Source organism: Salmo salar, chromosome ssa24 (genome assembly GCF_905237065.1).
Source record: "Salmo salar chromosome ssa24, Ssal_v3.1, whole genome shotgun sequence".
NCBI lineage: Eukaryota > Metazoa > Chordata > Actinopteri > Salmoniformes > Salmonidae > Salmo > Salmo salar.
This window is the reverse complement of record NC_059465.1, coordinates 39,633,062-39,777,240: the sequence shown is the minus strand read 5'-3', so window position 1 is coordinate 39,777,240 and position 144,179 is coordinate 39,633,062. Positions and strand designations below refer to the sequence as shown.

Genomic DNA, 144,179 nt, shown 5'->3' with positions numbered 1-144,179 from the left:
AGGATGCTGGAGATACCTTGTAGTCTCCTTCAATCTGATATTCATAAGGTGGCTCATGCATATACGCACCCTCATTACCTCCTTTATGCGAGAAATAACAGCTGAAAGGTGCTTCGTGTTTGGCAAACCTACAGGGAAAACAAATGTCACTCTCCTTTCTTTGGCTATTCTCTGAAGAGAGTCTTTGTGTGTGTGTGAATGTGTGCGTGTGTGTGTGCGTGTGTGCGTGTATTAAGGTACACAACCACCTCAATTTGTCTCCCTGAAAACCTGAGAATTTAAAAAAAAATGTCTCTCCGTTCTGTCAGCTGAAGAAAATACTTTCACTCTGTTGAGGACTTTTGGCCAAGGAAGGTTTTGACATGCATTACACACAGACTTATACACAAAGCCCACAGACCGCAATACCCTGCTATGTGTGGATAGTATGCATCCCCTTCCCCTCAGGAATGGTCTACCATACAGCCAGTGATGCAGGGTTAAACCAATCTGTGGCCACCAGTCAGATTTTGACAGCAATGCTAAGAAAATGACAGATGAATTCAAAATGAGAGGCAACAAGGACAAAACTCTTAATGCTGCAATGATGAAAATAGCTCAAAAACCAGGAGAGGAATTGCTAAAAACAAAACCAATGAAGGAAAAAAAAGTGATTTGCACTAAGTACACCAAGTGTTCAGAGAAAATGAAAGCAATCGTGAAAAAGCACTGGTATATTCTGCAATCAGACCCCAAAAAATTGTACACCTCTTCAAGGAGCCCCCACTGGTGGTCTATAAGCGTGGTGACAATATTGGAGATATTTTGGTGAGATCTGACCTGCCCCTTGAGCCCACTCAGACACTCTTGACACCCATTCTGAAATATACAGTCATTGAGCATGTTGCTCTACAAAGGAGAGGAGGTAACATTGAGATCCTAGGCCTACTGGCTATCCTATTTAAAAACATTGACCCCTAGTGGTCTGAATATTGACTATGATCTCATGCCCTTCTTATGAACAATTCTATTTTCTGTGAACAAGTCTTATAAAGGAATATATTCTTTCTACAGCTTATCAGCGTACACCCAATATGTCCCCCCTGGTGATGATGCTTATTATGGTTGAACCAAAAGATTACATGTAACAAAAAATTGTAATGAAATTGGAAATATTTAAAGATATAGGTGAAATTAAATGAAACAATAATGTTTGTTGATGCTAATGTTATGCTAATGCTAATGACAACAACGGCACCTTTTAAACATTGCTAATGACCTGAAACTAGAACAGAGAACTGTATGTCACTCCTCGAGGCATCAGGCATCGCCGGAACTTTTTAGCACGTCGCCTCGTGTCACGGCTAGTCAAAGAGGAAAGCTAACGAGACGCCTTGCTCCAGATGTTCGGCTGACAGAGGCGGCTTGTTAGAGGAGGACGGGGAGGAGGAGGGGGAAGAGAGGGAAAGGAGACATGTGTTTATCAAACCCACGGCGGTGCCTAGTGCCACGTAGCCGCCTCACCATCTGGTCCCCCCGCTTGAGCAGTAATTTTAAGGTGTGGGGTGCCAAGGCAAGGGAGGAGGGTGAGACAGCATTAGCTGAGCTCTGAGCCCACAGCTGCCTGTTACTATGAGGGTGGACCAGCTCTGAGCCCACTGCTGCCTGTTACTATGAGGGTGGACCAGCTCTGAGCCCACAGCTGCCTGCTACTATGAGGGTGGAGAGGGTGGACCAGCTCTGAGCCCACAGCTGCCTGTTACAATGAGGGTGGACCAGCTCTGAGCCCACTGCTGCCTGTTACTATGAGAGTGGACCAGCTCTGAGCCCACTGCTGCCTGTTACTATGAGGGTGGACCAGCTCTGAGCCCACAGCTGCCTGCTACTATGAGAGTGGACCAGCTCTGAGCCCACAGCTGCCTGTGAGTGAAAGGGTGGGGTGGGTAATGTATTATCTGCCAAACCCACTCTCTCAGGCTGCTTAAGGTGAGCTTGACGTACTGTAGGACTGTAAACTATTCATTGTATAAAGGCCAAGGCCCCTAAACGGCGCTGTCGATGTGTTGTAGTTTTTTGTACATATCAGAATATAGACAGTGTTGAACATGTCTGTCTCTAGGACCTGTCTGGTTAGATACCTCCAGTAAATAACCAATAAAGATGAACATTTTAGGCAACAATACATGGGTCTATTTGCCAGTCGTTCCCAGACTGTGGGGTCCACCCTCTGGGGGGGTCGGCTGGGGTGGCCAATGTTTTTTTACATTTTTTTTATAATTAATGAATATTTTTAAAGGAACTCAGTCCGGTGTTCAACTTACTCTTGAAATGTGTAATAGTAGAACGCACAAGGTGCCATTTATAAATTGGTAATTGCATACCGTAGAAAGTTATTTATAACGTGTCTGAAATGTTTGGGAGCCCTTGTCTTAGGTGACCACCGAGGTTCTGACTACACACAAAGCAGTCGCAACCGCAGTCCTTGACTGCATCCCGAATCCTTTATACTGTAGTACACTACAGTATAAACAGGGATTTAATAGGGATCTGGTCAATAGTAGTGCACTGTATAGGGAATAGCATGCCATTTGGGACGCAGACCTTGGTCATGTAATCATATGTCATCATAAGCAGCAAGACTGTTTGGCAAGTGAACTTTCAAAAGTTTTTGAGGAGCTCATGTTTGTGACGTGGGCAGCACACGTCCACAATAGAGTGGTATTCTTCACAGATTGTGGCGCTAATCCATCTAATAGCCATTAAACCAGCGCATCTGTGGGACATAAACCGCCGCCCAGCACCAAATGTGCCCACCATACTTGGACCGCACGTCTTGCAGCGAACACCCAATCCCCTCCCCATTCTTATCTTTATTCAATCCCCGCTTCGCCCCACCACCGCCTCCATTCTCACCACCCCTACCTACCCCTTACAGTCCATGCACACTTAGGCAGGTTGTTTGTGTGCGAGTGGATAATGTGTTTATTTATTTATCTTGCATACGGTGGCTGATTCTTGGACGCGGACCAGAGATTCAACAGCTTCTCATGAATATTCAGTACCAGTGTCAGCTTTGTTTGCGGTGATGGACACCGGATTGGATAATCCGGGTCTACAGAGGCACCCTGAGGGGAAGCCATTTTGGACGGTTTGTCTGTGAGGCTGTATGAAAGCACGGCGCCAGTCGAGTGCCACCAGTTGACCCAGGTACTTTAGCCGGCTAAATGTGTCTGGAGAACAGGCCGATTTAAACGAATGGGAAGCGTCGCCGTCGTCTCCGCTTTAAATGCGACCCGCTGACTGAAACAGTGATTAAACATGGATTACATACAAGTCCTGTTTGTACATTTCAGAGACCATGAGCACTAATAGTTGTAATTCATGACAAAGTGGTTTCTGCTAGCGTAACATCATGCGCTAATTGGATGGGTATAGATAATGAAGTCGTTTTGTAATTAGCTGATGCAACTCACAATGACTAAAGGGATTAGACAGTACTTTGGCCCAATCAACATTTTTGACACGTTCAGAGAAGATGTCCACTTTCACATGGATAGCATCCTTATCAGGCTGCGCATCATGAACATTTGGGGTAATAACTACTGTTACGCCTCCATCACACAGACTGCGTCATTGTGTTATGGAACACCAGAAGTACATTCATTTCCAATGGAACACTGCGTTTGCCTTGCACCATGACATTTGCAGAGGCAGTGCATTCTGTGTGGTGAATACATTGGATTTACCAAACGTATGCAACAAATTGTATGTGTAGACGGCTTGACAGAAATGGTAGCAGAAGATGATTGTTGAACTGTTGTTGCATACTTATCCAGATGATGCTGCGTACCACTTTGCGTAATGAGGCTGTTAGTGTGATCGAGGCATTAGTTTTATAACCGATTGTGCTGTAAGAAATGCATGCAGTCAGTTCTTTGTATTGACCTTTTCCAGTTTGTTTGTGCAGCTCTGGGAGAACGCGAACTACGAACCTCCAACAACCATCTCAACACACCCTCTTATTAATCCCATTAGTGAGTGGAGGGAGGGAAGGAGGGAGGCTAGGCCTTGGATTCTCTTCTCTGCTGCTATTTTCAGGCCAATTAAATGTTTCTTGCACATTTTGGACGGACGGAAGGCTTTCAGAATAATCCTGGTGGAGGAGGCCTGATTGATACACCTTAGGTTGTGGCGATGGGAACAGAAATCGGCATTAAAGGTGAGAGAAATCGTAAATATACTTATTCGTGAAGATGAGGTACTGGAATGTTCCCCGAGGTCTTTACGTGGAAAATGATCGCCTTTATTATTTTAGATGCTGACTATCGATCTCTAGCTCACTGAGAGGTGAGGAATTCACACCCTTCCCACAGTCTTACAGATGACTCATAGGAAGTACATTCTCATTCAAAACATGCTAATTTAGGGGATAATGATTTGCATTGGCTTTTGGAAAAATACACAAAAAAATGTGCATTGACAGCAACAGTAGCCAGGTAAACCCCAAAAAGCATGGATTGCTGTCCATCTGTATCTAAATATGGCTTATGGATAAGGAAGACCAATATGGAATATTGTGATTTGGGTGAACTAGGCCTTAAAGTGAGAAAGGACTCCCGCACATACCTTTTCATATTCTTTCATACGTCAGCTACTGTCCTGTGTTCTTGCTTTTTGTCCCTGTCCGTTTATAGTAGCCTATCTCCATTTATTTTTCATTTTTCCTTCAGTAAGGAATCAAGATTTAGGAGTTGGAATGTGAAGGCCTCCTGAATGTCATTGTGTCTCCTGTTTCATCCTAAGCTTCTTCAGAATTCGGTGCCTCTGAAAAAGCAGGCTTTATTTGTTTTGTATTTCCCCATGTTAGACAGCCCTTTTTGTATCATCCTGAGGGAATAAAATAATTCTCAAACGGTCAGCGTATTCACTCGCAAAGAGCATCTTATCATTGTAATCCAGGCAGGATTAAAGGAGCGCTTGATCCAGTGCAGGTTTTTGGATTTGCCCGAGAACAAAGGCCCTTTAAAACTCTGGTATACATTGAAATCTAGGCACACAAATTTAACCAGTGTGCAATTGAGGCTGTTCCAGGCCCTTTCAGCTCTATCATCCTGTAAACTGGTACCGGGTAGGAGTGATCAGGACACACACACACACACACACACACACACACACACACACACACACACTTTGTTCTGTTCACAATTATGGGGAGTTTGTCAGTGTGGCACCATGCCCAGTTTCAAACTATAAATCAAAACCAAAAAGTTTGGAGATATGCATTATAGATTTTAATAGGTTTATTTTCAAATTAAACAACACAAGCACTAAACACTTTTTGGACAATAATTGTAAAATTACAATGTCATTTAGATTATATTAGAAGTTTTAAGGTACAGGAAACATTTTAAGCGCCGAGCTCCAACAAGGCAGGTCAAAGTGAAATAAAAACAATAACTGTAATAATAAACAACATAAATAAATATAAATAATATCTATATATTTTAACTCTGTAACAATGGTAAATGTCCATTGGGGTGGGGGGGGCAGGGTAAAGTTCGTTGAGGAGGGGGGGCAGGGCAAATGTCCATTGGGTTGGGGGCAGGGTAAATGTCCCTTGGGGTGGGGGGGCAGGGTAAATGCCATTGGGGTGTGGGGGGGGGCAGGGTAAATGTCCCTTGGGGTGGGGGGGGCAGGGTAAATGTCCCTTTGGGTGGGGGGGGGCAGGGTAAATGTCCCTTGGGGTGGGGGGGCAGGGTAAATGTCCATGGGAGGGGGGCGGCAGGGTAAATGTCCGATGGAGTGGGGGGCGGCAGGGTAAATGTCCTTTGGGGTGGGGGGGCAGGGTAAATGTCCATGGGAGGGGGGGCGGCAGGGTAAATGTTCGTTGGGGTGGGGGGCGGCAGGGTAAATGTCCATGGGAGGGGTGGGGGGCGGCAGGGTAAATGTTCGTTGGGGTGGGGGGGCAGGGTAAATGTCCATGGGAGGGGGGCGGCAGGGTAAATGTCCCTTGGGGTGGGTGGGGCAGGGTAAATGTCCATGGGAGCGGGGGGGGCGGCAGGGTAAATGTTCGTTGGGGTGGGGGCGGCAGGGTAAATGTCCATTGGGGTGAGGTAAGTAAATTGGGGTGGCGGCAGGGAACAGGCCGTGGCTGGACCCCTGATTATCTTCTTGGCCTTCTTGCGACACCTGGTGTTGTAGGTGTCCTGGGAAGCAGTCGGTGTGCACCCAATGGTGTGTTCGGCTGAGCGTACCATCCTCTGTAGCTGTCACGACTTCCGCCGAAGTCGGTCCCTCTCCATGTTCGGGCGGTGTTCGGCGGTCGACGTCACCGGCCTTCTAGCCATCGCCGATCCACTTTTCATTTTCCATTTGTTTTGTCTTTGTTTTACACACCTGGTTTCAATTCCCCAATTACATGTTCATGTATTTAACCCTCTGTTTTCCCCATGGTTTTTGTGCGTGTTTGTTTTTATGTATTTCAGTCCTTTTGTGTGGGCTTGGTATTACTACATGTATTTGGTAATTTTGAGTAAAGTTACTTTTAGTACTCATCTCTGCTGTCCTGCGCCTGACTCCTCTGCACCAGCTACACCCAGACCATTACAGTAGCCCCTTGCGGTCCTCGGTGGTGGAGTTACCGTACCAGGCTGTGATGCAGCCTGACAGTATGCTCTCAATGGTGTTCCTGTAGAACACTGAGGGCCCTCTGGGACGGGCCAAATTTCTTCAACATCCTGTCATAGAGTCGCTGTCGTGCCTTTTCCACCACGTTGTCCGGGTGGTTTGAACATTTCAGTTGCTCAGAAATATGCATGCCGAGGAAATTGAAGTTTTTGACCTTCTCCATGGCAGCCCTGTTGAGGATAGGGTCATGCCCAGTCTGGTTCCTCCTGAAGTCCACAATCAGCTCCTTTGTTCTGTTAGCATTGAGGGAGAGGTTGTTTACCTGGAACCACACTGTCAGAGTGCCTACCTTCTCCCTGTAGGCTGTCTCGACATTGTTGGTAATCCGGCCAATATACCACGGCTAAGGGCTGTATCCAGGCACTTCGCGTTGCATCGTGCTTCGAACAGCCCTTAGCTGTGGTATATTGGCTATATACCACACCTCCTCGACCTTACTGCTTAAATAGAACACTGTGGGCTACTGCTAGGCCAATAGAACACTGTGGGCTACTGCTAGGAGCCAATAGAACACTGTGGGCTACTGCTAGGAGCCAATAGAACACACTGTGGGCTACTGCTAGGAGCCAATAGAACACTGTGGGCTACTGCTAGGAGCCAATAGAACACTGTGGGCTACTGCTAGGAGCCAATAGAACACTGTGGGCTACTGCTAGGAGCCAATAGAACACACTGTGGGCTACTGCTAGGAGCCAATAGAACACTGTGGGCTACTGCTAGGAGCCAATAGAACACTGTGGGTTACTGCTAGGAGCCAATAGAACACTGTGGGTTACTGCTAGGAGCCAATAGAACACGGTGGGTTACTGCTAGGAGCCAATAGAACACTGTGGGCTACTGCTAGGAGCCAATAGAACACGGTGGGTTACTGCTAGGAGCCAATAGAACACTGTGGGCTACTGCTAGGAGCCAATAGAACACGGTGGGTTACTGCTAGGAGCCAATAGAACACTGTGGGTTACTGCTAGGAGCCAATAGAACACTGTGGGTTACTGCTAGGAGCCAATAGAACACTGTGGGTTACTGCTAGGAGCCAATAGAACACAGTGGGTTACTGCTAGGAGCCAATAGAACACTGTGGGCTACTGCTAGGAGCCAATAGAACACTGTGGGCTACTGCTAGGAGCCAATAGAACACTGTGGGTTACTGCTAGGAGCCAATAGAACACTGTGGGTTACTGCTAGGAGCCAATAGAACACGTTGGGTTACTGGTAGGAGCCAATAGAACACCGTGGGTTACTGCTAGGAGCCAATAGAACACTGTGGGCTACTGCTAGGAGCCAATAGAACACTGTGGGCTACTGCTAGGAGCCAATAGAACACGTTGGGTTACTGGTAGGAGCCAATAGAACACTGTGGGTTACTGCTAGGAGCCAATAGAACACTGTGGGTTACTGCTAGGAGCCAATAGAACACTGTGGGTTACTGCTAGGAACCAATAGAACACTGTGGGTTACTGCTAGGAACCAATAGAACACTGTGGGTTACTGCTAGGAGCCAATAGAACACTGTGGGATACTGCTAGGAGCCAATAGAATAGGTAGAGGAGAGGAGAGGGATAACAGCCCAGGGATAGAGCGGGGGAGAGGGGTAACAGCCCAGGGACAGAGCGGGGGAGAGGGGTAACAGTCCAGGGATAGAGCGGGGGAGAGGGGTAACAGCCCAGGGATAGATGAGAGGGGTAACAACCCAGGGATAGAGCAGGGGAGAGGGGTCAGCCCCTTTTTGCCTTGATAACTCTGATCTCAGGGCTCTGTTAATGGGCAAAGGAATATGGGAGAGCAAGGCCTGGCCAGTGGCTATATCACGAATACACTCTAATTACTGATGTGAGAGGCTGTCTTTATGTGGCTGTCTGTGGAGGGTAGGAGAGAGAGAGCCAGAGCAGGTACATTGAGTCAATATGAGTTATGAGAGTTATCCCTATAATCCCAGAGCCGTGACAGAAGGAGATTGTGTGTCCGCGGTCAAGGATACACTCCTGCTCACAGTCAATACCAAGATCTGTTAATGAAGCAAAGTCCTGGGAAAATAAATCTGATGCTCACTGCTCAGTTTGATTACACTGAAGAGTTATGAATGATCTATACTTTTACAGAGTATAATGTTTTACTCTGGGTGTTGGCGCTTGTTTAGCAATGGGTATGTACGCCAAGGTGTAAGATGGGTTGTGACTTACTTCCTATAAGGAGTTTAGGCCGTTGATAAATGTCCTCCATTTTACTCGGTTCGGGGCATGTTTTTCCAGGTCACAGTCACACCAGTAAGGTTCTGTAGAAGAAATGGATAGAAGAAAATACAGTATTTCTGGTCTTCCCAGTCCTCAAAAGTAGGTATGGCAGATGGCAAATCTATTACTTTAGAGGTCCAAAGTGAATACATTTCCAAACAGTCTAACTAAGCAGTGGTTCAAAAGAGCCCAGGGGCCAGTGAAGCATTCAGCGGTCTTCCATTTCACATTAGGCCCACACATTCCAATGTTCCAATTAGCGGTAGCCGCTGTATTTATTTTTATTTATTTAACTAGGCAAGACAGTAAAGAACAAATTTGTATCTACAATGGTGGCCTACCCTGGCTAAATCCTAACCCGGACGACACTGGGCCAATTGTGCGCCGCCCTTTGGGACTCCCAATCTCGGCCGGTTGTGATACAGCCTGGAAGCTTAATGCCGGTTATAATACCATGAGGTATTGATTTGTTTGTTTGGCGATCATCAAGTTAAAACATTATTGCATTGAAATACACAAAGCCCGGAGTCTTATCAACTCTTGATATTACTGTCCAATTAGCAGTAGCCGCAGTAAAAGGCTGGTAAGCCATGCAGTCAGGCACGTGCACAGTTAGGACTCTTCCAGTCTCCAAAGTGCCCTTTTGGGTGGTGGTATAATTTCAGCAGTTCATCGTTTTTTTGTTTGTTTGGTCATAGCCAGTGCTTAATTTGTAAATCGGGAAGTGCCGGAACAAAAAGTGAGTGCTAGAGGGGTGTGACCTGGGGAGATCTGATGTACCAGAACGTATGAGAAAAAAATCCCTTTTCCAATTCGTGGCGACCCGTCATGGACTTCCTAACGGGCCGCCCCCAGGTGGTAAGGGTAGGTAACAATCAAATTTCAATCAAATTTATTTATAAAGCCAAAGTGCTGTACAGAAACCCAGTCTAAAACCCCAAACAGCAAGCAATGCAGGTGTAGAAGCACAGTGGCTAGGGAAAAACTCCCTAGAAAGGCCAGAACCTAGGAAGAAACCTAGAGAGGAACGAGGCTATGAGGGGTGGCCAGTCCTCTTCTGGCTGTGCCGGGTGGAGATTAAAAAAGAACATGGCCAAGATGTTCAAATGTTCATAGATAACCAGCAGGGTCAAATAATAATAATCACAGTGGTTGTACAGGGTGCAACAGGTTAGCACCTCAGGAGTAAATGTCAGTTGGCTTTTCATAGCCGATCATTCAGAGTATCTCTACCGCTCCCGCTGTCTCTAGAGAGTTGAAAACAGCAGGTCTGGGACAGGTAGCACATCCGGTGAACAGGTCAGGTGTTTCCATAGCCGCAGGCAGAACAGTTGAAACTGGAGCAGCAGCACGACCAGGTGGACTGGGGACAGCAAGGAGTCATCAGGCCAGGTAGTCCTGAGGCATGGTCCTAGGGCTCAGGTCCTCCGAATGAAAGAAAGAAAGAATTCACACAGGACACCGGATGAGACAGGAGAAATACTCCAGATGTAACAGACTGACCTTAGCCCCCCGACACATAAACTATTGCAGCATAAATACTGGAGGCTGAGACAGGAGGGGTAGAGATACACTGTGGCCCCGTCCAACGATACCTCCGGACAGGGCCAAACAGGCAGGATATTACCCCACCCACTTTTCCAAAGCACAGCCCCCACACCACTAGAGGGATATCTTCAAACACCAACTTACCATCCTGAGACAAGGCCGAGTATATCTGATCTCCCCCACAGCGCACAACCCAAGGGGGGGCGCCAACCCAGACTGGAAGATCACGTCAGTGACTCAACCCACTCAAGTGACACACCCTCCTAGGGATGGCATGGAAGAGCACCAGTAAGCCAGTGACTCAGCCCCTGTAATAGGGTTTGAGGCAGAGAATCCCAGTGGAGAGAGGGGAACCGGCCAGGCAGAGACAGCAAGGGCGGTTCATTGCTCCAGTGCCTTTCCGTTCACCTGGGACAGACTACACTCAATCATAGGACCTACTGAAGAGATAAGTCTTCAATAAAAACTTAAAGGTTGAGACTGAGTCTGCGTCTCTCACATGAATAGGCAGACCATTCCATAAAAATTGAGCTCTATAGGAGAAAGCCCTGCCTCCAGCTGTTTGCTTAGACATTCTAGGGACAATAAGGAGGCCTGCATCTTGTGACCGTAGTGTACGTGTAGGTATATACGGCAGGATCAAATCGTAAAGATAGGTAGGAGCAAGCCCATGTAATGCTTTGTAGGTTAGCAGTAAAACCTTGAAATCAGCCCTTGCCTTAACAGGAAGCCAGTGTAGGGAGGCTAGCACTGGAGTAATATGATCAAATTGTTTGGTTCTAGTCAAGATTTTAGCAGCCATGTTTAGCACTAACTGAAGTTTATTTATTGCTTTATCGGTGTTGCCGGAAAGTAGAGCATTGCTGTAGTCCAACCTAGAAATGACAAAAGCATGGATTAATGTTTCTGCATCATTTTTGGACAGAAAGTTTCTGATTTTTGCAATGTTACGTAGATGGAAAAAAGCTGTCCTTGAAACAGCCTTGATATGTTCATCAAAAGAGAGATCAGGGTCCAGAGTAATGCAGAGGTCCTTCACAGTTTTATTTGAGAAAACTGTACGACCATCAAGATTAATTGTCAGATTCAACAGAAGAGCTCTTTGTTTCATGGGACCTAGAACTAGCATCTCTGTTTTGGCCGAGTTTAAAAGTAGAACATTTGCCGCCATCCACTTCCTTGTGTCTGAAACACATGCTTCCAGGTAGGGCAATTTTGGGTCTTCACCATGTTTCATCGAAATGTACAGCTGTGTGTCGTCCGCATAGCAGTGAAAGTTAACATTATGTTTCCGAATGACTTCACCAAGAGGTAAAATATATAGTGAAAACAATAGTGGTCCTAAAACGGAGCCTTGAAGAACACCGAAATTTACAGTTGATTTGTAAGAGGACAAACCATCCACAGAGACAAACTGATATCTTTCCGACAGATACGATCTAAACCAGGCCAGAACATGTCCTTGTAGACCAATTTGGGTTTCCAATCTCTCCAAACAAATGTGGTGATTGATGGTATCAAAAGCAGCACTAAGGTCTAGGAGCACGAGGACAGATGCAGAGCCTCGGTCTGATGCCATTAAAAGGTCATTTACCACCTTCACAAGTGCAGTCTCAGTGCTATGATGGGGTCTAAAACCAGACTGAAGCGTTTCGTATACATTGTTTGTCTTCAGGAAGGCAGTGAGTTGCTGCGCAACAGCTTTTTCATTTTTTGAGAGGAATGGGAGATTTCTGAGTCAAGGTTTGGCTTTTTCAAGAGAGGCTCTATTAGTGCCACTTTTAGTGAGTTTGGTACACATCCGGTGGATAGAGAGCCATTTATTATGTTCAACATAGGAGGGCCAAGCACAGGAAACAGCTCTTTCAGTAGTTTAGTTGGAATAGGGTCCAGTATGCAGCTTGAAGTTTTAGAGGCCATGATTATTTTCATCAGTGTGTCAAGAGATATATTATTAAAAAACTTGAGTGTCTCCATTTATCCTAGGTCCTGGCAGAGTTGTGCAGACTCAGGATAACTGAGCTTTGGAGGAATACGCAGATTTAAAGAGGAGTCCGTAATTTGCTTTCTAATGATCATGATCTTTTCCTCAAAGAAGTTCGTGAATTTATCACCGCTGAAGTGAACGCCATGCTGCTTTTTAGTTAGCTTTGCGACAGTATCAAAAATCAATTTTGGATTGTTCTTCTTTTCATCAATTAAGTTGGAAAAATAGGATGATCTATCAGCAGTAAGGGCTCTTCGATACTGCACGGTACTGTCTTTCCAAGCTAGTCGGAAGACTTCCAGTTTGGTGTGGCGCAATTTCCGTTCCAATTTTTTGGAAGCTTGCTTCAGAGCTCGGGTATTTTCTGTATACCAGGGACCTAATTTCTTATGACAAATGTTTTTGGTTTTTAGGGGTGCGACTGCATCTAGGGTATTGCGCAAGGTTAAATTGAGTTCCTCAGTTAGGTGGTTAACTGATTTTTGTACTATGACTTCCTTGGGTAGGTGGAGGGAGTCTGGAAGGGCATCTAGGAATCTTTGGGTTGTCCGAGAATTTATAGCACGGCTTTTGATGATCCTTGGTTGGGGTCTGAGCAGATTATTTGCTGCGATTGCAAACATAATAAAATGGTGGTCCGATAGTCCAGGATTATGAGGAAAAACATTAAGATCCACAACATTTATTCCACTGGACAAAACTAGGTCCAGAGTATGACTGTGGCAGTGATTAGGTCCGGAGACATGTTGGACAAAACCCACTGAGTCGATGATGGCTCTGAAAGCCTTTTGGAGTGGGTCTGTGTACTTTTCCATGTGAATATTAAAGTCACCAAAAATTAGAATATTATCTGCCATGACTACAAGGTCCGATAGGAATTCAGGGAACTCAGTGAGGAATGCTGTATATGGCCCAGGAGGCCTGTAAACAGTAGCTATAAAAAGTGATTGAGTAGGCTGCATAGATTTCATGACTAGAAGCTAAAAGATGAAAACGTCTGGGGTTTTTTGTAAATTGAAATTTGCTTTTGTAAATGTTAGCAACACCTCCGCCTTTGCAGGATGCACGGGGGATATGGTCACTAGTGTAACCAGGAGGTGAGGCCTCATTTAACACAGTAAATTCATCAGGCTTAAGACATATTTCAGTCAGGCCAATCACATCAAGATTATGATCAGTGATTAGTTAATTGACTGTAACTGCCTTGGAAGTGAGGGATCTAACATTAAGTAACCCTATTTTGAGATGTGAGGTATCACAATCTCTTTCAATAATGGCAGGAATGGAGGAGGTCTTCATTCCAGTGAAATTGCTAAGGCGAACACCGTCATGTTTAGGTTTGACCAACCTAGATCAAGGCACAGACACGGTCTCAATGGGGATAGCTAAGCTGACTACGCTGACTGTGCTAGTGGCAGACTCCACTAAGCTGGCAGGCTGGCTAACAGCCTGCTGCCTGGCCTGCACCATATCTCATTGTGGAGCTAGGGGAGATAGAGCCCTGTCTATGTTCGTAGATAAGATGAGAGCACCCCTCCAGCTAGGATGGAGTCCGTCACTCCTCAACAGGCTTGGTCCTGTTTGTGGGTGAGTCCCAGAAAGAGGGCCAATTATCTACAAATTCTATCTTTTAAGAGGGGCAGAAAAGCAATTGAGTTGTGAGACTCATCACTTCCCCTAACTGAGAGCGGGCCATAGACAATTACTCGATGCCGACACATCTTTCTAGCTGATTTACATGCTGAAGCTATGTTGCTCTTGGTAACCTCTGACTGTTTCATCCTAACATCGTTGGTGCCGACGTGGATAACAATATCCCTATATTCTCTACACTCGCCAGTTTTAGCTTTAGCCAGCACCATCTTCAGATTAGCCTTAACGTCGGTAGCCCTGCCCCCTGGTAAACAGTGTATGATCGCTGGATGATTCGTTTTAAGTCTAATACTGCGGGTAATGGAGTCGCCAATAACTAGGGTTTTCAATTTGTCAGAGCTAATGGTGGGAAGCTTCGGCGTCTCAGACCCCGTAACGGGAGGAGTAGAGACCATAGAAGGCTCGGCCTCTGACTCCGACCCGCTGCTTAATGGGGAGAACCGGTTGAAAGTTTCTGTCAGCTGAATGAGCGACACCGGTTGAGCATTCCTACAGCGTTTCCTTCCAGAAGCCATGAGAAAATTGTTCAGCTGCAGGGACTGTGCGAGGGGATTTAAACTACTATCTGTACTTACTGGTGGCACAGATGCTGTTTCCTCCTTTCCTACACTTAAATTACCCTTGCCTAACGATTGCGTCTGAAGCTGGGCTTGCAGCACAGCTATCCTCGCCATAAGTTCTCCTGTATATTATGAGTACAGCGACTGCAATTAGAAGGCAACATGTTAATGTTACTACTTAGCTTCGGCTGGTGGAGGTCCTGACGAACCATGTCCAGATAAAACGTCCGGAGTGAAAAAGTTGAATGAAAAAAGTTGAGTGAGGGAAAAAACTAAAAATATAAACGGTAATTAAAAAGTAAAAACCGTAAAGTTGTCAGGTAGCAAAGTAAGGTTGGCTGTGAATATGTCTGTCACTACCAGTAGATGGTATAGAGTACAGTATAAAGTAAGGTTGGCTGTGAATATGTCTGTCACTACCAGTAGATGGTATAGAGTACAGTATAAAGTAAGGTTGGCATCAAACCAAAGTAAGGTTGGCTGTGAATATGTCTGTCACTACCAGTAGATGGTATAGAGTACAGTATAAAGTAAGGTTGGCATCAAACCGCACAGCAGCACATAAACAAGTCTACAAGTTCTGCCACACTGATCCTAAACACTGGGGCCCCTCAGGGGTGCGTGCTTAATCCCCTCCTGTACTCCCTGATCACCCACGACTGCGTGGCCAAGCATGACTCCAACACCATCATTAAGTTTGCCGACGACACAACAGTGGTAGGCCTGATCCCCAACATCGATGAGACAGCCTATAGGAGAGGAGGTCAGAGACACGGCCAGGACAACAACCTCTCCCTCAACGTGATCAAGACAAAGGAGATGATTGTGGATTACAGGAAAAGGAGGACCGAGCACGCCCCCATTCTCATCGACGGGGCTGCAGTGGAGCAGGTTGAGAGCTTCAAGTTCCTTGGTGTCCACATCACCAACAAACTAACAAGGTCCAAACACACCAAGACAATCGTGAAGAGGGCACGACAAAGCCTATTCCCCCTCAGGAGACTGAAAAGATTTGGCATGGGTCCTCAGATCCTCAAAACGTTCTACAGCTGCACTATTGAGAGCATCCTGACTGGTCGCATCACTGCCTGGTATGGCAACTGCTCGGCCTCTGACCGCAAGGCACTACAGAGGGTAGTGCGTACGGCCCAGTACATCACTGGGGCCAAGCTTCCTGCTATCCAGGACCTCTATACCAGGCAGTGTCAGAGGAAGGCCCTAAAAATTGGCAAAGACTCCAGCCAACCTAGTCATAGACTGTTCTCTCTGCTAACGCATGGCAAGCGGTACCGGAGCGCCAAAAGGCTTCTTAAAACAGCTTCTACCCCCAAGCCATAAGACTCCTGAACAGCTAATGAAATGGCTACCCGGACTATTTGCACCCCCCCATTTTCACGCTGCTGCTACACTCTGTTTATTATCCAGTCGCTTTACCTCTACCTACATGTACATATTACCTCAATTACCTCGACTAACCTGTACCCCTGCACATTGACTCTGTACCGGTACCCCCTGTATATAGCCTCGTTACAGTTATTTTATTGTTGCTCCTTAATTAATTATTTGTTAATTTTATTTTGTATTTTATTTTTTACTTCAGTTTGTTTTAGTAAATACTTTCTTAACACTTATTTTTCTTAAAACTACATTGTTGGTTAAGGGCTTGTAAGTCAGCATTCCACTGTAAGGTCTACTACACCTGTTGGATTTGGCGCATGTGACAAATAAAATTCAATTTTTTTATTATTTAGGGACCTCTTCACTAGCTGACCACCACTACCAAGACCTGTGTCAAGATCAGTTTACATACCCCACTGGCCCTCCCCATAACCTCTATGTACAAATAAGAGAGCAGGTCTGGAATCAGTGTGGCAGGATAGGATGATTATGTAGAAGGATCACTAAGCATTTACATGATGGTCTTTCTGGGAGGCAACTTGATGTCATTCTGATCGCGTTCATTAGAATGTCTACAGTGCAAACAGTGAACTAATTAATAAATCATGCCACGAGAGGTACTGGATCTGGGCAAGTAGGTGCCGGCAAAAAAAAGCTAAGTCAAATCTGAGAGGTGAACAGGATCCAGCTCAAATGAAGCATTGGATAGCTAAATTAAAACATTTAAATATACTGAGCCTGATAAACTGTTTGCTTTACTCTTTCAAGCAGATTCATTTACATTGTCTGACATGACCTTTTTGTCTTTTTCATTTTTTTGCGTTTCTCTCCCCATGACCGAGTAGTGAGTAGTCAGCGAGCTGCAGCTACTCTATACTATGAGTTATCTTTTTGGATTATAAATGATTTTGCTTTGTAAAACTATCATGCTCAGAATTTATATTTTAAATAAATAATCTAAAATGTATGTTTAAACATTTTAGAATTTAAAATGCATTCTATGCTTTGGAAATATTCATGTTTAAAAGATGTGTTTTTGTATTTCTGCACCTTACGTGTGGAATGATCTCCAAAATGCTCTAAAAGTTGATGAATTGGTGCCTTTATGGCAGACAGCTGTTAAGAGGACCTTTTTTACTGAAGAACAAGGTTTGTTTTTTTAAGACTGATTGTGTTTAGCTTTTTGTGTATAGATGTGCATATTAGCGTGTATATTAATGTATACATTGGGATGTGTAGTTTGATGTGTATTGTTGTGCTAAACAGGGCTCACCTGTAAAAGAGATGTTGGTCTCAGCTATGACTTCCTGGCAAAATAAAAGGTAAAAAATATAAAGATGGGTTGGATTCAATCTGCAGAAGATCGGAGTTAAAATTGATTGAGCTGACATATGTAGCGTTTACCTTGAATGCAGTCTCCGCAACATTGCCTTTAAATGAATCTATAAACGCGGATCTTCGCCATAATTCTGCAATATGGATTGACTCCAGTCCTTAGGCCTACTTACCTGGGTGCCTTTGGTGTCTTCCAGGTATGGGCAAGGCTAAATAAGAAGCTATATGTTGTCCTTATGAAGACCTATTGGGGCAGTATGGCTGCATCTAGCCAACAGACCAGTGTAATGTACGTTCTCTGCTAAAGTTGCCTTTCTGGCTTTTTATACTGCAGGGTTTTGCTTGGAAATTTAGAATTATTTAAACTAGCTGTTTAGCATTGCTTTATGAATCAACTTAATTTTTGCTTTTAAAATGAAGATGTTTGCCTTAATTGCTATGGATGTGGATTCCTCCTTTCACTTCACCACCAACTTCTAGGCATCAGTGCCATCCTTTCAAGACTGAGGCCCTAGGTCTCTCTTTAACAGGGCTGCAGCAGTCATATAGACTGAGGCCCTAGGTCTCTCTTTAACAGGGCTGCAGCAGTCATATAGACTGAGGCCCTAGGTCTCTCTTTTACAGGGCTGCAGCAGTCATATAGACTGAGGCCCTAGGTCTCTCTTTTACAGGGCTGCAGCAGTCATATAGACTGAGGCCCTAGGTCTCTCTTTTACAGGGCTGCAGCAGTCATATAGACTGAGGCCCTAGGTCTCTCTTTTACAGGGCTGCAGCAGTCATATAGACTGAGGCCCTAGGTCTCTCTTTTACAGGGCTGCAGCAGTCATATAGACTGAGGCCCTAGGTCTCTCTTTTACAGGGCTGCAGCAGTCATATAGACTGAGGCCCTAGGTCTCTCTTTTACAGGGCTGCAGCAGTCATATAGACTGAGGCCCTAGGTCTCTCTTTTACAGGGCTGCAGCAGTCATATAGACTGAGGCCCTAGGTCTCTCTTTTACAGGGCTGCAGCAGTCATATAGACTGAGGCCCTAGGTCTCTCTTTTACAGGGCTGCAGCAGTCATATAGACTGAGGCCCTAGGTCTCTCTTTTACAGGGCTGCAGCAGTCATATAGACTGAGGCCCTAGGTCTCTCTTTTACAGGGCTGCAGCAGTCTCTCAGCCATATCAAAGCCCATGTAAAACGTAATTTCTAGTTAGATGCCTGCAAACCACTTTCAAACATCTTTTTTTGTGCCGTTTGTAAAGGGTACATTCACTGCTGAGATGCCCCTGCTGGCTGGGCACTAACACTGATGTCTGGTGCTGAATGTAATGGTTGGAGACAGTGTGACACCTTTCACAGCAGCTCCAACTCGTCAATCACTCTTGGAGCTTGTCACAATGGTGTTCTTGTCTTGGCCCACGACTATGCTATTTCCCTGCTATGTCCTAGGCAGCAGTGGTTAACCTAAGAGTAGTAGATCCGCTGCTGCTTACTCATTTAATAAGCTAAAAGGCTGACAGATGATTCGCTGGGGAGACTCTCATGGCCCTTTGTGTAATAAAACTAATGGGGTGTAAAATTGACTTTTGCTACATTTTATGTTCCATATCTAAATCAGCTGTGACCTCTCTTTCTCTTTTTCCCTCCCTTTCAACCACTTCCTCTTCTAGTGCATTCACACACACTGACTGGTTTACATGCTGTTGCCTGCACCTTCCAGAGACAGGAAATTATAATCATTTTTTTATTTTATTTAACCTTTGTTTAACTAGGCAAGTCAGTTAAGAACACATTCTTATTTACAATGACAGCCTAGGAACAGTGGGTTAACTGCCTTGTTCAGGGGCAGAATGACAAATTTTTACCTTGTCAGCTCAGGGATTTGATCTAGCAACCTTTCAGTTACTAGTCCAACGCTCTAACCACTAGGCTACCTGACGCCCCATTATACTGCATCAGTCAACAAGTTTAATGTGAAATAATGTAATAAACAGCGTAAATATTTCCATACTATACTGAGTATTTCCATCATTTCCATTCAGAACGACAAGCCCCTGGTGACACATTAGCAATAGTATAGTGCCAATAACCATCTACATAAATCTACCTCTTCTGATCTGCTCTTTCCTGCTAGTCTTCTCCCGCTCGACATCTATGTAAACATTATTCCAGAGAGGAAGAACACATCCATGTAAACATTATACCAGAGAGGAAGAAGACATCCATGTAAACATTATACCAGAGAGGAAGAAGACATCCATGTAAACATTATACCAGAGAGGAAGAAGACATCCATGTAAACATTATACCAGAGAAGAAGAAGACATCCATGTAAACATTATACCAGAGAAGAAGAAGACATCCATGTAAACATTATACCAGTGAAGAAGAAGAAGACATCCATGTAAACATTATACCAGAGAAGAAGAAGACATCCATGTAAACATTATACCAGAGAAGAAGAAGACATCCATGTAAACATTATACCAGAGAAAGAAGACATCCATGTTAACATTATACCAGAGAAGAAGAAGACATCCATGTAAACATTATACCGGAGAGGAAGAAGACATCCATGTAAACATTATACCAGAGGAAGAAGACATCCATGTAAACATTATACCAGAGAAGAAGAAAACATCCATGTAAAAATTTTACCAGAGAAGAAGAAGACATCCATGTAAACATTATACCAGAGAAGAAGAAGACATCCATGTAAACATTATACCAGAGAAGAAGAAGACATCCATGTAAACATTATACCAGAGAAGAAGAAGACATCCATGTAAACATTATACCAGAGAGGAAGAAGACATCCATGTAAACATTATACCAGAGAAGAAGAAGACATCCATGTAAACATTATACCAGAGAGGAAGAACACATCCATGTAAACATTATACCAGAGAAGAGGAAGACATCCATGTAAACATTATACCAGAGAAGAAGAAGACATCCATGTAAACATTATACCAGAGAAGAAGAAGACATCCATGTAAACATTATACCAGAGGAAGAAGACATCCATGTAAACATTATACCAGAGAAGAAGAAGACATCCATGTAAACATTATACCAGAGAAGAAGAAGACATCCATGTAAACATTATACCAGAGAAGAAGAAGAAGACATCCATGTAAACATTATACCAGAGAAGAAGAAGAAGACATCCATGTAAACATTATACCAGAGAAGAAGAAGACATCCATGTAAACATTATACCAGAGAAGAAGAAGACATCCATGTAAACATTATACCAGAGAAGAGGAAGACATCCATGTAAACATACCAGAGAAGAAGAACACATCCATGTAAACATTATACCAGAGAAGAAGAAGACATCCATGTAAACATTATACCAGAGAGGAAGAAGACATCCATGTAAACATTATACCAGAGAAGAGGAAGAACACATCCATGTAAACATTATACCAGAGAAGAAGAAGACATCCATGTAAACATTATACCAGAGAAGAAGAAGACATCCATGTAAACATTATACCAGAGAGGAAGAAGACATCCATGTAAACATTATACCAGAGAAGAAGAAGACATCCATGTAAACATTATACCAGAGAAGAGGAAGACATCCACGTAAACATTATACCAGAGAAGAAGAACACATCCATGTAAACATTATACCAGAGAAGAAGAAGACATCCATGTAAACATTATACCAGAGAAGAGGAAGACATCCATGTAAACATTATACCAGAGAAGAGGAAGACATCCATGTAAACATTATACCAGAGAAGAAGAACACATCCATGTAAACATTATACCAGAGAAGAAGAAGACATCCATGTAAACATTATACCAGAGAGGAAGAACACATCCATGTAAACATTATACCAGAGAAGAGGAAGACATCCATGTAAACATTATACCAGAGAAGAAGAAGACATCCATGTAAACATTATACCAGAGAAGAAGAAGACATCCATGTAAACATTATACCAGAGAAGAAGAAGACATCCATGTAAACATTATACCAGAGAAGAAGAAGACATCCATGTAAACATTATACCAGAGAAGAAGAAGACATCCATGTAAACATTATACCAGAGAAGAAGAAGACATCCATGTAAACATTATACCAGAGGAAGAAGACATCCATGTAAACATTATACCAGAGAAGAAGAAGACATCCATGTAAACATTATACCAGAGAAGAAGAAGACATCCATGTAAACATTATACCAGAGAAGAAGAAGAAGACATCCATGTAAACATTATACCAGAGAAGAAGAAGAAGACATCCATGTAAACATTATACCAGAGAAGAAGAAGAAGACATCCATGTAAACATTATACCAGAGAGGAAGAAGACATCCATGTAAACATTATACCAGAGAAGAAGAAGACATCCATGTAAACATTATACCAGAGAAGAGGAAGACATCCATGTAAACATACCAGAGAAGAAGAAGACATCCATGTAAACATTATACCAGAGAAGAAGAAGACATCCATGTAAACATTATACCAGAGAAGAGGAAGACATCCATGTAAACATTATACCAGAGAGGAAGAAGACATCCATGTAAACATTATACCAGAGAAGAAGAAGACATCCATGTAAACATTATACCAGAGAGGAAGAAGACATCCATGTAAACATTATACCAGAGAAGAGGAAGAAGACATCCATGTAAACATTATACCAGAGAAGAAGAAGACATCCATGTAAACATTATACCAGAGAAGAAGAAGACATCCATGTAAACATTATACCAGAGAGGAAGAAGACATCCATGTAAACATTATACCAGAGAAGAAGAAGACATCCATGTAAACATTATACCAGAGAAGAGGAAGACATCCACGTAAACATTATACCAGAGAAGAAGAAGACATCCATGTAAACATTATACCAGAGAAGAAGAAGACATCCATGTAAACATTATACCAGAGAGAAGAGGAAGACATCCATGTAAACATTATACCAGAGAAGAGGAAGACATCCATGTAAACATTATACCAGAGAAGAAGAAGACATCCATGTAAACATTATACCAGAGAGGAAGAAGACATCCATGTAAACATTATACCAGAGAAGAAGAAAACATCCATGTAAACATTTTACCAGAGAAGAAGAAGACATCCATGTAAACATTATACCAGAGAAGAAGAAGACATCCATGTAATCATTATACCAGAGAAGAAGAAGACATCCATGTAAACATACCAGAGAAGAAGAAGACATCCATGTAAACATTATACCAGAGAGGAAGAAGACATCCATGTAAACATTATACCAGAGAGGAAGACATCCATGTAAACATTATACCAGAGAGGAAGAAGACATCCATGTAAACATTATACCAGAGAGGAAGACATCCATGTAAACATTATACCAGAGAGGAAGAAGACATCCATGTAAACATTATACCAGAGAGGAAGAAGACATCCATGTAAACATTATACCAGAGAAGAGGAAGACATCCATGTAAACATTATACCAGAGAAGAGGAAGACATCCATGTAAACATTATACCAGAGAAGAAGAACACATCCATGTAAACATTATACCAGAGAGGAAGAAGACATCCATGTAAACATTATACCAGAGAAGAAGAAGACATCCATGTAAACATTATACCAGAGAAGAAGAAGACATCCATGTAAACATTATACCAGAGGAAGAAGACATCCATGTAAACATTATACCAGAGAAGAAGAAGACATCCATGTAAACATTATACCAGAGAAGAAGAAGACATCCATGTAAACATTATACCAGAGAAGAAGAAGACATCCATGTAAACATTATACCAGAGAAGAAGAAGACATCCATGTAAACATTATACCAGAGAGGAAGAAGACATCCATGTAAACATTATACCAGAGAGGAAGAAGACATCCATGTAAACATTATACCAGAGAGGAAGAAGACATCCATGTAAACATTATACCAGAGAGGAAGAAGACATCCATGTAAACATTATACCAGAGAGGAAGAAGACATCCATGTAAACATTATACCAGAGAAGAAGAAGACATCCATGTAAACATTATACCAGAGAAGAAGAAGACATCCATGTAAACATTATACCAGTGAAGAAGAAGAAGACATCCATGTAAACATTATACCAGAGAAGAAGAAGACATCCATGTAAACATTATACCAGAGAGGAAGAAGACATCCATGTAAACATTATACCAGAGAGGAAGAAGACATCCATGTAAACATTATACCAGAGAGGAAGAAGACATCCATGTAAACATTATACCAGAGAGGAAGAAGACATCCATGTAAACATTATACCAGAGAGGAAGAAGACATCCATGTAAACATTATACCAGAGAGGAAGAAGACATCCATGTAAACATTATACCAGAGAGGAAGAAGACATCCATGTAAACATTATACCAGAGAGGAAGAACACATCCATGTAAACATTATACCAGAGAAGAGGAAGACATCCATGTAAACATTATACCAGAGAAGAAGAAGACATCCATGTAAACATTATACCAGAGAGGAAGAAGACATCCATGTAAACATTATACCAGAGAAGAGGAAGACATCCATGTAAACATTATACCAGAGAAGAAGAAGACATCCATGTAAACATTATACCAGAGAAGAAGAAGACATCCATGTAAACATTATACCAGAGAGGAAGAAGACATCCATGTAAACATTATACCAGAGAGGAAGAAGACATCCATGTAAACATTATACCAGAGAAGAAGAAGACATCCATGTAAACATTATACCAGAGAAGAGGTAGACATCCATGTAAACATTATACCAGAGAAGGAGAACACATCCATGTAAACATTATACCAGAAAAGAAGAAGACATCCATTTAAACATTATACCAGAGAAGAAGAAGACATCCATGTAAACATTATACCAGAGAGGAAGACATCCATGTAAACATTATACCAGAGAAGAAGAAAACATCCATGTAAACATTATACCAGAGAGGAAGACATCCATGTAAACATTATACCAGAGAAGAAGAAGACATCCATGTAAACATTATTCCAGAGAAGAAGAAGACATCCATCTAAACATTATACCAGAAAGGAAGAAGACATCCATGTAAACATTATACCAGAGAAGAAGAAGACATCCATGTAAACATTATACCAGAGAAGAAGAAGACATCCATGTAAACATTATACCAGAGAGGAAGAAGACATCCATGTAAACATTATACCAGAGAGGAAGAAGACATCCATGTAAACATTATACCAGAGAAGAAGAAAACATCCATGTAAACATTATACCAGAGAAGAAGAAGACATCCATGTAAACATTATACCAGAGAAGAAGAAGACATCCATGTAAACATTATACCAGAGAAGAGGAAGACATCCATGTAAACATTATACCAGAGAAGAGGAAGACATCCATGTAAACATTATACCAGAGAAGAAGAAGACATCCATGTAAACATTATACCAGAGAGGAAGAAGACATCCATGTAAACATTATACCAGAGAGGAAGAAGACATCCATGTAAACATTATACCAGAGAAGAAGAAGACATCCATGTAAACATTATACCAGAGAGGAAGAAGACATCCATGTAAAGATTATACCAGAGAGGAAGAAGACATCCATGTAAACATTATACCAGAGAAGAAGAAGACATCCATGTAAACATTATACCAGAGAGGAAGAAGACATCCATGTAAACATTATACCAGAGAGGAAGAAGACATCCATGTAAACATTATACCAGAGAAGAAGAAGACATCCATGTAAACATTATACCAGAGAGGAAGAAGACATCCATGTAAACATTATACCAGAGAAGAGGAAGACATCCATGTAAACATTATACCAGAGAAGAAGAAGACATCCATGTAAACATTATACCAGAGAAGAAGATGACATCCATGTAAACATTATACCAGAGAGGAAGAACACATCCATGTAAACATTATACCAGAGAGGAAGAACACATCCATGTAAACATTTTACCAGAGAGGAAGAAGACATCCATGTAAACATTATACGAGAGAGGAAGAAGACATCCATGTAAACATTATACCAGAGAAGAAGACATCCATGTAAACATTATACCAGAGAAGAAGAAGACATCCATGTAAACATTATACCAGAGAAGAAGAAGACATCCATGTAAACATTATACCAGAGAGGAAGAAGACATCCATGTAAACATTATACCAGAGAAGAAGAAGACATCCATGTAAACATTATACCAGAGAAGAAGAAGACATCCATGTAAACATTATACCAGAAAGGAAGAACACATCCATGTAAACATTTTACCAGAGAGGAAGAACACATCCATGTAAACATTTTACCAGAGAGGAAGAAGACATCCATGTAAACATTATACCAGAGAAGAGGAAGACATCCATGTAAACATTATACCAGAGAAGAAGAAGACATCCATGTAAACATTATACCAGAGAAGAAGAACACATCCATGTAAGCATTATACCAGAGAGGAAGACATCCATGTAAACATTATACCAGAGAGGAAGACATCCATGTAAACATTATAACAGAGAGGAAGACATCCATGTAAACATTATACCAGAGAGGAAGACATCCAAGTAAACATTATACCAGAGAGGAAGAAGACATCCATGTAAACATTATACCAGAGAGGAAGAACACATCCATGTAAACATTATACCAGAGAGGAAGAACACATCCATGTAAACATTATACCAGAGAAGAAGAAGACATCCATGTAAACATTATACCAGAGAAGAGGAAGACATCCATGTAAACATTATACCAGAGAAGAAGAACACATCCATGTAAACATTATACCAGAGAAGAAGAAGACATCCATGTAAACATTATACCAGAGAGGAAGAAGACATCCATGTAAACATTATACCAGAGAAGAAGAAGACATCCATGTAAACATTATACCAGAGAAGAGGAAGACATCCATGTAAACATTATACCAGAGAAGAGGAAGACATCCATGTAAACATTATACCAGAGAAGAAGAAGACATCCATGTAAACATTATACCAGAGAGGAAGAAGACATCCATGTAAACATTATACCAGAGAGGAAGAAGACATCCATGTAAACATTATACCAGAGAGGAAGAAGACATCCATGTAAACATTATACCAGAGAAGAAGAAGACATCCATGTAAACATTATACCAGAGAAGAGGTAGACATCCATGTAAACATTATACCAGAGAAGGAGAACACATCCATGTAAACATTATACCAGAGAGGAAGAAGACATCCATGTAAACATTATACCAGAGAAGAAGAAGACATCCATGTAAACATTATACCAGAGAGGAAGACATCCATGTAAACATTATACCAGAGAAGAAGAAAACATCCATGTAAACATTATACCAGAGAGGAAGACATCCATGTAAACATTATACCAGAGAAGAGGAAGACATCCATGTAAACATTATACCAGAGAAGAAGAAGACATCCATGTAAACATTATACCAGAAAGGAAGAAGACATCCATGTAAACATTATACCAGAGAAGAAGAAGACATCCATGTAAACATTATACCAGAGAAGAAGAAGACATCCATGTAAACATTATACCAGAGAGGAAGAAGACATCCATGTAAACATTATACCAGAGGAAGAAGACATCCATGTAAACATTATACCAGAGAAGAAGAAAACATCCATGTAAACATTTTACCAGAGAAGAAGAAGACATCCATGTAAACATTATACCAGAGAAGAAGAAGACATCCATGTAAACATTATACCAGAGAAGAGGAAGACATCCATGTCAACATTATACCAGAGAAGAGGAAGACATCCATGTAAACATTATACCAGAGAAGAAGAAGACATCCATGTAAACATTATACCAGAGAGGAAGAAGACATCCATGTAAACATTATACCAGAGAGGAAGAACACATCCATGTAAACATTATACCAGAGAAGAAGAAGACATCCATGTAAACATTATACCAGAGAGGAAGAACACATCCATGTAAAGATTATACCAGAGAGGAAGAAGACATCCATGTAAACATTATACCAGAGAAGAAGAAGACATCCATGTAAACATTATACCAGAGAGGAAGAAGACATCCATGTAAACATTATACCAGAGAGGAAGAAGACATCCATGTAAACATTATACCAGAGAAGAAGAAGACATCCATGTAAACATTATACCAGAGAGGAAGAAGACATCCATGTAAACATTATACCAGAGAAGAGGAAGACATCCATGTAAACATTATACCAGAGAGGAAGACATCCATGTAAACATTATACCAGAGAAGAAGAAGACATCCATGTAAACAGTATACCAGAAAGGAAGAACACATCCATGTAAACATTATACCAGAGAGGAAGAAGACATCCATGTAAACATTATACCAGAGAGGAAGAAGACATCCATGTAAATATTATACCAGAGAGGAAGAAGACATCCATGTAAACATTATACCAGAGAAGAAGACATCCATGTAAACATTATACCAGAGAAGAAGAAGACATCCATGTAAACATTATACCAGAGAAGAAGAAGACATCCATGTAAACATTATACCAGAGAGGAAGAAGACATCCATGTAAACATTATACCAGAGAAGAAGAAGACATCCATGTAAACATTATACCAGAGAAGAAGAAGACATCCATGTAAACATTATACCAGAAAGGAAGAACACATCCATGTAAACATTTTACCAGAGAGGAAGAACACATCCATGTAAACATTTTACCAGAGAGGAAGAAGACATCCATGTAAACATTATACCAGAGAAGAGGAAGACATCCATGTAAACATTATACCAGAGAAGAAGAAGACATCCATGTAAACATTATACCAGAGAAGAAGAAGACATCCATGTAAGCATTATACCAGAGAGGAAGACATCCATGTAAACATTATACCAGAGAGGAAGACATCCATGTAAACATTATAACAGAGAGAGAAGACATCCATGTAAACATTATACCAGAGAGGAAGACATCCATGTAAACATTATACCAGAGAGGAAGAAGACATCCATGTAAACATTATACCAGAGAGGAAGAAGACATCCATGTAAACATTATACCAGAGAGGAAGAACACATCCATGTAAACATTATACCAGAGAAGAAGAAGACATCCATGTAAACATTATACCAGAGAAGAGGAAGACATCCATGTAAACATTATACCAGAGAAGAAGAAGACATCCATGTAAACATTATACCAGAGAAGAAGAAGACATCCATGTAAACATTATACCAGAGAGGAAGAAGACATCCATGTAAACATTATACCAGAGAAGAAGAAGACATCCATGTAAACATTATACCAGAGAAGAGGAAGACATCCATGTAAACATTATACCAGAGAAGAAGAAGACATCCATGTAAACATTATACCAGAGAGGAAGACATCCATGTAAACATTATACCAGAGAAGAGGAAGACATCCATGTAAACATTATTCCAGAGAAGAAGAAGACATCCATGTAAACATTATACCAGAAAGGAAGAAGACATCCATGTAAACATTATACCAGAGAGGAAGAAGACATCCATGTAAACATTATACCAGAGAAGAAGAAGACATCCATGTAAACATTATACCAGAGAGGAAGACATCCATGTAAACATTATACCAGAGAAGAGGAAGACATCCATGTAAACATTATTCCAGAGAAGAGGAAGACATCCATGTAAACATTATACCAGAGAAGAGGAAGACATCCATGTAAACATTATACCAGAGAAGAAGAAGACATCCATGTAAACATTATACCAGAGAAAGAAGACATCCATGTTAACATTATATCAGAGAAGAAGAAGACATCCATGTAAACATTATACCAGAGATGAAGAAGACATCCATGTAAACATTATACCAGAGGAAGAAGACATCCATGTAAACATTATACCAGAGAAGAAGAAGACATCCATGTAAACATTATACCAGAGAAGAAGAAGACATCCATGTAAACATTATACCAGAGAAGAAGAAGACATCCATGTAAACATTATACCAGAGAAGAAGAAGACATCCATGTAAACATTATACCAGAGAAGAAGAAGACATCCATGTAAACATTATACCAGAGAGGAAGAAGACATCCATGTAAACATTATACCAGAGAGGAAGAAGACATCCATGTAAACATTATACCAGAGAGGAAGAAGACATCCATGTAAACATTATACCAGAGAGGAAGAAGACATCCATGTAAACATTATACCAGAGAGGAAGAAGACATCCATGTAAACATTATACCAGAGAAGAAGAAGACATCCATGTAAACATTATACCAGAGAAGAGGAAGACATCCATGTAAACATTATACCAGAGAAGAAGAAGACATCCATGTAAACATTATACCAGAGAGGAAGACATCCATGTAAACATTATACCAGAGAAGAGGAAGACATCCATGTAAACATTATTCCAGAGAAGAAGAAGACATCCATGTAAACATTATACCAGAAAGGAAGAAGACATCCATGTAAACATTATACCAGAGAGGAAGAAGACATCCATGTAAACATTATACCAGAGAGGAAGACATCCATGTAAACATTATACCAGAGAAGAAGAAGACATCCATGTAAACATTATACCAGAGAGGAAGACATCCATGTAAACATTATACCAGAGAGGAAGACATCCATGTAAACATTAGAACAGAGAAGAAGAAGACATCCATGTAAACATTATTCCAGAGAAGAGGAAGACATCCATGTAAACATTATACCAGAGAAGAGGAAGACATCCATGTAAACATTATACCAGAGAAGAAGAAGACATCCATGTAAACATTATACCAGAGAGAAGAAGACATCCATGTAAACATTATATCAGAGAAGAAGAAGACATCCATGTAAACATTATACCAGAGATGAAGAAGACATCCATGTAAACATTATACCAGAGGAAGAAGACATCCATGTAAACATTATACCAGAGAAGAAGAAAACATCCATGTAAACATTTTACCAGAGAAGAAGAAGACATCCATGTAAACATTATACCAGAGAAGAAGAAGACATCCATGTAAACATTATACCAGAGAAGAAGAAGACATCCATGTAAACATTATACCAGAGAAGAAGAAGACATCCATGTAAACATTATACCAGAGAGGAAGAAGACATCCATGTAAACATTATACCAGAGAGGAAGAAGACATCCATGTAAACATTATACCAGAGAGGAAGAAGACATCCATGTAAACATTATACCAGAGAAGAAGAAGACATCCATGTAAACATTATACCAGAGAGGAAGAAGACATCCATGTAAACATTATACCAGAGAAGAAGAAGACATCCATGTAAACATTATACCAGAGAAGAGGAAGACATCCATGTAAACATTATACCAGAGAAGAAGAAGACATCCATGTAAACATTATACCAGAGAGAAGAAGACATCCATGTAAACATTATACCAGAGAAGAGGAAGACATCCATGTAAACATTATTCCAGAGAAGAAGAAGACATCCATGTAAACATTATACCAGAAAGGAAGAAGACATCCATGTAAACATTATACCAGAGAGGAAGAAGACATCCATGTAAACATTATACCAGAGAGAGAAGACATCCATGTAAACATTATACCAGAGAAGAAGAAGACATCCATGTAAACATTATACCAGAGAGAGAAGACATCCATGTAAACATTATACCAGAGAGGAAGACATCCATGTAAACATTAGAACAGAGAAGAAGAAGACATCCATGTAAACATTATAACAGAGAAGAAGAAGACATCCATGTAAACATTATACCAGAGAGGAAGACATCCATGTAAACATTATACCAGAGAAGAAGAAGACATCCATGTAAACATTATACCAGAGAGGAAGACATCCATGTAAACATTATACCAGAGAGGAAGACATCCATGTAAACATTAGAACAGAGAAGAAGAAGACATCCATGTAAACATTATACCAGAGAAAGAAGACATCCATGTTAACATTATACCAGAGAAGAAGAAGACATCCATGTAAACATTATACCAGAGAGGAAGAAGACATCCATGTAAACATTATACCAGAGGAAGAAGACATCCATGTAAACATTATACCAGAGAAGAAGAAAACATCCATGTAAACATTTTACCAGAGAAGAAGAAGACATCCATGTAAACATTATACCAGAGAAGAAGAAGACATCCATGTAAACATTATACCAGAGAAGAAGAAGACATCCATGAAAACATTATACCAGAGAAGAAGAAGACATCCATGTAAACATTATACCAGAGAGGAAGAAGACATCCATGTAAACATTATACCAGAGAGGAAGAACACATCCATGTAAACATTATACCAGAGAAGAAGAAGACATCCATGTAAACATTATACCAGAGAGGAAGAACACATCCATGTAAAGATTATACCAGAGAGGAAGAAGACATCCATGTAAACATTATACCAGAGAAGAAGAAGACATCCATGTAAACATTATACCAGAGAGGAAGAAGACATCCATGTAAACATTATACCAGAGAGGAAGAACACATCCATGTAAACATTATACCAGAGAAGAAGAAGACATCCATGTAAACATTATACCAGAGAGGAAGAACACATCCATGTAAACATTATACCAGAGAAGAGGAAGACATCCATGTAAACATTATACCAGAGAAGAAGAAGACATCCATGTAAACATTATACCAGAGAAGAAGAAGACATCCATGTAAACATTATACCAGAGAGGAAGACATCCATGTAAACATTATACCAGAAAGGAAGAACACATCCATGTAAACATTTTACCAGAGAGGAAGAACACATCCATGTAAACATTTTACCAGAGAGGAAGAAGACATCCATGTAAATATTATACCAGAGAGGAAGAAGACATCCATGTAAACATTATACCAGAGAAGAAGACATCCATGTAAACATTATACCAGAGAAGAAGAAGACATCCATGTAAACATTATACCAGAGAAGAAGAAGACATCCATGTAAACATTATACCAGAAAGGAAGAACACATCCATGTAAACATTTTACCAGAGAGGAAGAACACATCCATGTAAACATTATACCAGAGAAGAAGAAGACATCCATGTAAACATTTTACCAGAGAGGAAGAAGACATCCATGTAAACATTATAACAGAGAAGAGGAAGACATCCATGTAAACATTATACCAGAGAGAGAAGACATCCATGTAAACATTATACCAGAGAGGAAGAAGACATCCATGTAAACATTATAACAGAGAAGAGGAAGACATCCATGTAAACATTATACCAGAGAGAGGAAGACATCCATGTAAACATTATACCAGAGAAGAAGAAGACATCCATGTAAACATTATACCAGAGAGGAAGAAGACATCCATGTAAACATTATACCAGAGAGAAGAAGACATCCATGTAAACATTATACCAGAGAAGAAGAAGACATCCATGTAAACATTATACCAGAGAGGAAGAAGACATCCATGTAAACAGTATACCAGAAAGGAAGAAGACATCCATGTAAACATTATACCAGAGAGGAAGAACACATCCATGTAAACATTATACCAGAGAGGAAGAAGACATCCATGTAAATATTATACCAGAGAGGAAGAAGACATCCATGTAAACATTATACCAGAGAGAAGAAGACATCCATGTAAACATTATACCAGAGAAGAAGAAGACATCCATGTAAACATTATACCAGAGAGGAAGAAGACATCCATGTAAACATTATACCAGAGAGGAAGAAGACATCCATGTAAACATTATACCAGAGAAGAAGAAGACATCCATGTAAACATTATACCAGAGAGGAAGAAGACATCCATGTAAACATTATACCAGAGAGGAAGAAGACATCCATGTAAACATTATACCAGAGAGGAAGAAGACATCCATGTAAACATTATACCAGAGAGGAAGAAGACATCCATGTAAACATTATACCAGAGAAGAGGAAGACATCCATGTAAACATTATACCAGAGAAGAAGAAGACATCCATGTAAACATTATACCAGAGAAGAAGAAGACATCCATGTAAACATTATACCAGAGAAGAAGAAGACATCCATGTAAACATTATACCAGAGAGGAAGACATCCATGTAAACATTATACCAGAGAGGAAGACATCCATGTAAACATTATACCAGAGAGGAAGACATCCAAGTAAACATTATACCAGAGAAGAAGATGACATCCATGTAAACATTATACCAGAAAGGAAGAACACATCCATGTAAACATTTTACCAGAGAGGAAGAACACATCCATGTAAACATTTTACCAGAGAGGAAGAAGACATCCATGTAAATATTATACCAGAGAGGAAGAAGACATCCATGTAAACATTATAAAAGAGAAGAAGACATCCATGTAAACATTATACCAGAGAAGAAGAAGACATCCATGTAAACATTATACCAGAGAAGAAGAAGACATCCATGTAAACATTATACCAGAGAGGAAGAAGACATCCATGTAAACATTATACCAGAGAAGAAGAAGACATCCATGTAAACATTATACCAGAGAAGAAGAAGACATCCATGTAAACATTATACCAGAAAGGAAGAACACATCCATGTAAACATTTTACCAGAGAGGAAGAAGACATCCATGTAAACATTTTACCAGAGAGGAAGAAGACATCCATGTAAACATTATACCAGAGAAGAGGAAGACATCCATGTAAACATTATACCAGAGAAGAAGAAGACATCCATGTAAACATTATACCAGAGAAGAAGAACACATCCATGTAAACATTATACCAGAGAGGAAGACATCCATGTAAACATTATACCAGAGAGGAAGACATCCATGTAAACATTATACCAGAGAGGAAGACATCCATGTAAACATTATACCAGAGAGGAAGACATCCAAGTAAACATTATACCAGAGAGGAAGAAGACATCCATGTAAACATTATACCAGAGAGGAAGAACACATCCATGTAAACATTATACCAGAGAGGAAGAACACATCCATGTAAACATTATACCAGAGAAGAAGAAGACATCCATGTAAACATTATACCAGAGAAGAGGAAGACATCCATGTAAACATTATACCAGAGAAGAAGAACACATCCATGTAAACATTATACCAGAGAAGAAGAAGACATCCATGTAAACATTATACCAGAGAGGAAGAAGACATCCATGTAAACATTATACCAGAGAAGAAGAAGACATCCATGTAAACATTATACCAGAGAAGAGGAAGACATCCATGTAAACATTATACCAGAGAAGAAGAAGACATCCATGTAAACATTATACCAGAGAGGAAGACATCCATGTAAACATTATACCAGAGAAGAGGAAGACATCCATGTAAACATTATTCCAGAGAAGAAGAAGACATCCATGTAAACATTATACCAGAAAGGAAGAAGACATCCATGTAAACATTATACCAGAGAGGAAGAAGACATCCATGTAAACATTATACCAGAGAAGAAGAAGACATCCATGTAAACATTATAACAGAGAAGAAGAAGACATCCATGTAAACATTATACCAGAGAAAGAAGACATCCATGTTAACATTATACCAGAGAAGAAGAAGACATCCATGTAAACATTATACCAGAGAGGAAGACATCCATGTAAACATTATACCAGAGAAGAAGAAGACATCCATGTAAACATTATACCAGAGAGGAAGACATCCATGTAAACATTATACCAGAGAGGAAGACATCCATGTAAACATTATACCAGAGAAGAGGAAGACATCCATGTAAACATTATTCCAGAGAAGAAGAAGACATCCATGTAAACATTATACCAGAGAGGAAGAACACATCCATGTAAACATTATACCAGAGAGGAAGAACACATCCATGTAAACATTTTGCCAGAGAGGAAGAAGACATCCATGTAAACATTATACCAGAGAGGAAGAACACATCCATGTAAACATTTTACCAGAGAGGAAGAAGACATCCATCTAAACATTTTACCAGAGAGGAAGAAGACATCCATATAAACATTATACCAGAGAGGAAGAAGACATCCATGTAAACATTATACCAGAGAAGAAGACATCCATGTAAACATTATACCAGAGAAGAAGAAGACATCCATGTAAACATTATACCAGAGAAGAAGAAGACATCCATGTAAACATTATACCAGAGGAAGAAGACATCCATGTAAACATTATACCAGAGAAGAAGAAGACATCCATGTAAACATTATACCAGAGAAGAAGAAGAAGACATCCATGTAAACATTATACCAGAGAAGAAGACATCCATGTAAACATTATACCAGAGAAGAAGACATCCAAGTAAACATTATACCAGAGAGGAAGAAGACATCCATGTAAACATTATACCAGAGAAGAAGAAGACATCCATGTAAACATTATACCAGAGAAGAGGAAGACATCCATGTAAACATTATACCAGAGAAGAAGAAGACATCCATGTAAACATTATACCAGAGAAGAAGAAGACATCCATGTAAACATTATACCAGAGAAGAAGAAGACATCCATGTAAACATTATACCAGAGAAGAGGAAGACATCCATGTAAACATTATACCAGAGAGGAAGAAGACATCCATGTAAACATTTTGCCAGAGAGGAAGAAGACATCCATGTAAACATTATAGCAGAGAGGAAGAAGTCATCCATGTAAACATTATACCAGAGAGGAAGAACACATCCATGTAAACATTATACCAGAGAGGAAGAAGACATCCATGTAAACATTATACCAGAGAAGAGGAAGACATCCATGTAAACATTATACCAGAGAAGAAGAAGACATCCATGTAAACATTATACCAGAGAGGAAGACATCCATGTAAACATTATACCAGAGAGGAAGACATCCATGTAAACATTAGAACAGAGAAGAAGAAGACATCCATGTAAACATTATACCAGAGAAAGAAGACATCCATGTTAACATTATACCAGAGAAGAAGAAGACATCCATGTAAACATTATACCAGAGAGGAAGAAGACATCCATGTAAACATTATACCAGAGGAAGAAGACATCCATGTAAACATTATACCAGAGAAGAAGAAAACATCCATGTAAACATTTTACCAGAGAAGAAGAAGACATCCATGTAAACATTATACCAGAGAAGAAGAAGACATCCATGTAAACATTATACCAGAGAAGAAGAAGACATCCATGAAAACATTATACCAGAGAAGAAGAAGACATCCATGTAAACATTATACCAGAGAGGAAGAAGACATCCATGTAAACATTATACCAGAGAGGAAGAACACATCCATGTAAACATTATACCAGAGAAGAAGAAGACATCCATGTAAACATTATACCAGAGAGGAAGAACACATCCATGTAAAGATTATACCAGAGAGGAAGAAGACATCCATGTAAACATTATACCAGAGAAGAAGAAGACATCCATGTAAACATTATACCAGAGAGGAAGAAGACATCCATGTAAACATTATACCAGAGAGGAAGAACACATCCATGTAAACATTATACCAGAGAAGAAGAAGACATCCATGTAAACATTATACCAGAGAGGAAGAAGACATCCATGTAAACATTATACCAGAGAAGAGGAAGACATCCATGTAAACATTATACCAGAGAAGAAGAAGACATCCATGTAAACATTATACCAGAGAAGAAGAAGACATCCATGTAAACATTATACCAGAGAGAGAAGACATCCATGTAAACATTATACCAGAAAGGAAGAACACATCCATGTAAACATTATACCAGAGAGGAAGAAGACATCCATGTAAACATTATACCAGAGAGGAAGAAGACATCCATGTAAATATTATACCAGAGAGGAAGAAGACATCCATGTAAACATTATACCAGAGAAGAAGACATCCATGTAAACATTATACCAGAGAAGAAGAAGACATCCATGTAAACATTATACCAGAGAAGAAGAAGACATCCATGTAAACATTATACCAGAAAGGAAGAACACATCCATGTAAACATTTTACCAGAGAGGAAGAACACATCCATGTAAACATTATACCAGAGAAGAAGAAGACATCCATGTAAACATTTTACCAGAGAGGAAGAAGACATCCATGTAAACATTATAACAGAGAAGAGGAAGACATCCATGTAAACATTATACCAGAGAGGAAGACATCCATGTAAACATTATACCAGAGAGGAAGACATCCATGTAAACATTAGACCAGAGAAGAAGAAGACATCCATGTAAACATTATACCAGAGAAGAAGAAGACATCCATGTTAACATTATACCAGAGAGGAAGAAGACATCCATGTAAACATTATACCAGAGAGGAAGAAGACATCCATGTAAACATTATACCAGAGGAAGAAGACATCCATGTAAACATTATACCAGAGAAGAAGAAGACATCCATGTAAACATTTTACCAGAGAAGAGGAAGACATCCATGTAAACATTATACCAGAGAAGAAGAAGACATCCATGTAAACATTATACCAGAGAAGAAGAAGACATCCATGAAAACATTATACCAGAGAAGAAGAAGACATCCATGTAAACATTATACCAGAGAGGAAGAAGACATCCATGTAAACATTATACCAGAGAGGAAGAACACATCCATGTAAACATTATGCCAGAGAAGAAGAAGACATCCATGTAAACATTATACCAGAGAGGAAGAACACATCCATGTAAAGATTATACCAGAGAGGAAGAAGACATCCATGTAAACATTATACCAGAGAAGAAGAAGACATCCATGTAAACATTATACCAGAGAGGAAGAAGACATCCATGTAAACATTATACCAGAGAGGAAGAACACATCCATGTAAACATTATACCAGAGAAGAAGAAGACATCCATGTAAACATTATACCAGAGAGGAAGAACACATCCATGTAAACATTATACCAGAGAAGAGGAAGACATCCATGTAAACATTATACCAGAGAAGAAGAAGACATCCATGTAAACATTATACCAGAGAAGAAGATGACATCCATGTAAAAAGTATACCAGAAAGGAAGAACACATCCATGTAAACATTTTACCAGAGAGGAAGAACACATCCATGTAAACATTTTACCAGAGAGGAAGAAGACATCCATGTAAATATTATACCAGAGAGGAAGAAGACATCCATGTAAACATTATACCAGAGAAGAAGACATCCATGTAAACATTATACCAGAGAAGAAGAAGACATCCATGTAAACATTATACCAGAGAAGAAGAAGACATCCATGTAAACATTATACCAGAGAGGAAGAAGACATCCATGTAAACATTATACCAGAGAAGAAGAAGACATCCATGTAAACATTATACCAGAGAAGAAGAAGACATCCATGTAAACATTATACCAGAAAGGAAGAACACATCCATGTAAACATTTTACCAGAGAGGAAGAACACATCCATGTAAACATTTTACCAGAGAGGAAGAAGACATCCATGTAAACATTATACCAGAGAAGAGGAAGACATCCATGTAAACATTATACCAGAGAAGAAGAAGACATCCATGTAAACATTATACCAGAGAAGAAGAAGACATCCATGTAAACATTATACCAGAGAGGAAGACATCCATGTAAACATTATACCAGAGAGGAAGACATCCATGTAAACATTATACCAGAGAGGAAGACATCCATGTAAACATTATACCAGAGAGGAAGACATCCAAGTAAACATTATACCAGAGAGGAAGAAGACATCCATGTAAACATTATACCAGAGAGGAAGAACACATCCATGTAAACATTATACCAGAGAGGAAGAACACATCCATGTAAACATTATACCAGAGAAGAAGAAGACATCCATGTAAACATTATACCAGAGAAGAGGAAGACATCCATGTAAACATTATACCAGAGAAGAAGAACACATCCATGTAAACATTATACCAGAGAAGAAGAAGACATCCATGTAAACATTATACCAGAGAGGAAGAAGACATCCATGTAAACATTATACCAGAGAAGAAGAAGACATCCATGTAAACATTATACCAGAGAAGAGGAAGACATCCATGTAAACATTATACCAGAGAAGAAGAAGACATCCATGTAAACATTATACCAGAGAGGAAGACATCCATGTAAACATTATACCAGAGAAGAGGAAGACATCCATGTAAACATTATTCCAGAGAAGAAGAAGACATCCATGTAAACATTATACCAGAAAGGAAGAAGACATCCATGTAAACATTATACCAGAGAGGAAGAAGACATCCATGTAAACATTATACCAGAGAAGAAGAAGACATCCATGTAAACATTATAACAGAGAAGAAGAAGACATCCATGTAAACATTATACCAGAGAAAGAAGACATCCATGTTAACATTATACCAGAGAAGAAGAAGACATCCATGTAAACATTATACCAGAGAGGAAGACATCCATGTAAACATTATACCAGAGAAGAAGAAGACATCCATGTAAACATTATACCAGAGAGGAAGACATCCATGTAAACATTATACCAGAGAGGAAGACATCCATGTAAACATTATACCAGAGAAGAGGAAGACATCCATGTAAACATTATTCCAGAGAAGAAGAAGACATCCATGTAAACATTATACCAGAGAAGAAGAAGACATCCATGTAAACATTATACCAGAGAAGAGGAAGACATCCATGTAAACATTTTGCCAGAGAGGAAGAAGACATCCATGTAAACATTATACCAGAGAGGAAGAACACATCCATGTAAACATTTTACCAGAGAGGAAGAACACATCCATCTAAACATTTTACCAGAGAGGAAGAAGACATCCATATAAACATTATACCAGAGAGGAAGAAGACATCCATGTAAACATTATACCAGAGAAGAAGACATCCATGTAAACATTATACCAGAGAAGAAGAAGACATCCATGTAAACATTTTACCAGAGAAGAAGAAGACATCCATGTAAACATTATACCAGAGGAAGAAGACATCCATGTAAACATTATACCAGAGAAGAAGAAGACATCCATGTAAACATTATACCAGAGAAGAAGAAGAAGACATCCATGTAAACATTATACCAGAGAAGAAGACATCCATGTAAACATTATACCAGAGAAGAAGAAGAAGACATCCATGTAAACATTATACGAGAGAGGAAGAAGACATCCATGTAAACATTATACCAGAGGAAGAAGACATCCATGTAAACATTATACCAGAGAAGAAGAAGACATCCATGTAAACATTATACCAGAGAAGAAGAAGACATCCATGTAAACATTATACCAGAGAAGAAGAAGACATCCATGTAAACATTATACCAGAGAAGAGGAAGACATCCATGTAAACATTATACCAGAGAAGAAGAAGACATCCATGTAAACATTATACCAGAGAGGAAGAAGACATCCATGTAAACATTATACCAGAGAGGAAGAAGACATCCATGTAAACATTATACCAGAGAGGAAGAAGACATCCATGTAAACATTATACCAGAGAGGAAGAAGACATCCATGTAAACATTATACCAGAGAGGAAGAAGACATCCATGTAAACATTATACCAGAGAAGAAGAAGACATCCATGTAAACATTATACCAGAGAAGGAGAACACATCCATGTAAACATTATACCAGAGAAGAAGAAGACATCCATGTAAACATTATACCAGAGAAGAGGAAGACATCCATGTAAACATTATACCAGAGAAGAGGAAGACATCCATGTAAACATTATACCAGAGAAGAAGAAGACATCCATGTAAACATTATACCAGAGAAGAAGAAGACATCCATGTAAACATTATACCAGAGAGGAAGACATCCATGTAAACATTATACCAGAGAAGAAGAAGACATCCATGTAAACATTATACCAGAGAGGAAGAAGACATCCATGTAAACATTATACCAGAGAAGAAGAAAACATCCATGTAAACATTATACCAGAGAAGAAGAAGACATCCATGTAAACATTATACCAGAGAGGAAGACATCCATGTAAACATTATACCAGAGAAGAAGAAGACATCCATGTAAACATTATACCAGAGAAGAAGAAGACATCCATGTAAACATTATACCAGAGAAGAAGAAGACATCCATGTAAACATTATACCAGAGAGGAAGAAGACATCCATGTAAACATTATACCAGAGAGGAAGAAGACATCCATGTAAACATTATACCAGAGAAGAAGAAGACATCCATGTAAACATTATACCAGAGAAGAAGAAAACATCCATGTAAACATTTTACCAGAGAGGAAGAAGACATCCATGTAAACATTATACCAGAGAAGAAGAAGACATCCATGTAAACATTATACCAGAGAAGAGGAAGACATCCATGTAAACATTATACCAGAGAAGAGGAAGACATCCATGTAAACATTATACCAGAGAAGAAGAAGACATCCATGTAAACATTATACCAGAGAGGAAGAAGACATCCATGTAAACATTATACCAGAGAGAGGAAGACATCCATGTAAACATTATACCAGAGAAGAAGAAGACATCCATGTAAACATTATACCAGAGAAGAAGAAGACATCCATGTAAACATTATACCAGAGAGGAAGACATCCATGTAAACATTATACCAGAAAGGAAGAACACATCCATGTAAACATTATACCAGAGAGGAAGAACACATCCATGTAAACATTATACCAGAGAGGAAGAACACATCCATGTAAACATTATACCAGAGAGGAAGAAGACATCCATGTAAACATTATACCAGAGAGGAAGAAGACATCCATGTAAACATTATACCAGAGAAGAAGAAGACATCCATGTAAACATTATACCAGAGAAGAAGAAGACATCCATGTAAACATTATACCAGAAAGGAAGAACACATCCATGTAAACATTTTACCAGAGAGGAAGAAGACATCCATGTAAACATTATACCAGAGAAGAAGAAGACATCCATGTAAACATTATACCAGAGAGGAAGAAGACATCCATGTAAACATTATAACAGAGAAGAGGAAGACATCCATGTAAACATTATACCAGAGAGGAAGACATCCATGTAAACATTATACCAGAGAGGAAGACATCCATGTAAACATTAGAACAGAGAAGAAGAAGACATCCATGTAAACATTATACCAGAGAAAAGAAGACATCCATGTTAACATTATACCAGAGAAGAAGAAGACATCCATGTAAACATTATACCAGAGAGGAAGAAGACATCCATGTAAACATTATACCAGAGGAAGAAGACATCCATGTAAACATTATACCAGAGAAGAAGAAAACATCCATGTAAACATTTTACCAGAGAAGAAGAAGACATCCATGTAAACATTATACCAGAGAAGAAGAAGACATCCATGTAAACATTATACCAGAGAAGAAGAAGACATCCATGAAAACATTATACCAGAGAAGAAGAAGACATCCATGTAAACATTATACCAGAGAGGAAGAAGACATCCATGTAAACATTATACCAGAGAGGAAGAACACATCCATGTAAACATTATACCAGAGAAGAAGAAGACATCCATGTAAACATTATACAAGAGAGGAAGAACACATCCATGTAAAGATTATACCAGAGAGGAAGAAGACATCCATGTAAACATTATACCAGAGAAGAAGAAGACATCCATGTAAACATTATACCAGAGAGGAAGAAGACATCCATGTAAACATTATACCAGAGAGGAAGAACACATCCATGTAAACATTATACCAGAGAAGAAGAAGACATCCATGTAAACATTATACCAGAGAGGAAGAACACATCCATGTAAACATTATACCAGAGAAGAGGAAGACATCCATGTAAACATTATACCAGAGAAGAAGAAGACATCCATGTAAACATTATACCAGAGAAGAAGATGACATCCATGTAAACAGTATACCAGAAAGGAAGAACACATCCATGTAAACATTTTACCAGAGAGGAAGAACACATCCATGTAAACATTTTACCAGAGAGGAAGAAGACATCCATGTAAATATTATACCAGAGAGGAAGAAGACATCCATGTAAACATTATACAAGAGAAGAAGACATCCATGTAAACATTATACCAGAGAAGAAGAAGACATCCATGTAAACATTATACCAGAGAAGAAGAAGACATCCATGTAAACATTATACCAGAGAGGAAGAAGACATCCATGTAAACATTATACCAGAGAAGAAGAAGACATCCATGTAAACATTATACCAGAGAAGAAGAAGACATCCATGTAAACATTATACCAGAAAGGAAGAACACATCCATGTAAACATTTTACCAGAGAGGAAGAACACATCCATGTAAACATTTTACCAGAGAGGAAGAAGACATCCATGTAAACATTATACCAGAGAAGAGGAAGACATCCATGTAAACATTATACCAGAGAAGAAGAAGACATCCATGTAAACATTATACCAGAGAAGAAGAACACATCCATGTAAACATTATACCAGAGAGGAAGACATCCATGTAAACATTATACCAGAGAGGAAGACATCCATGTAAACATTATACCAGAGAGGAAGACATCCATGTAAACATTATACCAGAGAGGAAGACATCCAAGTAAACATTATACCAGAGAGGAAGAAGACATCCATGTAAACATTATACCAGAGAAGAAGAAGACATCCATGTAAACATTATACCAGAGAGGAAGAACACATCCATGTAAACATTATACCAGAGAAGAAGAAGACATCCATGTAAACATTATACCAGAGAAGAGGAAGACATCCATGTAAACATTATACCAGAGAAGAAGAACACATCCATGTAAACATTATACCAGAGAAGAAGAAGACATCCATGTAAACATTATACCAGAGAGGAAGAAGACATCCATGTAAACATTATACCAGAGAAGAAGAAGACATCCATGTAAACATTATACCAGAGAAGAGGAAGACATCCATGTAAACATTATACCAGAGAAGAAGAAGACATCCATGTAAACATTATACCAGAGAGGAAGACATCCATGTAAACATTATACCAGAGAAGAGGAAGACATCCATGTAAACATTATTCCAGAGAAGAAGAAGACATCCATGTAAACATTATACCAGAAAGGAAGAAGACATCCATGTAAACATTATACCAGAGAGGAAGAAGACATCCATGTAAACATTATACCAGAGAAGAAGAAGACATCCATGTAAACATTATAACAGAGAAGAAGAAGACATCCATGTAAACATTATACCAGAGAAAGAAGACATCCATGTTAACATTATACCAGAGAAGAAGAAGACATCCATGTAAACATTATACCAGAGAGGAAGACATCCATGTAAACATTATACCAGAGAAGAAGAAGACATCCATGTAAACATTATACCAGAGAGGAAGACATCCATGTAAACATTATACCAGAGAGGAAGACATCCATGTAAACATTATACCAGAGAAGAGGAAGACATCCATGTAAACATTATTCCAGAGAAGAAGAAGACATCCATGTAAACATTATACCAGAGAGGAAGAAGACATCCATGTAAACATTATACCAGAGAGGAAGAAGACATCCATGTAAACATTTTGCCAGAGAGGAAGAAGACATCCATGTAAACATTATACCAGAGAGGAAGAACACATCCATGTAAACATTATACCAGAGAGGAAGAACACATCCATCTAAACATTTTACCAGAGAGGAAGAAGACATCCATATAAACATTATACCAGAGAGGAAGAAGACATCCATGTAAACATTATACCAGAGAGAAGAAGACATCCATGTAAACATTATACCAGAGAAGAAGAAGACATCCATGTAAACATTATACCAGAGAAGAAGAAGACATCCATGTAAACATTATACCAGAGGAAGAAGACATCCATGTAAACATTATACCAGAGAAGAAGAAGACATCCATGTAAACATTATACCAGAGAAGAAGAAGAAGACATCCATGTAAACATTATACCAGAGAAGAAGACATCCATGTAAACATTATACCAGAGAAGAAGAAGAAGACATCCATGTAAACATTATACGAGAGAGGAAGAAGACATCCATGTAAACATTATACCAGAGAAGAAGAAGACATCCATGTAAACATTATACCAGAGAAGAGGAAGACATCCATGTAAACATTATACCAGAGAAGAAGAACACATCCATGTAAACATTATACCAGAGAAGAAGAAGACATCCATGTAAACATTATACCAGAGAAGAGGAAGACATCCATGTAAACATTATACCAGAGAAGAGGAAGACATCCATGTAAACATTATACCAGAGAAGAAGAAGACATCCATGTAAACATTATACCAGAGAAGAAGAAGACATCCATGTAAACATTATACCAGAGAGGAAGAAGACATCCATGTAAACATTATACCAGAGAGGAAGAAGACATCCATGTAAACATTATACCAGAGAAGAAGAAGACATCCATGTAAACATTATACCAGAGAAGAGGTAGACATCCATGTAAACATTATACCAGAGAAGGAGAACACATCCATGTAAACATTATACCAGAGAAGAAGAAGACATCCATGTAAACATTATACCAGAGAAGAGGAAGACATCCATGTAAACATTATACCAGAGAAGAGGAAGACATCCATGTAAACATTATACCAGAGAAGAAGAACACATCCATGTAAACATTATACCAGAGAGGAAGAAGACATCCATGTAAACATTATACCAGAGAGGAAGACATCCATGTAAACATTATACCAGAGAAGAAGAAGACATCCATGTAAACATTATACCAGAGAGGAAGACATCCATGTAAACATTATACCAGAGAAGAGGAAGACATCCATGTAAACATTATACCAGAGAAGAAGAAGACATCCATCTAAACATTATACCAGAGAAGAAGACATCCATGTAAACATTATACCAGAGAAAGAAGACATCCATGTTAACATTATACCAGAGAAGAAGAAGACATCCATGTAAACATTATACCAGAGAAGAAGAAGACATCCATGTAAACATTATACCAGAGAAGAAGAAGACATCCATGTAAACATTATACCAGAGAGGAAGAAGACATCCATGTAAACATTATACCAGAGGAAGAAGACATCCATGTAAACATTATACCAGAGAAGAAGAAAACATCCATGTAAACATTATACCAGAGAAGAAGAAGACATCCATGTAAACATTATACCAGAGAAGAAGAAGACATCCATGTAAACATTATACCAGAGAAGAGGAAGACATCCATGTCAACATTATACCAGAGAAGAGGAAGACATCCATGTAAACATTATACCAGAGAAGAAGAAGACATCCATGTAAACATTATACCAGAGAAGAAGAAGACATCCATGTAAACATTATACCAGAGAGGAAGACATCCATGTAAACATTATACCAGAGAAGAAGAAGACATCCATGTAAACATTATACCAGAGAGGAAGACATCCATGTAAACATTATACCAGAGAAGAGGAAGACATCCATGTAAACATTATTCCAGAGAGGAGGAAGACATCCATGTAAACATTATACCAGAGAAGAGGAAGACATCCATGTAAACATTATACCAGAGAAGAAGAAGACATCCATGTAAACATTATACCAGAGAAAGAAGACATCCATGTTAACATTATACCAGAGAAGAAGAAGACATCCATGTAAACATTATACCAGAGATGAAGAAGACATCCATGTAAACATTATACCAGAGGAAGAAGACATCCATGTAAACATTATACCAGAGAAGAAGAAGACATCCATGTAAACATTATACCAGAGAGGAAGACATCCATGTAAACATTATACCAGAGAGGAAGACATCCATGTAAACATTATACCAGAGAAGAGGAAGACATCCATGTAAACATTATTCCAGAGAAGAAGAAGACATCCATGTAAACATTATACCAGAGAGGAAGAACACATCCATGTAAACATTATACCAGAGAGGAAGAACACATCCATGTAAACATTTTGCCAGAGAGGAAGAAGACATCCATGTAAACATTATACCAGAGAGGAAGAACACATCCATGTAAACATTATACCAGAGAGGAAGAAGACATCCATGTAAACATTATACCAGAGAGGAAGAAGACATCCATGTAAACATTTTACCAGAGAGGAAGAAGACATCCATGTAAACATTATACCAGAGAAGAAGACATCCATGTAAACATTATACCAGAGAAGAAGAAGACATCCATGTAAACATTATACCAGAGAAGAAGAAGACATCCATGTAAACATTATACCAGAGGAAGAAGACATCCATGTAAACATTATACCAGAGAAGAAGAAGACATCCATGTAAACATTATACCAGAGAAGAAGAAGAAGACATCCATGTAAACATTATACCAGAGAAGAAGACATCCATGTAAACATTATACCAGAGAAGAAGAAGAAGACATCCATGTAAACATTATACGAGAGAGGAAGAAGACATCCATGTAAACATTATACCAGAGAAGAAGAAGACATCCATGTAAACATTATACCAGAGAAGAGGAAGACATCCATGTAAACATTATACCAGAGAAGAAGAAGACATCCATGTAAACATTATACCAGAGAAGAAGAAGACATCCATGTAAACATTATACCAGAGAAGAGGAAGACATCCATGTAAACATTATACCAGAGAAGAGGAAGACATCCATGTAAACATTATACCAGAGAAGAAGAAGACATCCATGTAAACATTATACCAGAGAAGAAGAAGACATCCATGTAAACATTATACCAGAGAGGAAGAAGACATCCATGTAAACATTATACCAGAGAGGAAGAAGACATCCATGTAAACATTATACCAGAGAAGAAGAAGACATCCATGTAAACATTATACCAGAGAAGAGGTAGACATCCATGTAAACATTATACCAGAGAAGAAGAAGACATCCATGTAAACATTATACCAGAGAGGAAGACATCCATGTAAACATTATACCAGAGAGGAAGACATCCATGTAAACATTATAACAGAGAAGAAGAAGACATCCATGTAAACATTATACCAGAGAGAAGAAGACATCCATGTAAACATTATACCAGAGAAGAAGAAGACATCCATGTAAACATTATACCAGAGAGGAAGAAGACATCCATGTAAACATTATACCAGAGGAAGAAGACATCCATGTAAACATTATACCAGAGAAGAAGAAAACATCCATGTAAACATTTTACCAGAGAAGAAGAAGACATCCATGTAAACATTATACCAGAGAAGAAGAAGACATCCATGTAAACATTATACCAGAGAAGAAGAAGACATCCATGTAAACATTATACCAGAGAAGAAGAAGACATCCATGTAAACATTATACCAGAGGAAGAAGACATCCATGTAAACATTATACCAGAGAGGAAGAAGACATCCATGTAAACATTATACCAGAGAGAGAAGACATCCATGTAAACATTATACCAGAGAGGAAGACATCCATGTAAACATTATACCAGAGAAGAGGAAGACATCCATGTAAACATTATTCCAGAGAAGAAGAAGACATCCATGTAAACATTATACCAGAGAGGAAGAAGACATCCATGTAAACATTATACCAGAGAGGAAGAACACATCCATGTAAACATTATACCAGAGAGGAAGAAGACATCCATGTAAACATTATACCAGAGAGGAAGAACACATCCATGTAAACATTTTACCAGAGAGGAAGAACACATCCATCTAAACATTTTACCAGAGAGGAAGAAGACATCCATGTAAACATTATACCAGAGAGGAAGAAGACATCCATGTAAACATTATACCAGAGAAGAAGACATCCATGTAAACATTATACCAGAGAAGAAGAAGACATCCATGTAAACATTATACCAGAGAAGAAGAAGACATCCATGTAAACATTATACCAGAGAGGAAGAAGACATCCATGTAAACATTATACCAGAGAAGAAGAAGACATCCATGTAAACATTATACCAGAGAAGAAGAAGAAGACATCCATGTAAACATTATACCAGAGAAGAAGACATCCATGTAAACATTATACCAGAGAAGAAGAAGAAGACATCCATGTAAACATTATACGAGAGAGGAAGAAGACATCCATGTAAACATTATACCAGAGAAGAAGAAGACATCCATGTAAACATTATACCAGAGAAGAGGAAGACATCCATGTAAACATTATACCAGAGAAGAAGAAGACATCCATGTAAACATTATACCAGAGAAGAAGAAGACATCCATGTAAACATTATACCAGAGAAGAGGAAGACATCCATGTAAACATTATACCAGAGAAGAGGAAGACATCCATGTAAACATTATACCAGAGAAGAAGAAGACATCCATGTAAACATTATACCAGAGAAGAAGAAGACATCCATGTAAACATTATACCAGAGAGGAAGAAGACATCCATGTAAACATTATACCAGAGAGGAAGAAGACATCCATGTAAACATTATACCAGAGAAGAAGAAGACATCCATGTAAACATTATACCAGAGAAGAGGTAGACATCCATGTAAACATTATACCAGAGAAGAAGAAGACATCCATGTAAACATTATACCAGAGAGGAAGACATCCATGTAAACATTATACCAGAGAGGAAGACATCCATGTAAACATTAGAACAGAGAAGAAGAAGACATCCATGTAAACATTATACCAGAGAAAGAAGACATCCATGTTAACATTATACCAGAGAAGAAGAAGACATCCATGTAAACATTATACCAGAGAGGAAGAAGACATCCATGTAAACATTATACCAAGAGGAAGAAGACATCCATGTAAACATTATACCAGAGAAGAAGAAAACATCCATGTAAACATTATACCAGAGAAGAAGAAGACATCCATGTAAACATTATACCAGAGAGGAAGAAGACATCCATGTAAACATTATACCAGAGAAGAAGAAGACATCCATGTAAACATTATACCAGAGAAGAAGAAGACATCCATGTAAACATTATACCAGAGAGGAAGAAGACATCCATGTAAACATTATACCAGAGAGGAAGAACACATCCATGTAAACATTATACCAGAGAAGAAGAAGACATCCATGTAAACATTATACCAGAGAGGAAGAACACATCCATGTAAAGATTATACCAGAGAGGAAGAAGACATCCATGTAAACATTATACCAGAGAAGAAGAAGACATCCATGTAAACATTATACCAGAGAGGAAGAAGACATCCATGTAAACATTATACCAGAGAGGAAGAACACATCCATGTAAACATTATACCAGAGAAGAAGAAGACATCCATGTAAACATTATACCAGAGAGGAAGAACACATCCATGTAAACATTATACCAGAGAAGAGGAAGACATCCATGTAAACATTATACCAGAGAAGAAGAAGACATCCATGTAAACATTATACCAGAGAAGAAGAAGACATCCATGTAAACATTATACCAGAGAGAGAAGACATCCATGTAAACATTATACCAGAAAGGAAGAAGACATCCATGTAAACATTATACCAGAGAGGAAGAACACATCCATGTAAACATTTTACCAGAGAGGAAGAAGACATCCATGTAAACATTATACCAGAGAGGAAGAAGACATCCATGTAAACATTATACCAGAGAAGAAGACATCCATGTAAACATTATACCAGAGAAGAAGAAGACATCCATGTAAACATTATACCAGAGAAGAAGAAGACATCCATGTAAACATTATACCAGAAAGGAAGAACACATCCATGTAAACATTTTACCAGAGAGGAAGAACACATCCATGTAAACATTATACCAGAGAAGAAGAAGACATCCATGTAAACATTTTACCAGAGAGGAAGAAGACATCCATGTAAACATTATAACAGAGAAGAGGAAGACATCCATGTAAACATTATACCAGAGAGGAAGACATCCATGTAAACATTATACCAGAGAGGAAGACATCCATGTAAACATTAGAACAGAGAAGAAGAAGACATCCATGTAAACATTATACCAGAGAAAGAAGACATCCATGTTAACATTATACCAGAGAAGAAGAAGACATCCATGTAAACATTATACCAGAGAGGAAGAAGACATCCATGTAAACATTATACCAGAGGAAGAAGACATCCATGTAAACATTATACCAGAGAAGAAGAAAACATCCATGTAAACATTTTACCAGAGAAGAAGAAGACATCCATGTAAACATTATACCAGAGAAGAAGAAGACATCCATGTAAACATTATACCAGAGAAGAAGAAGACATCCATGAAAACATTATACCAGAGAAGAAGAAGACATCCATGTAAACATTATACCAGAGAGGAAGAAGACATCCATGTAAACATTATACCAGAGAGGAAGAACACATCCATGTAAACATTATACCAGAGAAGAAGAAGACATCCATGTAAACATTATACAAGAGAGGAAGAACACATCCATGTAAAGATTATACCAGAGAGGAAGAAGACATCCATGTAAACATTATACCAGAGAAGAAGAAGACATCCATGTAAACATTATACCAGAGAGGAAGAAGACATCCATGTAAACATTATACCAGAGAGGAAGAACACATCCATGTAAACATTATACCAGAGAAGAAGAAGACATCCATGTAAACATTATACCAGAGAGGAAGAACACATCCATGTAAACATTATACCAGAGAAGAGGAAGACATCCATGTAAACATTATACCAGAGAAGAAGAAGACATCCATGTAAACATTATACCAGAGAAGAAGATGACATCCATGTAAACAGTATACCAGAAAGGAAGAACACATCCATGTAAACATTTTACCAGAGAGGAAGAACACATCCATGTAAACATTTTACCAGAGAGGAAGAAGACATCCATGTAAATATTATACCAGAGAGGAAGAAGACATCCATGTAAACATTATAACAGAGAAGAAGACATCCATGTAAACATTATACCAGAGAAGAAGAAGACATCCATGTAAACATTATACCAGAGAAGAAGAAGACATCCATGTAAACATTATACCAGAGAGGAAGAAGACATCCATGTAAACATTATACCAGAGAAGAAGAAGACATCCATGTAAACATTATACCAGAGAAGAAGAACACATCCATGTAAACATTATACCAGAGAGGAAGACATCCATGTAAACATTATACCAGAGAGGAGAAGACATCCACGTAAACATTATACCAGAGAGAGGAAGACATCCATGTAAACATTATACCAGAGAGGAAGACATCCAAGTAAACATTATACCAGAGAGGAAGAAGACATCCATGTAAACATTATACCAGAGAGGAAGAACACATCCATGTAAACATTATACCAGAGAGGAAGAACACATCCATGTAAACATTATACCAGCGAAGAAGAAGACATCCATGTAAACATTATACCAGAGAAGAGGAAGACATCCATGTAAACATTATACCAGAGAAGAAGAACACATCCATGTAAACATTATACCAGAGAAGAAGAAGACATCCATGTAAACATTATACCAGAGAGGAAGAAGACATCCATGTAAACATTATACCAGAGAAGAGAAGACATCCATGTAAACATTATACCAGGGGAGGAAGACATCCATGTAAACATTATACCAGAGAAGAGGAAGACATCCATGTAAACATTATTCCAGAGAGGAAGAAGACATCCATGTAAACATTATACCAGAAAGGAAGAAGACATCCATGTAAACATTATACCAGAGAGGAGGAAGACATCCATGTAAACATTATACCAGAGAAGAAGAAGACATCCATGTAAACATTATAACAGAGAAGAAGAAGACATCCATGTAAACATTATACCAGAGAGAAGAAGACATCCATGTTAACATTATACCAGAGAAGAAGAAGACATCCATGTAAACATTATACCAGAGAAGAGGAAGACATCCATGTAAACATTATACCAGAGAAGAAGAAGACATCCATGTAAACATTATACCAGAGAGGAAGACATCCATGTAAACATTATACCAGAGAGGAAGACATCCATGTAAACATTATACCAGAGAAGAGGAAGACATCCATGTAAACATTATTCCAGAGAAGAAGAAGACATCCATGTAAACATTATACCAGAGAGGAAGAACACATCCATGTAAACATTATACCAGAGAGGAAGAACACATCCATGTAAACATTTTGCCAGAGAGGAAGAAGACATCCATGTAAACATTATACCAGAGAGGAAGAACACATCCATGTAAACATTTTACCAGAGAGGAAGAACACATCCATCTAAACATTTTACCAGAGAGGAAGAAGACATCCATATAAACTTTATACCAGAGAGGAAGAAGACATCCATGTAAACATTATACCAGAGAAGAAGACATCCATGTAAACATTATACCAGAGAAGAAGAAGACATCCATGTAAACATTATACCAGAGAAGAAGAAGACATCCATGTAAACATTATACCAGAGGAAGAAGACATCCATGTAAACATTATACCAGAGAAGAAGAAGACATCCATGTAAACATTATACCAGAGAAGAAGAAGAAGACATCCATGTAAACATTATACCAGAGAAGAAGACATCCATGTAAACATTATACCAGAGAAGAAGAAGAAGACATCCATGTAAACATTATACGAGAGAGGAAGAAGACATCCATGTAAACATTATACCAGAGAAGAAGAAGACATCCATGTAAACATTATACCAGAGAAGAGGAAGACATCCATGTAAACATTATACCAGAGAAGAAGAACACATCCATGTAAACATTATACCAGAGAAGAAGAAGACATCCATGTAAACATTATACCAGAGAAGAGGAAGACATCCATGTAAACATTATACCAGAGAAGAGGAAGACATCCATGTAAACATTATACCAGAGAAGAAGAAGACATCCATGTAAACATTATACCAGAGAAGAAGAAGACATCCATGTAAACATTATACCAGAGAGGAAGAAGACATCCATGTAAACATTATACCAGAGAGGAAGAAGACATCCATGTAAACATTATACCAGAGAAGAAGAAGACATCCATGTAAACGTTATACCAGAGAAGAGGTAGACATCCATGTAAACATTATACCAGAGAAGGAGAACACATCCATGTAAACATTATACCAGAGAAGAAGAAGACATCCATGTAAACATTATACCAGAGAAGAGGAAGACATCCATGTAAACATTATACCAGAGAAGAGGAAGACATCCATGTAAACATTATACCAGAGAAGAAGAACACATCCATGTAAACATTATACCAGAGAAGAAGAAGAAATCCATGTAAACATTATACCAGAGAGGAAGACATCCATGTAAACATTATACCAGAGAAGAAGAAGACATCCATGTAAACATTATACCAGAGAGGAAGACATCCATGTAAACATTATACCAGAGAAGAGGAAGACATCCATGTAAACATTATTCCAGAGAAGAAGAAGACATCCATCTAAACATTATACCAGAGAAGAAGACATCCATGTAAACATTATACCAGAGAAAGAAGACATCCATGTAAACATTATACCAGAGAAGAAGAAGACATCCATGTAAACATTATACCAGAGAAAAAGAAGACATCCATGTAAACATTATACCAGAGAAGAAGAAGACATCCATGTAAACATTATACCAGAGAGGAAGAAGACATCCATGTAAACATTATACCAGAGGAAGAAGACATCCATGTAAACATTATACCAGAGAAGAAGAAAACATCCATGTAAACATTTTACCAGAGAAGAAGAAGACATCCATGTAAACATTATACCAGAGAAGAAGAAGACATCCATGTAAACATTATACCAGAGAAGAGGAAGACATCCATGTCAACATTATACCAGAGAAGAGGAAGACATCCATGTAAACATTATACCAGAGAAGAAGAACACATCCATGTAAACATTATACCAGAGAAGAAGAAGACATCCATGTAAACATTATACCAGAGAGGAAGACATCCATGTAAACATTATACCAGAGAAGAAGAAGACATCCATGTAAACATTATACCAGAGAGGAAGACATCCATGTAAACATTATACCAGAGAAGAGGAAGACATCCATGTAAACATTATTCCAGAGAAGAGGAAGACATCCATGTAAACATTATACCAGAGAAGAGGAAGACATCCATGTAAACATTATACCAGAGAAGAAGAAGACATCCATGTAAACATTATACCAGAGAAAGAAGACATCCATGTTAACATTATACCAGAGAAGAAGAAGACATCCATGTAAACATTATACCAGAGATGAAGAAGACATCCATGTAAACATTATACCAGAGGAAGAAGACATCCATGTAAACATTATACCAGAGAAGAAGAAAACATCCATGTAAACATTTTACCAGAGAAGAAGAAGACATCCATGTAAACATTATACCAGAGAAGAAGAAGACATCCATGTAAACATTATACCAGAGAAGAAGAAGACATCCATGTAAACATTATACCAGAGAAGAAGAAGACATCCATGTAAACATTATACCAGAGAAGAAGAAGACATCCATGTAAACATTATACCAGAGAGGAAGAAGACATCCATGTAAACATTATACCAGAGAGGAAGAACACATCCATGTAAACATTATACCAGAGAAGAAGAAGACATCCATGTAAACATTATACCAGAGAAGAAGAAGACATCCATGTAAACATTATACCAGAGAAGGAAGAAGACATCCATGTAAACATTATACCAGAGAGGAAGAAGACATCCATGTAAACATTATACCAGAGAAGAGAAGAAGACATCCATGTAAACATTATACCAGAGAAGAAGAAGACATCCATGTAAACATTATACCAGAGAGGAAGAAGACATCCATGTAAATATTATACCAGAGAAGAAGAAGACATCCATGTAAACATTATACCAGAGAAGAGGAAGACATCCATGTAAACATTATACCAGAGAAGAAGAAGACATCCTCGTAAACATTATACCAGAGAGGAAGACATCCATGTAAACATTATACCAGAGAAGAGGAAGACATCCATGTAAACATTATTCCAGAGAAGAAGAAGACATCCATGTAAACATTATACCAGAAAGGAAGAAGACATCCATGTAAACATTATACCAGAGAGGAAGAAGACATCCATGTAAACATTATACCAGAGAAGAAGAAGACATCCATGTAAACATTATAACAGAGAAGAAGAAGACATCCATGTAAACATTATACCAGAGAAAGAAGACATCCATGTTAACATTATACCAGAGAAGAAGAAGACATCCATGTAAACATTATACCAGAGAGGAAGACATCCATGTAAACATTATACCAGAGAAGAAGAAGACATCCATGTAAACATTATACCAGAGAGGAAGACATCCATGTAAACATTATACCAGAGAGGAAGACATCCATGTAAACATTATACCAGAGAAGAGGAAGACATCCATGTAAACATTATTCCAGAGAAGAAGAAGACATCCATGTAAACATTATACCAGAGAGGAAGAACACATCCATGTAAACATTTTGCCAGAGAGGAAGAAGACATCCATGTAAACATTTTACCAGAGAGGAAGAACACATCCATCTAAACCTTTTACCAGAGAGGAAGAAGACATCCATATAAACATTATACCAGAGAGGAAGAAGACATCCATGTAAACATTATACCAGAGAAGAAGAACACATCCATGTAAACATTATACCAGAGAAGAAGAAGACATCCATGTAAACATTATACCAGAGAGGAAGAAGACATCCATGTAAACATTATACCAGAGAAGAAGAAGACATCCATGTAAACATTATACCAGAGAAGAGGAAGACATCCATGTAAACATTATACCAGAGAAGAAGAAGACATCCATGTAAACATTATACCAGAGAGAGGAAGACATCCATGTAAACATTATACCAGAGAAGAGGAAGACATCCATGTAAACATTATTCCAGAGAAGAAGAAGAAGACATCCATGTAAACATTATACCAGAGAGGAAGAAGACATCCATGTAAACATTATACCAGAGAAGAAGAAGACATCCATGTAAACATTATACCAGAGAAGAGGAAGACATCCATGTAAACATTATACCAGAGAAGAAGAAGACATCCATGTAAACATTATACCAGAGAAGAAGAAGACATCCATGTTAAGATTATACCAGAGAAGGGAAGACATCCATGTAAACATTATACCAGAGAGGAAGACATCCATGTAAACATTATACCAGAGAAGAAGAAGACATCCATGTAAACATTATACCAGAGAGGAAGACATCCATGTAAACATTATACCAGAGAGGAAGACATCCATGTAAACATTATACCAGAGAAGAGGAAGACATCCATGTAAACATTATTCCAGAGAAGAAGAAGACATCCATGTAAACATTATACCAGAGAGGAAGAACACATCCATGTAAACATTATACCAGAGAGGAAGAACACATCCATGTAAACATTTTGCCAGAGAGGAAGAAGACATCCATGTAAACATTATACCAGAGAGGAAGAACACATCCATGTAAACATTTTACCAGAGAGGAAGAAGACATCCATGTAAACATTATACCAGAGAAGAAGAAGACATCCATGTTAACATTATACCAGAGAAGAGGTAGACATCCATGTAAACATTATACCAGAGAAGGAGAACACATCCATGTAAACATTATACCAGAGAAGAAGAAGACATCCATGTAAACATTATACCAGAGAAGAGGAAGACATCCATGTAAACATTATACCAGAGAAGAGGAAGACATCCATGTAAACATTATACCAGAGAAGAAGAACACATCCATGTAAACATTATACCAGAGAAGAAGAAGACATCCATGTAAACATTATACCAGAGAGGAAGACATCCATGTAAACATTATACCAGAGAAGAAGAAGACATCCATGTAAACATTATACCAGAGAGGAAGACATCCATGTAAACATTATACCAGAGAAGAGGAAGACATCCATGTAAACATTATTCCAGAGAAGAAGAAGACATCCATCTAAACATTATACCAGAAAGGAAGAAGACATCCATGTAAACATTATACCAGAGAGGAAGAAGACATCCATGTAAACATTATACCAGAGAAGAAGAAGACATCCATGTAAACATTATACCAGATAAAAAAAAGACATCCATGTAAACATTATACCAGAGAAGAAGAAGACATCCATGTAAACATTATACCAGAGAGGAAGAAGACATCCATGTAAACATTATACCAGAGGAAGAAGACATCCATGTAAACATTATACCAGAGAAGAAGAAAACATCCATGTAAACATTTTACCAGAGAAGAAGAAGACATCCATGTAAACATTATACCAGAGAAGAAGAAGACATCCATGTAAACATTATACCAGAGAGGAAGAAGACATCCATGTAAACATTATACCAGAGAAGAAGAAGACATCCATGTAAACATTATACCAGAGAAGAAGAAGACATCCATGTAAACATTATACCAGAGAGGAAGAACACATCCATGTAAACATTATACCAGAGAAGAGGAAGAAGACATCCATGTAAACATTATACCAGAGAGGAAGAACACATCCATGTAAACATTATACCAGAGAAGAGGAAGAAGACATCCATGTAAACATTATACCAGAGAAGAAGAAGACATCCATGTAAACATTATACCAGAGAGGAAGAAGACATCCATGTAAACATTATACCAGAGAAGAAGAAGACATCCATGTAAACATTATACCAGAGAAGAGGAAGACATCCATGTAAACATTATACCAGAGAAGAAGAAGACATCCATGTAAACATTATACCAGAGAGGAAGACATCCATGTAAACATTATACGAGAGAAGAGGAAGACATCCATGTAAACATTATTCCAGAGAAGAAGAAGACATCCATGTAAACATTATACCAGAAAGGAAGAAGACATCCATGTAAACATTATACCAGAGAGGAAGAAGACATCCATGTAAACATTATACCAGAGAAGAAGAAGACATCCATGTAAACATTATAACAGAGAAGAAGAAGACATCCATGTAAACATTATACCAGAGAAAGAAGACATCCATGTTAACATTATACCAGAGAAGAAGAAGACATCCATGTAAACATTATACCAGAGAAGAAGAAGAAGACATCCATGTAAACATTATACCAGAGAAGAAGACATCCATGTAAACATTATACCAGAGAAGAAGAAGAAGACATCCATGTAAACATTATACGAGAGAGGAAGAAGACATCCATGTAAACATTATACCAGAGAAGAAGAAGACATCCATGTAAACATTATACCAGAGAAGAGGAAGACATCCATGTAAACATTATACCAGAGAAGAAGAACACATCCATGTAAACATTATACCAGAGAAGAAGAAGACATCCATGTAAACATTATACCAGAGAAGAGGAAGACATCCATGTAAACATTATACCAGAGAAGAGGAAGACATCCATGTAAACATTATACCAGAGAAGAAGAAGACATCCATGTAAACATTATACCAGAGAAGAAGAAGACATCCATGTAAACATTATACCAGAGAGGAAGAAGACATCCATGTAAACATTATACCAGAGAAGAAGAAGACATCCATGTAAACATTATACCAGAGAAGAGGTAGACATCCATGTAAACATTATACCAGAGAAGGAGAACACATCCATGTAAACATTATACCAGAGAAGAAGAAGCCATCCATGTAAACATTATACCAGAGAAGAGGAAGACATCCATGTAAACATTATACCAGAGAAGAGGAAGACATCCATGTAAACATTATACCAGAGAAGAAGAACACATCCATGTAAACATTATACCAGAGAAGAAGAAGACATCCATGTAAACATTATACCAGAGAGGAAGACATCCATGTAAACATTATACCAGAGAAGAAGAAGACATCCATGTAAACATTATACCAGAGAGGAAGACATCCATGTAAACATTATACCAGAGAAGAGGAAGACATCCATGTAAACATTATTCCAGAGAAGAAGAAGACATCCATGTAAACATTATACCAGAAAGGAAGAAGACATCCATGTAAACATTATACCAGAGAGGAAGAAGAAATCCATGTAAACATTATACCAGAGAAGAAGAAGACATCCATGTAAACATTATACCAGAGAAAAAGAAGACATCCATGTAAACATTATACCAGAGAAGAAGAAGACATCCATGTAAACATTATACCAGAGAGGAAGAAGACATCCATGTAAACATTATACCAGAGGAAGAAGACATCCATGTAAACATTATACCAGAGAAGAAGAAAACATCCATGTAAACATTTTACCAGAGAAGAAGAAGACATCCATGTAAACATTATACCAGAGAAGAAGAAGACATCCATGTAATCATTATACCAGAGAAGACGAAGACATCCATGTAAACATTATACCAGAGAAGAAGAAGACATCCGTGTAAACATTATACCAGAGAGGAAGAAGACATCCATGTAAACATTATACCAGAGAGGAAGAAGACATCCGTGTAAACATTATACCAGAGAAGAAGAAGACATCCATGTAAACATTATACCAGAGAGGAAGAAGACATCCATGTAAACATTATACCAGAGAAGAAGAAGACATCCATGTAAACATTATACCAGAGAAGAAGAAGACATCCATGTAAACATTATACCAGAGGAAGAAGACATCCATGTAAACATTATACCAGAGAAGAAGAAGACATCCATGTAAACATTATACCAGAGAAGAAGAAGACATCCATGTAAACATTATACCAGAGAAGAAGAAGAAGACATCCATGTAAACATTATACCAGAGAAGAAGAAGACATCCATGTAAACATTATACCAGAGAAGAAGAAGACATCCATGTAAACATTATACCAGAGAAGAAGAAGACATCCATGTAAACATTATACCAGAGAGGAAGAAGACATCCATGTAAACATTATACCAGAGAAGAAGAAGACATCCATGTAAACATTATACCAGAGAAGAAGAACACATCCATGTAAACATTTTACCAGAGAGGAAGAAGACATCCATGTAAACATTATACCAGAGAAGAAGACATCCATGTAAACATTATACCAGAGAAGAAGACATCCATGTAAACATTATACCAGAGAAGAAGAAGACATCCATGTAAACATTATACCAGAGAAGAACACATCCATGTAAACATTATACCAGAGAAGAAGAACACATCCATGTAAACATTATACCAGAGAGGAAGACATCCATGTAAACATTATACCAGAGAGGAAGACATCCATGTAAACATTATACCAGAGAGGAAGACATCCATGTAAACATTATACCAGAGAGGAAGAAGACATCCATGTAAACATTATACCAGAGAGGAAGAAGACATCCATGTAAACATTATACCAGAGAAGAGGAAGACATCCATGTAAACATTATACCAGAGAGGAAGAACACATCCATGTAAACATTATACCAGAGAGGAAGACATCAATGTAAACATTATACCAGAGAAGAAGAAGACATCCATGTAAACATTATACCAGAGAAGAAGAAGACATCCATGTAAACATTATACCAGAGAAGAAGAAGACATCCATGTAAACATTATACCAGAGAAGAAGAAGACATCCATGTAAACATTATACCAGAGAAGAAGAAGACATCCATGTAAACATTATACCAGAGAAGAAGAAGACATCCATGTAAACATTATACCAGAGAAGAAGAAGACATCCATGTAAACATTATACCAGAGAGGAAGAAGACATCCATGTAAACATTATACCAGAGAGGAAGAACACATCCATGTAAACATTATACCAGAGAAGAAGAAGACATCCATGTAAACATTATACCAGAGAAGAAGAAGACATCCATGTAAACATTATACCAGAGAGGAAGATGACATCCATGTAAACATTATACCAGAGAAGAAGAAGACATCCATGTAAACATTATACCAGAGAGGAAGAACACATCCATGTAAACATTTTACCAGAGAGGAAGAAGACATCCATGTAAACATTATACCAGAGAAGAAGACATCCATGTAAACATTATACCAGAGAAGAAGAAGACATCCATGTAAACATTATACCAGAGAGGAAGAACACATCCATGTAAACATTTTACCAGAGAGGAAGAAGACATCCATGTAAACATTATACCAGAGAAGAAGAAGACATCCATGTAAACATTATACCAGAGAGGAAGACATCAATGTAAAATGAACAACTTCCCACTGTGCAGAGGCCTAGAACAGAGATTGCATGTTAAGCACGGGCAATTTACAGAAGAGCATGCGTTTAACATTTCAATCAGATTGGGATATTGGTGAGGTGATAGGAAAGCTTGACACGCCGTATCTGCCAGTGGGTGACCCACACCCGCCTCCTCTCTTTCTCAATAGGGCACCGAGCTCCAAATGGAACGTGTGTATTTGCCTGTCCTACTGCTACAAATGACAGCATTAACATGGAGAGAGCATCCCCTGATCTTTTGAAGCCGATCGTGTTCATCCTGCCTTTTTGATCACCGTGTCTGTCAGGAGTGAAAAAACACACAAGCGAGAGGGAAAGATGGTAGATGAATCATATTTGAGATTGCACAGACAAGATGGGCTGAGCGTCACGATTCCTTCCAATTTATTTCCGGATGTGGTTGTGCTGTCACTGGCATCGCCTTGTCGAGACTCATCCTGCGCCTTTCAGTTGGAGCTCTGTGGGCGGCTATCCAACACAGTCTGAATCTTCCCGTTTCTCAATCTGTCGATTTAGAATTTTAAACAAATAGCGAAGATATCGGACCCGCTGTGCAAGCGACACGTCATTTAAAAGAACAACATGGATACTTATGTGAAAAGAACTCATGTGAAATGTAACTAGTAAAGAGAGTCAGAGGCTTGTAAGAATGAATAGGCCTAAACTAATAGCACAGGATAACATAATACCTTTCAATAATGTAATAACGTATTGTGTGTGTGTGTGTGTGTGTGTGTGTGTGTGTGTGTGTGTGTGTGTGTGTGTGTGTGTGTGTGTGTGTGTTTCAGGGGATTGGGTACTGTGAAAGCAAAACATTCCAGTTGTACAATGGCTAAACAAAGATGTGTTCTGTGGGGATTTTTATTTTAAAAACCTCTCTTCATTGGTATTGAATTCATGCGTGAATGATGGTGTTATCAATACTTGTCTATACCTCCTTCAAGTAAAGTGTTACCTGTGTGTGTGTGTGTGTGTGTATGTGTGTGTTTGGTTTTAGTATCCTTGTGAGGACCAAAAGTTCTCAAAGATAGTAAAACAAAGAAAATTCAAGTGGGAACATTTCACCGGTCCCCACAAAGAAAAAGGCTATTTTAGGGTTAAGGTTTAGGTGTTAGGGAAAATAGGATCTTCTATGGGAATCAATTGTTTGGTCCCCACTAGGATAGTAAAACAAACGTGTGTGTGTGTAAATGTAATTGCATTTCTGTCACCCAAAATCCTCATTACAATTGAGTGGCTATGCCATAATTAGGTAAATTCTAAGACTTGCCTAGTTAAATAAAGGTTAAATAAATTAAAATAAATGTAAAATAAATTCTATGAAAATGAACTATTAAAATAATCAAAGTCTATGGCATTTACTGCTAATGTCATTATATATGAATGTGCATAATTGTGTGTGTGCGCATCTGTGTTTGTATTGTAATCAAGTCTGTATGTGTAGGTTTACATTGTGTGTTTCTATGAATTGTGCCCCACTGAACACAGCCCTGGCTGCTCCTGTGGAAAACCTCTACATGTTGAGCTGGCACACGGAGTCACATGCTGCATCTACAGTATCCCAGTAGACTGTAGCAGAATCAAAGTGAACACCGCTTCAAAATCAGTTAAAGATACACTATTTGCTGAGGCAAAAAGGTTCTGTATAGCCTCTTTAAATGTGTCCTTCAATGTCAAATCAACAAGCCAGTCCAAATCCTCTTTTTTTTGTGTTCATTTGACATCAAATGGCTCTAGTATGATATTCATTGGATGTCAGGGAAATCCCTGACCTGTGGGGTTGTTGTGCATCTGGGGGTTGTATTGTTAACGGATCTTTTCATCACAAAGAATGTATCACGCGTCGCAGCAATCAATCATGGGGTTGGACACTATATAGATCCTCTGTGTACTCGTGGCCTATCCCCCTCCAATATGACACTGATGAAGGACTGAAGCAGGACCAGGGGTGTGGGGTAACAGCGCTCCTCCACTGACTATTGTCATCAGTATGTAAAGCAGTGGTCACCTTAGCTTTGCCTTTTGATGCATCAACAATTATTTTCTTTGTAAATATGATCTTTTTGTTTTTTATCCTGCAAGATATTTCACCTTTTGCTCTGTGGAGCCCTATAAAAAGAAAATTACAATTCAACTTGGATTCCTGGTGCCATGTCACCCTCCTTCAACCTTCTAGGCCAATGGGAGCCAACGTGTGTACAAACAGCTGCCTGGCAGGACCGAACCAGCATCAGTCGACAACGCAAGTATCCGTTAAGTGCCTGTTTGTTGTGGTAGTTGGTGAATATTGTCAGAATTCATATCGAATGACATCAATTCTCCCAAAAGGAAAAATATTTTTAAAAGGAGGCCTCATTCTCAAGGATACTCCGTAGTGAAATACTGTTTCATTTGAGATACCAGCATGCCATCATACGGTTTGTACAGTTCTGGTGCGAAGACAATATTATTTTACAATAGCGGTGTTTGACAACAGTATTTCAACATCAAACAGTCATGACATTTTATTTAACCTTCAGTTAAGAACACATTCTTATTTACAACGACTGCCTATACCGGCCAAACCCGGACGCCACTGATTGGGAGTCCCATAGGGCGGCGCACAATCAATGCCGGTTATGATACAGCCTGGATTCGAACCAGGGTGTTTGTAGTGACACCTCTAGCACTGAGATGAGGTACCTTAGACCGCTGAGCCACTCGGTAACCCATGCAATGTTGATAAAATGAAGAGTTGGTACATTTTATGTGATCAACAGTCGCTGTATTGAATAGAATATGCATCCTTGTTCATTTATTGGTTACAGGGAGAATGCAAAGTAGTGCACGGTACAAGAACACATTACATATGTGTATATATCTCCATATACTGTATCACAGTCAATGACACATTCATCATACATGGAGCAATACAACTGTTTACGCAAAAACACATTAAATTAAAAAAGTCTGTACCTTAAAATATATTAATCAAAACAGACTAGAGGAAATGAACGCATTCAAATAGACATGATATGTTTCTTGGAGGAAGGTCTTGTACAACAAAAGAAAAGAAACCAGATGAAAGAAGACTAAATGGAATATTCTCAGGAATGTGAATCTGACGGAGGGTTCCGTCCCAAATGGCACTCTAAACTCCTGGTCAAATGTAGAGCATTATTGTAGGAAATAGGATGGCATTTGGGACATAGACAAAGAGAATGAATGTTGTGTGACCTAAGTGCTTAGTTGATTCCCTAAACAGAGAATAAAACCCTGTGGTAAAACCATGGAAGCTCCCCCACCCTAAACACAAGTCACATGGGTCTTAAACCAAACCCAGTCTCCGTCGAGGTCACTTTGGAACCATGTCCATATCAGTAACTGTGGATGACGTTGTCTAACTTGCAGTGAAAATACGCTGACGAGGGAAAAACGTTTGTTGACGTGTGGCTCGATTGAAACATTACGTGGTAAATGTGTGGTGATTGGTTGAAATGGCAAGCTATCTTTTTGTACTGCAGTGATGGGTCAGTTTTATAAGGAAAACAGATGATTTGACTATGCAGAATTAGTGTAGTGATTGGTCAACTGACTACAGCCCAACACCACCATCAATAGTGTTTAACTGAAGTGATGTCATTGCTCACCACAACAAGAGATAAGTATAGCTGTTCGGAGACATGCATCTAGAAACGGTTTTACTCTAAACTAACGACACAACTAAAAAAAGAAAGAAAAAAAGAATCAAGGAACATCTCAGTGCCAATGACTAGCGTTCAGTAGTGTCTAAACATCAAAGCCTTACTCTATGGAACCCCCCATACAGTATAATACCAGCTCAGCTGTGACCGCCGTAATAACATAAAACCAGGAAGTCTCAAGGGGGCTCGTTAATTGCCTAAAATCTGCTGTGTATTCATCACAGCCATTTCATTGGTCATTTGGCAGAGAGTCTCTCTTCCACCCACTGAGGAGCTGCCATGATTACGGGTGAATAACCAGAGTAATAATAACCAAGTCCACGCTCTTCTTTGCAACAAACTGAATGGTGTTTGTGTGGGCGGGACTAGAATGTGTTAAAGAAGTGGGACGGGATGCTATTTTTTATTTTAACTCTGTTTTGAAGATTGACTGGCTGTGTTCACAATTAAAAAAGTTAAAGTTAAGTTAAAATGTGATTTTTTTTAATGTTGAATGTCAAAATGATCTTTCAACACCACTACTCCCTCATCCCTTTATAGCAATAAAGCTATAAAAAAAAGGCAACGTTCTTTTAAAACACCTGGGTCCCATTGGCAGGTTCAAACTTACTCACCTCCCTTTTCTCATAATAAGTTAGGCCACGACGTTAACACCACAAGCACAACAGTGAGAAGCAAATCTCCAGTCTCGTAAAGAGGAACATCTACAAATTTACACAAGCCAGAGCAAAGGCATTCCCGAAAGGTCAACGGGGGATGTCAATGTTAGTACGTCGTATTTTTCTGGATTCCTTTTTTATTATTATTTTTTGGTCAGTCCTGAACCCAGAGGGAGCCAATGGGATGGCCGTGTGAGGTCAGGAGGTCACTGAAGAGTTAGAGGAGGAAGAGAAGCCAGGGCCACCATTCAATGGCCTGTACCTAATGACCCAGCTCCTCTCCTCTTCAAATAGACAAGAGTTCAAGAGTTTCTGGGGAAACTGTCTTTTTTTGTCTCGTTTTTTGTTTTTCCATGTGTACTGTAGAAGTTCTCAGAAGTTCTGGAGCTCTGGCAGGTTCTTGTAGAGGTCAAGGGAGTCCGGGTTGGAGAAGGCTCCTCGCTGGGTCACCTCCCTCCCAGCGATCACCTGCTTCACAGCCACCTCCACCTTCTTCCCACTGAGGGTGTACTGGACAGACAGACAGAGGAGAGGGGGAGAGAGAGACAGACAGAGCGTAACACACAGGGTCAGGGGACATATACATGTACCAAGCTTCTCCGAGTAGGAGTGTTGATCTGAGATCAGTTCCCACCCTTGTCCATGTAATCTTATTCATTGTGCTCTAAAAGGCCAAACTGATCCTAAATCATCACTTCTACTCTGAGACAGTCCCACAGTCCCACAGTCCCACTGAGACAGTCCCACAGATGCATAACAGCACTTATAGGCCTTTTGTGTGTGTGTGTGTGTGTGTGTGTGTGTGTGTGTGTGTGTGTGTGTGTTTCTATTTGTCCTGGTACACACGTGTACAATAATGGAAATGTGTTAGCGTTACTCTCTGCCCATCAACGTTAGGGTTCTTCTTTTTTTATTTAAAAGCCATCTTTGGGTGCACTCTTTGCTCAGTGTGACTACATGAACACATTGAAAATGACGACAGAAGAATGTTCTCACAGGAATGTCTCTGGTCTCCAGGAACAGCGCTGGTACGTGGCGTGCGGAGAGGCCTTTCCGGATGGCTCCGCGAATTTTGTGTACCAGCTCCGGGCCGAAAGACTGGTTTGGCGTCATCTTCAGAAACAGGATCACTCTCTCCTCACCGTCCCCATTGTACTGTGGAACGCAAAGGCTGTCGGACACTTCCTCAAAGGCCTCCACTGGAGAGAAGATGAGAACAAAAGCCTACACATTTAGAAAATATCTGACAGATCGGCTGATACTTCAGGATTAGTAGCAGATATTGGTAGCGTCCAAAATGGCACCCTATTCCCATAGGCCTCTGGTCAACAGTAGTGCACTACACTGGAAACAGGGTGCTATTTGGGATGTGGCCTAGGCCTGTTAGTATTCATAAGGACAACAAGAACAACAGAGAAAGAAGAGAGCGGACTGTGTTACATTCCGTCATATCAATGATGACTAGCTAAATGAGACAAAACTGCTGTTACCACCAACCATTGAGGGGTAAGAAAAACCTATAGCTCACCAATGTTGTAGATCTCCGAGCTCCCAAAACGCACGCCGTTAGGGTTCAAAGTCCCATCGCTGTGATCGAGACAAGAATGAGTTGAAGGTAACCAAACAAAAAACTATGGTGGCAGTCGTTTATTGTCTCCTGAGGTAATTAGTAAGAGTGTTGGAATGAGCGAATGGCTATATTCGAGAGCATCAAAATGTGTGATGCATTGTGGGGTAAATTGTAGTTAGGCCCATGTATGGTGTAAGGGCATTTGTAGATCAATCAGTTGGCTGTAGTGTGGAACAAGCCCGACGACTCACCTTCTGCCAAGCATGACAATTCCTCCCGTCTTTGGGTTGATTTTACAGTAGTCACCGTGGGCCCAAACACCTGCAGAGGAGCATGCATGTTAGTAAACTGAGCCGGATATTGATCATGTACAGTACATTAAAATGGAGATAGCCCTCAATGGTGCTGTACATGCCATCACAGAAGCAGCCATCGCAAAGATAGAGATGTGCTAGAGAGCTCATCTCCTATGGGCAGGACTGCCCTGGAAAGGAAAAGCTGTCTATCCATCTCTAATTAATTTATTTTTTATTTCACCTTTATTTAACCAGGTAAGCTAGTTGAGAACTTGTTCTCATTTACAACTGCAACCTGGCCAAGATAAAGCAAAGCAGTGTGACACAACAACACAGAGTTACACATGGAATAAAGAAACGTACAGTCAATAACACAATAGAAAAGTCTATATACAGTGTGTGCAAATGAGGTAAGGCAATAAATAGGCCATAGTGACGAAATAATTACAATTTAGCAATTAAACATGGACAGGACTGACCGGGGAAGGAGGAGAAGCTCCATCTCTAATGGACTGACCTGGGAAGGAAGAGAAGTAAGCCTTGTGGTATTTGCTTCCATTCTCGTCGTTCCAGAAGTGGGTGGGCTGACAGGGGATTGGCTTCAGACACACCAGCTCTCCACTCTCCCCCCACACTGGCTTTCCTGAGGGAGGGAAACACACGCGTCATCAAGCACCCGATCGTCCCACAGTGGGGATACCATTTACAATGACAAGGTGAATTACCATATAGAGCAGGGATCCCCAACTGGCGGTTTGTGCGCCAAATGTGGCCCGCGGGTGATTTATTTAACCCCTCAAACACCAGCTACAAGTGATTTTAACTTTGGAAATCTGTTCCAAAGTATTCCCATGCATAATAGAGACATACAGTCCAGTATGTGATCCATACACATTTTCGCAAGGTTTGAAACTTATGTTTTAGAAAAATATATCCGTTTGGGATTCTTGTGGTAATTATGACCATCTGCCCATAAATAAATAAATAAATAAATAAATATGCCTGAATTTAGTTGACCAACACCACTCACCGTCACAGCTCCAGGCCTCCACAGCCATGCCCAGGTTCCGGGTCTGAATCTCTCCTCTGTACACTGGGACCGTCACGTTCTGGCCCATAAAGCAGGACACAATGTCTGTTCCACCTTTACACAAAAAACATACAACATTTTACTTCTTTCACGTTACGAGTAGTGATGGATGTAGCTAATGCGTTACGTGTAGTGATGGACGTAGCTAATGCGTTACGAGTAGTGATGGACGTAGCTAATGCGTTACGAGTAGTGATGGACGTAGCTAATGCGTTACGAGTAGTGATGGACGTAGCTAATGCGTTACGGTAGTGATGGACGTAGCTAATGCGTTACGGTAGTGATGGACGTAGCTAATGCGTTACGAGTAGTGATGGACGTAGCTAATGCGTTACGAGTAGTGATGGACGTAGCTAATGCGTTACGAGTAGTGATGGACGTAGCTAATGCGTTACGAGTAGTGATGGACGTAGCTAATGCGTTACGTGTAGTGATGGACGTAGCTAATGCGTTACGTGTAGTGATGGACGTAGCTAATGCGTTACGTGTAGTGATGGACGTAGCTAATGCGTTACGTGTAGTGATGGACGTAGCTAATGCGTTACGTGTAGTGATGGACGTAGCTAATGCGTTACGTGTAGTGATGGACGTAGCTAATGCGTTACGTGTAGTGATGGACGTAGCTAATGCGTTACGTGTAGTGATCCACGTAGCTAATGCGTTACGTTTTTATTTTACCTTTATTTAACCTGTTATGGCTAGGGGGCAGTATTTTCACAGCCGGATAAAAAACGTACCCGATTTAATCTGATCATTACTCCTGCCCAGAAACTAGAATATGCATATAATTATTAGCTTTGGATAGAAAACACCCTAAAGTTTCTAAAACTGTTTGAATGCTGTCTGTGAGTATAACAGAACTCATTTGGCAGGCCAAAACCTGAGAAGATTCCATGCAGGAAGTGCCCTGTCTGACAATTTCTTGCCCTTCTTGATTATCTCTATCCAATACAGGGGATCTCTGATGTTACGTGACACTTCCTACGGCTCCCATGGGCTCTCAGAAGGCGGCAAAAAGCTGAATCGTGGCTTTGCAGGCTCTGGCTGAAAAAAAGTAGCGCGTTTGGATCGTGGCTGGTCACAGTACTGTGAGACTCAGGCTCGTGCACGAGGGGATCCCATGCTTTTATTTTCTCTCTTTGTACGTATACACGCTTTCCGGTCGGAATATTATCGCTTTTTTATGAGAAAAATTGCATAAAAATAGATTTTAAACAGCGGTTGACATGCTTCGAAGTACGGTAATGGAATATTTAGAAATCTTTTGTCACGAAATGCGCCGTGCTCGTGACCCTTATTTACACTTCGGATAGTGTCTTGAACGCACGAACAAAACGCTGCTATTTGGATATAACAATGGATTATTTTGAACCAAACCAACATTTGTTATTGAAGTAGCAGTCCTGGGAGTGCATTCTGACGAAGAACACCAAAGGTAATCAAACTTTTCTAATAGTAAATCGTAGTTTGGTCAGGGCTAAACTTGGTGGGTGTCTAAATAGCTAGCCGTGATGTCGGGCTATCTACTCAGAATATTGCAAAATGTGCAATATTCTGCAAAAAGCTGTTTTAAAAATCGGACACCTCGATTGCACAAAGGAGTTCTGGATCTATAATTCTTAAAATAATTGTTATGTTTTTTGTGAACGTTTATCGTGAGTAATTTAGTAAATTCACCGGAGGTTTGCGGGGGGTATGCTAGTTCTGAACGTCACATGCTAATGTAAAAAGCTGGTTTTTGATATAAATATGAACTTGATTGAACAAAACATGCATGTATTGTATAACATCATGTCCTAGGTGTGTCATCTGATGAAGATCATCAAAGGTTAGTGCTGCATTTAGCTGTGGTTTTGTTTTTTGTGACATTATATGCTAGCTTGAAAAATGGGTGTCTGATTATTTCTGGCTGGGTACTCTGCTGACATAATCTAATGTTTTGCTTTCGCTGTAAAGCCTTTTTGAAATCGGACAGTGTGGTTAGATAAAGGAGAGTCTTGTCTTTAAAATGGTGTAAAATAGTCATATGTTTGAAAAATTGAAGTTTTTGTATTTGAGGAATTTGTAATTCGCGCCACGCCTATCATTGGATATTGGAGCAGGTGTTCCGCTAGCGGAACGTCTAGATGTAAGAGGTTAACCTCTAGGGGCTAGGTGGGACGCTTGTCCCACCTACTCAACAGCCAGTGTAATCCTGTGGCGCGATATTCAAATACCTTACAAATGCTATTACGTCAATTTCTCAAACATATGACTATTATACACCATTTTAAAGACAAGACTCTCGTTAATCTAACCACACTGTCCAATTTCAAAAAGGCTTTACAAAGAAAGCAAAACATTAGATTATGTCAGCAGAGTACCCAGCCAGAAATAATCAGACACCCATTTTTCAAGCTAGCATATGTCACATAAACCCAAACCACAGCTAAATGCAGGACTAACCTTTGATGATCTTCATCAGATGACAATCCTAGGACATTATGTTATACAATACATGCATGTTTTGTTCAATCATGTTCATATTTATATCAAAAACCAGCTTTTTTACATTAGCATGTGACTAGCATGTGACTAGCATTCCCACCGAACACTTCCGGTGAATTTACTAAATTACTCACGATAAACGTTCACAAAAAGCATAACAATTATTTTAAGAATTATAGATACAGAACTCCTATATGCACTCGCTATGTCCGATTTTAAAATAGCTTTTCGGTGAAAGCACATTTTGCAATATTCTGAGTAGATAGCCCGACATCACAGGGCTAGCTATTTAGACACCCAGCAAGTTTAGCACTCACCAAAGTCAGATTTACTATAAGAAAAATGTTATTACCTTTGCTGTTCTTCGTCAGAATGCACTCCCAGGACTTCTACTTCAATAACAAATGTTGGTTTGGTCCCAAATAATCCATAGTTATATCCAAATAGCAGCGTTTTGTTCGTGCGTTCAAGACACTATCCGAAGTGTAAATAAGGGTCACGCGCACGGCGCATTTCGTGACAAAATTCTAAATATTCCATTACCGTACTTCGAAGCATGTCAACCACTGTTTACAATCAATTTTTATGCCATTTTTCTCGTAAAAAAGCAATAATATTCCGACCGGGAGTGGTGGTTTTCGTTCAAAGAGAGAGAAAGTAAACATTGAGTCGACTCGGGCATGCGCGCCCCGTCCCATTGTCCTCAGATCGGTCACTTACAAAATGCGCTAATGTTTTTCAGCCATGGGCTGCAAAGCCACGATTCAGCTTTCTGGCGCCTTCTGAGAGCCTATGGGAGCGTTAGAAAATGTCACGTCATGCCAGAGATCCCCTGTTTTTGTTAGAGATGATCAATAAGGCCATGAAATGGTCAGAGAGAGTGCTTCCTGTTTGGAATCTTCTCAGGTTTTGGCCTGCCAAATGAGTTCTGTTATACTCACAGACACCATTCAAACAGTTTTAGAAACTTTAGGGTGTTTTCTATCCAAATCAAACAATTATATGCATATTCTAGTTACTGGGCAGGAGTAGTAACCAGATTAAATCGGGTACATTTTTTATCCGGCCGTGCAAATACTGCCCCCTATCCACAACAGGTTAACCAGGTAGGTTAGTTGAGAACAAGTTCTCATTTGCAACTTCGACCTGGCCAAGATAAAACAAAGCAGTTCGACACATACAACAACAGAGTTACACATGGAGTAAAACAAACAGTCAATAATACAGTAGAAAAACTCTATATACAGTATGTGCAAATGAGGTAGGATAACAGAGGTAAGGCAATAAATAGGCCATGGTGGCGAAGCAATTACAATATAGCAATTAAACACTGGAATGGTAGGATGTGCAGAAGATGAATGTGCAAAGTAGAAATAATGGGGTGCAAAGGAGCAAGATAAATAAATAAATATAGTATGGGGATGAGGTAGTTAGATGGGCTATTTACTGATGGACTATGTACAGGTGCAGTGATCTGTGAGCTGCTCTGACAGCCGGTGCTTAAAGCTAGTGAGGGAGATGGGAGTCTCCAGCTTCAGTGATTTTTGCAGTTTGTTCCAGTCATTGGGAGCAGAGAACTGGAAGGAAAGGCGGCCAAAGGAAGAATTGGCTTTGGGGGTGACCAGTGAGATATACCTGCTGGAGTGCGTGCTACGGGTGGGTGCTGCTATGGTGACCAGTGAGCTGAGATAAGGCGGGGCTTTACCTAGCAGAGACTTGTAGATGACCTGGAGCCAGTGGGTTTGGCGACGAGTATGAAGCAAGGGCAAGCCAACAAGAGCGTACAGGTCGCAGTGGTGGGTAGTATATGGGGCTTTGGTGACAAAACGGATGGCACTGTGATAGACTGCATCCAAATTGTTGAGTAGCGTGTTGGAGGCTATTTTGTAAATGACATCGTCGAGGATCGGTAGGATGGTGTTTTACGACGGTATGTTTGGCAGCATGAGTGAAGGATGCTTTGTTGAGAAATAGGAAGCCGATTCTAGATTTAATTTTGGATTGGAGATGCTTAATGCGAGTCTGGAAGGAGAGTTTACAGTCTAACCAGACACCTAGGTATTTGTAGTTGTCCACATATTCTAAGTCAGAACCGTCCAGAGTAGTGATGCTGGACGGGCGGGCAGGTTTGGGCAGCATTCGGTTGAAGAGCATGCATTTAGTTTCACTTGTATTTAAGAGCGGTTGGAGGCCACGGAAGGAGAGTTGTATGGCATTGAAGCTCATCTGGAGGTTAGTTAACACAGTGTCCATAGGAGGGCCAGAAGTATACAGAATGGTGTCGTCTGCGTAGAGGTGGATCAGAGAATCATCAGCAGCAAGAGCGACATCATTGATGTATACAGAGAAAAGAGTTGGCCTGAGAATTGAACCCTGGCACCCCCATAGAGACTGCCAGAGGTCCGGACAACAGGCCCTCTAATAGGTCTTCCCTGTGGCTCAGTTGGTAGAGCATGGTGTTTGCAACGCCAGCATGGTGTGTGGCAACGCCAGGGTTGTGGGTCGATTCCCACGGGGGGCCAGTACAAAAAATAAAAATACAATGAAGTGAATGCATTCACTTACTGTAAGTCGCTCTGGATAAGAGCGTCTGCTAAATGACTAAAATGTAAAAATAATTTGACACACTGAACTCTGAGAAGTAGTTGGTGAACCAGGCGAGGCAATCATTTGAGAAACTAAGGCTGTCGAGTCTGCCGATAAGATTGTGGTGATTGACAGAGTCGAAAGCCTTAGCCAGGTCGATGAATACAGCTGCACAGTCTCTTATCGATGGCGGTTATGATATCGTTTAGGACCTTGAGCGTGGCTGAGGTGCACCCGTGACCAGCTCTGAAACCAGATTGCATAGCGGAGAAGGTACGGTGGGGTTCGAAATGGTCGGTAATCTGTTTGTTGACTTGGCTTTCAAAGATCTTAGAAAAGGCAGGGTAGGATAGATATAGGTCTGTAGCAGTTTGGGTCTAAAGTGTCTCCCCCTTTGAATAGGGGGATGACCACGGCAGCTTTCCAATCTATGGGAATCTCAGACGATACGAAAGAGGTTGAACAGGCTAGTAATAGGGGTTGCAACATTTTCGGCTGATCATTTTAGAAAGAGAGGGTCCAGATTGTCTAGCCCGGCTGGTTTGTAGGGGTCCAGATTTTGCAGCTCTTTCAGAACATCAGCTATCTGGATTTGGGTGAAGGAGAAATGGGGGAGGCTTGGGCAAGTTGCTGTGGGGGATGGAGGGCTGTTGATCGGGGTAGGGGTAGCTAGGTGGAAAGCAAAGACGAGCCGTAGAAAAATGCTTATTGAAATTCTCAATTATTGTGGATTTATCAGTAGTGACAGTGTTTCCTAGCCTCAGTGCAGTGGGAGGAGGTGCTCTTATTCTCCATGGACTTTACAGTATCCCAGAACTTTGAGTTTGTACTACAGGATGCAAATTTCTCTTTGAAAAAGCTAGCCTTAGCTTTCCTAACTGCCTGTGTGTATTTGTTCCTAACTTCCCTAAAAAGTTGCATGTCACGGGGGCTATTCGACGCTAATGCAGAAAGCCACAGGATGTTTTGTGCTGGTCAAGGGCAGTCAGGTCTGGAGAGAACCAAAGGCTATATCTGTTCCTGGTTCTACATTTTTTGAACGGGGCATGCTTATTGAACATGGTGAGGAAGGCACTTTTAAAGAATAACCAGGCATCCTCTACAGACAGGATGAGGTAAATATCCTTCCAGGAATCCCGGGCCAGGTCGATTAGAAAGGCCTGCTCGCTGAAGTGTTTCAGGGAGCGTTTGACAGTGATGAGGGGTGTAGTGATCAACGTAGAGAATACGGTCATGGTTAGGTGTAGTGAATTCAGTAAGGTGATGTGCGACGGACATTGTAAAGTGTGATGGTGTTGTGGTGCAGGCTTGTTATTCTACAGTAGTACAGTTACGCAACATGGAGCCAATCTACGGTACATTGAGTCTATTCCCACCCCCTCTTTTTATCTGTGGGTGATACCTCTCTCTATCCACCTCTTAAATCTGCTGTTTCTGACAGATGTTCTATTCATCTCTCCTCCCACCTATCCATTCATTCATCCATCCATCCAGCCACCCCTCCACCTATCAGTCACTTCGTCGCATCCCCAAATTCTGCCTGGCTCTTTAGTCGAGCTTAATTGGGTCCGTGGGGAGAATGCCATGCCTGCCTCTCAGTTTAGGCACACTTCAGTGTCACTACAGCAGCCAGTCACAATTGTTTTGTTCTTTCCCCCCCCACATTCCTGACATCCTTATTGGTTACCTCTTACTTTTATGAATATTCCAATTTTTGCAGAGGAAAACTTTGAACATCCTCTGGTGCTTTTTAAAGTCAGATAGGGGTTTGTTCTGTTCCAAAAATAAACTCCCCGTTGAGGAGTGGCACCCAGTGAGAGCACATACACACACAAACTACACAGGAAACCAGGGCAGAGAAATAACAGACGACACCAGATCTGATCAGGAGAGTAGCAGAAAGAGGTGGGAGACTAAGAAAGAAGAGAATGGAGACTATGAAAACACACAAAGAGAGAACACAAATTCCAATTTTCTATACTTAAACATCATCCTCAGCTCTGGCATCTTCCCCAATATTTGGAACCAAGGACTGATCACCCCAAGCCACAAAATTAGAGACAAATTTGACACCAATAACTACATGTCAACAGCAACCTTGGGAAAATTCTCTGCATTATCATTAACAGCAGACTCGTACATTTCCTCAGCAAAAAACAATGTACTGAGCAAATGTTAAATTGGCTTTTTACCAAATTACCGTACGACAGACCATGTATTCACCCTGCACACCCTAATTGACAAACAAACAAAGGCAAAGTCTCCTCAAGCGGTTAGAATTGGCAAAAGATACACACATTTCTTTCCACAGGGCTGGGGATAAGACAGGGATGCAGGCTACTAGAATCTAACGTAAAATGTCTGCTGATGATCTGGTGCCTCTGTCCCCAACCAAGGAGGGCCTACAGCAGCACCTAGATCTTCTGCACACAAAAAACTATACATAGCTTGGCCTAAACATCAGCGCCACAGGTAACTTCCACAAAGCTTTGAACGATCTGAGACACAAGGCAAGAAGGGCCTTCTATGCCATCAAAAGGAACATAAAATTCAACATACCAATTAGGATATGGCTAAAAATACTTGAATCAGATATAGAACCCATTCCCCTTTATGGTTGAGAGGTCTGGGGTCCGCTCACCAACCAAGATTTCACTAAATGGGACAAACACTAAATTGAGAGACCGCATACAGAATTATGCAAAAAATATCCTCTGCGTACAACACCAAATAATTCGAAAACAAATTCAATTTTGATTAACTCCCATATCTATTGGGTGAAATACCAGTGAAGAACAAACACCATTGTAAATATATATAAATATATGTGAGAGAGAGTGAGAGTGAAGGGGTCATATGGCAGTCAGGTGGAAGGATAGAGTTGGGAGTCTTAGCCGTTAAAGTCTACAGGGGTCCGGCTAGCAGGGGGACAGGAAGAGCAGGAGGAAGTGAACACTGCACACATATGCTCAGGCAGACCCCTGTCAGCAGCCTGTAGAGGTGGCCTTCCCGTGGTCCTGGCTGCTAAAAGGTTGACTGAATCAGGCACTGCTGTCCTATGCTAAGACCCATGCACACACATACAGTCGTGGCCAAAAGTTTTGAGAATGACACAAATATTAATTTCCAAAGTTTTCTGCTTCAGTGTCTTTAGATATTTTTGTCAGATGTTACTATGGAATACTGAAGTATAATTACAAGCATTTCATAAGTGTCAAAGGCTTTTATTGACAATTACATGAAGTTGATGCAAAGAGACAATATTTGCAGTGTTGACCCTTCTTTTTCAAGACCGCTGCAATCCGCCCTGGCATGCTGTCAATTAACTTCTGGGCCACATCCTGACTGATGGCAGCCCATTCTTGCATAATCAATGCTTGGAGTTTGTCAGAATTTGTGGGGTTTTGTTTGTCCACCCGCCTCTTGAGGATTGGCCACAAGTTCTCAATGGGATTAAGGTCTGGAGAGTTTCCTGGCCATGGACCCAAAATATCAATGTTTTGTTCCCCGAGCCACTTAGCTTTCACTTTTGCCTTATGGCAAGCTGCTCCATCATGCTGGAAAAGGCATTGTTTGTCACCAAACTGTTCCTGGATGGTTGGGAGAAGTTGCTCTCGGAGGATGTGTTGTTACCATTCTTTATTCATGCCTGTGTTCTTAGGCAACATTGTGAGTGAGCCCACTCCCTTCGCTGAGAAGCAACCCCACACATGGTCTCAGGATGCTTTACTGTTGGCATGACACAGGACTGATGGTAGCGCTCACCTTGTCTTCTCCGGACAAGCTTTTTTCCGATGCCCCAAACAATCGGAAAGGGGATTCAGAGAAAATTACTTTACCCCAGTCCTCAGCAGTCCAATCCCTGTACCTTTTACAGAATAGCAGTCTGTCCCTGATGTTTTTCCGAGAGAAGTGGCTTCTTTGCTGCCCTTCATGACACCAGGCCATCTTCCAAAAGTCTTCGCCTCACTGTGCGTGCAGATGCACTCACACCTGCCTGCTGCCATTCCTGGGCAAGCTCTGTACTGGTGGTGCCCCGATCCCGCAGCTGAATCAACTTTAGGAGACAGTCCTGGCGCTTGCTGGACTTTCTTGGGGGCTCTGAAGCCTTCTTCCCAACAACTGAACCGCTCTCCTTGAAGTTCTTGATGATCCGATAAATGGTTGATTTAGGTGCAATCTTACTCGCAGCAAAATCCTTGCCTGTGAAGCCCTTTTTGTGCAAAGCAATGATGACGGCATGTGTTTCCTTGCAGGTAACCATGGTTCCAAGCACCACCCTCCTTTTGAAGCTTCCAGTATGTTATTCAAACTCAATCAGCATGACAGAGTGATCTCCAGCCTTGTCCTCATCAACACTCACACCTGTGTTAACAAGAGAATCACTGACATGTCAGCTGGTCCTTTTGTGGCAGGGCTGAAATGCAGTAGAAATGCATTTTGGGGATTCAGTTCATTTGCATGGCAAAGAGGGACTTTGCAATTAATTGCAATTCATCTGATCACTCTTCATAACATTCTGGAGAATATGCAACTTGCCATCATACAAACTGAGGCAGCAGACTTTGTGAAAATGTATATTTGTGTCATTCTCAAAACTTTTGGCCACGACTGTACACTCAGCAAAAAAAAGAAACGTCCTCACTGTCAACTGCGTTTATTTTCAGCAAACAAGATTCAACAACTGAGACAAAACTGAAGAAGTTCCACAGGCACATGACTAACAGAAATGGAATAATGCGTTCCTGAACAAGGGGGGGGGGGGTCAAAAGTAAGAGTCATTATCTGGTGTGGCCACCAGCTGCATTAAGTACTGCAGTGCATCTCCTCCTCATGGACTGCACCAGATCTGCCTGTTCTTGCTTGGAGGTGTTACCCCACTCTTCCACCAAGGCACCTGCAAGTTCCCAGACCTTTCTGGGGGGGGAATGGCCCTAGCCCTCACCCTCCGATCCAACAGGTCCCAGACATGCTTAATGGGATTGAGATCCGGGCTCTTCGCTGGCAATGGCAGAACACTGACATTCCTGTCTTGCAGGAAATCACGCACAGAACGAGCAGTATGGCTGGTGGCATTGTCTTGCTGGAGGGTCATGTCAGGATGAGCCTGCAGGAAGGGTACCACATGAGGGAGGAGGATGTCTTCCCTGTAACTCACAGCGTTGAGATGTCCTGCAATGACAACAAGCGCAGTCCAATGATGCTGTGACACACCTCCCCAGACCATGACGGACCCTCCACCTCCAAAATCGATCCCGCTCCAGAGTACAGGCCTCGGTGTAACGCTCATTCCTTCGACGATAAACGCGAATCCAACCATCACCCCCAGTGAGACTAAACCGCGACTCGTCAGTGAAGAGCACTTTTTGCCAGTCCTGTCTGTCCAGCAACGGTGGGTTTATGCCCATAGGCGACGTTGTTGCCAGTGATGTCTGGTGAGGACCTGCCTTACAACAGGCCTACAAACCCTCAGTCCAGCCTCTCTCAACCTATTGTGGACAGTCTGAGCACTGATGGAGGGATTGTGCGTTCCTGGTGTAACTCGGGCAGATGTTGTTGCAATCCTGTACCTGTCCCGCAGGTGTGATGTTCGGATGTACCGATCCTGTGCAGGTGTTGTTACACGTGGTCTGCCACTGCGAGGACGATCAGCTATCCATCCTGTCTCCCTGTAGCGCTGTCTTAGGCGTCTCACAGTACGGACATCGCAATTTATTGCCCTGGCCACATCTGCAGTCCTCATGCCTCCTTGCAGCATGCCTAAGGCACGTTCACACAGATGAGCAGGGACCCTGGGCATCTTTCTTTTGGTGTTTTTCAGAGTCAGTAGAAAGGCCTCTAGTGTCCTAAGTTTTCATAACTGTGACCTTAATTGCCTACCGTCTGTAAGCTGTTAGTGTCTTAACGACCGTTCCACAGGTGCATGTTCATTAATTGTTGATGGTTCATTAAACAAACATAGGAAACAGTGTTTAAACCCTTTACATTGAAGATTTGTGAAGTTATTTGCATTTTTACGAATTATTTTTGAAAGACATGGTCCTGAAAAAGGGACGTTTCTTTTTTTGCTGAGTTTACATGCGCACACAGACAAACACACACACACGCGCACACAGACAAACACACACACGCGCACACAGACACACGCACACAGCACAAACACACACACACACACACACACCAGGGTAGGTATTTAACCAGGACTTGGGGCAAGAATCTGCTGGAAAGGTCACACACACTATATAAAAGCATATGTTCACATATAACACACACTATATAAAACATATGTTCACATATAACATACACTATATAAAACATACAGTGCATTCTGAAAATATTCAGACATCTTGATTTTTTCTGTATTTTCTTAATTGACAGCCTTCTTCTACAATGGATTGAATTCATTTTTTCCCTCAATCTACACACAATACCACAAAGCAAAAACAGGTTTCTTAGAAATTTCTGCAAATGTATTCAAAATAAAAAACATAAGTATTCTGACCCTTTGCTATGAGACTCGAAATTTAGCTCAGGTGCATACTGTTTTCAAAAACCCCATGGTCACTTTGACAGAGCACCAGAGTTCCTCTGTGGCGATGGGAGAACCTTCCAGAATGACAACCATCTCTGCAGCACTCCACCAATCAAGCCTTTATGGAAGAGTGGCCAGACGGAACTCACTCCTCAGTAAAAGGAACATGACACAGCCCACTTGGAGTTTGCGTAAAGGCACCTAAAGGACTCTGACCATGATAAACAAGATTCTCTGGTCTGGTAAAACCAAGAATGAACTCTTTGGCCTACATGTCAAGCGTCACGTCTGGAGGAAACCTGGCACCATCCCTACGGTGAAGCATGGTGGTGGCAGCATCATGCTGTGGGGATGTTTCTCAGCGGCAGGGACTGGGAGACTAGTCAGGATCGAGGGAAAGATGAATGGAGCAAAGTACAGAGATCACTAATGAAAACCTGCTCCAGAGCGCTCTGGACCTCAGACTGGGGCGAAGGTTCCCCTTCCAACAGGACAATGACGCTAAGCACACAAACAAGACAACGCAGGAGTGACTTTGGGACAAGTTTCTGAATTTCCTTGAGTGGCCCAGCCAGAGCCTGGACTTGAACACGATCGAACATCTCTGGAGAGACCTGAAAATAGCTGTGCAGCAACACTCCCCATCCAACCTGACAGAGCTTGAGAGGATCTGCAGAGAAGAAATGGGAGAAACTCCCCAAATACAGGTGTGCCAAGCTTGTAGCATCATACCCAAGAAGACTTGAGGCTATAATCGCTGCCAAAGGTGCTTCAACAAAGTTCTGAGTAAAGGGTCTGAATACTTACGCAAATGTGATTTCATTTTGTTATTAGCAAACATTTCTACAATCCTGGTTTTTGCTTTGTCATTATGGAGTATTGTGTGTAGACTGATGAGGGGGAAAAAAACTAACAATTAATCAATTTTAGAATAAGGATGTAACGTAACAGCATTTGGAAAAAGTGAAGGGGTCTGAATACTTTCACATTATGAACACACACACAGCCATGCATTCAGTCACACACAAGATTCCTCAGTCTGCTTTGCTTGTGTGTGTTCCTTTCAGGCAGCAGACACTTGTGCCTGCGGCAGCTGACATTTCAATGAAAGACACATGGCGTCCACTGCCACGAAACGTCGCTCAAATCCATCTTGTAAATGTTAAGTGCCGAGTGGCGCTAAGGGTGTCAGAGACTTCTCTGAAAACCCGTCTGTCAACAGAGCACGAAGCGCTGTAGAAAGCTGAACCTTTCTCTACTGAAGAAATACTCCCACCACCAATGACACGTGCGTCCTAAATGGCACTATTACCTACATATTGCACTACTTTTCCACCAGAACCTTATGGCCATGTGATCCTATGGGGCCTGGTCTAAAGTAGTGCACTATATAGGGAATAGGATGTCATTTGGGATGCAACCAGACTCCTGGAACAGGGATCACACCCACACTCATTTACAGTAATGTCAAGGCTTAGATGATGGAAGTGTGGTAGGAAAAACTGTACACTTTAACTCGCTGGTAGGGTACATGGTAGTGTATTACAGGCCAGTCGGTTGTACAGATCTGCATGGGTCTAAATGCAACCGGATTGCCAAAATGTGCCACTTGAAGTCTTTGGGTCCTGGCTGCCTTGAGAATAAACTTTTTCTAAGACAGAACTAATCTTGCAGGAAGTTGTTCCCACTGTCAGATGCACACGGTGGACTTGAGTGGCAGCAGCTTCAAGTGATAATGTTATTTTAGGAGTGCTGTTGAGCGGATCAGACGTGCCCGACGGCATAGCTTACTGTGTTAATTCTCCTTCCTTTGTGCCTGCCGCCCCCGATGGGAAAGTGACACAGACTGCATGCATACAGGGACATCACAAGGTGTCGTTTCCTTCAGGAGTGAATGATTGAGTCGTGGACTCCACCTGACCTCAGATACACACACCTGTCGCTTTTATAGGGTGCAACGTCCAATTAAAGTGCAGTTAAATCGGGACGAATGGACAGGCAACCAGTCGTCTGGCAGTACTGAGAATCTTCTAGATAAATAGGCTGCATGTTCCTTTACCGACAAACATAATGCCAATTCAGTGTATTGAGTCGCGAGCGTACCTGTGTGATTTGTTCAGAGCCGGTAGTCTAGTGGTAAGGATGTTCCCATATAATACCCTCCAACGGAGACCGGGGGTTCAAGACCCTCCCCACTGTTCCTCCCGCTTGCCTCTCTCTCCCTCCCCCTCTGTTTCGTACCGTGTCAAATGTAAAACATATATATGAGTGTGAGTCGTCAGCTGCTTTGTGTTGTACTGTGTCATGCCATGTGATGTGGCTCTCACCTGAGATGGAGCCCAGCAGCACGTTGTTCTTGATGCAGCGGTATACGTACTCATAGCTCTGGGGCTTCAGGGGCGAGCCCGTGGACAGGATGGTGTGCAGGGTCTGCAGCGCGTGTGTGTTTGCTGCACCGAAAGAAAGGAGAGAGACATGAGACGTCAGACCAGTACTCAACAGAGGGGAGTCAAGCCTTTAAATCTCTAGGACGCTTCATGAATATGGGCCCAGATCTCTCAGAGACATCTAGAACAGAATACAGCACAGAACTACAACTGACTGGGATGAACAGGGCAAGAGGGGGACAGCGTCCACACAGAAGTTTGGCGAGGTGCCAGTGTCCCCCGCTGGGCTGGTTGGGAGGGGCGTACCTCCCAGATCTGAGCCCACCACAGGAGTCGACACGCCCCACCAGGCCACCAGGTGTCAGTCAAAAATGTCAACCCAGGCACAGGACCTCCGGAGGGGCCAGGAAGCATCCCCCATCCCCTAAAATATCAGCCACTCACCAGGAGCATATGCCAACACACCAACTCCCCACTGAGATAGCCACTAGGCCTATAGACACACACACTCTCTGAATAAAGATGGGGTTGTGATTATAACAGTGGGTTGGGACTAGTGGAGCCCCTAGAGCCGACTGTAGAATATATCTACGCTATTAAAGCTCATCTGCATGTTTAAACGAGGGAGGAGGAGGAGAGATGGCCCTCTCCACTAATTTAGTTCATCATCATTCCTCTTCAACGCACTCACCCAGCGTCTGAAGAGCAGAGAGGAGTTTTAAATGAATGAATGCTTGGGGAGGTGACAAGGAGCACAGACCGTGCTTTTAACAAGCATCCCACTGGGCCACACTCAGGCTGAGGCCTCTAAGAGCTACAGGTAACTGTAAAAAATAATGGAAGCCTGTAAGTAAACGAGGGATAAAAAGTACAATATATTGAAAGCAGGTGCATCCACACAGTTGTGGTTCCTGAGTTAATTAAGCAGTTAACATACCATCACGCTTAGGTTCAAGTCTAAAAATGCTGGGAAGGCCATTATTTTGGCTGCCATGGCTATGCCCCCATAGGACGACAAAGCACCCATCCACAGGGCACGAGTGGTCACTGAATGGTTTGATTAGCATGAAGATGATGTAAGCCATACGCCATGGTTCTCAGTCTCAGTCACCAGATCTCAGTCCAATGTTCTGCCTTGTGGTGACCCAACGCCCTATTAAGACTCTTTATATGGGCGTTTCCTTTATTCTGGCAGTTACCTGTAGACGGTATAGGTTCAGATGCGCTGCTATACTGGATGTCATTTAGCAGCAGTTTGGAACTCATGACCCTGGAGTTGTAAGCGCCGTGTTTAACCAACGGAGTCACACAAAACCACCACCATATACCTGTCCACTAGTCTTACGGGTCTGTCTACTCACCAGGCTTTAGATCTCTCTCCTCCAGAACAGCCAGCCATTTTGCCCCAGTCCCAAAAATAGTGATGCTAAAGAAAAGAAAAACAAAAAAAGGTGGGTAAAAATAAGACAAAGGATAATAAGACAAAGGAGGGCATACTGTCAAATCTACCGTTCCAGTGTTTTACTTGCTATATTGTATTTACTTTGCCACCACGGCCTTTTTTTGCCTTTACCTCCCTTATCTCACCTCATTTGCTCACATTGTATATAGACTTATTTTTCTACTATATGTTTGTTTTACTCCATGTGTAACTCTTGTTGTATGTGTCAAAGTGCTTTGCTTTATCTTGGCCAGGTCGCAATTGTAAATGAGAACTTGTTCTCAACTTGCCTACCTGGTTAAATAAAGGTGAAATAAAAAAATACAAATAAAGACACAAAGGAGAGGATAATAAGAACATAAAGGATAATAAGACAGAGGCTAAGACACTCAAAATCAAATGTATTGGCCACATACACGTGTTTAGCAGATGTTATTACTGGTGTAGAGAAATGCTTATGTTTCTAGCTCCAACAGTGCAGTAATATCTAACAGTTTCACAACATTTACCCAAAATACACGTAAATCAAAGTAAGGAATGGATTACAAAATATATACATATGTGCGGCATTGGCCTAAGATGCAGTGGCATAGTATAGAATACACTATATACATATGAGATGGGTGATGCAATATGTAAACAGAATTTAAAAGTGACTGAGATACCGTGGAATAGTGTGTGCAGTTTATACATATGAGATGAGTAATGTTAGATACAGAAACATTAATAAAGTGCCCAGTGATTCCTAATCTATGTCTGTCTATAGGCAGCAGCCTCTAATGTGCTAGTGATGGCTATTTAGCAGCCTTGAGATAGCTGTTTTTCAGTCTCTTGGTCCCAGCTTTGATGCACCTGTACTGACCTCGCCTTCTGGATGATAGCGGGGTGAACAGGCAGTGGCTCTGGTGGTTAATGTCCTTGATGATCTTTTTGGCCTTCCTATGGCATTGAGTGCTATAGGTGTCCAGGAGGGTGGGAAGTTTGCATTGGGCAGACCGCACCATCCTCTGGAGAGCTTTGCGGTTGTGGGCGGTGCAGTTGCTGTACCAGGCGGTGATACAGCCTGACAGGACGCTCTCAATTGTCCATCTGTAAAAGTTTGAGAGTTTTAGGTGCCAAGCCAAATTTCTTCAGCCTCCTGTTGTGCCTTCTTCGCCACACTGTCTGTGTGGGTGGACCATTTCAGTTTGTCAGTGATGTGTACGCCGAGGAACTTGAAGCTTTCCACCTTCTCCACTACGGTCCCGTCGATGTGGATAGGGGGATGCTCCCTCTGCGGTTTCCTGAAGTCCACGAGCATCTCCTTTGTTTTGTTGACGTTGAGTGAGAGGTTATTTTCCTGGCACCACACTCCCAGAGCCCTCACCTCATCCCTGTAGGCCGTCTCATCATTGTTGGTAATCAAGCCTACTACTGTTGTGTCGTCTGAAAACTTGATGTTTGAGTTAGAGGCGTGCATGGCCACGCAGTCATGGGTGATAAGGGAGTACAGGAGGGGGCTGAGAACGCACCCTTATGGGGCCCAGGATCAGCAAAGAGGTGTTCTTTCCTACCTTCACCACCCGGGGGCGACCCGTCAGGAAGTCCAGGAACCAGTTGCACAGGGCAGGGTCAGACCCAGGGCCTCGAGCTTGGAGGGTACTATGGTGTTGAATGCTGAGCTATGAACAGCATTCTTACATAGGTATGCCTCTTGTCCAGATGGGACAGGGCAGTATGGTGGCGATCTATTGGGGCGGTAAGCAAATTGAAGTGGGTCTAGGGTGGCAGGTAAGGTGGAGGTGATACGATCCTTGACTAGTCTCTCAAAGCACTTCATGATGACAGAGGTGAGTGCTACGGAGCCGATAGTCATTTAGTTCAGTTACCTTTGCTTTCTTAGGTACAGGAACAATGGTGGACATCTTGAAACATGTAGGAACAGCAGACTGGGATAGTGAGAGATTGAATATATCTGTAAACACACCAACCAGCTGGTCTGCGCATGCTCTGAGGACGTGGCTAGGGATACCATCTTGACCGGCAGCCTTGCGAGGGTTAACACGCTTAAATGTCTTACATCAGCCACGGAGAAGGAGAGCCCACAGTCCTTGATAGCAGACAGCGTCGGTGACTCTGTATTATCCTCAAAGCGAGCGAAGGAGTTGAACCTGTCCGGAAGCAAGACGGGGTCCGCGACGTGGCTGGTTTTCCTTTTCTAATCCATGATTGTCTGTAGACCCTGCCACATACGCCTCGTGTCTGAGCCGTTGAACCGGGACTCAACTTTGTCCCTATACCGACGTTTAGCCTGCTTGATTGCTTTGCGGAGTGAATAACTACTGTTTGCATTCTTCCATATTCCCAGTCTTCAACAGAGAAAAAAAAATGTATGAAATGTATGCATTCACTACTGTAAGTCGCTCTGGATAAGAGCGTCTGCTAAATGACTAAAATGTAAATGTTCTAGCCCTTGTTAAATGCGGTGGTTCGCACTTTCAGTTTTGCGCGAATGCTCCCATCTATCCACGGTTTCTGGTTGGGGTAGGTTTTAATAGTCACAGTGGGTACAACATCTCCTATGCACTTCCTGATAAACTCATTCACCGTATCGGTATGTGTGTCAATATTATTTTCTGATGCTACTCTGAACATATCCCATGATCAAAACAATCTTGATGCTTGGATTCTGATTGGTCAGACTAGCGTTGAATAGGATACTAAGACACACAAAAGGCTAATAAGACATAAGTGATGCAAAAATACATTGACCAAGTGACTGACAGAAAAATATAGGCTATGCCCAGCAAAATGTATCCTTTTTATCTGTATTCATACGACAATTCTAAATGGATTTTATTTTTTTTATCTCACCCATCTACACACAATACCCCATAATGACAAAGTGAAAACATGTTTTTATACATTTATTGAAAGTGAAATACAGAAATCTCATTTACATAAATATTTACACCCCTGAGTCAATACTTCATAGAAGCACCGTTGACAGCGATTACAGTCCTTCTTTGCGAGGCATTGGAAAACCTTCCTGGTCTTTGTGGTTGAATCTGTATTTGAAATTCACTGCTAGACTGAGGGACCTTCCAGATAATTGTATGTGTGGGGTACAGAGATGAGGTAGTCATTCAGAAATCATGTTAAATGTTATTACTGCAAACAGAGTAGGTCCATGCAACTTCTTATTTTTACTCCTCAACTTATTTAGGCTTGTGCTTGAATACCTCTCGACTTGAGCTGTTCATTTAAAAAAAAATGTTTAAAAAAAAAAAAGACATCATTCCACTGACATGGAATATTGTGACAAAATGTAAATGTAATCCATTTTAAATTCAGGCTGTTACAACAAAATGTGGAAAAAGTCAAGGGGAGTGAATACTTTCTGAATGCGTAATAAAATGCTCTGAATCTATCGACAAAGACGACTCAATCTGGACGACAACCACCTGACAATCAACAAATGTATACTGTTTCTATTGTGACAGTTGGGACACAAAATAATATAAAATGGTCCTTGTTCTGTCCAGGTGGACCACATAACAACCCGCAGCAATAAGCAGACATTGATTGGTGACCGTGATTGTCCTGTATAACCCGTAATGGAAGCCCCCAACCAAGGCTGTGAGAGGGTCACATGATGGGGGGGGGGGTGGAGCCTGTTCATGACAAAGCAATATCGTAGTAGGGATGAGGTGACGAGGTCACACCCCTGTCCTGTCGCACTGCCAACCCCAGCACTGCCCACCCCACACAGCACTGCCCACCCCAGCACTGCCCACCATAGCACTGCCCACCATAGCACTGCCCACCATAGCACTGCCCACCCCACCCCAGCCCTTAAATGAGCAGCTGAGATGTATCCCAAATGGCACCCTATTCCCTATATAGTGCACAACTTTAGACCAGGGTCCATAGGGACGCATGCATTGAAAAGGTTGAATGGCCTTGAGACAAGCGACAGCTCGTTACTCATTTCAACCACACATCGTCAAATCAGAACAACTGTCCTTTAAAAAAAGGCCCAGTGCAGTGAGAAACGTGATTTTCCTGTGTTTTACACACTGAATTGTCAGCCTGTTTCGGTGGGATAGTTTTGGCCTTCCATGATGACATCACCAGACAGTAAATTAGTTAAAAGACCAATATGGAGTTCCAAACCCTTGTGTCAATAACACAATTTTAGTTGTCCCTCCCCCCCTCAGACCACTCCCAGACAGTCCTAGCTAAATTGATGCTTGTGAAATTGCTCTTTGCTAAGAAGTTGTTCCTTTTTGACAATTTTCATTGAAAACAATCACTATGAATGCCAGTCTCTCTTGGTTAAAAGTGGAGAGTGACTGCATCACTTCTTTTTAGAAGAAACATTGTTGCAAATGCTAAATTGTTTGCATAGTCAACTTACACACAGCACTGATACACACACTTATCCCACCAGACATGCCACCAGCGGTCTTTTCACAGTCCCCAAATCCAGAACCATTATTGTATGGAACTCCATTCCATCTCATATTGCTCAAATAAACAGCAAGCCTGGTTTCAAAAAACAGAAAGCAACACCTCTCCCCTATTTGACCTAGATAGTTTGTGTGTATGTATTGATATGTAGGCTACGTGTACCTTCTGTCATTTTCCAAAATGTATGTAGTTCTGTCCTTGAGTGGTTGTCTATTAAATGTTCTGTATTATGTCATTCTGTATTATTTCATGTTTTGTGTGGACCCCAGGAAGAGTAGCTGCTGCTTTTGCAATAGCTAATGGGGATCCTAATGAAATACCAAATACAGTAAGGGACTTAAATCGTTACCCAGAAATGATTTCATATTGAGATAAAAACGGCTGCATTGGACCTTTAATGCTTTTCCTACAATGTCTCATGTGACTGTTCTTTCATGTGTATGATTAGTCCAGCCAGTCTAACACATTGAGGGGCCAGAAATGATTGACACCTTTGATAAAGAAGAGCAAAAATGACTTTATAAAATAAAAATACTGAGCTATATTGTATGAAAAAAAAAACTTTGAACAATTATATTAGTACAAGTTAAAATAATTTCCAAGGTTTTTGGTCTAACAAGTAATTGTTTTTTTAAATCAACAAAAAAAAGGTTGGGGTAAAAATTTGACACCCGTTTTCAATACCTCTCCTTGCAAAGATAATGGCACAGCCTTTTTCTAAAATGTTTTACGAGTTGGAAAACATTGTGAGGGATCTTAGACCGTTCCTCCAAAACAGACAGGATTGGGGAGTAACTGACTACATGTAATCTGATCACAAAAATATAACTAATCAGTTACATTACCAGCAAAAATATTGTAATCAGATTAATCTAGTTTTTCAAAAATATCTGTACTTATTACTTTTAATTTCAGAAAGGATATTTCCCCCCAAAAATACATTGACACATTCCTGTTTTTCAGCATTGAAAAAGGTGCAAGTTTAAGTTTGTTCCTCCTGAGCGAGTCTGACCACAAATCAGAGACCACTATGATGACACACCAAATGCATTTGATGGATCCTGGTCTTGTAATGCCTCTTAAAGCGCCAATCAGCAGTAGAGAAAAGAAAAACAACTCCCAGCCCCTATTTTGGTAAAAAGCTGAGTGATGGGGCTGGAGAACTTTAACCACCCAAATTCATAGACAGAGCTATGGATGCAAGGACTGACCATCCATGATATCAAAAGTATAGGTACCCCTTGACTTATTCCACAATTTATTATGTTACAGCCTGAATTCAAAATGGATGAAACAGATTTTTTTTCTCAACCATCTAGAAACTATACCACATAATGACAAAGTGAAAATATGTTCGAATGTATTGGTCACATACACATGTTGAGCAGATGTGTAGTGAAATGCTTATGCTTCTATCTCCGACAGTGCAGTAATATCTAACAAGTGATATCTAACAGTTTCACAACATTTACCCAAAATACACGTAAATCTAAGTAAGGAATGGATTAAAATATATATACATATATGTCAGAGTGGACATTACAGAAAATAGTATGTGTGTGGGGTACAGAAATGGGGTAGTTATTATAAAAATCATGTTAAATCACTATTATGTGAATTGTTAAGCAAATGTTTACTGAACTCGTTTAGGCTTGCCATAACAAAGGGGTTGAATACTTACTGAGTCAACACATTTCAGCTTTCATTTTCTATTAAATTTGTAAAAAAAAAAAAAAAAAAAACCTAGAAACATAATTCCACTTTGACATTATGGGGTATTGTGTGTAGACCAGTGAGAAAACAAAATCTCTCATTTTATTTACTTTAAATCAGGCAGGAACAACAAAATGTGGGAAAAGTCAAGGGGTCTGAATACTTTCTGAAGGCGCTGTATATAGTAATATTAGCTAAAAGCAGCCACACATTATCCAACATGGATATTGGATATTCTATTGGCAGAAGAAGGTAGTTAATTTTTTTAATGGCAGAATAATGATATAAAGCCAGCTGTGTTTGGGCCTGACCTTTCACCTGTAACCTTTAGATGGCGCTGTTCGCTTCACTAAACACCCAGCTGTATACATCAATAATAATATAAAAAATTTGTAGAGTGCATTTTGCACACTTACTGCACATCAATGCCCCTGGGAGAGCTATGAGCCATGATGTTCAAACCGTTTACAAACCATCATTAGAACAAACTATATTGAGCTCTTAATATTAGCCTTAGGCAATAGGACTCAATGGATTTTTACATTGTGTGTATTTAAATTTCATCATTAGTAGCTTACACTTGTTTTAAGACCGTGTACTGTATATGCCAACAATACACCGGTCACCTCATTAGGACATGATACGGTTGTTCCTCCTTTAAAAGTTGCAGCGTAGCTTGAATGGTGCCGCAGAATTCTATGGCACGTTATTTAAGTGAGCCACCAGTACCATGCTAGTTAGTGCTAGTTTGACCACCAGGGGACATCTTTGAGAAGCATTTGGTAGCCTTCAATAATGGCTGTACTAGAGATTGCGGGCACGCGGGAGACCGGGGTTCAATTCCCCAACGGGATGGAAGGAGTAGGCTGTCCTTGTAAATAGGAATTTGTTCTTAACTGATTCCATGTGTGTTATGTCATAGTTTTGATGTCTTGTTTAACGCTTTGTTAAAAAAATATATATATTTTGGAGATGATTTGGTTTTCAACTAACATACAATGAGCGAGAAAAAGGCCATTCTTGAACATGGGGTGAGACATTGTTACTAATTCGTAAATAAAGCCAGTTTGTTATTTAGAATGATTTCTGTTTTTAGAGGGAGAGAAACCAAAAACCTACAAGTCATCTCATGGGTCTCCCAGTCGAGGCCGGCACCGGTATTAAACTAGCCTCTGTAGCAACACAGCCTGCACTGTTATGCAGTGTCTTAGACCGTGGCGCTGTACAACATGACTGGTCGGGAGTGGGCTACAGTACCACAGTAACACCAAAATAATCCTAACAAAATTAAATAATACTAAAACTGTTACACTAAGGTTTGTAAGTAATACTGAAGTCGTGCACAATTATCAGTTTCCATTTCGGTTTATGTCACCCATTCATTGTCAGTTAGAGACACAGTAGGACCCAAAAGCATAATCAGTGCTCTAACTCCCCCTTGTGGTGGTCTTGAGCAATGAAGTGGTGATGCAGGGTACCGTACTAAACCACAAATGACCTCTAAATCCCGCGGCGTAAGCTCGCAACTTTTAAAAGGGGGAACCACTGTATGCAGCAGACGAACTGGGCATATGGCATTCACCCCACTGCAAAACTAGGGCCTGGTATCGCATTTTTTTACAGGGCTGCACGGGTTTCCATAAGATTACAGAAACAGTCATTCCAACAGCGCCTCGTATTGTAGATCAACAAGTCCTCTGTGTAGGTCGGTGTGTGCGCTCCACGCGGGCACTGTCCAGTGTTGAATAAGAAACAAGGCTAATTTTGCCCAGGAAATCCATCTGAGAAACAAAGGGACTCTGGTGAAGAGGAGGAACAACACCTCTCCTTTGTCCTCGACTACACTCCCTGGCACCCGCCCTTCTTTCCCTCTCTTCTTTCTCCTCAGGTAGAATACAAGAGGAAGACAATCGCATGTATCGACCCTGTTTTACCATCTACTTTCACCATTCAAATGGGAGAGATATTAAAAAAGGGGATTCTTTTTACAGTGGGCTTCCTGAATGAGTGCTTCATTGGGTTCATTTACACAGCTGAACAGTCTCGGTCCATGTTTCTTCCATGGGAAATCAATGATCAGACATTTATGTGGTGTGAGCTCCTCCTGGCGGTCTCCTCCTGCTCTCTCAATTCCTCACGCAAGCACCATGTATCAGAGAACCCATTGACAACCTTCAGACAATCCCCAAACAACCTTCTACCACAGGTCACAAAGCGGGATGGGAGTTAGAGAGAGAGAGAGCTAACATTTGGGATTGGACTTAAGATCAACTTTGCTCGTGAAGGTAACTCGACAATAAGGTTAGTAGAATGTTAGTAAAAAAGATGACATGTTGTGATTTCATTTGCAAGGAAAACGTGGCTCTCACATGCCAGCCACCAATTCAGATTGTTGGTAGAGGACCTAATTGCTGCTGGTCTTGCATGGGGCGGCAGGTAGCCTAGTGGTTAGATCTAGCATCCTTTCGGGCCAGTAACCGAAAGGTTGCTAGATCGAATCCCCCGAGCTGACAAGGTAAAAATCTGTCGTTCTGCCCCTGAACAAGGCAGTTAAACCACTGTTCCTAGGCAGTCACTGTAAATAAGAATGTGTTGTTAACTGACTTGCCTAGATAGCTGTAAATAATAATTTATATGCAGGGCTCCCTTGAAAAATAGACATTGGTCTCAATGAATCACCCTGCCTTAATAAAACGGTTATTTTTGTTTCATTGTTGTTGTTGCTGCTGCTGCTTTCCAGCATTTCAAGATAGTGTTCAACACTCAGACAAACACAATGTCTGAGATACCTCTTTGGACAACCATAAATCAGGAAAACATAACACCCTCATGAGGAATATAGATGGATGCAGAAGAGAAAGAACAGAGGAAGAAAGATGAAGAGCAGCCAAAATGTGGATGGATTATCCCCCAGAGTCTAGCGGTCCCTCGCTAAAGAGGTCTGGATTATCCCCCCAGAGTCTAGCGGTCCCTCGCTAAAGAGGTCTGGATTATCCCCCAGAGTCTAGCGGTCCCTCGCTAAAGAGGTCTGGATTATCCCCCAGAGTCTAGCGGTCCCTCGCTAAAGAGGTCTGGATTATCCCCCAGAGTCTAGCGGTCCCTCGCTAAAGAGGTCTGGATTATCCCCCAGAGTCTAGCGGTCCCTCGCTAAAGAGGTCTGGATTATCCCCCAGAGTCTAGCGGTCCCTCGCTAAAGATACAGCAGATTAGGGGCTCATTTGATAGTTTATTCATCATTTTTATACATACCAGTGTGTGGATGTTTCATACAAGGTGCTGCATTTCTTTTGATGAGCTCTACATACAGGAATATCTGGTTGATACAGGCTGCATGCACGTCAAATGGGTTGGTGTGCGTAGGCCTGAAAATCCTGCAGTACGCCAGTGGCTGCTATAACTCCAGCTTTTCATAACAATAGTTTTTTTTCTCCCCCCCTTTGAGGGGGAACAGCAGTGGGAACACAATGAGAAAACAAGGGGCTGTTTCATCCCAGCCAAGACACAGGATTAGGTGTGTACACACACACACACACACACACACACACACACACCTCTGTGTGTGTTCTGAGGGGAGTGTCTCAACAGGCGACTACTATTACATATACCTAGACGAGGATGATTCCCAAGGATGAATCGATAAAACCCAAAATAATCTTGCCTGCAGCCTTGTGGAATCCAAGTTGTTTTCATCCCACATCGTTTAAATACATGTCACCCACCACACCTCCCATTTGGGTTACAGGCTTGTCAGTCTCCACGGTAACTGCCAGCTAACAGCCCACCTTCCCTCTTCGCTCCAGGGTGAAGTTTGCCCTAGATTGCAGATCATGGTCAGTTTATCATTTCCCTACTAATGGTTAAAGTTAGGATTGGGGAAGCTAAACCTAGGGGGCACTGGTGCAGACACTGTGGGGACTGCTACATGCAGTAAGTTCGTGCTCACCAACGTCATCCTCGGCCCCCCCGAGCCATTCCCCCTATGGGTCTTTTCAGCACAACCACACCCAATTTATCTAATCAACTAAATCATGAATCAGGTGAGCTTGTGGCAGAATAGAACTAACAGAACAAATATTTGTACATCATTTAAATGTTGTTGAATGCCGGGCAGGCCCTGAGGACTGGGTTGGGAAACACTGGTCTAGGTAATGCCATCCTTAAAACTGTCATCCTTCCTCCCCCAATCTCAGAATGGCTACTGGATTTGGTTCAGGGGGAAGTGTTGAGATGTTTGACATAATGCGAATGGCAAGGCCCTGCTATGTGGATTTTTCCTCGTCTCTGCCCTATGGGCCAGATGAACCCGTTCCATAATGTGATAGATGCCACAAATGCCAGGTGCAGACCTCCCCGTGAAAAAACCAGCACATCAGAAGAACTGTTCGCTCGTATCCCCTATTTTCCCAACAGACGTAACTTTAGTTAGGGAAGTTGGGAGAGATTAGACTTACCCCAATTGGTCCACAAGGTCCCAGAGGACATTGGGTGTGGGCATGAGAGGTGAGCCGTCGTACAGAACCACAGAGGCCCCTATGGCCAGCGACGTCACCAGCCAGTTCCACATCATCCAGCCCGTCTGATGGAAACAAGAGGGGAAGGACTGTCAGGAAACACCCAGGCTTCCCTCTGCATCCCACCCTCATAGGCCCATGGTAGGAATGCAAAGAGAGCATATTTGTGGAGAGAGTGTGTGTGTCTGACGTACGTGATTGCGTCTGTTCTGTAAAAAAATATCAAAGACGAGAAGTACTGTGTTGCTACCCTTCTATGTGTAAGGAATGAATTCCGCTGTGATTTCTCTGGTACCTCTGTCAGTACGAGGCTGTCAATTACATTGCGGTGAGGTTGCACTTTCATCAGTCTTGACCATTCCCCAAAGGCTTTCAACCACTTGACTTGATGAATAGGATTCTCTAACTTTTGCATCCTGTGTGTTTGTGGTCTTTGAAGAAATTAATTTTTAAAAAACACTGTCTGATTGGTTAGTTACTTGTCAACCTGTACTCAGACCGGCAAAACTGGTTGCGATTACTTCTAGTTTTTTTTTTGGGGGGGTCATTGGGACATTTTGTGTTGACAACTTGATCAGGTTGTAAGGGGATGTTTTGTCAACTTGTGGTTTTAGAGACGACAGGAAGACGTTTTGATCTGACAAGATGACTCACCGTGGTGTAGTAGATGACGACATCACTGCTGGTCACGTTGCCATGGAGAACGTGCTCTTTTAGATGCTGGATAAGCGTCCCCTGCAGATGAGAGAGAGTTAACATGACGAGCGACAGATATATTCCCCCCCCTCAGGTGATCTTGATCTCTGGCTCCCTCGAGTCATTTGTCTGTCTTAATTATTTAAATCAAACAGTGAAGTCCTAATTGCTCTGGAGCAGGTTTTCATCAAGAATCTCTCTGTGCTTTGCTCCGTTCATCTTTCCCTCGATCCTGACTAGTCACCCAGTTCCTTCCGCTGAAAAACATCCACACAGCATGATGCTGCCACCACAATGTTTCACTGTAGGGATGTGCCTCGGCACAATCCTGTCTAGGAGCTCTACGGACAATTCCTTTGAGCTCATGGTTTTGTGCCTTTCCAAATCATGTCCAATCAATTAAATTTAACACAGGTGGATTGAAATCAAGCTGTAGAAACATATAAAGATCTGATCAATGTAAACAGGATGCAACTGAGCTCAATTTCAATTATCAAAGCAAAGGGTCAGAATACTTAAGTCAAACATTTCTAAAAACCTGTTTTCGCTTTGTCATTATGGGGTATTGTGATGTCATTATGGGTTATTGTGATGTCATTATGGGGTATTGTGATGTCATTATGGGGTATTGTGATGTCATTATGGGGTATTGTGATGTCATTATGGGGTATTGTGTGTATATTGATGGGGATTTTATTTTAAAAATCTATTTTAGAATACGGCTGTAATGTAACAAAATGTGGAAAGATGGGTCTGAATATTTTAGGAATGCACTGTATGGAAAAACACACATTTGAAAGTTGTTCTTACAATCAATCGGTCAGATGACAGTCGGTTGACTAATATATAGATTCTTTGTTAGCCCTAAGCTAAATAAACTAAACAAGCTTTCCAGCTACCTAACCCTGTTGCCCCAAGCTAACGTTATAAGCAGCTGGCTAGCTTCATCTGACTAGTGTGGCTTGACCGGAACAGGTCTGTCCATCATCAACCAAATACGAACACAATTTTAGATGACGACACCTACAGTTGAAGTGGGAAGTTTACCTACACTTAGGTTGGGGTCATTAAAACTGGTTTTTCAACCACTCCACAAATTTCTTGTTAACAAACTATAGTTTTCGCAAGTCGGTTAGGACATCTACTTTGTGCATGACAAGTACATTTTTCCAACAATTGTTTACAGACAGATTATTTCACTTATAATTCACTGTATCACAATTCCAGTGGGTCAGAAGTTTACATACACTAAGTTGACTGTGCCTTTAAACACCTTGGAAATTTCCAGAAATTGATGTCATGGCTTTTGAAGCTTCTGATAGGCTAATTGACATCATTTGAGTCAATTGGAGGTGTACCTGTGGATGTATTTCAAGGCCTACCTTCAAACTCAGTGCCTCTTTGCTTGACATCTTGGGAAAATCTAAAGAAATCAGCCAAGACTACAGAAAGAAAAGAAAAAAAATTGTAGACCTCCACAAGTCTGGTTCATCCTTGGGAGCAATTTCCAAACGCCTGAAGGTACCACGTTCATCTGTACAATCAATAGTACGCAAGTATAAACACCACTGGACCATGTAGCCGTCATACCGCTGAGGAAGGAGATGCGTTCTGTCTCCTAGAGATGAACATACTATGGTGGGAAAATGCAAATCAATCCCAGAATAACAGCAAAGGACCTTGTGAAGATGCTGGAGGAAACGGGTACAAAAGTATCTATATCCACAGTAAAACGAGTCTTATATTGACATAACCGGAAAGGCCTCTCAGCAAGGAAGAAGCCACTGCTCCAAAACCACTATAACAAAGCCAGACTACAGTTTGCAACTGCACATGGGGACAAAGATCGTACTTTTTGGAGAATTGTCCTCTGGTCTGATGAAACAAAAATAGAACTGTTCGGCCATAATGACCATCGTTTTGTTTGGAGGAAAAAGGGGGATGCTTGCAAGCTGAAGAACACCATCCCAACCATGAAACACGGGGGTGGCAGCATCATGTTGTGGGGGTGCTTTGCTGCAGGAGGGACTGGTGCACTTCACAAAATAGATTATGTGGATATATTGAAGCAACATCTCAAGAGATCTGTCAGGAAGTTAAAGCTTGATCGCAAATGGGTCTTCCAAATGGACAATGACCCCAAGCACACTTCCAAAGTTGTGGCAAAATGGCTTAAGGACAACAAAGTCAAAGTACTGGAGAGGCCATAACAAAGCCCTGACCTAAATCCTATTGAACATTTGTGGGCAGAACTGAAAAGGCGTGTGCGAGCAAGGAGGCCTACAAACCTGACTCAGTTACACCAGCTCTGTCAGGAGGAATGGGCCAAAATTCATCCAACTTATTGTGGGAACCTTGTGGAAGGCTATCCGAAATGTTTGATCCAAGTTAAACAATATAAAAAGGCAATGCTACCAAATACTAATTGCGTGTATGTAAACTTCTGACCCACTGGGAATGTGATGAAAGAAATTAAAGCTGAAATAAATCATTATCGCTACTATTATTCTGACATTTCACATTCTTAAAATAAAATGGTGATCTAACTGACCTAAAACAGGACATTTTTACTAGGATTAAATGTCAGGAATTGTGAAAAACTGAGATTAAATATAATTTGCCTAAGGGGTATGTAAACTTCCGACTTCAACTGTAGCCAACTATAGCTACTGAAACAGATGTAATTCTGCTGCGTTTTGGGGGGAGAACATTGTTTGCATCCACAAGCTAGCTAGCTTTGTTTTCTGACCAGCATTGTCCCAGAACTTGGGGAAGTGTGTGCGGCAGAGGCATGTGCGCGAGAAACCTTTACCAGCATCATATCATCTGTACTCGTTGAATCGCTGTGACATATGAAACACGAGTTAAAGTGTAATAAGTATGGAAAAAATGTTTTGATAAATGATTGCGCGTCACATGATTTAACATGTTAATCAGGTCCTGATTGGTCAACAAGCTCATTTGACATGCATCTTTGACACGCGAAGACCCAAACGGCGTTCCACAGCTCAGAGATGTGACCCGGTTACCTGGTTAGCTGGTGACCCGGTTACCAGTGGTTACCCTGTCCCCCGAATGTGAGGCTGCACTAACCCCTAGTCTAGTAGGAGTGCTGATCTAGAATGAGGTGTCTCTTGTCCATATCATCTGATTCATTCTGATCTAAAAGGCTGAACTGATCCTACAGTAGATCAACTCTCTACAGGCCCTGGACTGAGAGGCACCTCTCTCTAAACTAACCCTACAGTAGATCAACTCTCTCTAAACTGATCCTACAGTAGATAAACTCTCTCTAAACAGACCCTACAGTAGATCAGCTCTCTCCAAAATCTACATGAGGCTAACTGCTAGTTCACTTTTCCACTACATAAACGTACCACATGTGTCCAACCAAGACGGCCTGAGAGCGTCTCGACATGTTGATTTTCCTTTCCTGAACATTGCAATATATTTTTCTGTGTGTGTAGCCCAAAAATGTCCCAGTCTGGGAAAATAGGCTAGCTAATAATTTGTCAGTGCAGCCCTCAACGTTCCTACATTGTGCTTATGCTAGCCCCTAAAAAATAAAAATAAAAATAGGAAAAAGTTGTGACATCCCTGACACAACGGGACCCCTCTGTCTCTAATCTAAGTGTGCATTGGCAGAAGGACTTTTGGCGTTTAAGTGACTGTGTGAGTGCCAGGGCCGTTAGAGCCGGGGGGGAGTAATTACGAGATGAGGAGAGCGGGATGAGAAGTGTATGCGGAGAGCGTGCTCCGATGCCATGCCTCTTCTCTTGTTTCCATAGCGGGCGCTGTTTGGGTTTGACAGCATTCCTAACAAAGCCTAACAAGGTGCCTCTAGTGCCAGTTTAATTGCCTGTGCTGGCGGGCACCACCAGAGTCGAATGCCGCATAACTATCTAATTATCCGGAGAAGGGGTGGGGAGGGAGAGAAAGAGCACGAAGAGGAAATTGTACAATGGAAGGAAGGAGGACGCAGCGGGAGGGAGTCAGAGAGAAGCTAAAAGTGGTGTCGAAACCCTCAAACACGCCCGAATGTCTCAACTAACAAGCAAACTTGGGGGGGGGGGCAGGAAATGTCAATTGTTTTGCCCCTTGAAGGCTAAGTGATTGTGAATTAGACATACAGTACACTCCAGTGTTTTTAAACAGCTCGCCATAACTAAAAACACCATCCACATTCATCTGCTCAAGTCTTATTTCATCCATTTAAAATGGTGTCTACAGTTTATTTTACTGTGTACAGAACGAATCCCTAATCAACATAGATCAGATTAATACACCTGTATAAAAACAGGCCTTTATGTGACACACAGACAGACAGACTTTTCCCATCTTTTTCGGATGGACTGCTGCTGCCCTCTGGTGGGAGAAACCATTAACGAAGGGTAGTGTTGTGGCCTATAAGGAATTTGTAGCGAGGATGTTGTTTGAATGTTGTTTTAATTTAGAAATAATAAAAGGTGAAGACGTTCTGTTTTAAACTCACACAGTGACCCTACAATGCAGGACAGTTGCTTTGGTTTGGCATTTCTTCTGGAGTGTTATTTCTGTTTGGAATCCTACTTTGTGTTCCAATGTCTGCTGGACATTCAGTGTGATGTGGATGACAGAACTGTGTACAGATGAGGTCTGACCCAGCAGCCATACGCGTGCGTGGGTATCAGAGAGAGAGCAGTATCTTACCCCTGCCGAGTGCACCATACACTTGGGGGATCCGGTGGTCCCAGAGGAGTACATGATAAACAGGGGGTGAGAGAAGGGCAGCTGCTCAAACTCCAGCTGAGGGGCCTGGTCCCCCTCCTTCCCTGTGGCCAGAAAGTCATCTAGATACACACTGGGGAGGGGAAAAGAAGAGACGTAGACATGGTAAAAAAGTAAAACAGGAAGAGGGGGTTAAAAAGATACTCAGATAAATGTATAGCCAAAGCCCAAGTGGGAGAGACTGCAAGAGTGTTAGTTATATTGAAGGAAATTAACATACCATACACACTTCACATTAGGTAAACGAGGTTAAATGATAAAAACACAGAAAGTACGTCCCAAACTGCACCCTATGTCCTATATTAGAGCACTACGTTTGACCAGAACCCATAAAGGGTCAACCTGACTCAGTCAGAAATACACACCTATTAGGGATCCTGGAAAGATCAGTGTCCTGTTTGCTTCGTACGTAGGGAATGACAACCACCTTCTGGAGATCGGGCAGTCCTAAGAACAGACCGTGCTAGTGACATTATACACACACCCCAATACTAACTAACCACACACACACAAACAAAAGGACCCACAAACAGGGCATTGCACTACCTTTGACCACACTGTGTAGTTTCTCCATGTGGTCGTGCCGTTTGCCGTTGTACACCACCGCTGCAACGGAGAAGATGAGCTTTGGCTGGATCTGAGAAAACCTGTCCAACACACCCTGAGAGAGAGCGAGAGAGAGCGAGAGAGAGATACAATGGATACATTTTTGGGAAAAACAAGTCGTACAGTTAAACTACGTAAAAGTAAAAAAGAACCCCAGAGGATGTGGTTTCTAATGTGGACTTTACAGTCACACTGAGTTTAATGTGGTCCTCGGTATGGGTTTCTAATGTGCACGGAGCATACATACAGTACCAACTGGGCCGTAGCTACATACGAGGAAATACGTCTGGTTTTCAACTTACTGTTGACAGTTAGAATAGTAGAATACACAAGGTGCATCAGCATTTTTCCACTTATCTGTCACTCAAAGAAAAGTCACCCCAATTAGACTATCTTAGTAAAAAATAAAATAATGTAGATTGGTCAAATTAGTCTAGCCAGCTATCATGTAAAATTCAAAACCAGGCACGCAGGGCCCCCTGATCTCCATGGGGCCCCCACAGATTTTATTAGTCACTCTCACTCAGATAATATATTAACAAAATGTGTAGAAATGCAGAAATATTAGCTGGGGGAAAAAAAGGTTCAGTAATGAAAATGCTTTTTTTACTTTTTCTGCAAACAGATCCCTGTGTACGTATTCAATTATAGTTTTCAAACCTGCGGGTGCGGAGTTAATGTGTAGCGACTAATGGTATAGCTAATAGGCTATGTGTTTGTAGATCGCCTGAGGTGAACGAAGCTATAGTAACCAGTATGATAATGACTGGGGCCATTTCTACTGTTCTCCACAAAGCATTGAGCTTTTAAAATGTTTTTTTATTTTTTTAAATCAGTAAATTTGCTTAAACTATTTTAAAATAAGATTTAAACATTCTCTCCTCAGAGAAGGCCAACTAGACATTCTCTGCTCCTGTGTGGGATATTGTTCTCCCTGTTTGCAAACTAGTAATTTCTTCTTGATATATTATCAACAACTGCTCTTACTTGTTCACCTGGAAATTCCTATTCCACAGTCAGCTAGGGAAATTTGATTCAAATCATCCGAAACGGCAGTAAACACTACAAATAGACAGACTTTCTCTTTAGTATTACAAGCCATATCTAAAGTGCCTTTGAAGATGCCGATGTGGTACAATGCTTTGTGTTGAAATACTCTCTTTTCGCCACAAGGGGGCAGTAAAAGATCAGACAGAGAGTCCCAACAGTACTGTATATCCTTCCTCCTGAAGTAGGCACTCCTTCACTACTTCTCATAAATCTAAATGTATTGGATTGGTGGAGGTATGGGCCAGTGGGATTTACCCACCACATTTCCTACATCATAGCTTTCGTCCCAATTATCTCTCCTTCCTCCCAAAGTGTGCAGCTGCGATTGCAAACTGATTTGAAAAGGAAATTACTTGTATAAGAAACATGGTGGAAACTCGTACTTGCCTATACCTCCGCCAATCCAACACTTTTATATTTGTGGGAAGTAATGAACGAGCGCACACTTCAGGAGGAAGGAGGTATTGTTGGGACGTAACAGGACAGGTGGTATTCATGTTGACAGATGCATTCACGCAAGACACTGGTACCAATGCAGGGTGTTCCATTTCTAGCGTAGCATCAGCAGTATTCCGCTGGCAGGGGCTAACTCCCATTCAGGCTGACGCCACGAGTCACCACACTCAACAGAATCCCTGCTCGTTGGGCGTCTTAAATACTTTTAGCATTTGCTTTAGCCTGCATGTCATGCCAGGTGGGGTGGGGGTGACGACAACTAAGGGCCATAACAGAGCTAACTAACAACCCCCCCCAGGAGCCATTAGCAAGACGAACAAAGTACTATTCCAAAATTAGAGAAAACCCTCACCTACCCATGACTGCTGACCTACGCCCTCCTATACCCCCTCCCTCACTTCCCTTGGTCAAAAGTGGTGGACTACATGGGGAACAGGGCGTAGTGGTGGTGGACTACATGGGGAACAGGGCGTAGTGGTGGTGGACTACATGGGGAACAGGGCGTAGTGGTGGTGGACTACATGGGGAACAGGGCGTAGTGGTGGTGGACTACATGGGGAACAGGGCGTAGTGGTGGTGGACTACATGGGGAACAGGGCGTAGTGGTGGTGGACTACATGGGGAACAGGGCGTAGTGGTGGTGGACTACATGGGGAACAGGGCGTAGTGGTGGTGGACTACATGGGGAACAGGGCGTAGTGGTGGTGGACTACATGGGGAACAGGGCGTAGTGGTGGTGGACTACATGGGGAACAGGGCGTAGTGGTGGTGGACTACATGGGGAACAGGGCGTAGTGGTGGTGGACTACATGGGGAACAGGGCGTAGTGGTGGTGGACTACATGGGGAACAGGGCGTAGTGGTGGTGGACTACATGGGGAACAGGGCGTAGTGGTGGTGGACTACATGGGGAACAGGGCGTAGTGGTGGTGGACTACATGGGGAACAGGGCGTAGTGGTGGTGGACTACATGGGGAACAGGGCGTAGTGGTGGTGGACTACATGGGGAACAGGGCGTAGTGGTGGTGGACTACATGGGGAACAGGGCGTAGTGGTGGTGGACTACATGGGGAATAGGGTGTAGTGGTGGTGGACTACATTGGGAATAGGGTGTCATAAGATGCAGTCGAGGTCATCCTTACGTTGACTCCAAAGTCCACAGAGGTGGACGACCAGATGGCCCCGATGCTGGCCGCAGCCAACATGGCCTCCACCGCATGGATCCCATTGGGTAGATAGCCTGAGAGAGCAACAGAGAGCGACAGAGAGAGGGGAGAAAGAAAGGAGAGAGGAAAAAGAGAAGGTTAATTGTGGAGGGCATTCAAATGATCAATGTTACGATAAGTCATGAATCCTTTCTCCGTCAGGACGCCATCTCCCTTGTTACTTGTGACTCACCAGGACACAAATCTAATTTCATAGGGAGGAGAGGAAACAGCAGCTTACGGAACTGGACTAAGGACAAGTCGTGGTAGAGAGAGCAGGATAAAGGACAAGTCGTGGTAGAGAGGGCAGGATAAAGGACAAGTCGTGGTAGAGAGGGCAGGATAAAGGTCAAGTCGTGGTAGAGAGAGCAGGATAAAGGTCAAGTCGTGGTAGAGAGAGCAGGATAAAGGACAAGTCGTGGTAGAGAGAGCAGGATAAAGGTCAAGTCGTGGTAGAGAGAGCAGGATAAAGGTCAAGTCGTGGTAGAGAGAGCAGGATAAAGGTCAAGTCGTGGTAGAGAGAGCAGGATAAAGGTCAAGTCGTGGTAGAGAGAGCAGGATAAAGGTCAAGTCGTGGTAGAGAGAGCAGGATAAAGGTCAAGTCGTGGTAGAGAGAGCAGGATAAAGGTCAAGTCGTGGTAGAGAGAGCAGGATAAAGGTCAAGTCGTGGTAGAGAGAGCAGGATAAAGGTCAAGTCGTGGTACAGATAGCAGGATAATAAAGCATAACACCGTGGGGCGTTCATTCTAGGAACAGGTAGTCATCCCAGGAAGAAACCAATGAGAGTGAATATCAGAGAGCTAGGCTGCATCCCAAATGGCACCCTTTTCCCCTATATAGTGCACTACTTTTGACCAGAGCCCTGTAAGGGATAGGGTGCCATTTGTGACGCAGCCCTAGTTGAGTCCTACATGGCTCCAGCAGCTTGAGTGCTGCCTCAGGTCAGGGGTCCGATATCAGCAGTGATATGTACGCTGCCTAAAGTTGTCCACATACATAAGTTCACTTTGCTCCTAGCAGAACTGGGCTAGGTGAAGTGAAAGTCTGTGTCTCTCACACTCCCTAAAACACCTCCGTTTGAAAAACAAGGGAAAAAAATGCAATATTACTCATTTGTCCCTCTTTAGACACCATATCAACAGCATACCCACTAACACTTCTTCAAAAAGTCAGAATCAATCTAAGATGAATCAAGTAATCTGTCATAAATTTACGTTTTTGTAGACACAAACACTTCATTGAAGATTCCCTACAGTCGACCAATCACCGACAAAGGGGCGTAGACGGGCCTCCCGAGAGGCACAGCGGTCTAAAGCAGTGCATCGCTGTGCTAGAGGTGTCACTACAGACCCGGCCCGGATGTCCTTGTTCCATCACACTCTAGCGACTCCTGTGGCGGGCCCGGGCGCATGCAAGCAGACTTGGGTTGCCAGCTGGAAGATGTTTCCTCCGACACATTAGTGCAGCTGGCATCCGGGTCAAGCGAGCAGTGTGTCAAGAAACAGTCATGTTTCGGAAGACACATGGCTCTCGACTTGCCTCTCCGGTGTTTGTACGGATTTGCAGCGATGGGACAAGACTAACTACCAATTGGATATCACGAAATTGGGGAGAAGGTGTAAAATGTACAAGTACGTTCGGCTACCGAACATCAGCTTGCCTCCAGAAAAATGTGTGCCCAAACAGCCCCACAGAAAATAACTGCCAAACACCCCAAAAAAATCTAAAATAAATTGTCTGGGAAGCATACGCTAAGTTTAAGGTGAACAGCAGCCTGTTTGGTGGCAAAACAAGTAGGCCAGCAATGTCAAGCATCGGCCTGCAACCATAACCATTTAACAAATCACACTTTCGCTGGCTATTGTGTGCACTTGTCTGTTTTTTACTAGCACTGATTTAGCTGATAGCTGCTTTATTGAAAAACAATGTACTTACATGAACTGTGATGTGTAGTCTTACCTAGCTACTTAGAGTGAGAGTGTCTGATAAATGAGGTAACCAGTATGCGTGTGTGTCTCAGGTAGGTTAATCCAGGTAGGTAGGTCAGTGTGACAAACAGGCTCACCTGATATCCCGGTGATCAGGTAATCCCCTAACTGGTTCCGAGGCACACAGAGGGGGGGGGGGGGGGTAGGGAGAAAGGACACAATCCAAGCTTTAAATTTTTTTTGTAGAAGCCTACATGACTGTCTGTAGAGTTGTGACACACAACACCTTGCACTTACTTGGTGGAAACCTTCAATAGCAAGAGCCACACCTATAGGCTGTCAGACTCTCCCAATCCTGTTCCTGGGTCGCCAAGAACTCATTTTTGTTTTGGTCCTCGTACTAACACACTAATCAACTCATCACCAACCCTTTGATTATTTTAAATCAGGTGTGAAAATGTTAATACATTTTTTTTTTTTTTTATTAAAAACTGTGCACCCCTTTGGGTCCCCAGGACCAGGAACCACTGGGACAATTAATGTAGTCTACAACACTGGACGCCATTAGGATTAGCTGTCGCCACTGGCGTTGGCTAATGGGATTCCTACATTAATAAAAAAATGAAAATACAATATGTAACCTGCAACAATTATATTGTGTAACCTACTTCCTACATCCACAAACTAGATGGAACTAGTGTGGTAGAGAGAAACTGACTATGATAAAGTTGTGAGTGTACAACCATGTTAATGAGATAGCCTCAGGTAATAAGGAAGCTAAGGATACAGTATCAGTCTGAATAATGAGGAAGGTGTTGCTTGGTTGGGGCTTTGATCATACAGTTTAGATATAGGCCTGGTCAAAGTACTCGTGTCTCTAGATTTGAGGGAATAGTGGCTAACTCAGCAAAAACAGTGCCTTTCAGGACCCTGTCTTTCAAAGATAATTCGTAAAAATCCAAATACAGATCTTCATTGTAAAGGGTTTAAACACTGTGTCCCATGCTTTTTCAATGAACCATCAACAATTAATGAACATGCACCTGTGGAACGGTCGTTAAGACACTAACAGCTTACAGACGGTAGGCAATTAAGGTAAGTTATGAAAACTTAGGATACTAGAGGCCTTTCTACTGACTCTGAAAAAAACAAGAGAAAGATGCCCAGGGTCCCTGCTCATCGGTGTGAACGTGCCTTAGACATGCTGCAAGGAGGCATGAGGACTGCAGATGTGGCCAGGGCAATAAATTGCAATGTCCGTACCGTGAGACGCCTAAGACAGCGCTACAGGGAGACAGGACAGACAGCTGATCGTCCTCGCAGTGGCAGCCCACGTGTAACACCTGCATAGGATGGGTACATCCGAACATCACACCTGCGGGACAGGTACAGGATGTTAACAATAACTGCCCGAGTTACACCAGGAACGCACAATCCCTCCATCAGTGCTCAGGCTGTCCGCAATAGGCTGAGAGAGGCTGGACTAAGGGCTTGTAGGCCTGTTGTAAGGCAGGTCCTCACCAGCAACAACGTCACCTATGGGCACAAACCCACCGTCGCTGGACCAGACAGGACTGTCAAAAAGTGCTCTTCACTGACGAGTCACGGTTGTCTCACCAGGGGTGATGGTCGGATTCGCATTTATCGTTGAAGGAATGAGCGTTACGCCAAGGCCTGTACTCTGGAGTGGGATCGATTTGGAGGTGGAGGGTCCGTCATGGTCTGTGTGTCGCAGCATCATCAGACTGAGCTTGTCGTCATTGCAGGCAATCTCAACGCTGTGCGTTACAGGGAAGACATCCTCCTCCCTCATTTGGTACCCTTCCTGCAGGCTCATCCTGACATGACCTTCCAGCATGACAATGCCACCAGCCATATTGCTCGTTTTGTGCATGATTTCCTGCAAGACAGGAATGTCAGTGTTCTGCCATGGCCAGCAAAGTGCCCGGATCTCAATCCCATTGAGCACGTCTGGGAGCTGTTGGATCGGAGGGTGAAGGCTAGGGCCATTCCCCCAAGAAATGTCCAGGAACTTGCAGGTGCCTTAGTGGAAGAGTGGGGTAACATCTCACAGAAAGAACTGGCAAATCTGGTGCAGTCCATGAGAAGGAGATGGACTGCAGTACATTGCAGCTGGTGGCCACACCAGAGAAACTTTCTTTTGATTTTGACCTTCCCCTTAGTTCAGGGACACATTATTCAATTTCTGTTAGTCACATGTCTGTGGAACATGTTCAGTTTATATCTCAGTTGTTGAATCTTGTTATGTTCAATCAAATATTTACACATGTTAAGTTTGCTGAAAATAAACGCATGACAGTGAGAGGACGTTTCTTTTTTTGCTGAGTTTACATATACATCTTCCAAAGGCTTCTGATAAAAACACATTTAACTGGAACTTAGTCAGCAATACACCCAGTAATGTATTCATGTTTCTCTTACCAAATGAATTGTTCTGCAGTTTACATATGATATTAAGACAGACATAGGTCAAGTGGCACACCACAGAACCAGAATGACATTTCTATGTAACACACACAAGGTTAAATGAAGGAGAGAACAGTGAGAACCAGCACCGTCTGCAGCTGAGGGGGTTCATTTCTAGAAGGATAGATGGAGAGGTGTGTTTTGACTGCAGCCATAAACCTTGACTGGTTTCATCTGCTGAGTGGTTATATCTCTCTCCCCCACACTGAAAAGGAAGTCCACACTTTATCAAACAGAGTGGGACAAGGACACGTAGCACACACACACACACACACACACACACACACACAGTATTACAACACACACACACCTAGTATTACAGCACGCACACACACAGAGATATACCTAGTATTACAGCACGCACACACACAGAGATATACCTAGTATTACAGCACACACACACACACCTACCTACCTAGTATTACAGCACACACACAGAGATACACCTAGTATTACAGCACGCACACACACAGATACACCTAGTATTACAGCACGCACACACAGATACACCTAGTATTACAGCACGCACACACACAGAGAGATACACCTAGTATTACAGCACTCACGCACAGAGAGATACACCTAGTATTACAGCACTCACGCACACAGATACACCTAGTATTACAGCACGCACACACACGTCACCAATTATGGTTTACCGTACACTGTGCAGATACAGTACACCTACAGGTTGAGTAGTGTTATGATATTCTGCTTCGGCTATCTTTAGGATTGCACTGGACAATTTGAACGATGATTGAAGACTATTATACACAAATTGAAAACCCAATGACAACACAGAACAGCAGGGAGAGGCCATCTCTAAAAAGAATAATACAAAATCACAGTCGATCTTTTTCTGTGATTCAAAAGGTTTGTTCAGCTCTCCTACTGAAACTACCACAGAACTAGCAGACTAGCCCATGTCGGTCATCTTGGCTTGTTACGTGGCATAGGGTGAAACTGCCCCTACACTGATCTTGGGTTAGTTTTGTATTTCCCCCAACTAAATGGTTAAAGTCAGGATTGGGGGAGGGGAAGCTGATCCTAGATCTGTACCTAAGGGAAACTTCAGAGCTTGTTACATAATGGATTGACAGCATAATGGGAGCTTAGCTTCTTCCACATCTACTTTATAGTTTACTAGGCTAGTTTGTTTATTTATTTAAAATCAGGGACCGTGCAAACAAAAATAGTGCACCATACTTAGCTACATCTCATTTCCATCTGCAGCAGTCCCTTTGTTGAGCATATGTCACACACACACAAGACGGCTCATAATAATGTCTGGAATTGAGTTAATGGAATGACATCAAAACCACGTGTTTGATGTTGTTGATACCTTCCCAACATTCCACTCCAGCCATTACCACAACCCGTCCTCCCCAATTAAGGTGCCACCAACCTCCTGTGATACACACGTAGTATGACAATAGCATGACTCAGGAAGTAGAGTGGGGGTGGGGTGAAGAGGACCGAGTCAGGAAGGAGAGGACGTGGTCATTACACAGTCCCACTGACCTGACCTTAAATGGACCCTCACAAAGTAGCAGAGACGAGTCATTTAGCTAATCAAACCCATGGATTTCCGTGGTGCCAGGGCATGTAGCCTATAGCTTTGCTTCAGGTAATGGATAAATGTTTATTGGTAGGTCTATTTGGTTGTCATTTTTAACCAACAATAAATATTTCTGGGAACACCCCCAATCTACCTACAATACACCATAATGACAAGGCAAAAACAGGTTTTTCTACATTTGTGCAAATTTGTAAGAAAAAAAACTGAAATATCACGTTTACATAAGTATTCAGACCCTTTACTCAATCATTTGTTGAAGCACCTTTGGCAGCGATTACAGCATCGAGTCTTCTTGGGTATGATGCTACAAAGCTTTGCAAACCTGTATTTGGAGTTTCTCCCATTCTTCTCTACAGATCCTCTCAAGCTCTGTTAAGTTGAATGGGGAGAGTTGCTGCACAGCTATTTTCAGGTCTCTCCAGAGATGTCAGATTGGGTTTAAGTCCGGGCTCTGGCTGGGCCACTCAAGGACATTCAGAGACTTGTCCAGAAGTCACACAAATACAGGTGTACCAAGCTTGTAGCATCATACCCAAGAAGACTCGAGGCTGTAATCGCTGCCAAAGGTGCTTCAACAAAGTACAGAGTAAAATGGTCTGAAAACTTATGTAAATGGTGATTTCAGTTTTTTAATACATTTTCAAAAATGTCTAAAAACCAGTTTTTGCTTTGTCTTTATGGAGTATTGGTACTGTGTGTTGATTGAGAAAAAAAAAGTGTTAATCAACTTTAGAATAAGGCTGTAACGTAACAAAATGTGGAAAAAGTCATGGGGTCTGAATGCTTTCCGAATACACTGTGTGTATTTTTATCTATACAGTTGAAGTCGGAAATTCACAAACTAGTTTTAATGACTCCAACCTAAGTGTTTCAACCACTCCACAAACTTCTTGTTAACAAACAATAGTTTTGGCAAGTCGGTTAGGACATCTACTTTGTGCATGACACGAGTCATTTTTCCAACAATTGTTTACAGACAGATTATTTCACTGTATCACAATTCCAGTGGGTCAGAAGTTTACATACACTAAGTTGACTGTGCCTTTAAACTGCTTGGAAAATTCCAGAAAAGAATGTCATAGCTTTAGAAGCTTCTGATAGGCTAATTGACATCATTTGAGTCAATTGGAGGTGTACCTGTGGATGTATTTCAAGGCCTACCTTCAAACTCAGTGCCTCTTTGCTTGACATCATGGGAAAATAAAAATAAATCAGCCAAGACCTCAGAAAAAGAATTAGAGTCCTCCACAAGTCTGGTTCATCCTTGGGAGCAATTTCCAAATGCCTGACGGTACCACATTCATCTGTACAAACAATAGTACGCAAGTATAAACACCAGGGGACCACGCAGCCATCATACCGCTCAGGAAGGAGACGCGTTCTGTCTCCTAGAGATGAACGTACAGTGGTGCGAAAAGTGCAAATCAATCCCAGAACAGCAGCAAAGGACCTTGTGAAGATGCTGGAGGAAACAGGTACAAAAGTATCTATATCCACAGTAAAACAAGTCCTATATCGACATAACCTGAAAGGCCGCTCAGCAAGGAAGAAGCCACTGCTCCAAAACCGCCATAAAAAAGCCAGACTACGTTTTGCAACTGCACATGGGGACAAAGATCGTACTTTTTGGAGAAATGTCCTCTGGTCTGATGAAACAAAAATAGAACTGTTTGGCCATAATGACCATCGTTATATTTGGAGGAAAAGGAGGACGCTTGCAAGCCGAAGAACACCATCCCAACCATGGAGCAAGGGGGTGGCAGCATCATGTCGTCGGTGTGCATTGTTGCAGGAGGGACTGGTGCACTTCACAAAATATATGGCATCATGAGGAAAGAAAAATTGTGGCTATATTGAAGCAACATCTCAAAACATCAGTCAGGAAGTTAAAGCTTGATCACAAATGGGTCTTCCAAATGGACAATGATCCCAAGCATACTTCCAAAGTTGTGGCAAAATTGCTTAAGGACAACAAAGTCAATGTATTGGAGTGGCCATCACAAAGCCCTGACCTCAATCCCATAGAAAATTAGTGGGCAGAACTGAAAAAGCATGTGCGAGCAAGGAGGCCTACAAACCTGACTCAGTTACACCAGGTCTGTCAGGAGGAATGGGCCAAAATTCACCCAACTTATTGTGGGAAGCTTGTGGAAGGCTACCTGAAACGTTTGACCCAAGTTAAACAATTTAAAGGCAATGCTACCAAATACGAATTGAGTGTATGTAAACTTCTTAACCACTGGGAATGTGATGAAAGAAATAAAAAGCTGAAATAAATCATTCTACTATTATTCTGACATTTCACATTCTTAAAATAAAGTGGTGATGCTAACTGGAATTTTTACTAGGATTAAATGTCAGTAATTGTGAACAACTGAGTTTAAATGTATTTGGCTAAGGTGTATGTGAACTTCCAACTTCAACAGTATATATAATAAACTGTCCTATATAGCCTACCTGACCCTGCATGATTTGAGTTGTCCTCACACGCTCTTCCAGCTTGAATTAGAAAGTTGTTGTGCGTAAAACCCGTCTATTAACGCCAAATAATACAGTCAGTCTGCCCTCAAAACACCAGCTTACTCGGGATTGTTTTATTATGTAGTGTAGCCTACCATCTATAGATGTATGCAGTATTTAGCTTCTATTTATAAACTTGAATAAAAATTACACATCAAATAGGCTAACAATGAGGGAAAAAAGTAGTCAGCTTGAGGATAAATGTAGCTTCTATTTATAGTTGAACTGAGTAGGTTGTCTGGCTAATAGCCTACACAAATGTGCTGCAATTAAGGTAAAGTTGAGAAGTCCTCCTGGCTGCTTCTCTGTGTCTCTTTTTCTAATTCTTTCTCTTAAAAAGCTCTCTGTCTGTGGTTGTCACTCTTTTTGTCTATGTAAAGGCAGATAGTTGCTACAGTATGCTACAGCGTCACCTTACATTTTTGCGTGCAAATGTTTTCCCATAGCCTGTAGGTCCAATTTTGCAGGTCCTGTTTTCTATACTGAGTATTGCCAACCCAGACATTCTTTCCTGAGACATTGTGCATTATGTCTATTGCGCTGCAAACAATTTAAACTTATCTTGAATGATGCATGCCAAGATATACCAGAGATAAGGGACTGTTGCAACCACACAAATCAAATGCTGGTTCACAAGTATGAGCCCTCAAGATCTGCTACATATTATCTGTTTGCATCTGCCAATTTACTGAATGTCCAGTATCCAGATGACCTGTCTCAGAGCTTCTGATATGGATAATCTCTTTCCGTAACGTGTTGAGGCCGGCAGTTAAGGAGAATGAGAGGCTCAACTAAAGATGCTGCAGAACTGCTGTATTTTGAAGCACACCTCCCTTCTGGACAGTTTCCCCTGATGTTCTTATGGCAACCAAGCTGTTTTTAACCATCCCTGTAACTGTCGCTTCTGTGGAGAGAGAATTTCCTAAACTAAAACATTAGGCTCTCGGTCTGATATGAGCTTTTGAACACTGGCGCCTTTGTTGCCTTGACCACGACATTTGTACACCCATATCCCTTTACTTTGATTGGTCACATTCCTGAACCACCCCAAAAAATAAACCATTAGTTTCCTGGTACATATGGAAATTAAAAAAGGTTTCTGAATTACTTTGAGGGTTAGTGTCAAAATGATTTATAAAAAAATAAAATAGATGTCGTTTACAAGTGCATAACAGACCCCTAGAGCTTGAGGCCCCCCCCCTGCCTTGCGGGGGCGTCCGGTACGCCAGTGGGGGTGTGTGTGTGTGTGTGTGTGTGTGTGTGTATTCCTGTGTATGCAGCGCAGCAAACGGAGTTGGATTAACTGAATAGAAGTAATATTCCTGGAAGCAACGTCTTTAATAAATACTAGTGTCTTGTGAAGAGGGACACCGGGTTTGAGTCCCATACCAAAACATGGGGCTGCAACGCCAGGACACCGGGTTTGAGTCCCATACCAAAACATGGGGCTGCAACGCCAGGACACCGGGTTTGAGTCCCATACCAAAACATGGGGCTGCAACGCCAAGACACCGGGTTTGAGTCCCATACCAAAACATATTGCTGCAACGCCAGGACACCGGGTTTGAGTCCCATACCAAAACATATTGCTGCAACGCCAGGACACCGGGTTTGAGTCCCATACCAAAACATATTGCTTTGGATCAAATCAAAGTAAAGCAGCTCTTCAAGTAGGACTAGTCGGGTGAAACATGTTAGACTGGCTGCGTTATATTACAGCGCTCTACTGCAGTGGGGAGCAGGGATGGATGAATAGGGCCATTTAGAATTTGCTTCAGTCACCCCATGCCAACAAAGGCCTCAATATAGACAGGGGGGCGGGGGGGTTAAAATCTGCACCAATCACAGGTCAGGATACAGCAGGCTGGGGTGTTCCTTGACCAATTGCAGAAGAGAAGGTCTGACAAGCTCCGTGCAGGGGGCCCCGAGTGAGGGAGAAGGGGAGATGATAGTAGGACTCTCCCTATGGAGCCTGGTTGGTCAAAAGTAGTGCACTAGGTGTAGGGTGCCATTTCAGACGCAGGGCCTAGTGCTTGACGAAAAGTCAGGCTGATTTGTGGCGTGGTGTGCATGTTTCTAGCTGGACTGTTTCAAGCTGGACTTTGTCAGACAGAGAGCCTCTCCTCTTGACCTTTGTGTCAGAGAAGGGGTTTGATGGTAATGCTGCATGGTGACTCACCCACGACTCTGTCGCCTGTCCCGACACCCATCTTCCTCATGGCGGCAGCGAACAGCGCCACATCGCGCCTCAGCTCCCCGAAAGTCACCTTGGTGATCTCGTCATTTGCCTCGGCTTAGAGAGAGAGAGAGGAGAGAGAGACCGTGAGAGAGGATAGTGAGACAAAATGAGAGGTAGACAGAAACGAAAGCCCTATTCGCACTGGATTAGTTTTACTGGTGGAGACAATTACATAACCTAGGTGCACGAACACAAATCAGCACATCCGTAAATTAAATCCCGTCTGAATCGACTAACTCCTAGGTCCTCGGATAATACTAGTCCCGTCTGAATCGACATCCATGTGTTTTGAGAGAAATGTTTAACAGGCGTTTCTCGCAGTTTCAGCAAGAAAAACAGCAACTTGATTTGATAAATGGAGCTTAAAAACAAAGTGCTGCGCATTGCCAATATATGAAGAGCCTTTCAGTGAATGCTTTTGCTTATAGGTTTGGTGCCAATGAATTGAACATCTCCAAATGCGCCTATTTAATGTAACCCTTGTTGTTAATACATCGCAAAGCAGCATTACAACGGAGCTAAACTGCATCGGCAGGCTGGGGCCATTTAGGAAGTCCTGTACTGCAGAGCGCTAAACTATCCTAATGATTACACTTCCTCAATCCACATATTATGGCGACACTATACCGTGGATGCTTTGGTGTGGTTTAGAAACTTGGGAGCCAAACTGGAGTTATCAGTGTTGCCTGTTATGATTTAGACATGTTGAAATATATTAATGTCTAGATAAAAACGTCCAGGCTTCAGTCAGAACTGTCCATTTAATAAAAAAATAAATACAAGTTAATTACAGGGGGTCAGTTTGGAACAAACACGAATCCAGTCCGAATCATCCTCTGGAATAATGGGCATTCCGGGGTAATAAATACATAACCAACGTTCTCTTGTAATACTAGTCCCATGCTTTACCAGACCAAATTACACAGCTATCCAAGTCATAACCTGCTCTGGCGTACAGGGCTGATACAGGAACCTGCTCTGGCGTACAGGGCTGATACAGGAACCTGCTCTGGCGTACAGGGCTGATACAGGAACCTGCTCTGGTGTACAGGGCTGATACAGGACACATTAAGTAGTAGTGCAGTGCCACCTGAGTAATAGCACTCCTCTCCCAATTAACTTACAGGAGGTCAGAGGTCGGGCGGTGGACGGGGGTGGAGACTGCACCGAATGATAACAAGAGGATGGCCATCAGGATATTAAAAACCCAAGGAGCGAGCAGGAGCCTGAAAGCCCTGTGGATCCTAATCATATCACACTGCCCTGCATTCCATATTGACCCGACGTCAGCCAAAGACATCTTGAATTAGGAGAGCTTATTGGGGGAAATAAAACCGCACAATTCCCAAAACTATTTTGGACGGGGTTTTCAAGAAATGCAAGGTGACCTTTGGAATAATCTTCTCAGTGCTTCAGTAATTATCACTATGTATAAGATATGGCATTTAGCAGACATTTTTATCCAAAGAAATGTACAGTCTGCGTGGCAACAGCGGGAATTAAGATAGAATTCTAATGGCAATAAGAATATCATTGTGACCCTTTATTTCATACTTGGAGCACTAGCTATAAATATATTTTTTAAGCACAATAATTGAGGTATACAAACATGGCTGGGAGCACAGGGTGCTGGTGCTGATTTAGGACTTTTACTCAACTGCAGATGAATGGGACCTTGGAAACTGACCAATAAAAATTTTAAAAAGACTAATAAATTGACTGAATTGCCTCAGCCGTACTTACTAGCAGCATAGAGGGCCACCTTGTCCTGGTCTTTGTGCTTTAGCAGGTTTTCAGCATAGTTCATGCGGCTTCCTTTGAACCACTCTGGGACATCCGATATCCTCTTGGAGATATCGACCACCTGAGGAAGAGGGGTGGAAATGGATAGTGTTCTACATGATTCAAACCCGGGGTAAGGGAATAACGACTACAACGTAATACTGCTCTGCTCTAAGCACAAGGGTACTGATAAGTAACTGATTGAATAGATAATCTATTGGCCCCCTCACCAAAGAACTTTATAAACTCTACCAATCATAATGTAGTATAGCCTACGCACTGTAGTAGTCAGTCCAACGATGAATGCGAGATTATCTGATTGTTTGCATAGCATTGTATTTTCACCTACTGTATGTATTTTGTAACACTTTAATTACACAAATTGTGAGAGATCACATTGTAGAAGGTGTTACTGCACTGAAAAAGCACAATAAAAATGCAATGTCTGTGTCCCAAAGAGCTGTCAAAGCCCTATGGACCCTGGTCAAAAGAAGTGCACTATTATAGAGATTAGGGTGACATTTAGGATACACACATTCACTTATTCAATGTTATGTACATAGGCACCAGGAAACAGTGGGTAGACACACCTCCTCATACATCCTGGAGCTTACTACCCCACAGAAACGCCACACCTCAGCCCAGAACTCAGGGTAGCTCTCCACAGACCACTGGTACAGGTCATTGTAGTTGGCTGCAAGGGGAATGACATCAGAGAGATCAATCATGAGGTTTGTCCTCCAGCTGCTCCACATTTTAGACAAAAAAATAACCACAGGAACGTACTTTTTACCCAATTTTGTATATGGTTTGGTTTTGCACCTAGGTAAAGTTAGTTTTGTATTGGATATTCGGTTCCCTCGTCAATAGCTATTGAACCAAGCAAAAGAACATTTTACAATTTAAATCTTCTGAAAAATATAAAATTCACACAATAAAAAAAAGGTGTTGATTGTTCACCATCCTCCCCTGATTCAGAATATACCATTGTCATGGCATGGTTGGTTCAATAACTATAGAGAACCACAGTATGCCTCATAATACCCATAAAACCTAGCTGTCAAACAAGGAAATGGTTCAAATCGATTTTCCACATAGGGGATTTTAAAAACACTTAAAATAAGGTATGTGTTTTGTGTAGGATTACGCTGGTGTGATGTTTAAATAACTGTGTCAATCTCTCTAGGACGAGGTGACATCAATATATTCACCACCACTGCAAAATGAAATGCTAACTTGCTGCTAATGTGGCTGTCATAAAGAACTACAAATGCCATGATTTGGACGAGACTGCCGAATCGAGACGAAGGTAAGAATTTCTGGATTAACTAATGTTAGTCATTAATAAATTGTCCCCCAAAAAATAAAAATGGACAATTCTGAAAACGGTCTTGTGCACGTTTTAAATTGACACAATACCTGTTAGTAAAGGTGTCAGCTAGAGAGAGCTTGCAGGGATTTGTTGTTTTGTATGACGTCTACTTTGACGCTAATTAGCATTTTCTAATCTGAGAGTAAATACAGCAGAGCCGAATATATTGATAAATCACCTTGTCCGAGAGAGATTTACATGGTTATCAAAACGTCACGCCACAGTAAGCCTACATGAAACAGTGTTTCTAAAATTCCCTATGGGAAAAAATATATGGTGGAAAAACGATTGGAAATTATGACAGCTCCATCGTTTGGCAACTACAGTACTTAGACTAGCATGTAGCAATATTATAAATATGCACATAGCTACATTAGCTAATGATGCAGTGGGTTGATTCTCCCTAGCAAAAAAAAATGAATCGATTGGTACGAATGTATAACGTTAAATTAGAGGTGACTAGCATGACTGTCGCCGTCTGAAAAGCTGCTCCCTCGCCGGGTCACTCACCTAGGTTAAGCCCAAAGTCTCTGTTCACCTGTGTCCTGAATCGGTCCATCTGTGTGTTTTTCTTTGAGTCTGGGTACCATAATACCTTCGACTCCATTATCTTCTCGCTCGTACGTTCGGTGTCTTTGGACATTGTTGTCGCCTTGTTATCGCCTCCGTTAAAAATGAGTCTGTCGTCCTTTATAGCTAGCTAGCTAGCTACTGTAGCTAAAACAGGCAGCACACTTGAAGTATGACTATGAGACAGAAGGCCAGATTGGACTGTCATTCCATGCGGACAAGCTGCGAGGATAAACCCAGTTAAGATCCCTCCCACCGAGGGGTGACGCGGCTGTCACAATAACCCCCAGTATCCTTCCGCTTAAAGGCGCAATCTATTTCTTCCATAATAAACCAATTTAGTGTTAAACCAGTGTGAAATCTAACCAATATCCTCGGATTGTGCATGATTATTACATACAAATTGTACCAAAAAAACAAACAAAAAACGAGTAAATTGCATTACAAAAGTAATTTTCCTCGATCACTGGTGGCAAGGGACGGTGTACCTGTCGTTTCGCATCAGAATTATTGACCCACTGTTTCAAAGGGATTTTAATGGCAGGCTGTTTCTTGAGAGCGCAAAATGCATGCGTGGCATGTGCACTGAGGCCTCTGCCAATAGGTCTGGACCTTTTTGGCACAGATGGTATTGTGCGGACCCCTGACCATGGGGTTTGGTTCAAATCCTGCTTAAACTGTCCCACCTCAGCCTCATCTCTTTCACAAAAACATGCACTTGGGGCATAAACGGGTCTTGTCCATTGTTATGAACATTTTGGGGGGGTAAATGTATTTTTAAATACAAACAAGCACATTTTTCTATAAAATCATGACAATATCCTGTTAACTTTGTAGAATGGTTGCAATTGCATAATATGTTCAAGGTACAAAATATGTTTGATCAAAATACATGTAAAAGAAAGTGATCTTTTGGGGGTCAGAACGTTCAAGCGGAATAATATCACGCGGGGGCACGCCACCAGTTTGTCTGCAACCTGATTGGTCGAATAAAAACTGGCTCCACATCAGCCGAGACACGTCGTATGCAAAAGAGTGGGTCGACCGTGTTGACTGACGGCACTGATGTCCAATGAAATATACAATCTGGAGCAGTGACAGCTCTCGAATGAGAGGATTCACCAATAAAATTCGCAGAACTAGAGAACGTTTTTAGAGGTGTTCCCAATCAAATTGCTATATGTCATGCCCCTCCTCAGTCACTTTCACTGTCCAGAACCGTGAAAGAGAAGATCAGTTGTTTATTTTCAGAAAAATAAACTATAGCAAATGCTTACATTCAATAAATAATTTCACTGTTTTTCTTGATACTCTCAGACTCTACAGCATGTGGTAGACAAATATGCTTTGTTGTTTCACAGTGAAAGAGAAAATAGTTTTGAAACCCAGAGAGTTTTGAAACACCTAGATAATTATTTGTAAAGCATCAGTCCACCTACCAAAAAAAAAAAAAAAAGAAAGCTGAGTGGATGGATTTTCATTACTCTTGAATGCCAAATCAAAGTCTGATTATGGATCGGAGCGATGATGCAAGTGAAAAGAGAGCGGGCACATATGTTGTGAAAGATCAATGAGAGGGAGCCTGTAGATCAGTATGTCTAACGCAACATGCCATATTATAGGTCTGGTCCAGGTCATGGTGTGATTACTAGTGGAGGAAAACGCACTACGTCCTGGCCTTAGAACTGAGACCTGTGTAGCTAGCTGATGGACCAGCAACATAAAGCCCAGTGCAGGTGAGATAACATCCATTGCCACCATGTACCCAAGTAAAAAAAAACTGTGAAATAGTTCAAATTTTTGTTTATATCAGATTGTGAAACCCACAATAAAAGATCCCAGCCCAGTGTACAGTAGGTGCTGTACTCATGCCCTGTTCATCGGCTACAGTAAAAGTAGCACTGAACATGGACAACTTTTTATTTAGCACATAGCTCGTTTTCTTGATTGTCAATATTAGCATACAGTGTTTGATAGTATTCCACTTTAACAGTGAATGGGTGGACTAGTTATACACACGAAAATGGTTATCTCATCACCAGCTTCCTCTAACAGGATGTGTAGATGTCACTCATTTGTTACAGTTGAAGGCACAATCCTTAATTTGTTTTCCAGTCGTACAGCAACCCCACCACTTGGTTTGATATAAATCTTAGGGGAATTCCGCCAAATTTACAGAATTATGAACACAAGGACTGACGGTCCATGACTTCAATCAACATGACAGTTCTAAACCCTGTGTCAAACTCATTCCACGGAGGGCTGAGTCTCTGTGGGTTTTCACTCCTCTCTTGTACTTGATTGATGAATAAAGGTCACTAATTAGTAAGGAACTCCCTCACCTGATTGTCTAGGTCCTAATTGAAAGAAAACCCGCAGAAACTCAGGCCCTCCGGGGAATGAGTTTGACACCCCTGTTCTAAACATACAATACATTTAACCTATAAATGACTTGTTTTTAAAGGCATTGCTTGCTTATGACACTTGAGGCAGTTGTAAAGCTCATTGGGAATTTATAAATTATATTCTTCAACAATGGGTATAGATTATGAATTGAAATTACCATTCAAGAGCACTAGATATTACAGATTGCACCTTGCAATTCATAAATTGGTATGTTTTTGACTTACTAATACTCGTGTTGGTGAGGCCAGAAAAATGAAAGCCTACAGTCTATCTGTTTGCATGACCATTAGTGTATGGAAGCGTTCCTTGGATATGAGAGATTCTAAATAATAGTGCAAATAAAGAATGAACAACTCAGCCGAATGAAAGAATCAACCTTGATTCACTGATGAGTAAGTAAGTCAAGCCTAATTAGCCTATAGAAAGAGCCTATAGATTTGAATAAATAGGTTCAGGGCATCCATGCACGAACATGATTATTATACACTGAGTAGACAAAACATTAGGAACACCTGCTCTTTCCATGACATAGACTGACCAGGTGAATCCAGGTGAAAGCTATGATCTCTTATTGATGTCACTTGTTAAATCCACTTCAATCAATGTAAATGAAGGGGGGAATACAGGTTAAAGAAGGATTTTTAAGCCTTGAGACATGTATTGTGTATGTGTGCCATTCCGAGGGTGAATGGGTAAGACAAAATATTTAAGTGCCTTTGAACAGTGTATGGTAGTAGGTGCCAGGCGCACCGTTTTGAGTGTGTCAAGAACTGCAACGCTGCTGGGTTTTTCCCATGTGTATCACGAATGGCCCACCACCCAAAGGACATCCAGTCAACTTGACACAACTGTGGGAATCATTGGAGTACACTCAGCCTATGCAGTGATAAGACAAACAAGCTGGCTTGAAGTGCAGCAATTGGGAAAGATCTTTGTACATGGCTTAGATGTGAAAGACTTGTTCCACCATGCCAAAATGCCAGGTTTGGTGAGGCTGGCTGAAATATGAACGAAGGGAGAGAAAAGTAAAAGTTTGGAAAAGGCTCTTGTAACAGTGGCCTAAGGTCATTGTCAAGGCCCCAATTGCCAGGAGCGAGTGAGTCTACTCCTGTGTGTCCACATCACAATTACATCACTTGAAAGATAGCCACTGCCAATTTTGAGCAATGATGTGATGTGCAAGATGTCTCTTTACTCGCTCTTTTTTTGTCTGTACTTTCAATCAGCTACAACTTGTGTGGAAACCAACCCTACTAGTTATTCAGCATTCATTACGCAAAACAAAAAGAGAAAGTGAAGAGAACATGTACTTTAGTGGTCACGTCACTCAAATTATATATTGAATTGCCTATGTTTTTGACTTCGTGCAAAGCAAACAGTCAAGCCTTAATGTGGTGATAAAGTTGATTTATTCAAATCTTGGGACCTCAATTTCACTTCAAAATGACTCCTCTGGAAGATTCATTTCCACAACACTTTTCAATACATGACACGGTTTAACAGCAGGCAGTAGGGTAGAAGAACATCCCCACACCACAAAGGAAAACAGAGATAGAAAAACAGGATATGAACACATAAGGTAATGCTAAAGAACTACAGGGAAGTATACTCAAGTTTCACAAGATTAAGTGCTTCAAACAGAAAGACAGAAGAACATTCATTTTGGCACAGCACACGTGGGGACTACATAGACAGAAAAGAACGGATGTTCAGTTGGAATGAATATGATTATGGGTCTTATTGACCCTTATAGTTATTACTCTACTCAGTGAGAAGTTGAGACTTCAAGTCTAGACATTCTGCTGTCATTTACTGTGTCAACATCATCAAGGTAATGGACAGTAAATATCTGACTAAATCTGCTGCAGTGTCAAGGCCAAAGAGGCATTAGAGAGAGAGAGAGAATTCTTTATAAGGAGTTGGGACGTCATACACCCTCATTCCACCTAACGGTTCATAATATTAGGCCTAGTCCATTCTCAAAACTGTACTAACGAAGATGGAACGCTGAGAATTCTATTTTTTGAGGATTTGTATGACAACTCAGCAGCAGACTACATCTTACAGTGTCGTAAATACTCAAGTCTTCCCTGTGCTGTAATGAACCTATGGATGACAGCATGATATGTGTTGGCTGGAAAATACATGGTTTGGTCTCTACAGTACATGAATCAGTAGAAAAGGATCCAAGATGACATATTTTACAAATCAACACACATTTAATACTCGTTAAATTCTTAATATTTCCAACACTTACAATGTTAAAATACTGACTTTTTAACAAATACAACATTGTAACATTTTGCTATAGAATAGCACATACGGTATACAGTACATAATTAAAACTACATTTGTGTGGACAAGTTCACTTCTGGAGGGGTGGGGCTGGAGAGATGGTATAGTAGCCAATGACGACATTTGAACTGGCACCAACTAAACCAAACCACTTACTGAACACCCGCCCAACAAAATGGACTTCTATGGGATTTTATATATATATATATATATATATATATATATATTCTAATGAAAACACATTAAATGTAGCACAAAAGTAGATTAGAGTTAAATGATAAAATTCCCTTTTAAGAAATTACACACAAAAGTTTAAAACTATGGCCCTATAAAAACGTACACTTTGCGATGTACAATTATGTAAAGCAGAAATGACCAAAGTGCATCCAAATTCACAACAAGTACAGATATAGTCTAGGCATGCATAATGTGCCATCCACTGAAACAGGGAGGACTTGTCACACGGCAAATATAATTATGTTTTTATGGGAACTACTAATACGTTTCCATTATAACTATACTTTATTATGATATTTCTACCATTAACACCCATATCTCAACGTGGATGATAAGCCGAGTATAAAGGTACACCTTCCATCCTTCTGCAGATGGCTGGCCATGATTCAAACATGGTTGTGCAACAAATTCAGTGGCACTGTAACATAGGCCTTTACACTCGCACCTATATACGGGTTGAAAAGAACAGATTAGGGCACTGATAAATGCCTAAATTGGAACGCAGTGGCTGTAGAGTAACATGCTGTAAATGACATCATAGCTCAGGCTCTGTGCTTCACAGCTCTGTATGGGTTTTGACTGACAGATGTTCTGAACTTGAGCACCTCACGCGACAAGAAGTGGTCACCATCCCTCCCACTAATTTGGCAACTTTAGCTTTTTTGTTGTCCGAGGAAAATGCTGTAAATTAAGAGGACTCTATGCATTTTCAAAGATGAGACATTGAGGATTAGAATAAATACCACTTTGATGTGATACAAGCAAGCCAAACACCTGTGAGTCCAAATGTGCACTTCACATTTCCATATCATAAAACTCATGTATACAGTGTCAACATTTATGATCGCTTTGTTTGATGTATAGTTACAAGAACAGAATGAGCCTGTTTGTCTATTGTGAAGAAAACATTTTTTTTTGTTGCTGCGGAACACACCTGAATACACTCATGACTCTTTTCTATGTGCACCAAAAATATGATCTGAGGATTTATTTTTTTTAAATCCAGGAATATTCTCATCATGTTATTGAACATATCCAGAGTATTTTCAGATTTCGTTATCAACAAATGCGGTGAAAAGTACACTAAATGTAAAATGCACATAAAATCAACAGTGTAATGTTTGGATTCAGTCTTGTGAACTATTGTGTCCTCAATTTGTCAAATAATTTCCCCCTAATCTCCAAACTGATCCCTTTCAATTGCTACCAATTTAGCCCTATCCATATAGGCCAATTCCCACGAGTGTAAAGGGTTAAGTTGATATTGATGTGGGGTATATTTACATAATTGTTCTTGATATTCTTTTTTAAAAATTTCTCCCTGAGATTTTCGTGCCTGCCCAGGTTTCGCCAATCTTAACTTTTTTTCCCAGTGCTTTTCCAATGATTCACATGCATAAAACACACACGCTTGCACACGCACGCGCACACACACACACAATGTCCATTATATAGAAAGAGAGGTCCTGAAATACGCTAGGAATGACCTACTGCTACAATGGAATGGTGACATTATTTTGGACTATACATCTCAGTGTCAGGACGGAAAATGCAATAAATAAATCTGCCATTGGTCTACTAACTACTGAGCTAACTGGGATGGAAATACTTACAGTTGTGTCTCATCCCACCATCACATACCCAAAACAAACATCCATCCCATTTTTTCATTGAACACAATTTCCAAAAAGAGCAACCATCAGTAGTCGTTACACAATATAACAACAAGACAGGATAAAAATCAAAAAAATAAAATAAAATAAAAACAAGCTCTTTCTCGTAACAGAAAGCCTCGATCTGCTTAGATTTTCCTGCCCTTATACACCCAAACCCCCAGCCACCCTATGGATACAGCCGTTGTCAGCGGTGGATGTGTGGGGTCAGCTCTACTTCTCCCCGGCTCGCTCCAGGCTGTCGATGACCCTGCTCAGCCGGATGTTGAGCAAGCGGATCTGGGTGTCCAGGTGATTGATCTTCTCCTCCAGAGAGGCAGTACCACCACCTCGACGCCAGTACGCCCCCACAGGCCCCGTCATGAAGTACACAGCCATTACGAAGCAGAGAGGGAGCACAGCACGCTCGGGGTCCCCCTCAAACTTCTGCAAGATATACAGGCAAGAGAGGGCAAAGAGTGTAACTCGGGCCAGCCAGAAGAAACGGCCAAATACGACGTGCAGCAGGTAGAAGAATCCCCCCAGAAACAGGGAGAGGAACCAGTAAGCCACCAACACAGCAGCCACTAGGAGCAGGGCACGAGCCGGGGAGTTTGTCAAAGACGTTGGGCTGAAGTAGTGGCTCAGGTTGGAGGCTGGGGAAAGAGGAAAGAATGAGTGACAGTACATGGATAACAGAGGACAAACTTCCCAGACACAGTCATAATTTACAACATATCACAGACATGTCCCGACATTGAACATACCCACTAAATAAAAATCCACTTACCATCAATTCCCATCACATCCAACAGATCTGTCCATATCTTCCAAATAGTGTCCAGGAAAGAGTCGACACCATGGACAAAGCGTTCTGTCGTCTTGGAGAAGAACTGTAAACAAGAGGTGACATATAGGGGAAATCCATTTGATTTCAATCACTTCTTGACAGCACCCATTTTGATCTTAACAAAACCTTCCATACATATTTGCCCGTTGTAAAATGTACTTTTTGGAACTGAATGCCAAAACACTGAAGAGGTGCTTAAAGTTGACCCATTTAACCCCACCATACCATGAGACATCCATGTCTTCATCACTGGAAAAGATAAATGGTTGAGATTTATCTCATTTGAAAGTTTAAACAGGGTTGTCAAAAAAATATTATTTCAGGATAATTTTATAGATATTTTTTTACCTTTAGCACGTTATAGTTTACCCTATTTTATATCATCTAAGGTGTTTGTGTTGTGCCCCATCGTTTGAGACACAACATGCTCTTGAATACAGGGTGGGTGTGACATGTGGTACTCTGTAGCTCAGTTAGTAGAGCATGGCGCTTGTAATGTCAGGGTAGTGGGTTCAATTCCCGGTACCATCCACATGAAAAATGTATGCGCACGTGACAGTAAGTCGCTTTGGATATTATGTTTTTGCAGATAAATGTACTAAAATTAGGGCCAGGACAATACCAGTATCGTGATTAGAGGTTGACCGATTATGATTTTTCAACGCCGATACTGATTATTGGAGGGCCAAAAACAGCCGATACCGATTAAAATCGGCCGATTTATATTTATATATATAGTGAGGCAAAAAGTATTTCATCCACTGCTGATTTTGTACGTTTGCCCACTGACAAAGAAATGATCAGTCGAGAATTTTAAATGGTAGGTTTATTTAAACAGTGAGAGACAGAATCTTAAAGGGAGTGCTCCTAATCTCAGTTTGTTACCTGTATAAAAGACACCTGTCCACAGAAGCAATCAAATTCCAAACTCTCCACCATGGCCAAGACCAAAGAGCTCTCCAAGGACGTCAGGGACAAGATTGTAGACCTACACAAGGCTGGAATGGGCTACAAGACCATCGCCAAGCAGCTTAGTGAGAAGGTGACAACATTTGGTGCGATTATTCGCAAATGGAAGAAACACAAAAGAACTGTCAATCTCCCTCGGCCTGGGGCTCCATGCAAGATCACCTCGTGGAGTTGCAATGATCATGAGAACGGTGAGGAATCAGCCCAGAACTACACGGGAGGATCTTGTCAATGATCTCAAGGCAGCTGGGACCATAGTCACCAAGAAAACAATTGGTAACACACTACGCCATGAAGGACTGAAATCCTGCAGCGCCCGCAAGGTCCCCCTGCTCAAGAAAGCACATATACATGCCCGTCTGAAGTTAGCCAATGAACATCTGAAAGATTCAGAGGACAACTGAGTGAAAGTGCTGTGGTCAGATGAGACCAAAATGGAGCTCTTTGGCATCAACTCAACTGGCCGTGTTTGGAGGAGGAATGCTGCCTATGACCCCAAGAACACCATCCCCACCGTCAAACATGGAGGTGGAAACATTATGCTTTGGGGGTGTTTTTCTGCTAAGGGGACAGGACAACTTCACCGCATCAAAGGGACGATGGACGGGTCCATGTACCGTCAAATCTTGGGTGAGAACCTCCTTCCCTCTGCCAGGGCATCCCTCAGCCAGGGTATTCCAGCATGACAATGACCCAAAACACACGGCCAAGGCAACAAAGGAGTGGCTCAAGAAGAAGCACATTAAGGTCCTGGAGTGGCCTAGCCAGTCACCAGACCGTAATCCCATAGACAATCTGTGGAGGGAGCTGAAGGTTCGAGTTGCCAAATGTCAGCCTCGAAACCTTAATGACTTGGAGAAGATCTGCAAAGAGGAGTGGGACAAAATCCCTCCTGACATGTGTGCAAACCTGGTGGCCAACTACAAGAAACGTCTGACCTCTGATTGCCAACTAGGGTTTTGCCACCAAGTACTAAGTCATGTTTTGCAGAGGGGTCAAATACTTATTTCCCTCATTAAAATGCAAATCAATTTATAACATTTTTGACATGCGGTTTTCTGGATTTTTTTGTTATTCTGTCTCTCACTGTTCAAATAAACCTACCATTAAAATTATAGACTGATAATTTCTTTGTCAGTGGGCAAACGTACAAAATCAGCAGGGGATCAAATACTTTTTTCCCCCTCACTGTGTGTGTATATATTTGTAATAATGACAATTACAACAATACTGAATGAACACTTATTTTAACTTAATATAATACATAAATAAAAATCTATTTAGTCTCAAATAAATAATGAAACATGTTCAATTTGGTTTAACTAATGAAAAAACACATTGTTGGAGAAGAAAGTAAAAGTGCAATATGTGCCATGTAAGAAAGCTAACGTTTAAGTTCCTTGCTCAGAACATGAGAACATATGAAAGCTGGTGGTTCCTTTTAACATGAGTCTTCAATATTCCCAGTTAACAAGTTATAGGTTGTAGTTATTATAGGAATTATAGGACTATTTCTCTCTATACGATTTGTATTTCATATACCATTGGATGTTCTTATAGGCACTATAGTATTGCCAGCCTAATCTCGGGAGTTGATAGGCTTGAAGTCAAACAGCGCTGTGCTTCAAGCATTGCGAAGAGCTGCTGGCAAACGCAGGAAAGTGCTGTTTGAATGAATGCTCATGAGCTTGCTGCTGCCTACCACCGCTCAGTCAGACTACTCTATCAAATCAGACTCAATTATAATATAATAAACACAGAAATACGAGCCTTTGGTCATTAATATGGTCAAATCCGGAAACTATCATTTGGAAGACTAAATTTTTTATTCTTTCAGTGAAATATGGAACCGTTCCATATTTTATCGAACGGGTGGCATCCCAAAGTCTAAATATTGCTGTTACATTGCACAACCTTCAATGTTATGTCATAATTATGTAAAATTCTGGCAAATTAATTACGGTCTTTGTTAGGAAGAAATGGTCTTCACACAGTTCGCAACGAGCCAGGCGGCCCAAACTGTTGCATATACCCTGACTCTGCTTGCTCAGAACGCAAGAGAAGTGACACAATTTCCCTAGTTAATATTGCCTGCTAACATGAATTTCTTTTAACTAAATATGCAGGTTTAAAAATGTATACTTGTGTATTGATTTAAAAAAAGGCATTGATGTTCATGGTTTGGTACATTTGTGCAACGACAGCGCTTTTTTCGCGAATGCGCTTGTTAAATCATCACCCATTTGGCGAAGTAGGCTGTGATTCGATGATAAATTAACAGGCACCGCATTGATTATTTTCACCGCAGGACAAGCTAGTTAAACTCGTAATATCATCAACCATGTGTAGTTAACTAGTGATTATGTTAAGATTGATTGTTTTTTATAAGATAAGTTTAATGCTAGCTAGCAACTTACCTTGGCTCCTTGCTGCACTCGCGTAACAGGTGGTCAGCCTGCCACGCAGTCTCCTCATGGAGTGCAATGTAATCAGCGTCCAAAATTGCTGATTATTATGAAAACTTGAAAATCGTCCCTAATCAAATCGGCCATGCCGATTTTTCAGGTGACCTCTAATCGAGATACTTGTTAGTGTTGTGGCAATCAAACAAAGAATTTTACTTCTTTAGGCAAACAGCCCTAATGTTGGAAACAAACATCATTATGTTTTCATCTAGATTCACATGTATTTATTTCGAAGATATAGCACACATTTTACATACAGCAGGTTTATAAAGGACCAAAGAGTTTGCTTTGTGGTTTCATTTTAGCCATGGAAAAAAAATATTGTGATACTGGTAATCTTCACAGCCCGAACTAAAATGAGAGTATAAATTCAAATGTAAACTTTGAAATGATACCACAAAGATGGTTGGTCCGCACATCAGAGAATGTTGACCTGAATGGGAATATCCGTTTTAAATTATACAGTCAAATCCATTGAAATATTGATAACAGAAAAGACATGAACATTTAAGTTGACATTCCACGGTGGGCGGACCGGCATTCATCTCTGTAGTAGTAATTAGAAGTTAAAATGTATATTCAATTTAAAATGGTGTACCAGTTAAACTGCAGTGGTCTGAAAGGATAGATCCATTCTATTAATTATATTTCTATGGATTGAAATGACCCTGTATTCAAGAGCATGTTGTGTCTCAACCAATGATGTATATAAACACTGAATTGCTGATGCTTTGTATTGGCCATTGAGAGGCTTTCAAGCCACCAGGTGGCACTCCCCAATGAATTCTACAGTATTTCAATTAAATGTTTAAAGGATAAAATTATATGTATTAAATAGTATTTTTTGGTGGAGTGGGGACAGTAACATTACTAATCTCAAAATATATATACACTTTAAGGAAATTGTTTACAAAAATGTTGATTTGTATGTTTAGCTAACATAATGTAATTTTAAAGTATGTATTAAGGTGTCTGTAATAGAATACATGAGGCAAAAACGAATGCAGACATAAATAAATGCATTTCTATAGATTCCAAAATATAATAACAGTGGAGGAGTATGAAGTAGCTAAAACACAGCGCCCCCATCAGTCAACTAGTGTGTGTGTGTGTGATTATTTATGTAACAGTGTAGGTTCCGTCCCAACCTGGGCTCGAACCAGGAACCCTTGCACACATCAGCAACTGACACCCACGAAGCATCGTTACCCATCGCGCCACAAAAGCCGCGGCCCTTGCGACGCAAGGGGAAACCCGACTTCAAGTCTCAGAGCGAGTGACGTCACTGATTGAAATGCTATTAGCGCGCACCACCGCTAACTAACTAGCCATTTCACATCGGTTACACTATATAACATTTAAAGTCAACCACCGGTATTCATTGGAGAGTGAGACGCTATGCTAGCCTCGTGAATATGTATAACGTTAGACAGTCTAGAATTTCAACAGGGACAACTCAAATAGGCTTTAAAAAAAAGAATGTTGGGTCAGTAACCGAAAGGTTGTTGGATCGAATCCCCGAGCTGACAAGGTAAAAATGTGTCGTTCTGCCCCTGAACATGGAAGTTAACCCACTGTTCCCGATGACGTGGATGTGGATTAAGGCAACCCCCCTCACCGCTCTGATTCAGAGGGGTTGGGTTAATAAATGCGGAACATGCATTCAGTTGTACAACTGACTAGGTTCTCCCCTTTCCTCTCTGAGGCTAGGTCAGGTGCATGAAGTCTGTGTCTGCATCGTCTGGTCAGGATTCAAAGCGTTTTGTTTCTTTTACCTATAAATAGTCATGAAAATGTGTCGTGCCACATAAAAATGACATCTCAAAATATATTACTTATTGGCTTGTCCATCTTATCTTTCTAGCTAGACTATTTTCAAAATGGCAACCATTTATGCATTTAATGTCTAGGCGCCCTTGGTTAGCAAGCGCTCTACCTGCCCGTTAGCTACTACCACCATTTCTTTGGACACCTCTTGTCATATAACGTTTGCTTAATTGGACGGAACATTTGGTTTGCTGATCAACCATTACTAACCTTGTAAAGACCTCTGATGTTGTCCTCTCCAAAAATATTGCTTAACATTTGGTAGAATCCGTTAGCCGCCCTTCTGAAACTATTCTGGTTGGTGGAATCTTTCCGGCTTCTGGCCGTCTCTGCACAAAGCAAAGATGCGAAGAGCAGCAATAGAATGAGGTGCGGTTTCATTCCCTTCATATTTCAGACGTGCAATACTACTCCCAGTCGTGAATTGTATTAAATTAGGTCAGTTTAAATACAGATTAAACAATTAGCTGCCAGTAAGAACACCTCCGTAGGGGAGTGATGACGGTGATCCCGGAAGAAACACCGTTATGAAGTCAGCAAGAATAATGCCGCATTCACGTGCTAGTCGCAACTAGAAAACTCGGAAATGTCCGACTTGCTGATTTGAACGCAGCACGTGTATAACTAAAACCAGTAAGCAAGTCTGACATTTCCAAGTTAAGTAGTTCCGACTAGTACATGAACGCGGCATAGTTAAGCCCTGCCGGGTCACTAAATTAATACCGGTAATTAAGGCGAAAATGATGGAAAATATTCACAATGGCATTTACAAGTGGGATGCACAGTTGAGCGCTACATCTCAGGGGTTCGTGCTGATTGTACGGAGATTGTGACAGCCAGTAAAATCGCGTCCCTTGACAAGGCAAGAACTAGATGTTTGTCAGGAGAAGTGCACTATTATCATAGTAAGGAGACGTACACTTGGAATAAGGAGGAGGAATGTGGGGGGTCTAAGAGAGAGAGGGAGGAAGAGGGTGAGCTTGAGTCGGCTAAAAATGGCGGAAAAAAAGAGAGATGGATTGTTAAAGAAGAATGGTTGAAAATGTAAGCAGAGTGAGCTGTATGCCGGATCGAAGACCGGAGGAGAAATAAAGTGAATGAGGGTGAAGTATCGGAGATGGTAGGTGTGGTGAAGTTCTCGAAACCCGAGGCTTGCACCGAGGGTCTGGATGAAGACGAGCTGGTGACCGTAGGATGAGTTTTTAGGAAAAAGTGGACTCTAGCATTTTGGAAGATCCATTTGTGTTTTCCAAATGGGTGAAAACAGAGTTGTGTGCTGTGCAGTGGCGATCCGTCAGTTTTGAATGTATGCACTGTACATGTATGTATGTATGTACAGTTGAAATCGGAAGTATACATACACTTAGGTTGGAGTCATTAAAACTCGTTTTTCAACCACTCCACAAATTTCTTGTTGACAAACTATAGTTTTCGCAAGTTGGTTAGGACATCTACTTTGTGCCTGACACAAGTCATTTTTCCAACAATTTGTAAACAGACAGATTATTTAACTTATAATTCACTGTATCACAATTCCAGTGTTCCAAATGGACAATGACCCCAAGCACACTTCCAAAGTTGTGGCAAAATGGCTTAAGGACAACAAAGTCAAAGTACTGGAGTGGCTATCACAATACCTGACCTCAATCCCATAGAACATTTGTGGGCAGAACAAAAAAGTGTGTGGAGCAAGGAGGCTCACAAACCTGACTCAGTTACACTAGCTCTGTAAGGAGGAATGGGCCAAAATTCACCCAACTTATTGTGGGAAGCTTGTGGAAGGCTACCTGAAACGTTTGGCCCAAGTTAAACAATTTAAAGGCAATGCTACCAAATACTAATTGAGTGTATGTAAACTTCTGACCCACTGGGAATGTGATGAAAGAAATAAAAGCTGAAATAAATCATTCTACTATTATTCTGACATTTCACATTCTTAAAATAAAGTGGTTATCCCAACTGACCTAAAACAGGGAATTTTTACTAGGATTAAAAGTCAGGAATTGTGAAAAACAGTTTAAATGTATTTGGCTAAGGTGTATGTAAACTTCTGACTTAAACTGTATATATATTCTTTTTTGGGGGGGGGTTGCCTGTTTAGCATGTTATTTTGCCATTAATATGTGTATTATCAGTTTGCAAACAAACAACGTATATCATTGAGTTAATAAAGCTGCATATAAAAACATGGTCACTTTTCTGTTTTCTTGAGTAAGGCAGCTCCAAAACGAAGGTGTTTCAGCCTCGCTCAGTGCTTTCTGTGGCAGCTATTCTGTTTCACCTCCAGTATACCTGTGTCCCAAATTACACCCTATTCCTTACACCCTATTCCCACGGGGGACCAGTACGGAAAAAAACATTTTTTATTAAATGTATGCATTCACTACTGTAAGTCGCTCTGGATAAGAGTGTCTGCTAAATGACTAAAATGTAAATGTAATAGTGCACTATAAAGGAAATAATTTGAGGCACAGCCATACATAAACAACAGTATACTGTAGGGCATGTGTTGAGAGGATCAGAGAGGATTGCGGTCGAGTTCGGAGAGGATTGCGGTCGAGTTCGGAGAGGATTGCAGTCGAGTTCGCAGAGGATTGCGGTCGAGTTCGCAGAGGATTGCGGTCGAGTTCAGAGGATTTTTAAGCCTCAAGTTTGCCCTTTCACTTTGATTCACGCACTGAATGACTGGAGTAGTTCCACCATCGGATTGTTAATTTCAATTAATTTAGATATATAGGCTTATAGTCTACATTCGGCCCACAAATTAATTGGATTTATTTCAATGTTTTTAAGAAGTAAAACAAATAGTCTGATCACTTACACAAAGAAAAGTGTCTCAGCTCAACTAAATGGTCTTTGGATAGGTTCAAATGCATAAACAGCTTAACGAAATGAAATATTAAAGCCACACAATACAGGCTTTCAATCTACAGCAATGATGACTTAAAATGCAGGCATCAAATTGAAAGTACATTAGTCCTATGCTACTGTAGCCTGCGCATAACAGTTTAGCAATGGAAATCTCACCTACTGTACCTACTGGGTAATCGACACCAGACACTATGACTACATATGTATAGTGCATTCAGGAAAGTATTCAGACACCTTGACTTGTTCACATGTTGTTACATTACAGCCTTATTTTAAAATGGATTCAATTAAACAATGACTCATTAATATACACACAATACCTGGCAATGACAAAGCGAAAACAGGTTTTTAGAAATTTTGGCAAACGTATATAAAAACGACTTTAAAAAAATACCTTATTTACATAAGTATTAAGATCCTTTGCTATGAGAGTCTAAATTGAGCTCAGGTGCATCCTGTTTCCATTGATCACCCTTGAGATTTTCCTACAACTTCATTGGAGTCCACATGTGGTAAATTCAATTGATTGGACATGATTTGGAAAGGTAGACACCTGTCTATATAAGGTCCCACAAAAACCAAGTCTTGAGGTTGAAGGAATTATTCGTAGAGCTCCGAGACAGGATTGTGTCAAGCCACAGATCTGGGGAAGGGTAACAAAAAATGTCTGCAGCATTGAAGGTCCCCAAGAACACAGTGGCCTCCATCATTCTTAAACGGAAGAAGTTTGGAACCACCAAGACTCTTCCTAGAGCTGTCCGCCCGGCCAAACTGAGAAATTGGGGCAGAAGGGCCTTGGTCAGGAAGGTACCAAGAACCCGATGGTTACTCTGACAGATCTCCAGAGCTCCTCTGTGAAGATGGGAGAACCTTCTGAAGGACAACCACATCTGCAGCACTCTACCAATCAGGCATTTATGGGAGAGATGCCAGACGGTAGCCACTCCTCGGTAAAAGGCACATGGCAGCCTATTTGGAGTTTGCCAAAAGGCACCTAAAGGCTCTCAGACCATGAGAAACACGATTCTCTGGTCTGATGAAACAAAGATTGAACTCTTTGGCCTGAATGCCAAGCATCATGTCTGGAGAAAACCTGGCACCATCCCTACGGTGAAGCATGGTGGTGGCAGCATCATGCTGTGGGGATGTTTTTCAGCGGGAGGCACTGGGAGACTCTGCAGGATCGAGTGAAAGATGAACGGAGCAAAGTACAGCGAGATCCTTGATGAAAACCTGCAATAATATGTGTCACATATCAGTTTGCAAACAATGTAAAAAAACATATACAAAATCATTATTAATAAAGCCGCATACAAACATGGTCTCTTTTTGTTTTCTTGAGTAAGGCAGCTCCAAAATGCAGGTGTTTCAGCCTAGCTCAGTGCTTTCTGTGGTGGTGGGGCAGCCAGCGGAATATACCGAGCGTAGGGGTTGGTAATGTTCTCTAGTTGCGCCGTGATTGGCTCAGTGTTCTGTCACTCATGGGGACACTATGTCACCGCCAACTCTAAGGGTAGAGTTAGAAAATTCAAGCCCGTTGGGTGCTGCCATAGTTACATTAAAAGTGCCCATCCAAGAAGTCTGTAGGTCATTGGCCACAGATAAAATTACGTCAAATCACATTATATCTACAGCAGCTTTGATTGGACTGATCATGTTAACAACATACTTTCAAAATCTTAGCTAGCAAGCTAGCAGTCATCAACATGAATAAAGTTGACAATCTACTGGCAAATCCTTTTCAATCCTTGTCATATGAAGAGAAATCGGCCATCGCTCATCGGCCATTGGACATAAACATTACACAACAAGTTTGAAATCGCAAATTCATCAATGAATGGTTTGAAAGGAATCAGTGGCTAACTGCAAGCATTGCAATCACTAGACTGCTATTCAGTTGAGTCGGTGTGTGGTCCAAGTCTGTTTTTAAGGGTCTCTTTTCCAAGTTTAAAAGGATAAACATTCATTCAACATTGGTCATGCTGTCAATACAGCATGACTTCTACCACGCTCAAAACATCTGGAAAATCTCAGACTTCAGTGAGTTCAAGACAACTGGGAACTCTGGGGGGGAAAAACGAGCTCTGCCTGGGAAAATATGTTTTGAACAGTCATCCAACTCGGAATTGCAAGTCGGGAACTCGTGCCTCTTTCTAGAGGTCCCAGTTCCCAGAGAATGCCAAACTTTTATGACAGAATTTGCCCACGAAGGAATGCCGCGCCACCTCCTGTTCAAGTGAGCACAACAAGGTGAGTCCAAAAATGTCTTGTATGCTGCTGCATATATAATGTAATATGCCAGGGAGACTGTAGCTAAGACAATAATAGCTATGCTGTAGCTAAGACAATAATACTGAGTGTATGTTGTGTAGTAAACTGTTAGTAGCCCATGCACCTCACCCTAATAATTTGGTCCCTTTTGCCCTCTTAATTTATCCTATGGTTCTGACTTGGTGTACAGGGAGAATACTGTAAGAACGGCCCATGTTTGGAATTCTGTCGCTGTACATTTAAAAAGTGCTGAACGAAGTTATATTGACTACGTCCATTCTAGCATTAATATCTTAAATCCAAATTACAGATTGCCTCTTATCTGCTCGTTGTCCCCTTATGCCGTAGTTTGTACATCTCAATTGTCAGTAGAAACCACATTTGTTTAAGCAAGTTAGCCAAATCAGCTATGTTTTTTTTAAAGGCAGTAAATGAGCCTGAATGAACTGTTTCGCTGCCAGACAAGGCTCCGCTGATAGCCAGGTGTAGCAGTGGTAAAACGTTGGGACTCTGCTGTTGGGACAGCTTTATGTAGGCCCTAACAGTTTGTGGGCACAGTTTGGCACCGTTATAGTGCAATTAATGTATTGTTTAGTGTTGTGTTGTGTAGTGGCTTTGCTGGCATGCATCCCATTTTCCTTTTGCCCCAGCAAGATTTACATGCTAAATTCACCACTGGTGCTGTGGAATCGGAAGGGAACCAGAAGTGGTCTTGTGATAATTGTTTGTGTTTCTGCTGGTCAGAAGGAGCAGAAGCTCCACGTTAAACTAATTGGGGCAAGAGATGTGAATTGTTTTGCTCTCAAGGAAATTCTGTTGGCATTTACGTATGTCCCCATTACCAGTAAAACATCATCAAAACCTATTTCTTTCTTCTACTTGCTGTGCTGTTTCATTGTTCATTTGTTCAGTCTCAACCAGGATTTCATCATACATGTCAAGCAGTGAAGTTTCAGCTCTATCTGTTTGTGGCCTCTCTTCCTCTGTGCGCACTGTCACTGTGTCCATTTCCATCTTGTCCAGCTGTGTCTAACATTTTCCGTAAACCCTGTTTCTTGTCTGCATCGAAGTAGCGGTCCTTGTACCTAGCATCGAGCATGGTGGTGACACAGTAAAGAGGCTCAGAGAGAATGCCACCGAATCGCTTGTTCACAGCCTCAAGTACTTTTGCGAGTTTTAACCCCACGGTCTGTGTCGGCAGTTTTGTTGAGCAGGAGTTTCAATGCCATGACAGAGGGTATCACGTCTGCTGCAGACGCAGTTGATGAGCTTATTTCTCCAGTCAGTTGTTCGAAATGGCAGCAGCGGTATGAGAACCAGCACATTCTTGAGCATGCAATACGGCTTTCCTCAGTACGAGATCCTCGTCGACCCACTGTGCTGTCAGACTCAGCATGCTCATGGGGCTGACATCGCTGGTCCAAATGTCAGTCGTGAAGCTAATAGCAGCGACGCCCATAGCAAGTAGCTCAAATACTGTGTAACTCCGGTAGGGCAACATCTGAAAAATAGCGCCTACTTGGTATTGTGTGCCAGGGCTCGAGGTGCTCAACCAGATGGTGAAAGCCAACATCATCTACGACAGAGAATGGTTGATTGTCAAGGGCAATGAATTCCATTATCTTGGCGTTAATGGATTTCGCCTTTTGAGTTGTCTCGCTGAAATGTTCTTACCATTTCAAATGACTGCTGGACTTGAACTTATTTAGTTGTTGGAAGTGCGCTTAGTATTTTTCTGCTTTTGTTCTGTGTAGTGCTGTATTTCCCGTGGCGTCATTACGTCATCTACCTACGTTATATAGGTACGCATGTCAGCTTTGACATCAGTTTTGCACATCGGCGTTAAACTTGACATCGGACCGATGCCGATGTTGGCATTTTTAGCTAATATCGGTCGATTCTGATATGCTCACCGATATATCGTGCATCCTTAGTTGTTACAGGTGTCAAGCTTATGGGCATGTGGCAGCAGTGTGTAGGAGGGAGGTTCCTAGGTGTGAGAAGTGTGCAGAAGGGTATGAGGAAAGGAATGTGTAGCACTGGGGTAAGTAGTGGTATGTCTTAATTGTAGTGGTGCCCATGTGGCTGGGGATGAGAAATGTCCCATGTGAAAGAGGCAGGTTAAGGTTTCCAGGGTTAGAGTAGTGCAGAAGTTGTCATATGCTGAGGCAGTGAATAAAGTAGAGGAAGATGGGTCAAGGGGGAGGGATCCTGAGAGGAGTGGTGTGAGTAGTAGATCTGTACCAGTACAGCGGTATAAACCAACAAGTGATATATGTTTCAGTAAGATTGGATTTTTTTGCATTTGGTTATCAACTGTACTGCAAGGATGGAACGTAAGTGGCAGAAAATGGAGGTTGTAGTGGCAGCTGCAGAGAGGTATGTGTGTGTGAGACTTGACGTCGGAGGAACAGTTACTGGGTGTGTTAAGTGGTGGTGTTCCATCCTTTCAGGTTATTGGCCTGAAGTAGGACTAAATAGATTGAAATAGTGGGGTAAGGTGGTGTTTTAGATTTTTTTTTTTTAGTGAGTGTAGTGTTAGATGCTAGGGTATTTGTCTATTTATACATTTTTGTTTAAGGGAGTTATATTCCAGTCTAGTAGGTGGGGGTAATGCAACATGTATTGGATGCCAACCTCATAGAATATATACTGCTCAAAAAAATAAAGGGAACACCTAAACAACACAATGTAACTCCAAGTCAATCACACTTCTGTGAAATCAAACTGTCCACTTAGGAAGCAACACTAATTGACAATAAATTTCACATGCTGTTGTGCAAATGGAATAGACAACAGGTGGAAATTATAGGCAATAAGCAAGACACCCCCAATAAAGGAGTGGTTCTGCAGGTGGTGACCATAGACCACTTCTCAGTTCCTATGCTTCCTGGCTGATGTTTTGGTCACTTTTAAATGCTGGCGGTGCTTTCACTCTAGTGGTAGCATGAGACGGAGTCTACAATCCACACAAGTGGCTCAGGTAGTGCAGCTCATCCAGGATAGCACATCAATGCGAGCTGTGGCAAGAAGGTTTGCTGTGTCTGTCAGCGTAGTGTCCAGAGCATGGAGGCGCTACCAGGAGACAGGCCAGTACATCAGGAGACATGGAGGAGGCTGTAGGAGGGCAACAACCCAACAACAGGACCGCTACCTCCGCCTTTGTGCAAGGAGGAGCAGGAGGAGCACTGCCAGAGCCCTGCAAAATGACCTCCAGCAGGCCACAAATGTGCATGTGTCTGCTCAAACGGTCAGAAACAGACTCCATGAGGGTGGTATGAGGGCCCGACGTCCACAGGTGGGGGTTGTGCTTACAGCCCAACACCGTGCAGGGCGTTTGGCATTTGCCAGAGAACACCAAGATTGGCAAATTCGCCACTGGCGCCCTGTGCTCTTCACAGATGAAAGCAGGTTCACACTGAGCACGTGACAGACGTGACAGAGTCTGGAGACGCCGTGGAGAACGTTCTGCTGCCTGCAACATCCTCCAGCATGACTGGTTTGGCGGTGGGTCAGTCATGGTGTGGGGTGGCATTTCTTTGGGGGGCCGCACAGCCCTCCATGTGCTCGCCAGAGGTAGCCTGACTGCCATTAGGTACCGAGATGAGATCCTCAGACCCCTTGTGAGACCATATGCTGGTGCGGTTGGCCCTGGGTTCCTCGTAATGCAAGACAATGCTAGACCTCATGTGGCTGGAGTGTGTCAGCAGTTCCTGCAAGAGGAAGGCATTGATGCTATGGACTGGCCCGCCCGTTCCCCAGACCTGAATCCAATTGAGCACATCTGGGACATCATGTCTCGCTCCATCCACCAACGCCACGTTGCACCACACACTGTCCAGGAGTTGGCAGATGCTTTAGTCCAGGTCTGGGAGGAGATCCCTCAGGAGACCATCCGCCACCTCATCAGGAGCATGCCCAGGCGTTGTAGGGAGGTCATACAGGCACGTGGAGGCCACACACACTACTGAGCCTCATTTTGACTTGTTTTAAGGACATTACATCAAAGTTGGATCAGCCTGTAGTGTGGTTTTCCACTTTAATTTTGAGTGTGACTCCAAATCCAGACCTCCATGGGTTGATAAATTAGATTTCCATTGATTATTTTTGTGTGATTTTGTTGTCAGCACATTCAACTATGTAAAGAAAAAAGTATTTAATAAGATTATTTATTTCATTTAGATCTAGGATGTGTTGTTTAAGTGTTCCCTTTATTTTTTTGAGCAGTGTATATATATATTTTTTTATTATTGATATATTTTATACTAGTTATCAAACAAATTATTTAAAAAATGATTACTAAAATATATTATGCGATTTATTTGAGTAGAATGAACCCCCTTTTTACTGAAACAATGTACAGTGCAATATGTATGTTCAATATGCCAAACCTAAATGTCAGCTGATTGTCCACAGATTAAGGGCCACAATAATAGCGATGACGACCCTGGGTGTGTGAACTCTGGATGTGGATACTAGAGGTGCTTCAAAGTAGATTGGACCCCCCCCCATTTACTGTGGCATAATGTATAGTCCAATAGATGACAGGAGTACACACACAATTTTTTGGTGAAAATGTCTGACAAACTTTGACTTGAAAGTGTAACATCCCTTTCACCCACTAGATTCTTTAAACTAAAAAAGCTGTTCAGCATGTTTATGAATTTACACTACCGTTCAGAAGTTTGGGGTCACTTAGAAATGTCCTTGTTTTTGAAAGAAAAGCACTTTTTTGTTCATTAAAATAACAAATTGATCAGAAATACAGTGTAGACATTGTTAATGTTGTAAATGCCTATTGTAGCTGGAAACGGGTGATTTTTTTATGGAATATCTCCATAGGCGTACAGAGGCCCATTATCAGCAACCATCACTCCTGTGTTCCAATGGCACGTTGTGTTAGCTAATCCAAGTTTAATATTTTAAAAGGCTAATTGATCATTGGAAAACCCTTTTGCAATTATGTCAGCACAGCTGAAAACTGTTGTTCTGATTAAGAAGCAATAAAACTGGCCTTCTTTAGATTAGTTGAGTATTTATTTTATTTATTTATTTCACCTTTATTTAACCAGGTAGGCAAGTTGAGAACAAGTTCTCATTTACAATTGCGACCTGGCCAAGATAAAGCAAAGCAGTTTGACACATACAACAACACAGTTACACATGGAGTAAAACAAACATACAGTCAATAATACAGTGAGATGAGATAAGGGAGGTAAAGGCAAAAAAAGGCCACGGTGGCGAAGTAAATACAATATAGCAAATGAAACACTGGAATGGTAGATTTGAAAGTGCAAAGTAGAAATAATGGGGTGCAAAGGAGATAAATAAATAAATACAGTAGGAGAAGCGGTAGTTGTTTGGGCTAAATTATAGATGGGCTATGTACAGGTGCAGTGATCTGTGAGCTGCTCTGACAGCTGGTGCTTAAAACCTCTTATATCTAGATGTTCCGCTAGCGGAACACCGCTCCAATATCCAATGATAGAGCATGGCGCGAATTACAAACTCCTCAAAAATCCCAAAACTTCAATTTTTCAAACATATGACTATTTTACACCATTTTAAAGACAAGACTCTCCTTTATCTAACCACATTGTCTGATTTCAAAAAGGCTTTACAACGAAAGCAAAACATTAGATTATGTCAGGAGAGTACCCAGCCAGAAATAATCAGACACCCATTTTTCAAGCTAGCATATAATGTCACAAAAACCAAAACCACAGCTAAATGCAGCACAAACCTTTGATGATCTTCATCAGATGACAATCCTAGGACATTATGTTATACAATACATGCATGTTTTGTTCAATCAAGTTCATATTTATATCAAAAACCAGCTTTTTACATTAGCATGTGACGTTCAGAACTAGCATACCCACCGAAACTTCCGGTGAATTTACTAAATTACTCACGATAAACATTCACAAAAAACATAACAATAATTTTAAGAATTATAGATACAGAACTCCTTTATGCAATCGCTATGTCAGATTTTAAAATAGCTTTTCGGTGAAAGCACATTTTGCAATATTCTGAGTAGATAGCCCGGCCATCATGGCTAGCTATTTTGACACCCACCAAGTTTGGCACTCACCAAACTCAGATTTACTATAAGAAAAATTGGATTACCTTTGCTGTTCTTCATCAGAATGCACTCCCAGGACTTCTACTTTACACCCAATGTTGTTTTGGTTCCAAATAATCCATAGTTATATCCAAATAGCGGCGTTTGTTCTTGCGTTCAAGACACTATCCGAAGGGTGACGCGCCGGCGCATATCGTGACCAAAAAAATCTAAATATTCCATTACCGTACTTCGAAGCATGTCAAACGCTGTTTAAAATCAATTTTTATGCGATTTTTCTCGTAAAATAGCGATAATATTCCGACCGGGAGACGTTGTTTTTGTTCAAAGACTGAAAATGTAAAATGGACTCTTCACGTGCATGCGCGCGCCCGTGTCATTGTTCTCAGATCGACCACTATCCAAATCCCCTACAATTTTTCGCCCAGGGACTGCAGAGTCATCGTTCCCCGTTCTGGCGCCTTCTGCCAGCCTATGGGAGCCTTAGAAAATGTCACGTTATAGCAGAGATCCTCTGTTTTCGATAAAGAGGCTATAGAAGGCCAAGAAATGGTCAGAGAGGGCACTTCCTGTATAGAATCTTCTCAGGTTTTGGCCTGAGAAGATTCTATACAGGAAGTATAGGCGCTCTCTTTTGATGACTTCTGTAACCGTAATAGCCTTGGTTTCATGCATGTTAACATTAGAAGCCTCCTCCCTAAGTTTGTTTTATTCACTGCTTTAGCACACTCTGCCAACCCGGATGTCCTAGCCGTGTCTGAATCCTGGCTTAGGAAGACCACCAAAAACTCTGAAATCTTCATCCCTAACTACAACATTTTCAGGCAAGATAGAACGGCCATAGGGGGCGATGTTGCAATCTACTGCAGAAATAGCCTGCAGAGTTCTGTCCTACTATCCAGGTCTGTACCAAAACAATTTGTAGTTCTACTTTTAAAAATCCATCTCTCTAAAAACAAGTCTCTCACCGTTGCCACCTGCTATAGACCACACTCTGCCCTCAACTGTGCTCCGGACACCATATGTGAACTGATTGCTCCCCATCTATCTTCAGAGCTCGTGCTGCTAGGTGACCTAAACTGGGACATGCTTAACACCCCAGTCATCCTACAATCTAAGCGTGATGCCCTCAATCTCACACAAATGATCAATGAACCTACCAGGTACCATCCCAAAGCCGTAAACACGGGCACCCTCATAGATATCATCCTAACCAACTTGCCCTCTAAATACACCTCTGCTGTTTTCAACCAAGAACTCAGCGATCACTGCCTCACTGCCTGCATCCGTAATGGG

General features: G+C 41.1%; 2 protein-coding genes across 2 annotated transcripts; both read right to left on the bottom strand.

Moving 5' to 3' along the window:
* Nucleotides 1–65,056: 65,056 nt before the first annotated feature.
* On the bottom strand, nt 65,057–119,200 carry aacs (acetoacetyl-CoA synthetase). The gene is made up of 18 exons (XM_014172663.2): nt 118,893–119,200; nt 117,601–117,704; nt 116,972–117,092; nt 115,169–115,282; nt 104,413–104,510; nt 101,706–101,820; nt 101,525–101,606; nt 101,082–101,232; nt 96,351–96,431; nt 95,637–95,761; nt 84,941–85,005; nt 83,520–83,642; nt 69,528–69,641; nt 69,015–69,140; nt 68,453–68,522; nt 68,160–68,218; nt 67,628–67,830; nt 65,057–67,141 (listed from the first exon to the last, which is right to left on the bottom strand). The coding sequence occupies exons 1-18, from the start codon at nt 119,023–119,025 to the stop codon at nt 67,004–67,006; spliced, it is 2,022 nt and encodes a 673-aa protein (XP_014028138.1). The 5' UTR covers nt 119,026–119,200; the 3' UTR covers nt 65,057–67,003.
* Nucleotides 119,201–123,555: 4,355 nt separating this feature from the next.
* Nucleotides 123,556–132,138, bottom strand: bri3bp (bri3 binding protein). The gene is given in 3 exon segments (NM_001173833.1): nt 123,556–126,198; nt 126,333–126,435; nt 131,864–132,138. Coding segments are annotated over 3 exon segments (705 nt in total). The 5' UTR covers nt 132,044–132,138; the 3' UTR covers nt 123,556–125,776.
* Between the last annotated feature and the right edge of the window lie 12,041 nt (nt 132,139–144,179).

Excerpts from the sequence above, each read along its gene's own strand:
- aacs (XM_014172663.2), bottom strand. The coding sequence starts at position 119,025 with ATGTCCAAAGACACCGAACGTACGAGCGAGAAGATAATGGAGTCGAAG. Across the intron at positions 83,643-84,940 it reads GGAGAGAGATCTAAAGCCTG|CAAACACACACGCGCTGCAG; the intron begins GTGAGTAGACAG and ends CTTTCGGTGCAG. Across the intron at positions 67,831-68,159 it reads CTCGGAGATCTACAACATTG|TGGAGGCCTTTGAGGAAGTG; the intron begins GTGAGCTATAGG and ends TCTTCTCTCCAG.